At 42.7% G+C, this 117,273-nt stretch overlaps 4 protein-coding genes and 1 long non-coding RNA gene across 5 annotated transcripts; 4 read left to right on the forward strand and 1 right to left on the reverse strand.

Moving 5' to 3' along the window:
- The first annotated feature begins 27,292 nt into the window (after positions 1-27,292).
- Positions 27,293-29,419, forward strand: LOC121877339. Its single transcript, XR_006090965.1, has 3 exons — positions 27,293-27,488; positions 28,813-28,931; positions 29,379-29,419. It is a non-coding gene; the product is annotated as an uncharacterized LOC121877339 (long non-coding RNA).
- A 151-nt stretch (positions 29,420-29,570) lies between these two features.
- Positions 29,571-37,916, forward strand: LOC121877344. Its single transcript, XM_042383054.1, has 9 exons — positions 29,571-30,001; positions 30,755-30,846; positions 32,336-32,433; positions 34,097-34,274; positions 34,702-34,826; positions 35,526-35,709; positions 35,826-35,904; positions 36,604-36,778; positions 36,979-37,916. The coding sequence occupies exons 1-9, from the start codon at positions 29,875-29,877 to the stop codon at positions 37,049-37,051; spliced, it is 1,131 nt and encodes a 376-aa protein (XP_042238988.1). The 5' UTR covers positions 29,571-29,874; the 3' UTR covers positions 37,052-37,916.
- Positions 37,917-39,105: 1,189 nt separating this feature from the next.
- LOC121877371 lies at positions 39,106-49,835 on the forward strand. The gene is made up of 12 exons (XM_042383106.1): positions 39,106-39,668; positions 41,430-41,590; positions 44,307-44,553; positions 44,950-45,120; positions 45,578-45,687; positions 45,918-46,018; positions 46,244-46,442; positions 46,712-46,842; positions 47,189-47,381; positions 48,068-48,134; positions 48,342-48,456; positions 49,336-49,835. Exons 1-12 carry the CDS (start codon positions 39,632-39,634, stop codon positions 49,394-49,396), a joined length of 1,593 nt encoding a protein of 530 aa, XP_042239040.1. The 5' UTR covers positions 39,106-39,631; the 3' UTR covers positions 49,397-49,835.
- A 974-nt stretch (positions 49,836-50,809) lies between these two features.
- LOC121877324 (transcription factor CP2-like) lies at positions 50,810-56,278 on the forward strand. The gene is made up of 5 exons (XM_042383020.1): positions 50,810-50,899; positions 53,232-53,682; positions 53,950-54,146; positions 54,701-54,890; positions 55,453-56,278. Exons 2-5 carry the CDS (start codon positions 53,362-53,364, stop codon positions 55,603-55,605), a joined length of 861 nt encoding a protein of 286 aa, XP_042238954.1. The 5' UTR covers positions 50,810-50,899; positions 53,232-53,361; the 3' UTR covers positions 55,606-56,278.
- A 5,354-nt stretch (positions 56,279-61,632) lies between these two features.
- Positions 61,633-104,617, reverse strand: LOC121877461. The gene is made up of 29 exons (XM_042383227.1): positions 104,110-104,617; positions 98,005-98,256; positions 95,209-95,411; positions 94,733-94,922; positions 88,510-88,644; positions 86,987-87,108; positions 86,626-86,682; positions 86,392-86,505; positions 84,544-84,700; positions 84,045-84,202; positions 82,794-82,947; positions 82,232-82,338; positions 79,312-79,463; positions 78,432-78,578; positions 72,962-73,052; positions 71,814-71,955; positions 71,076-71,278; positions 70,565-70,754; positions 70,283-70,417; positions 69,423-69,544; positions 69,002-69,058; positions 68,638-68,751; positions 67,903-68,059; positions 67,419-67,579; positions 64,624-64,922; positions 63,889-63,957; positions 63,558-63,684; positions 62,404-62,576; positions 61,633-61,960 (listed from the first exon to the last, which is right to left on the reverse strand). The coding sequence occupies exons 2-29, from the start codon at positions 98,135-98,137 to the stop codon at positions 61,810-61,812; spliced, it is 4,020 nt and encodes a 1,339-aa protein (XP_042239161.1). The 5' UTR covers positions 98,138-98,256; positions 104,110-104,617; the 3' UTR covers positions 61,633-61,809.
- Positions 104,618-117,273: the final 12,656 nt, after the last annotated feature.

Raw genomic sequence — 117,273 nt, forward strand, 5'->3', positions numbered from 1 at the left:
CGAGTGAATTAATGAATGAATGAATAAGAAAATAATTGTGAATAAATGAGTGAGTAAGTGAGTGAGTTAGTAACTGAATGAGTGAGTGAATCAGTGAATGGGTATGAATGAATGAGTGGATGAGTGAGTAACAGACTGAAGTGTGAATGACCGAGTATAGTGAGACTGGATCATAAAAATCGAGACAACTCCATGTATAGAGGCGTCACCAGTGATGTAAGAGCACCAAGAGCACCAAGACGCCAGTGATGTAAGAGCACCACCAGCAGCACCACGACGCCAGTGATGTAAGAGCACCACCAACAGCACCACGACGCCAGTGATGTAAGAGCACCACCAGCAGCACCACGACGCCAGTGATGTAAGAGCACCACCAACAGCACCACGACGCCAGTGATGTAAGAGCACCACCAATAGCACCACGACGCCAGTGATGTAAGAGCACCACCAGCAGCACCACGACGCCAGTGATGTAGAGCACCACCAACAGCACCACGACGCCAGTGATGTAAGAGCACCACCAACAGCACCACGACGCCAGTGATGTAAGAGCACCACCAACAGCACCAAGACGCCAGTGATGTAGAGCACCACCAACAGCACCACGACGCCAGTGATGTAAGAGCACACCAACAGCACCACGACGCCAGTGATGTAGAGCACCACCAACAGCACCAGACGCCAGTGATGTAGAGCACCACCAACAGCACCACGACGCCAGTGATGTAAGAGCACCAACAGCACCACGACGCCAGTGATGTAAGAGCACCACCAACAGCACACGGCGCCAGTGATGTAAAGAGCACCGCAGCAGCACCACGACGCCAGTGATGTAGAGAGCACCACCAACAGCACCACGACGCCAGTGACAGAGCACCACCAGCAGCACCACGACGCCAGTGATGTAAGAGCACCACCAACAGCACCACGACGCCAGTGATGTAAGAGCACCAGGAGCACCAAGACGCCAGTGATGTAAGAGCACCAGGAGCACCAAGACGCCAGTGATGTAAGAGCACCACCAATAGCACCACGACGCCAGTGATGTAAGAGCACCACCAACAGCACCACGACGCCAGTGATGTAAGAGCACCAGGAGCACCAAGACGCCAGTGATGTAAGAGCACCAGGAGCACCAAGACGCCAGTGATGTAAGAGCACCACCAGTAGCACCACGACGCCAGTGATGTAAGGACACAGGTCATCAAGTGTGCTAATGTAATGTGTTGGGAATCAGTGCGGAGGTTGGGGTTCACTTTGTATACTGTGTGAGTAAGTTGAGACCATGAGTACTGTCCCAACAAGACGGGGGTGAAGATGCTGCAACAGTGACAAGAGGCTGCTGGTGGTGGTGGAGCGTCTGGACCAACAAACCCCTCCAGCATCAACATCACTTAGAATAACATGTGATAAACGTCCAACTAACTGCTCTTGATCCTGATTAGTGTTAGGAGGAGGCCGTCACATGACCACCTCATCCACGACGATACAACCAACCAAGGTGGCAATTCCCCCCCATCTAGCCTACAACGTGTCCCCTTTATTCTTAACTCCTTACATCCTTATCTATCCTTCTTAAACTGTGATCAACGTGACAGATAATGTAACTTACAGCAATTTCATATATTACTTTTCTTGTTTTTTTTAGCTCCAGTGATTTAAAATCTTGCTACGGCGTTTTTATATATAAGCTACGTGAGAATATTTCGTATATCTGTTCAGTCTTGTGTGTGTGTTGGTCTGGCGCCTGTCCAAGAGAACTGGTTTGTTGACAAGTGGACACACGTCTGGGTCGGCTATATATGGTGTACTGGCGGCCACTCCACCACACAATGAACTACTGTATGCTAATGTAGGAAACTTTTCTTGTATAAAATATTTACCTTAAATATTTGTGGTTTTAAATCTTAACTTGTACACACACACACGCAGCCCTTCAGTCCTACTCAGTGAGGAACTTGTACAACAAACTCATTCCTTGTAAGTCTTAACTCCCTACTTATCAAGACTTAACTCTCCACCCGTTAAGACTTAATTCGCCAACTATAATGGTTGCCCCTCGTGTACGAGGACGGCCGGCCCAAGGGCCACCTAGGCGTGAATTTGTTTAAGGTGTAGAAGCTGTCGGCAACACAACAACCACACCTTAAGTTAACGAGTTGCATGGCCCAGTGTCAAAGAATAGTCCGAGAAGACCGGACAACTCGTCAACTCCACTGGCTAACCATTACCCCGGAATACGATCCACCAATCGATTAACTTCCAGGTTCCCAAATACTGCTCGGTAGACAGAGCCGAATGGCGTAAAGAAACTGGCCCATAGTTTCACCCTACCCGGGGATCGATCCCGGGTCCGTTCGCTTGCGAGGCAAGCATGTTGACCATTACGCTTAATTCTCCAACTATTAAGACTTAATTCTCCACCTAATAAGACTTAACTCTCCATCTACTAAGACTTAACTTACCAACTATTAAGACTTAACTCACCAACTATTAAGACTTAACTCTCCACCTATTAAGACTTAACTCACCACCTATTAAGACTTAACTTACCAACTATTAAGACTTAACTCTCCACCTATTAAGACTTAACTCTCCACCTATTAAGACTTAATTTACCAACTATTAAGACTTAACTCTCCACCTATTAAGACTTAACTCACCACCTATTAAGACTTAACTTACCAACTATTAAGACTTAACTCTCCACCTATTAAGACTTAACTCTCCACCTATTAAGACTTAATTTACCAACTATTAAGACTTAACTCTCCACCTATTAAGACTTAATTTACCAACTATTAAGACTTAACTCTCCACCTATTAAGACTTAACTCTCCACCTATTAAGACTTAATTTACCAACTATTAAGACTTAACTCTCCACCTATTAAGACTTAACTTACCAACTATTAAGACTTAACTCTCCACCTATTAAGACTTAACTCTCCACCTATTAAGACTTAACTTACCAACTATTAAGACTTAACTCACCACCTATTAAGACTTAACTTACCAACTATTAAGACTTAACTCTCCACCTATTAAGACTTAACTTACCAACTATTAAGACTTAACTCACCACCTATTAAGACTTAACTTACCAACTATTAAGACTTAACTCTCCACCTATGAAGACTTAACTCACCACCTATTAAGACTTAACTTACCAACTATTAAGACTTAACTCTCCACCTATTAAGACTTAACTCACCACCTATTAAGACTTAACTTACCAACTATTAAGACTTAACTCTCCACCTATGAAGACTTAACTCACCACCTATTAAGACTTAACTTACCAACTATTAAGACTTAACTCTCCACCTATTAAGACTTAGCTCTCCACCTATTAAGACTTACTTACCAACTATTAAGACTTAACTCTCCACCTATTAAGACTTAACTTACCACCTATTAAGACTTAACTTTCCACCTATTAAGACTTAACTTACCACCTATTAAGACTTAACTTTCCACCTATTAAGACTTAACTCTCCACCTATTAAGACTTAACTCACCAACTATTAAGACTTAACTCTCCACCTATTAAGACTTAACTTACCAACTATTAAGACTTAACTCACCACCTATTAAGACTTAACTCACCACCTATTAAGACTTAACTTACCACCTATTAAGACTTAACTCACCAACTATTAAGACTTAGCTCACCAACTATTAAGACTAATATCAAGTGAGTACTCTTACTTGACCTCACAGGAAAAAGGTGGATATATATCGGCAAAGACTCATTATCAAGAAGTCACCTGGGGTCACCTTACCTCCCTAGACCTCACCTTACCTCCCTAGACCTCTATACCTTGCCTCACCACCTCTCAATATACCTTTCCTTGCCATACCTCACCATACCGAACCTTACTTCACTTCACTCTTCCTTCACTTACCATCAAGACTGACGCTAATTCTTACTTCACTCACGATCAAGACCCATGCCAATTCTTACTTCACTTACGATCAAGACCCATAACACTTCTTGCTTCACTCATGACCAAGACCCATAATACTTCTTGCTTCACTTTCCTAGTAATCGCAAACTATCAGCTATGAATTTCTAGTAACGATACAACAGGTAGTGCAGTAGAGTACAATTTTCTTGGTAACGTACTTTCACAGGTGTAGGTAAATTATAATAGGCAAACAGGTACTGACATATACCTGGGAAACGTGTGTGACCTGACCTGATCTCTCCCCGACACTTAGCCGATCTCCACCTTACACCTATCTGATTTTTACCTGACACCTATTTAACCTCTACCTGACATCTACCTGATCTCTACCTGACACCTATTTAACCTCTACCTGACATCTAACTGATCTCTACCTGAAAACTAACTGACTTTTCCCTGACCACAAAAAGAGGTTCTCTAAGTTAATATTCCTCCATAATTAATGTTAAGATAAAGTATCTAGTTATATGAGTCTTACTTTACTATTGACGCCATCTTGAATTCGGCCAGTTAGAAGCGTTCGTAAACCTTGAGTTAGGAGGAAAATGTAACCTACGACCTTCTGAGAATCTTTGTCCTCAGTAAGATTATATTTGTACGTTTTTTTTTAATGGTGTTTCATGTCGAAAATTATCACTAGATGCTGTGAATATTGTTTAACAGAACGGCTAATTGGGAAGGATATGGATTTAAAGCCTTTCTGTGATTGGTTCATTGAAACTGACCTGACCAGTCCAGTCGTCTGTTACTGTGTGAGTCACTGTGACTGGTCAAGCTAGACTGTAAACATTGAAAATAAACAAATTTTGAATGTCTTCTCCTTGTGTCTGCTGGAAGTAATAGTTTAAGAGTCGTGTTTCCGAAGTTTACAGCACAATATACACAGAGTCATGAAAATGTCTTAAATCCGGGAGACGTGAGGAGCATTAACCTTGGCCGGGAAATGTCTACAAGAACCGGGGATCCCCAGCTGGTCCGGGAAGGTTAGCATGTACACTGAGAGACAAAACTATCTTCACAGTTTTGTTTGAGGATTATTTAAAGCTGATGAAACATAATCAAATATTTACCTCAACTACACATAAACAGTTGGTATGCCTGACTAGGTGGGTAGCGTGATTCATCTGAGTCTCTATACGGAACATGAGCAATTGATAGTTCCAAACATCCCAAAGTGGTTGATGTGGTAAATGATATATTTCACTACACCTCTCCAGGCCCGCCAACTGTTCAAATGTTCCCAGAGAGCGGGTCGGATTGGTCGAGTATTCAGCGATTTTCATCCAAAACTGACAATAAAATTTAGTCGCTCACTGTACACAAAGTCAAAAAAGTATCTTTACAATTTTCTGTTAGACAATATGATACAACGGGCGAAGGATTCTGACAACCCTACCGAGACAACAGGAGTCGCAGTGTTCATTTTGAAATTCATTGGATCCAACCATGAAGTTACTTTTTTGATTATGTCTCCAACTGAACACAAAATCCCTTGAGGGCTTCTGGAATTTCAACATATTAGAGAATGTGTTGCTTATTGTTGTTATTCTGATATAATGTATTGGTAAGAGTTGTGGTTCACCAGCCACAACAATTTCTGTGCCACAAGGAGAAGATAAATGTTGCCGGGTATTGAGGACAGCTAGGCACCAGCTGTACCTTAATGCTCCTCTCCGCCACACACACCAGAGAGGACCACACACACACACACACACACACACCAGCTAGAACCACCACCACACTATACTCGTACACTCTTCCAAACAATGAATCAGGTAATACTTCACTTCGATAAGGCGTCAGATAGCTACTAAAACATAAACATAACCCACTTAAGTATGACACAATCGTAAAACAAAAGATTTAAACGGTACAACAATTACCAGCACCATCGCCTTAATTGGTTCAGATATGAGAAACACGAAAATGCTCGACTCATCATAAACAAGAAAAATATTCACAGAAAAAATTCGACTCGCAGGAGAATATCTTTCGCAATGAATTAGTCGAGAGAGAGAGAGAGAGAGATGTTTGGCCTCAGTTAATTCTTGGTGGTGTTGTTGACATTACAAGACGTGAAGCATGTTGCCCTAAGACACTGACCTCTCTCTCTCTCTCTCTTCCTACGATGCGTTCTTTCTTCTAATAATCTCGTCTTCTTTCTTTCTTTTTCTCCTTCTCCTTCTCACCCCTTCCCTTCCTTCTTTAGCTTCTTCTAACTCCCTCTCCTTCACACCAATTCCTCCTTCCTCACACACACACACACACACACACACACACACACACACACACACACACACACACACACTCCACCCCACATTATATCACTCTTGATTGAAGAGACAGTGTGGTGGAAACACAGGGTCAAATAACATCTCGAAAGACTTGAATTGTAACCTCGACCTCTGATCTCCCCCCACGCCTCCCCCCGCCCCCACCGCCTCCCCCGCCCCCACGCCCTCATACACTCACGCCCTCTCAAATATAATCAGCATCACAATAGTTGGTACACAAGAGACAGCGTCGACGTTGAGTTGAAAACCATTCTCAAGTCTGACCTGAGATAAGAGGGTAAAGGGGAGAGGGTAAGCGGCGACACCACAAAGGGCGGAGAGGTACCGAGCTGTCTCTACAGGTACACGTTCACCCCTATTGTGTGAGTGTGAGAGATAGCTGCCTCCACGTGTAGCTGTGTGGGTGAGAGATAGCTGCCTCCACGTGTAGCTGTGTGGGTGAGAGATAGCTGCCTCCACGTGTAGCTGTGTGGGTGAGAGATAGCTGCCTCCACGTGTAGCTGTGTGGGTGAGAGATAGCTGCCTCCACGTGTAGCTGTAGATAGCCTGTCTCCACGTGTAGCTGTGTGTGTGTGCACGTGTAGCTGTGTGTGTGTGTGTGTGTGTGTGAGCTGCCTCCTGCCTCCGTTAGCACACGTCACCCCCTAGTGTGTGTAAGCTGCCTCCACGTGTAGCTGTGTGGGTGAGAGATAGCTGCCTCCACGTGTAGCTGTGTGGGTGAGAGATAGCTGCCTCCACGTGTAGCTGTGTGGGTGAGAGATAGCTGCCTCCACGTGTAGCTGTATATGAAAGATACCTGTCTCCACGTGTAGCTGTGTGTGTGTGTGTGTGTGTGTGTGTGTGTGATAGCTGCCTCCGAGTTACACGTTCACCCCCTAGTGTGTGTAAGCTGAAGCACTGTGCCAACACCCAGCTATAAATATGTGTTAGCTGACCACACTGTGTTGCACCTCTTATGGCTGTTAATATTGTTATATTTACCTTGTGGTTAACTTTCAATATATTAAACTAATGGCCAAGGTTAGTCCTCATTCATAATTTTTTTTACTCTTGATTTATATGTATAACCCGACACCAATATGATAATAATAATAATGATGATGATGATAAAAATAATAAAATAATAATAATAATAATAATAATAATAATAATAATGATGATAATGATAATGATAATGATAATGATAATGATAATGATAATGATAATGATAATGATAATAATAATAATAATAATAATAATAATAATAATAATAATAATAATAACGATAATAATAATAATTAATAATAATAATTATCACCCGATCTCCTACTAACAAGGACAAGGTCAAATATATGTCAATGGCTCTCAGATCACAATTAACAACACAGTATAACAAGAGTTCACACCTGTACTGTAAAAGCCAATTAACACACCTGACATTACCTTCTCCTTCCACATAGGTACGACCAAGATACTAAAGACGTAGTTTAAGTCGAGGATACAACTAAGACGTGGTTGTGGTGTAGATTTGGGTTATGGTGATGGGTTGTAGTATCGGGTTGTGCGTTGTAGATTGTGGGGTGTGGTTTATGGGTTGTAGCTGTGGGTTGTAGATTGTAATTCATGGTTGTGGGTTGTAGATTGTGGGCTGTGGTTGTAGGTTTTGGTTTGTAGGTCGTGGGTTCCGTTTGTGTTTTTTTTTGTGGTTCATGGTTGTGATTCGTAGTTGTAGGTTGTTTGTTATGGGTAGTGGTTTGTGGGTTAAGGTGGTCACAAACACACTGGAAGACACAAGCCAACCACATACCATAAACAAACACACAAACAAGATATAATTAACAGACCAAATACCATAAACAAACAGACCACATACAAACAAAACAAACAAGATATAAAGAAGACTGAGATACCAACAAAACAAACAAGGCATCATAAACAAGACAGATACAAACAAAACAAACAAGGCATCATAAACAAGACAGATACAAACAAAACAAACAAGGCATCATAAACAAACTAACCAAATAGGATAAACAACACTTGCAAGATGTTGGGTGTAGCAATCAGCACACCCCCCCCCCCTCCACTAAAACTGCCAAGAGAGCGGAAATGAGACAAGATTCCTTGATTGGTGATCATAATCTCTTCTTGGCAGAGGCTTTCACGCGGGTATGACCTCACTCTTATTATTATTCTCCTCCCTCATACTAGCTCGTTCATACTGCCACTCATACTGAAGCTTGGAAGGTTACTCAAACTGCCACTCATACTGAAGTTTGGAGGGTTACTCATACTGCCACTCATACTGAAGTTTGGAGGGTTACTCAAACTGCCACTCATACTGAAGTTTGGAGGGTTACTCAAACTGCCACTCATACTGAAGCTTGGAGGGTTACTCATATTGCACTCTCATTGAAGCTTGGAGGGTTACTCATACTGTCACTCACACTGAAATTTGTAGGGTTACTCATACTGCCACTCAAACTGAAGCTTAGGTGTTTGCTCATACTACACGTTCATAGTGTCACTCATACTGAAGCACAGATTCGGTAGCTTGCAATAACTAATGAAACATCCTGCAGTACACGACGCCATAACTGTAGTTAAAACACAAGAGGCTAATGTGTCACCTTGCGGAAGAACAATAACAATACGATGGAACTACAAATTAAAAAACATAAGGTATCCAAACCCCTATTATAGGATTCAATCTCAACCAAAAGATTCTCCTCCTGTATACGTAGAAAAGGTTTTGAAGTCTATTGCAGAGTAAGGACAAAACATTTAAGGATTTGCGCCTTGTCAAAAATCAGAATGCTGAATCCAATAAAATAAGAAACAAAGGAAAACAATAATTACAGTATTACAAAACTCTAGTTAAGATCCTCCATTGTTTACACGTTGACAGCTACCGGAGTCACTTCCTTATAACTCATGATGGTGGCTACTGGTGATTTGACGCGGCTGTATTGACGGTAAATGTTTAATTCTTCACATACAGAGCACGTACAGTAGAGACGTTACTGCCATATGTTCAGTGTTTGCTGTTTTTTTTACCCCGTATTTTCCTTCTTCTTTCACGCTCTGCTCACTAACAAGTACTTTATCATCGAAGGTGGGAGAAACGAAAAGGTAAACTTAAAACTTAAAAATTATAATATGGTGTTTAATACTTATATCATCACTCAAACATAATCTCTGGAAAAAAAAATCAACCTTTTCTATTAAGTCCTTCTGGTGATAACCATCCCCTTCACTATTACCAAAAAGACAACTCAAGGGAATATACAATTATTATAACAGTGTAACGAAGTAAATGTCACTGAATAAAAATAAACAACATAGATTATTATTATTATAACCATCAACAATAATCTAAAATAACAAGGATTAAAATATTTCCAATAATCACATATACAAAAAAAAAGATTAACACTAGAAAAACTAACACACGATTATTGCAACAACCACGTTAACACAACACAAGGTTAATGTAACAATGACCACACAACACAACACAACACAATAACCGCACTAACACAACACAACACAAGGTTAATGACAATAACCGCACTAACACAACACTTCACAACACAACACAACTCAAGGTTATTGACACAATAACCACACTAACACAACAGAACACTTCACAACACAACACAACACAACTCAAGGTTATTGACACAATAACCGCACTAACACAACACTTCACAACACGACACACTTCGCAACACACCACCACACAATACAACACCTCACAACACAAGGTTAATGTAATACTAACCACACTAACACAACACAACACTTCGCAACACACCACCACACAATACAACACCTCACAACACAAGGTAAAATGTAATACTAACCACACTAACACACGAATAACATAAACACCACACGAAACCACACAGAAGACACGAAAGAGAACAAGGAAGGTTCAGACGACTTCAAGACCAAAGACGATTTATCCAGGTAAAGAATAATATTGTATAAGAGTGACAGTAGTATTTGGTTCACTAATAACACCTTGCTAGGATATTACCTGTAGATACCTGGTCCCAATAGATAGAAATTCACACTTAATATTATTCTGGCTGTGTATAAAAGGTTGGTGTTGATGGTGGTGGTGTGGTAGCGTGGTGTATGTTGGGTGGTGTGGTGTGTAGATTGTGTTGTTGTGCTGTGGTGGTGGTATAGTGTGTGTTGTGTTGTTGTGGTGTGGTGTGGTTGTGGTGGTGTGGTGTGGTGTGTAGGTTGTGTTGGTGTGCTGTGGTGGTGGTGTAGTGTGTCTTGTGTTGTTGTGGTGTGGTGTGGTTGTGGTGGTGTGGTGGTGGTGTAGTGTGTTTTGTGTTGTTCTTGTGGTGGTGGTGGTGGTGTAGTGTAGTGTTGTAGTTTGTATTTTGGTGGTATGTGGGCCGCAAGGTGTGGTGGTGATCATGGTGATATGGACCCAAAGGTGTGGTGGCGGTGTAGGTGTGGTTGTGTGGTAGAGGGACGGACTGGTTCAAAAACACCTCGCATACACTCCTTCAAGGTTCCTACTTCATGTGAAAGTCATGGAGAGGGAAAAATACCACGACTGTACCCGACCTGAGGCGCGCTGAGAGAGAGAGAGCGAGAGAGAGAGAGCGAGAGAGAGAGAGAGAGAGAGAGAGAGAGAGATGACTTTAAGGTCTAGTCAAAAAGGTAAGGTGTATCAGGGTGTGGTGGTGGTGGTGGTGGTAGTGTGTTTTGCGGTTAGCAGGCCGTGGTGGTGGTGAGCAAGGATGGTGGTGGTGAGCAAGGATGTGGTGGTGAGCAAGGATGTGGTAGTGGTGGTGGTGAGCAAGGATGTGGTGGTGGTGGTGGTGGTGGTAATGATGGACAAGACCGTGGTGGCAGTTAACCGAGGTCGTGGTGGTGGTGGTGCTTAACGAGATCGTGATAGTGTTAGTAAGAGCACAAGAATGGAGGAAACTGCAGCGTGTCTATTAACCCAAACTATAGGCAACACTGTTTACAACCAACCCACATCACTATATCCATCCAACATATATTTAAAGTTTCCCGGTGTGTTTGAGTTAATGATGATGTTTAGTTACTTGTTCCACTCATCCACTACTCGATTTCCGAACCATTGTTTATCTATTTCACCTCCAAATATACATGTCTAATTTTAATACCACTGCTATGTGTTCGCTCCTGATTTCATGGGTTGAGTACAGTCGTGGACAAAAGTTTGCTCCTCGTGTTGAAACTGAATCAGGGAATGAGTCTATTACCTTACTTACTCTGAATCGTTTAATGTGGTTGTGCTGATTTATCTCATTTGAGGTCGATGCTGCTGCTTCATTTTGGGAGGGAACGAATTTTTGACCCCGACTGTACCCTAGTTATATATCACCCTTATCTAACCACATCTTCCCTTTATACATTTTGATCATATCGCCCCTCACTCTACGTCTCTCAATAGTATGCAAATTCAGTTATCTTAATCCGTCCCTATATTCAAGGTTGCTGATACCCGGGATTAACGTTATCATCTTCCTCTGAATACTATAGTACAATGACCAAAACTGAACCTCATTATCCAAGTGAGGTCCAACATACACGATATATAGCTAAAGGATAACCGTGCTTCTATTACTAACGCCCCTAACCTATAAACCCTACTACTTTGTTAACAGTGTGTCGTCAGAAAAATGTACTTATATTGCTACCAACGCCTATGTTTATGTCATTAATGTATATAATAAATAGCAATGGTCCAAATACTAACCCTTGGGGGAACACCATTAGAGATCGGTACCCCCAGGCAGATTTTCTATCATTTATGCCTCCTCTGTTTCATGTCAGTTAACCACGCCCAAATCCAATCTATAATTTCTCCTCCAGTACTACGTGTTTCTGCTTTCCTTACTAGTGCTTCATCAGGGACCCTATTAAGAGCTTTGATAATACTGATAATATACAAAGTCGAGTCCGTCGTCCACAAATTCAAAAACGTTTCAGAATAATAAAAATTGATTTGTGGTGGTGGCGAGGTCATGGTGGTAGTGATGGAGGCTGTGGTGGTGGTGGCAGTGAGGGAGGCCGTGGTGGTGGTGGCAGTGAGGGAGGCCGTGGTGGTGGTGGCAGTGCAGGAGGCCGTGGTGGTTGGTGCAGTGAGGAAGGCCGTGGTGGTGGTGGCAGTGAGGGAGGCCGTGGTGGTGGTGGCAGTGAGGGAGGCCGTGGTGGTGGTTGCAGTAAGGAGGCCGTGGTGGTGGTGGCGGCAGTGGGAGGCCGTGGTGGTGGCAGTGGTGAGGGAGGCCGTGGTGGTGGTGGCAGTGAGGGATGCCGTGGTGGTTGTGGTGGTGGGGAAACCGTGTTGGTGGTGGTGGTGAGGGATGCCGTGGTGGTTGTGGTGGTGAGGGAAACCGTGTTGGTGGTGGTGGTGAGGATGCCGTGGTGGTTGTGGTGGTGAGGAAACCGTGTGGTGGTGGTGGTGAGGAGGCCGTGGTGGTTGTGGTAGTGGTGGTGGTGAGGGAGGCCGTGGTGGTGGTGGCAGTGAGGGATGCCGTGGTGGTTGTGGTGGTGTGAGGAGGCCGTGGTGGCAGAGGGAGGCTGTGGTGGTGGTGGTGGCAGTGAGGATGCCGTGGTGGTTGTGGTGGTGAGGGAAACCGTGTTGGTGGTGGTGGTGAGGGAGGCCGCGGTGGCAGTGGTGGTTGTGGTGGTGGTGTGGTGGTGGTGAGGGAGGCCGTGGTGGCAGTGGTGGTTGTGGTGGTGTGGTGGTGGTGAGGAGGCCGTGGTGGTGGTGGCAGTGAGGATGCCGTGGTGGTTGTGGTGGTGAGGGAGGCCGTGGTGGCAGTGGAGGAGGCCGTGGTGGTTGTGGTGGTGAGGGAGGCCGTGGTGGTGGTGGCAGTGAGGGATGCCGTGGTGGTGTGGTGGTGAGGGAACCGTGTTGGTGGTGGTGGTGGTGAGGAGGCCGCGGCAGGTGGGAGGCCGTGGGTGGTGGTGGGAGGCCGTGGTGGTGGTGAGGGAGGCCGTTGTGGTGGCAGTGGTGGTTGTGGTGGTGAGGGAGGCCGTGGTGGCAGTGGACGTGGTGGTGATGGCAGTGAGGAGGCCGTGGTGGTGTTGAAGGAGGCCGTGGTGGTGGTGGTGGTGGTGGCAGGACGGAGGCCGTGGTGGTGATGGCAGGAGGGAGGCCGTGGTGGTGTTGAAGGAGGCCGTGGTGGTGGTGAGGAGGCCGGTGGCAGTGCAGTGAGGGAGGCCGTGGTGGTGGTGACAGTGAGGAGGCCGTGGTGGTGTTGAAGGAGGCCGTGGTGGTGAGGGAGGCCGTGGTGGTGGCAGTGGTGAGGAGGCCGGTGGCCGTGGTGGCATTGAGTGGTGGAGGCCGTGGTGGCCGTGGTGGCATTGAGGGAGGCCGTGGAGGCATTGAGGGAGGCCGTGGTGGCAGTGAGGGAGCCGTGGTGGCAGTGAGGAGGCCGTGGTGGTGGTGGTGGTGGTGGTGGTGGTGACAGTGAGGGAGGCCGTGGTGGTGGTGGTGGTGACAGTGGGGAGGCCGTGGTGGTGTTGAAGGAGGCCGTGGTGGTGGTGAGGGATTGCAGTGAGGGAGGCCGTGGTGGTGGTGACAGTGAGGGAGGCCGTGGTGGTGGTGACAGTGAGGAGGCCGTGGTGTTGAAGGAGGCCGTGGTGGTGGCCGTGGTGGTGGCAGTGGTGGTTGTGGTGGTGAGGGAGGCCGTGGTGGCATTGAGGAGGCCGTGGCATTGAGGGAGGGAGGCATTGAGGGAGGCCGTGGTGGTGGTGGGAGGCCGTGGTGGCATTGAGGGAGGCGTGGAGGCATTGAGGGAGGCCGTGGTGGCAGTGAGGGAGGTGGCAGTGAGGAGGCCGTGGTGGCAGTGAGGGAGGCCGTGGTGGTGAGGGAGGCCGTGGTGGGAGGTGGTGGCAGTGAGGGAGGCCGTGGTGGCAGTGAGGAGGCCGTGGCAGTGAGAGGCCGTGGTGGTGGTGAGGAGGCCGTGGTGGAGGTGGTGGCAGGAGGGAGGCCGTGGTGGGTGGTGGGGGAGGCCGTGGTGGCAGGAGGAGGCCGTGGTGGCAGTGAGGGGTGGTGGTGGTGAGGAGGCCGTGATGGAGGTGGTGGCAGTGGGAGTGGAGGAGGAGGCCGTGGTGGCAGGAGGGAGGCCGTTGTGGCAGTGAGAGAGGCCGTGGTGGTGGTGAGAGGCCGTGGTGGTGGTGGCAGTGGGGGAGGCCGTGGTGGTGGTGAGGGAGGCCGTGGTGGAGGTGGTGGCAGGGGGAGGCCGTGGTGGTGGTGTGGTGGAGGTGGTGGCAGTGGGGAGGCCGTGGTGGTGGTGGTGGCAGGGGAGGCCGTGGTGGTGGTGGTGGTGGCAGTGAGGAGGCCGTGGTGGTGGTGTTGGCAGTGAGGGAGGCCGTGGTGGTGGTGCCGTGGTGGTGGCAGTGGGGTGGTGGTGGTGGCAGTGGGGAGGCCGTGGTGGTGGTGATGGAGGCCGTGGTGGCAGTGTGGTGGGGTCCCTCACCTCCACCCCTGTATTAATATTCACACAGACACTCTGGGCGCTGCTCGGTGCTCTTCATTCACCGAGAGGCCCTGCCATTCATTGATGGTGCCGCTGTACTTCCTGGGGTGGAGGGGTGGTGGAGAGGGGTGGAGGGGCGGTGGGGGTGAGGAGGAGTTGGTATGGAGAGGGCCGGAGGGGGTTAGCGAGAGGAGGTAATTGGGTGGGTTCTACTTTCAGGTGAGAGAGTGGAAGGGGTCCATTTTAGGGGGGGTTATTAGGAGAGGGGAGGGGGGTCACTAGGAGGGAGGAGGGGTGCCATCAGGAGATATGTAGGGAGGGGGTTAACAGGAGGTAGGAGCAGGGTGGAGGGTGTCATCAAGAAGAAAGGGGAGAGGTAATCAACAAGAGGAGGGAGGGGGGTTAACAGGAAGTAGGAGGGGGTGTCATAAAGAGATAGGGAGGGAAGGGGGTTAACAGGAGGTAGGAGGAGGGGGGAGGTAGGAGGAGGGGGGGAGGTGGGAGGAGAGGGGAGGAAGGAGGAACGGAAGTGGTCATCATTCCTGATTGGAGGAATAAGGTCTAGGTCACCTCCCCACCTCCCCCTCTCCCCTGTAGCAGAAGGTCAGCTCTGCCTTTCTCACTATCACTACCACCACCATCATCACTACTATCACTACCATCACCACCACTATCACCATTAGTATCACTACCACTATCACCATCACCTCTAACACAGTCTCCACCACCACCATTATCACCACCATTTCCACCACTACAATTACCAGTCACAACCAACACTATCACCACCATAACCACTACCATTACCACCACAATCGCTACCACCACTATCACTACCTTTATCCCCACCATTGCCAACACTCTCAGCAGGAAGGGAGAGGCTGAACCATTCTTCCCTACAACACTAACTTGACGTCTCGGGACACTGGCTGCCAACACCTGTGACAGAGTGTTGGTCCTCCCCCGTCACCCACACCTTCACCCATCACAACTACTGCCTCTCCAACTGTTCAGAAGAGAGAGAGAGAGAATGTGTGTGTGTGTGTGTGTGTAGTAGCGGAGGGCCAGCAGCGTGCAATACTGGACTGTCTCACACTCCACAAAAACACCATTAAAACACGGTTATAACTCCACCAAGAGTCCAAGACCCTATTGGGGCGCAGCTGGTGGGGTCCGGCGGAAGAAACAGAGAGACAGACACAGTTTACTACTACTACCTTAAGAGATATTTAAAATCTTCTCTCCTTATATAAGATACAGGAACGAAATTTTCCCTAAATAATAACACGAAATCATATACAGTATTTCATTCAGGGGGAAATTCCTTACTGATTACGTCACTAGTTAACGCTAAAATATGTGTATGGTCTAGTAAAAGTGTAGTAGTAATAACAATTACTTAAATATACTTATAAAGAACACGTAAATTATTGTGCAGTGAAGGCATAAGCGACGAAAACATTAAATATCCTTTAAAAAGATAAGTACTAAATAGCAAAACTCTAAATAGCGAAAACACCCAAAACACTACAAAACAATATAAATAATAGCCTCATCAACGTAAACACTTGACACACACTTAAAACAAAACACACATTGTGAAATAAACAGTAAAGGGGGCGTAAGGGTGACGAAAACATCTTGAAATATAGAACAAAAACAACACGAGGGAAGACTTTAAAGGTTTTTGTGGCAACCAATTAAGTCTGCCCACGATGACTCGACTCCCCACTTGACATTATTTTTTCCTATTATTATTTTTTTTGCCTCCGTGTAGATGAACGTGTATAGTTAAGGTGATAAAATTTGTTGTGCAAGTCTTATGAATATTATTTGCGGTTAATTCAAGTGTTACCTGGTTCGTTTAATTAAAGATAGAGCGATTAAACACAGGTAAATGAAGGCAGGTAATAGGCGTTGTGAGGCTCCCGGATACTGTGATATACTGACAATAGGGCCTTATACTGTGATATACTGACAACAGGGCCTTAAACTGTGATATACTGACAACAGGGCCTTAAACTGTGATATACTGACAACAGGGCCTTATACTGTGATATACTGACAACAGAGCCTTATACTGTGATATACTGACAACAGGGCCTTATACTGTGATATACTGACAACAGAGCCTTATACTGTGATATACTGACAACAGGCCTTATACTGTGATTATACTGTGATGTTATACTGTGATGTGATGTTATACTGTGATACACTGACAACAGGGCCTTATACTGTGATATACTGACAACAGGCAACATTATGGTGTTTAATCATCGGGTAAAATAAGCTGGGAGGCTATTATTCAGGTGATGTGATGTCTAAAGTCTACTATATTCACCCCTGTCAGGTCGTCTGTTCGTCAGTGACAGACTAACATCAGGACAACAAGGCCATCCACCCCACCCACCCAAAAAAAAAAGTGAAAGCGGGTCCTATAGGCCCCACGTCCCGTTAAGGACATGGAGGATACAGCACACTGTAGACTCAGGCCTCTTTGGTATACTAAGGAGGCAGTGTGGTCGGCAATGCTGCACTCGACCGTCTTCACCTCCCCATCTGTAAAGTTAGGTACCCATTCACAGCTGGATGAACTAGGGGTGTCTCAGGCTCGAGCTAGTGTCCATAAGAAAAGAAGGCGAGTGCTGTGTCCACTCGGCCGCCACCACCCTATGAGGCCTCTAACATAGAGACTAAATATGGAACTTCAGTGATACTCACCAGGTTGTCTGTCTCAGGAGCCTCTGCTGTGATGCTCCTCGACACATTGGCAGGAGGCGCAGCTGACGAGAGAGAGAGAGAGAGAGAGAGAGAATGAGAGGTGGTGAACCTATGAAATTTGAACACCATGAAAAACAAACCCTAAAATACATACCTGCACGTCTACGAATAACTAATACAATTTTCACCTGATAAAACAGTAAACCAACTTGACACTGAGGTGACAGTGGACCGTCTACTACAACAACAACCTGTACTATGACGTCAGTATAATTCCTATACTTCATCGGCGGAGTTAACGAAGAGAAAGTTTAAAAGGTTTATGTTAGGTCCCATGTTGTGACCCAGAAGGACTTTTATATGATCAAACAATCAATTAAATGTGTCATAAATCAGGGCTGCCTTACCCACGGAGATAAACGATGTTCGTGTTGACGTTCACGACCTCTCCTCCTCTGCCTCTGCCTTCTCCTCCTCCTCCACTAAAGTTATCACACAACACACACACAAACTTTACATCAACTAATGGCGTCAAACTTACCCTGAGACTCTACCTTAACTTACTACATTCATCTTAGCACCATAATTACTATATATATAATAATGATAACCCGGTTAACACACACACACACACACACACACACACACACACACACACAAGTCCATATTAGCGGTGTCAGAAAAGGTTATATTGTGGCACCTGTCTAGCCAAACCGATACGACACCTGACACTTGGGAAATACTTGTATAATTTACCTAGTAATTTACGTCTCTTATCTCAGTCTCTTATCTTCGGTCTGTGATTTTTGAAGAGTGACGTAAGACTTTTAACCTTGGTGATAAGTTCAACTGTGACGGATCCACACATTTGAACACGATAACAGACGTAAAGTTCAGAAGATAGCATATATTTTTCTTAGTTTACAAGATAACAAATCAGTTTACACGATACACATTCTTAAGTTTACAAGATAACAACTCAGTTTACACTATACATATTCTTAAGTTTACAAGATAACAAATCAGTTTGCACGACACACATTCTTAAGTTTACAAGATAACAACTCAGTTTACACGATACATATTCTTAAGTTTACAAGATAATTCAGTTTACATGATACATATTCTTAAGTTTACACGATAACAAACTTCTCCTCCTCCTGGCCCGGGTCAGTATAAGAGTGAGACACACACAGGCTGAGACAGTATACAAAATCAATATTCAATATCCAGTGTGGCTTATCTAGACATCATCTCAACCTAAATCCTTCAAGTTTTTTTTTGTGTTCTGAAGATTAGTCTGGCCAGCTCAATTAACCTGAAGATTAACCACTCCGCAACAATAACCTAAGGGAACCTAATCTAAGCAAAGCTAACCTGACGATGGGATAAACTAATCTAAGCTAATCAAAGCTAACCTAACATAATGCTGGCCTAAACTAATCTAAGCCCTAACTTAACGTTGATCTAAACTAATCTATCCTAAGCTAACCTAACCCAACACTAACCTAAACTAACTTAACCAAATCTAACCACCCCAACACTAACCTAACTTAACACCCTGAACATAACCTAACTTAGCAATACATTACAAAATATTAGTAATGTGGTACTGGGGTCTTAATTAGTCTTCACCACTTGAATATGATGACATTATATTTAAGGGGTGTGATCGTACTCAAAAGGTTATCATCGTACTCACGGGGTTAAAACATCGTATTGAAGGGGTGAAGTTATCATACTGAAGGGTTAAGATATCATACTCAGAGGGTTAGGTCATCGTACTCAGGGTGTCAAGTCATCGTACTCAAGGGGTTCAGATATCGTACTCAAGGGATTTAAAGTGGGCCCTATAGGCATGACGGCCTGTTAGGAACAATGTAGATACAGCACACTGCATACTAAGCCTTTGGTACACAAGGAGGCAGCATGACCGGTGCTCGACCACCTTCACTTCCCCACGTTGTAAACTTACTATAGGTACCCATTTACAGCTGGGTGAACTGGAAGCACCGAAGAATCGAACCATGACCCCTGAAACACGCGAGCGCTGGATCCACTAGACCGCCGCGCTCCACTCGAGAGGTTAAGTCATCGTACTCAAGGGGTTAAGACATAGTACTCAGGAGTTTAAGTCATCGTACTCAAGGGGTAGATACCAGGTCAGGAAAGGTATCAAGGGGTAGATACCAAGCCAGGGGGGGGTGTGTCAAGGGTTAGATGCTAATCCAGGGAGTGTGTCAAGGGGTAGATACCAGACCAGGGGGAGTGTGTCAAGGGGTAGATACCAGGCCCGAAAAAGTGTCAAGGGGTAGATGCCAAGCCAGAGGGAGTGCCAGGAGGAGTGTCAAGGGTTAGATACTAAGCCAGGGAGTGTGTCAAGGGGTAGATATCAGGCCAAGAAAGGTGTCAAGAGGTAGAAAATAATTCAGAGGAGTGTCAGGAGGGGGGGCTACGTGTCGCTCGCCGCTGTTACGTACACAACATAAACACTAGTAACACTCACTCAGGCATTTCCGTTCTATCCCCGGAGGAAGAGTCAGATTACCAACCAACTCTTGGAGAAAAAAAAAAACCCGAGTGATTTCCTGTTAGAGGAGATGGAGTTTCAAAAATTCCTCCAGTAGGAATTTACCATCATACTAATACACTGCTGCCTTGACACGAGAGAACAGCCCAGTTATGCATGCCTAAGTTATATAGCTATTTTCTCTCCCCAAAGGTAATTAGTATTTTGTGTCTAAGGTGCACCAGGTGATTGTGTCATGTCAGAGAGACCAGCAGGTGTTCAGTCTCTCTCTATAAATATACCCAAGGGCTACGTCACCTCTCTCATGCATGATCACACTCCTATCTGTCATGGTCCTCTCTCTACCGTGCATGTTAAATTGACCTCTCAAGTTCAACAGTTGCAGAGGGATGAACTGGGAGAGACACCAAGAGTACTGTATACCTGTTGTTATGGTGGGAACAAATGGAAACACAGGTACACGGGAGTTAACTTAGTGTACTCTCTCTCTCTCTCTCTCTCTCGACGTTAGATTCACCGAGATAAATCCGATTAAGTGACAAGACATTAATTCTCCTTAACCAAAATCACAACAAATCCCTTTATATACCTTCACACACACACACACACACACACCACACACAAAGTAATCCCCCTTGAGTACGATGACTTAATCTCCTTTGTACTCAAGGGAATGATGGGTCATTGTATCCAGAAGGTTAAGACGTCGTACTCAAGGGATTAATTAGTCCTTGTACATAAAAGGTAAAGATATTTTACTCATTGGTTTCATATATTGTACTCAAGGGTTTGAGATCGTACTCAAGGGCTTAAGATAATCATACTCAAAGAACTAATTAATCGTACTCAAGGGCTTGACATCGTACTAGAGGGGCTAAAATATTTTACTCGATGGTTTAATTCATTGTATTGAAGGGCTTGGCATCGTACTCAAGGGGAGAAGACTTAAGAGATTCTTACCGCTTAGCTCGCCCCAGCAACTCACTCACATTAACCTCTACCACGCCCACACTATCTTATATCACGCCCACACTAACTTATATCACGCCCACACTAACTTATATCATGCCCCCACTACGCTCCACCACGCCCACACTAACCTTTACCACGCCCCCACTACTACTACCACCTTTGCTGTCTACCACGCCCACACCAACCTATATCACGCCACGGTAACCATTACGACGCCCATGCTAACCTCTGCCACGCACACACTAACCTATATCCCACCCACACTAACCTCTATTTTCTTCAAAGGATTATAACTTCACCCTTTGAGGACGATGTTTTAAGTTATTCTTCCATAAGTATTCAGAAAATATATAATTTTGTACATTCTGCTCGAGCGTGTCATTATCATCTGAGCTCAACCACTGTAGAGGCGTAATAGTATATCCTTGAGCGGCTTTCTCGGGCTGTTTGTCAGTGCTCGTATGTGTAGTACACTGTCTATGTATAAATGACGATTTGACTCAGCAAAATATCGCTCTCGTTGCTTTTCACTTTGATGTTTCTGAGGATTTCGTGTTTCTCATAAATATATTTGTATTATAAAGTATTACAAATGGCAAAATAATCGGCAGTTAATTTACTCTGAAGTCCCTCCAGGTGATCAGCCTTTTTTCTGGCATTAATCGAGGCTACACAGGGTTCCACTACGGGGCCCTTACCTTATCTACGCAATGGCCACCCTCCAGAGGTGGCCATGCCTAAGGAAGAAGTCCAGTGACCCGTGTAGGATCCCTCCATAGTTCTTGATAATTTTATCAAGGCTATTTTGAAGCATAGTACTGTTATTGATTCCACTGCTTGGGCTGGTGATCTGCTCCCTAGGTCTTCCAGCCTCTGTGTGAAGAAGTATTTCCTTATATTTGTTCTGCATGATAATGTGTTTGTAGTTACGTCCTCTCGTGTTGGTGTTGCGTGACATCACAAAAAAGTTCCACGTTCACGTTTTCCCATCACTTTCAAGATTTTTTTCTATGAGATCTGCCCTATTGTGTCTTGCCTGAAGAGTTAGTAGTCGTCAGGCCATCAGTCTATTTGAATATTCTATATGACATAATTCTGGAATCATCTCAGTGGTCCTGTGTTGTACCTTTCTAAGGATGTTCGGCCTTTCTGAAGGTACGGTTTCCATGCCTATATACAGTAATACAGACTGGGACGTACGTGTGATTTATAAAGCTGAAGCAGCATTTTCTTCTCTGTATATAACTCTCAAATCTCTGTTTGCTTTTCTCATTGCTGCTCCCACGTTTTTTCCTTTTTTTTTTTTTTACAGGGAATAGACGACCCGGGCACAGGTCACCAACCCACAACGGGGCCTGGGGGACGGAAAAAATAAGAGTAAAAAGAAATTAAAAATAGAAGAGAAAAATACTAAATTTATCTACACCACGAAGATGCCGGAAAACCAGCTTTTTGAAGTGAGACAGATTGTAAGAGTATGGAAACACAGAAGGCAGAGCATTCCACAGTTTGGCTGTGTGAGGAAAGAAGGATGTACTATAACGGGTTATTCTAGTGTGACCGACATCCATACAGAAACGGTGGGCACCACGGGCAAGACGAGTGTTACGAGCCCACGGCCTTGCCAGCGGTACACAGGATGCTAAATCCACCGAACATTGCCCGTTAAAGTACCTGTAAAAGAGAGAGAGAGTGAAGCAACATTGCGGCGAAGAGAAAGGGAAGAAAGATTATCAACTAAAGGAGGAGAGTTAATAAGACGAAATGCCTTTGATTCCACCCCATTTAACAGTTGGACAGAAGAAGAGTCACCCCAGATATGAGAGCAGTACTCCACGTTAGGACGAATGAATCCCTTATATACTTGAAGCAACCTCTCAGTAGTGAAGTAACTACGGAATTTGTACAGCATTCCCAGCTTTCGGGAGGCAGCTTTAGCAATGTTGTGGATGTGTGGCTTCCAGGACATATTAGTGGAAATGGTGAGGCCTAGCATATCTATTTTAGAATTTGGTAGAACGTTTGCGTCCTGAAATGTGATTGGCTGGAGATCCTCTATTTTGGAAAGTGTAATTGGTAAATAATGTGTTATATTGCTATTGAATTTAACCAAGTTTCTACCTACCCATTCGGAGATGCTGCACAGATCCGCATTGATAGATGAAATGATATCAGCTCTAGAAAAGGATCTACTTTGAGAATTAGGGGGAGGGAAAAATGTGAAGAAGAATGAAGAGTAGAATCATCAGCATAAGAATGAATAGAATTACTTGTGGTGTGAAGTAAATCATTGATACAAAGAAGGAAGAGAGTAGGTGAAAGAACAGAACCCTGTGGGACACCACTATTGGTAGAAAAAGAGCAAGAGATCGATCCGTCGACAACAACTGCCGTGGATCGGTTTTCAAGGAAACTAGAAATTAGAGAAAAAATTGGGGGAGAGAAACCACAAGAGGGAAGTTTAGAAAGCAAGACTTGTGCCATACCCTGTCAAATGCCTTGGGGGTAGCGAGGGCCACGACGACAGTTTCCCCATAATCCCTTAGCCACCTTCAGTGATTGATCTATTATGTGAAACCATTAGCACGCAAACTGTTACATTAAGTCACACAACACAAAGATCTGTACAGACGTAGTGCATTCGTACAGAACAAACCTACACGCTCGCCAAGTTATCATGCAGAACGAATATAAGGAAATACTTTTTCACACAGAAGGTGGTAAACCCATGAAACGGTCTATACCAGTCCAAGCTGTAGAGTCAAGAACAGTACTTGGCTTCAAACCAGGCTATTGGCCTCCTTCACTTGACATGGCTACCTCTAGTGAGTGGCCATTAGGAAAATAAGATAGGTAAATATGCAATTTCAGGCTTCCTTGTAATTTGGATCAGTTACACACAGTGTTTTCCGATGATCTTTACCATTTTCTTTTATAGGACTTCAGCGGGTACTACAATATATTTGGTATTGCTCGACACGATATGATACATATAATTCTGATGATGCGTCACAAGAAATCAGCTTAAAATGTTGAAATACTATTACTTGTCTCACGAACGCAGCTATAAACCTGGTTATGTGAGATGTGCGAGGGCTATTTGACCCATCGTTGGGGGCCAATGACATCTAATACACGTAACATTTGTCCTCTTGTTTACCTGTGAATCACCAACACAAATTAACATTTGACGACGGAACATAGAATGCTTTATCTAGCCTAATTTTAATGGTTTTTAAATTAATGTATTACTAACCTTGTTACGCGCTTAAAGACCTTTGTTGTTGAAGTTCATTAATAACACTTATAACAGCAATAGCCACGACGTCGTCCCTTCAGGATCACCAAATAACCCGCAGCTTTGACACAATAAATCAATCCCAGAAACACTAACAGTTACAAGGTGTTATGTTGGTATTGAGATCACGTGAATATTAAGCGCCCTAGTTTATTTTACCTAATTAAACACCCTAACCTAAACTGGAGTGCCTAATCATCACGTGATCCCATTTACTGGCCCTAGCATCCGTTCCAAGGAGAATGTGGGGGAGCCTACTCGACAAGTCAGTTACGAGTGTAATAAATATTTCATGAGTTTGACCGAGGATCGTCTTAGGAAGGCATTAAATCTGGGTCCTATATAGGGTAAGGCTGATCAGTGAGTAACAATATATATCTACAAAACTAGACTTATAAATGTGTAACTAAATAAACCGAACATTATCCTTAAATTAATGGAGACGTCAATTGGTCATTAAAACACAAAACCAGTCTATTGTTTTGCTGTTGATTTGTTGAGTAAAAAAAATATATAAAAAATAATGGAAATCAATACGCACGAATCGAATCGGTCACAGCTGAAGCAAAAGCTGGGAATACCACCTTAATGTGGTATTCTTAGTAGAAAAGTGTCTTAAGACTGTCTAAAGTTTTAAACTATTGATTGCGAAGATAAAATCCCTAAGGTTCCCGTGTTGTCCGAAATTAAAACAATACCCACAATTGCTAATAAGTTGAAAATAAAATAAATAAAAAATTAAGAATACGCGAGAAGTAGCAGCTTAACAAACAAGTTATCCCAGTGTATAAATAATAGTTTTCTGTGGTCAGATTTTAGGGTAAACTCAAGTTAATGTCAACGCTACGATGAAATAACACCTTATACTGTACAAGATGTTGTATTGCTGTATTAAATAAATTTACATTTCCGTACGTGATTATTATTTTAATACTGTATTTATAGCGTGCTTCAACAGCGAAGGTCTTTAAGCTCAGAACATTAAAGGAATATCCAATAGGAAGAGTACAGATTAGAGTCAAGATAACAGTTAATAATATGGTGAAGGAAGTCGGGGGGAATCTTCTGTTGATGCAGTTAATAAGTTTTCTTTCGTCAGGGTAAAAGTTATACTATTTGTGTGATGCGCCATTTATATTTTTGCAGTTTATGGTGCGTACTGTATAATCAAGGCCCTTTTCGCAAACTAATATTTTTGGGGGATCACCTGAAAATTAGTTCCCCCAAACTTAGTCAACCTGAAGATTATCTACCCAAACACTAACCTAACCTAACCAAACACTAACCTAACCTAACCAAACACTAACATAACCTAACCAAACATTAACCTAACCTAACCAAACACTAACCTAACCTACCCAAACACTAACATAACCTAATCAAACACTAACATAACCTAACCAAACACTAACCTAACCTAACCAAACACTAACCTAACCAAACACTAACCTAACCTAACCAAACACTAACATAACCTAACCAAACACTAACATAACCTAACCAAACACTAACATAACCTAACGGAACTTAACCTAACCTCCCACCAGGTCGCGTTAGGGTGTTTAATCCTCAGGTGAAATAAGTTAGAGACTAATGCTCGTGTGATCCTTTTTGAGAGAGAGAGAGAGAGAGAGAGAGTGTGAGTGTGTGTGTGTGTGTGTGTGTGTCGACTTCAAACTAAATTTACGTGTTGATAAGAGATGATACGGACATTATAATCAGCTCTAGATAACACTGGTCTTGTACACACATGATTTGAAGCACTTCACTGGCGGGTTAAAGCGTTCAGGAAAGGGAAGGACTAGGCGGTCGCTCACGTATTGTATATACTAGTTAAGGTCCGGATTCATACATTAAATTTTAGAAATGTAGTCCCCTATCCCGACACCATTAAGAATTACTGCAACACATGAGGATTTAGCCCACGAGCTTATTTCACCTAATAATTCAACACCCTAACACGACCTGATGGGAGGTTAGGTTAGGTCATGTTAGGTTACATTAGATTATAAGTTAGGTTAGGGTAGCGTTAGGTTAGGTTAGATTAGGTTAGGTTAGGCTACGTTAGGTTAGGGTAGCGTTAGGTTAGGTTAGATTAGGTTAGATTAGGTTAGGTTAGGTTAGGTTAGGGCGTTTGATTATTAGGTGAAAACAGCTGGGGTGCCTATTATTCAGGTGATCAATTTGGTAAAGCTCTGATGGTCTACCCATATAAGACGTATATAAATGTTATCAATGACAAATCAAGACTAAAGTCACATTGTAGTTAACATATCAGATTTAACTTAACCTAAACTAACCTAAACTAACATATCCAAAAATAGTAGTCAAACCTCATTATAATTAACTTAATCTAGCCTACCTAACTAACTAACCTACCTTAACTTAATCTAGCCTACCTAACTAACTAACCTACCTTAACTTAATCTAGCCTACCTAACTAACTAACCTACCTTAACTTAATCTAGCCTACCTAACTAACTAACCTACCTTAACTTAATCTAGCCTACCTAACTAACTAACCTACCTTAACTTAATCTAGCCTTAACTAACTAACCTTTTCTAACTAATAACCCTAGCCTAACCCAAATTAAACTAACTAACCAACCAACCAACCAACCAACCTTAACTTAACTTAACTTAACATAACATAACATAACATAACATAACCTAACCTAACCTAACCTAGATATTTAGTTTACTCCATAGAGGGAAGGTAGTGGCTACAGGCATGAAGACAGACGCTGACACTCATAATATAAACCTTTCACAGATAAACCAGATTATAAAGATAAACACTGAAGTAATGTAACTGCGACCGATACCATGTCAACATTCTGTCCACCTGATAAAACAATGAGTGACCTGTCTATCAGCACACCTGATTACTGCTGATAAGATAACACCTTATGTCAACCCATTGCGGCAAGAAAGTTCTAACCAACGTTGGAGATTATGGTCGTGCAACTCATGTCTCGTTTAGAGTAGAACCGCCGTAAAGGTGTATAGATGTTATCTGAGTGCGGCTGGTGAGTGGGGGCTTTCGTCTGTACACCACCATAAGGGAGTCTACAGAACTGTAGTTCGCACTGGGCCTCCTAATTAGTGTGTTGTGTGGTGGTGAGAAGGATCTGCCCTATTCATTCGTTTACCTTATTGTGATCGTGTGTTAAGAAGATGTTACAGAGAGCCGGGATGATGAGAGTCGCTGTGGTACTGGTGATCCAGTTGGGTATGTTGTTGTGTCGACTTTATTACCTGTGATTTGTATAGACTCACGTTTATGACTACTTTATGGCGCAGGTGTACAGTATATGACACGTGTCGCTGTTGCAGGAGTCAGGAAAAAGCCTTAGGGTATTTGCTGGAAACAAGGCTAACACAGTACTTGGTTTCATACAAAGGAGTGTTAGTTACAAGACTAGAGAGGTTATCCTAAAACTATATCTTGGGGGACCTCACTTGGATTATGAAGTTCAGTTCTGGTCACCGTCCTACAGAATGGATATCGAATCCCTAGAAAGAATGCAGTGCAGAGGAGAATGACAAGACTCATCCCGGTCATTAGAAATCTTGAGTATAGAGACAGATTAAAGCATCTTAATTTGCATTCCCTCGAGAGACGTAGAGTGAGGGGCGATATAATTAAGGTGTAACAAATGGAAGTCAAGGTTAAACACTGGTGATATGTCAAAGGTGCTTAAATTATCCAACCAGGAACAAACTCGTAGCATTGGTTTTAAATTAGATAGATTTAGTTTTAGGCACGAGATAAGTAAACACTGGTTTGGAAATATAATAGTGGATGAGTGGAACAAGTTACCAAACATCATCATTAACTCGAACACGCTGGATAGCTTCAAACATAGGTTGGGCGGATATATGAGAGATAGGGTTTGGGTGTAAACGGGACTGCCCAGTATGGGCTAATAGACCCGCTGCAGTTTCCTCTATTCGTAGTTTTAGTGTTCCTGGCCACCCATCGTGGTTTTAATGTTCCTGTCCACCCATCGTGGTTTTAATGTTCCTGTCCACCCATCGTGGTTTTAGTGTGCCTTGCCACACATCGCCGTGGCTCAGCAGATGGACAGTAACTAAGTACGACCGTAAACTTTTGTGTTGTTTCCTTAACGAGGTGAAGTTATACAACCCAGAGGGGACCCCGAATACAAGGTGTTAGTGAGCTATTTCCTCCAACAACTGGCTACCATCATTCCTGCGCATGAGTTGTTGTGTATGTATATATATATATATATATATATATATATATATATATATATATATATATATATATATATATATATATATATATATATATATATATATATATATATATATATTGCATAGAGACATTAAATTCATTTCGTCGCTGACTGTGTATTTTCAATAAGAATGCATTAGATAACAGCTTTAGCAGTATGTGTATTAAACTGGTCGTGTGTGTTGATACAAATGTTTGCATCAGAAATTAGGCTCATGTGACTTTTGGGGGCAATAACAACATTAATACCAATCTACATAAACAGCACTAACACTTGGCCACCCCCCACCTCCAGGATACGTGACAGGTGTGCCGCCCAGCAAACCCTACACCTGTCGGGGCCTCAACACCAACCAAGCCTGTGTCCCCTCTGAGCCCCAGGAGTACAACAACGTCGAACCTGCCCCCACTATTGTAAGATAAATAATTAATCTATTATTATTATGTAAGCCCGTGTGTCCATATCCTTTACAGAGTTGGTGTGTAACACTTGTTAGTTCTCTTTTATTATTATGTAAGCCCGTGTGTCCATATCCTTTACAGAGTTGGTGGGTAACACTTGTTAGTTCTTCAGGTGGCTGGTGAAGATTTATTAACTGTATTTCATGGATTCTCATTGCGGAGATATATATATATATATATATATATATATATATATATATATATATATATATATATATATATATATATATATATATATATAGAAATGTGCTATAATTTACACCATACACACATCTAAACACCAAGACCTTTTATATACAAACATTGTGTTAATCCAGCGCAATGTATATACAATCGACGGAAACAACGGCACTATAAAAGTAAACAAGGACCGACAGTAGTACCTTACTGCACCAACAGTGAGACTCTCTGGTTGATCCCGGAATGAGGGAGGCGAACAACCCCAAAAAGATCACCTCTCACCCTACAGTACACAGACCTTCAGCAGCCCCTACAGCAACATCCACGGCTCCAAGCTCACCAACTTCACCGGGGGACTTTGTCCTGGTAGGTGCAGGTGGGTAGGTGCAGGTGGGTACTAGTGGGCACAGGTGGGTACTAATGGGCACAGGTGGGTACTAATGGGCACAGGTGGCTACTAGTGGGCACAGGTGGGTACTAATGGGCACTGGTGGGTACTAATGGGTGCAGGTGTTTATCAAAGTAGTTTATACAGTGGTGAATGAACTCTCTCGTTTAATAGCGTGTGTGTGTGTGTGTGGCGTATATACCCTATAATGTACTTTTGTATATCTACCTGTATGATTATATATGTACGTTAAGTGCAGGTGAATTTATCAGTACCGGAATCTTGTGGTGTGGTATAGGTGAGGACATCCTGGGAGGGAACGAACTCATGTTTTTTGGCCAACGGAAAGAGAAGCAGAAGGTGGTGGTGCCTGGCGGAGTGGCTCACGTCTTCCTCTACTCCACTAACTCCACCTTCAACGCTACGGGCTTCACCATCACCTACAATATTACAGGTAAGACCCTACACCTTCAACGCTACGGACTTCACCATCACCTACAATATTACAGGTAAGACCCTACACCTTCAACGCTACGGGCTTCACCATCACCTACAATATTACAGGTAAGACCCTACACCTTCAACGCTACGGGCTTCACCATCACCTACAAAACGACAGGTAAGACCCTACACCTTCCTTCCTACACTGTAAGTATATAATGTGTTTATGTCGAGTTGGTAAGATATCTTAACCCCCATGAGTACGATGACGTTACTCCTCGATTACAATGATAGAGTATTCAAGGGGTTAAATCTTCTTACTCAAGGGGTTAAATCTTCTTACTCAAGGGGTTAAATCTTCTTACTCAAGGGGTTAAATCTTCTTACTCAAGGGGTTAAATCTTCTTACTCAAGGGGTTAAATCTTCTTACTCAAGGGGTTAAATCTTCTTACTCAAGGGGTTAAATCTTCGAACTCAAGGGGTTAAATCTTCGTAATCAAGGGGTTAAATCTTCGTATTCAAGGGGGTTCAAGCTTCGTATTCAAGGGGGTTCAAGCTTCGTAATCAAGGGGTTCAAGCTTCGTAATCAAGGGGTTCAATCTTCGTACTCAAGGGGTTCAATCTTCGTACTCAATGGTGTTACCACATAGTACAGGGTTAATCATCGTACACACATTATTATTATTATTATTATTATTATTATTATTATTATTATTATTATATGCTCTCTTTCTCTGACCTTCTTGACCTCGTTGATCCCCACAGAAGAGGTCACGACCCCGGCACCCATCACCACTACACCCACACCTATCTTACCTGACGCCTTTGTGCCAATCAACGGTATTCCCACCACTAAAGTAAGCTATTATGACTCTGTGTACCGTTATCTGTGTGTACCGTTGTCTGTGTGTACTGTTGTTTGTGTACCGTTGTATATGTTTACCCTTTTAGGTTTATCATTGTGTGTACCGTTATCTGTGTGTACCGTTCTGTGTATGTGTATTATTGTTTGTGTAAACGCCTTAGTTAAGGACGTTCAGGTGACGGGCAAGTCGAAGGGAATGATTGAAACCCGTCTTTTGACGCATTCAATATTTATTGATGTGATCAAAACCGGCAGACAACAAGGCGTTCATTAGTATTACATGGTGATCTATCTGATACATAATAAGTTAGTTTCACACAATTTATCTTAATTATAATTGATTATTGATTCCGCGTTGTCTTATTGCTCCAGATAAGGCAGGAACGAGTAGGCATAATTAGTCCACAATATTTCAGTACTGAGGGGTATGTCATCACTTTGGCTGTACTTACAAGTGCGGGTCAATGCGAACCAGTATGGTGTTCCAAAGGAAGATAGTTCTGTGTAAATTGTTCCAGTACAAAACTCGGCCAGGATTGAGAGTTGTTGTTCACCACTGCTAGCAGAGGGCCGGTCCTCACAGCATCACTTGAGGGGGCAGTCTCCTGGAGTCCAGGTGGCCACGCCGCCTTTTAAACCATACATTAACAGAGTCATGATCTCTTCTCCGTAAACACCGCCCACCCCCTAATCTTTGTTCGGGTAAGGCAGCAAAAACGTCAGCACTGACACTAGTGTTGACGCCAACGATGAAACACTCCCGGTGATGCCAGCACTTACGCTGCAAGGATATACCCTGGTGCAACACCGCTTCAGCCGCCACATTTGTCGAGGTAACAGGTCGCGTGGTGGACGGTGGGGGGCATCACTCGAGAGGGCGAACTGTGTCATGAGATCCATGACACCCTCTCAGCGCTCACGCCAGTGGTGATGTCACTCCCGGCGGTAAACACCGCCCCCCTCCCCCCCAGTCGCTACATCTGGTGTGGTAACAGGCCGCGTGTGGGGTGGGGGAGGCACATGGTTGTTGACACCAACGACAAAGCCAGCGGCGATAACAGTTTGCGTGTACCGTTTTAGGTGTACCGATATCTGTATGTACCGTTATCCATGTGTACCGATATATGTATGTACCGTTATGCGTGTACCGTTGATTTACTAGAGATAAAGTACTGTACGTGTCACTTAGAGCTGATATATTTTACCTGTATATATAACCAATAAATAGAACGAATTAATTTACCTGTTAATTAAATAAAGCAAATTAATAATTTACATGTTCAGACAAGAGTTAATCACTAGCTTAATTCACTAGCTTATCTACAGGAGCTATTTAATTTACGTGAAACTCTTGAGTCTATCCAAATGAGCTATTATATACCTGCCAATTCACTAGAGGTAAATTATCTGTTGAGACTAGTGCTATTTAATATATATATATATATATATAATTTATTATAGTTAATTAATTATATCTCCAGTGGAAAGATTATAACAGCTCCTTCACTCAAGCCATAGCGGGCATGTCTACCGACTACGTACACAATGTCTTAGGCTACGTTAATCAACCAAACATCACGTGAGTAATATTATGTCTGGGGGCTACATTACCTGTTATGTCTGGGGGCTACATTACCTGTTATGTCTGGGGGCTACATTACCTGTTATGTCTGGGGGCTACATTACCTGTTATGTCTGGGGGCTACATTACCTGTTATGCAGGGGCACCATTACCTGTGTATGTCTGAGGCTACCCCACCTGTGTATGTCTGGGGGCACTACATGCCTGTTATGTCTGGGGGCTACATCACCTGTTATCATAGGGGCTACACTTACCTGTTATGCTATGTCTGGGGGCTACACTTATGTCTAGGGGCTACACCTGTTATGTCTGGGGCTACACTTCTCTGTTATGTCTGGGGCTACGCCATCTGTATGTCTGAGGCTACATTACCTGTTATGTCTGGGGACTGCACATGCCTGTTGTGTCCTAGAGCCATTACATGTTATGTCTGGGGACTACACTGCCTGTTATGTCTGGGGCTACACTGCCTGTTATGTCTGGGGCTTACACTGCCTGTTATGTCTGGGGCTACATTGCCTGTGTTATGTGCAGGGGCTACATGCCTGTTATGTCTGGGGCTACACTGCCTGTTGTGTCCTGGGGACTACACTGCCTGTTATGTCTGGGGATTGCACTACCTGTGTATACAGGGGCTACATTACCTGTTATGTCTGGGGCCTGCACTACCTGTTATGTCTGGGGCTACGTACCTGTTATGTCTTGGGGGCTACACACTACCTGTTATGTCTGGGACTACATTACCTGTTATGTCTGGGGCTACACTGCCTGTGTTATGTCTGGGGAGCTACACTGCCTGTTATGTCTGGGGACTACACTGCCTGTTATGTCTGGGATTACACTACCTGCAGCATATGCAGGGCTACATGCCTGTGTTATGTCTGGGGCTACACACCTGTTATGTCTGGGGCTACACTACCTGTATGTCTGGGGCTACATTACCTGTTATGTCTGGGCTACCTGTTATGTCTGGGGACTACACTGCCTGTTATGTCTGGGGACTACACTGCCTGTTATGTCTGGGGACTACACTGCCTGTTATGTCTGGGGACTACACTACCTGTTATGTCTGGGGACTACACTGCCTGTTATGTCTGGGGACTACACTGCCTGTTATGTCTGGGGACTACACTGCCTGTTATGTCTGGGGACTACACTGCCTGTTATGTCTGGGGACTACACTACCTGTTATGCTATGTCTGGGGCTAAGTTACGTGTTATGATATATCTGAGGGTTAAATGGTGTGAACCCTTTAAGTACGATAACATAACCCCCTTGAGTACGGTTTAACTTTCTGAGTACAATTCAAAGTGTTAAGTTATCGTACTCAACAAGTTTAGCCCTCTTAAGTCTTCTTCCTTTAGGTGTTAAGTTATCGTACTGAAAGTGTTAAGTTATCGTACTAAAGGGGTTAAGTTATCGTACTAAAGGGGTTAAGTTATCGCACTCAAGGGGTTAAGTTATCGTACTCAAGGGGTTAAGTTATCGTACTAAAGGGGTTAAGTTATCGTACTAAAGGGGTTAATGGGATATACAATAAGCAGTCGATTTATGGTAAAGAAAGCAAGAATAACTTAGTGGTTTCATCGCAGTATCCTACTCAGCAGAAAGAGTCCTGCAGTAATGTGAGGGAGAATAAAGTCCTTCCCTCCTTCACAGATCCACCATGGTATTGATCCAAGACATCAAGTCCTGCAACCCCTTCAGATGCCAAAAGGACTGTGTGGCGTATGACTTCAGCATAGACTCGGACCTGTTCACCAAGTACACACTCGACCAGATGTTGAATACTGAGAGTCTACATCACTATATCACCCAGGTTAATGAGGGAAGTCAGGTAGGTTGGAGTGTAGGTTTTAATTACATTACTTAAAGTGAATTACCTGAAGATTAAGTGTGCCCTCTCTCTCCCCACCTTATTTCACCTGATGATTAGACACCTTATACACCTAGAGGGGATTAGGTTAGGTTAGGTTAGGTTAGGTTAGGTTCCATCGACATTAATCTGTGATCTTCCTTGTACCACAACTAAACCAAAAAAGTTCATTTGCTTCCTTAACACCATGACTCACTACATAACTACACAGACAAACCCAACACAATCGTTATACCCCCCCCCCCCGTAGTATATTAACCTACCATAAGGGAGATAAAAATAGGATGTGGTAGAAAGATTAATATTTGTTGGTGAAATAATAATAATAAAAAAATAAAAAACTTATATGAGAAAGACTTCAGAGTAAGAGATCGTTTGTGTTGGACAGATCTGTGAAGAGCACCCGACCATCTCGCTGACTAGGTACGTGGCAGTGCCTGTGTTTATCCTCATCTTCGGCATCGTTATTTCCGCCTTATTCTGGAAGTACAGCGAGAAGGGTTCCTTGACTGAGTGAGTACTGAGTGATAACATTCTTACACACTTAAGCATTGGAATACACTTACACGCTTAAACACTTATATATTTAAGACACTTATATTCTTAACTCAGACTTGAAAGATATGAAGATTGTGCGTTTGTCTTGTCCGTCTCCTCTCACTTCTACCCTCACACTGTCCCTCTCCTCTCACTTCTACCCTCACACTGTCCCTCTCCTCTCACTTCTACCCTCACACTGTCCCTCTCCTCTCACTTCTACCCTCACACTGTCCCTCTCCTCTCACTTCTACCCTCACACTGTCCCTCTCCTCACTTCTACCCTCACACTGTCCCTCCCTCTCACTTCTACCCTCCTGTCCCTCTCCTCTCACTTCTACCCCTCACACTGTCCCTCTCCTCTCACTTCTACCCTCACACTGTCCCTCTCCTCTCACTTCTACCCTCACACTGTCCCTCTCCTCTCACTTCTACCCTCACACTGTCCCTCTCCTCTCACTTCTACCCTCACAGTCTCTCGCCTCCCTCTGTCCCTCTCCTCTCACTTCTACCCTCACACTGTCCCTCTCCTCTCACTTCTACCCTCACACTGTCCCTCTCCTCTCACTTCTACCCTCACACTGTCCCTCTCCTCTCACTTCTACCCTCACACTGTCCCTCTCCCCTCACCCCTACCCTCACACTGACCACCTCCTCCACCTCTCCCTCCTCCAGGAAGCGCCTCAAGTACGAGACGGAGCAGCAGGATCGTTGGGATGACCAGAGGCGACGGTCTTCCGCTAACGCGTCTATCCTAGGTCTTGGACGGCCTGCATCCTTCGCATCCCGAGGATCTCGGAGTTCGATACCCTTCCCCAAGTCCAAAGGCGCCCAGGACTACGACTCGGATGACAATGTGGTATGTGTCCTTCACTGTTTGTTTTTCTGTCTATCTTTCTGTCTATCTATCTATCTGTCTGTCTGTCTGTCTGTCTGTCTGTCTGTGCCCTTACTTCTCTTCTCTTCTCTCCTCAGGGCTTCGACATGAGCGATTTCCGTGAATATGACCCCGACATGGGCACCGTTGACCCCACCCAGTTTGGCCTGGATAAAGGTTAGCCGAGTCATCATTTTTAAGGTCAGTAGAGTCATCATTTTAAAGGCTAGCCGAGTCATCACTTTTGAGGTTAGTTGAGTGATCACTTTAAGGTTAGTAGAATGATTACTTTTAGAATACACACACACACACACACACACACACACACACCACTGGCCTGTAATACCATCTCGTGGGAATTACTGAGGATGATCGTTATACAGGTGAGGGATGAGGATGAAGGGTGAGGATGGGTGGTGTGGATGAGTGGTGAGTGAGGATGAGGGGTGTGGATGAGTGTTGAGTGAGGATGGGGAATGAGGATGATGGGTGTGGATGAGAGGTGAGGATGATAGGTGAAGATGAGTGGTGTGGATGGGTGGTGAGGCTGAGAGGTGTGGATGAGGGGTGAGGATGAGAGGTGTGGATGAGGGGTGAGGATGAGTGTTGTGGGCGGATGATGAGAGGTGATGATGAGTGGTGAGGATGGAATGTGAGGATGAGTGGTGAGGATGAGTAGTGTGGATGAGTGGTGGGGATGAGAGGTGTGGATGGGTGGTGAGGATGAGAGGTGTGGATGGGTGGTGAGGAGTGCAGGAGTATATGATGTACAAAATATGTTGATTGATGTTGTGCTAATGTACATATAAATGACGTACTAACATGCTTGTACTTTTCTCCCTCCCTCCCACCACACTGTACTCCCGGGTGGTCCAGACTTCACCAGGGATCGGCAGGTGATGGGCTTCTACACCAACCAGGCCTTCGTGCCCGACGAGGAGGTCACCGTGTACCAACGAGACGGTCCTTCTCACAGTTTGGCCGACACAGACAGCGAGGACTCCAATGACGGTGGGGCCATCAGCTTCCGTGACTCCCAGAATAGCTTGAGGTGTGTGTGTGTCTCTCTCTCTCTCTTTCCTCTCAACGTCTTAAACTCTATCACAGAAAGTTAATAAAAAAACGTGAAGTCATACATAGAATACATAACTAACTTAAATTAGTTTCAATTCATATCTGTTTTTTACGGTTTGTCAGATATGTGCTTATATTCTCGATCAGTTTAATCTAAAATACGTCGTCGTTTTCCAGTAAGACACCACAAAGCCAGGTCGTGTCGGCAGACGTGCACACCGTCGACGATAACGAAGAAACGACGCTGTAAACCCTCCAGACGGTGCCACTCTTGTCCTAGGAGCTACAGTACTGGCTATGCACCTTAACCTCCCCTCGCACACCCTTCAGGGAACCTACTAACTCCTACAACCCACCATCTATCTGGCACAACCGTCCAGGGAGTGACTAACTGATCCATCTCCCACACCTAACGCGTCTCAGACTACACCTCTCACGGCCTTCACAGATTCGCCAGGGAACACTTCTCACACCAAGATGACGGTGCTCGGATCATCAACATGTCCCCACGAGGACCAGGAACAAAACTTAGTCAATAACTACGACACTACAAATATGGGCGAACTTCGTTAAAGCGATGACTGACAAATCATAGGTTGTGTGTTGGTGTTGTGTGTATCAAGGGACCTTCAGTAGCCCACATACAGCCCGAAGTGTCTTGTGATGTGTGTGGCGTTAAGATAGTATATTATCTTACACATGTGACTCTCTTATTAAAGCTACGGATTAGCTGTATGTGATTTATATGCCAATACTTTTATTACAAACTTTTATGTATAGCTTTAAGTTCATTACTGACACTGTACCTCACTGTAACTTACTGTACCCCCGTATTGTTCTCGCCCTTATCAATTAGTATTATATAAATATGGGTTAAGGACATATATTCATTATATACATTCTATCACCCAGACTATTGAGCATACAGCTACATAAGCATTTGTTCTGTCACACCTCCTAGGGTGGACAGCACATAAACATTTGTTGTTTCACACAGACTCAAGTTACAACCCATAAATATATGTCCCCAGGCCTCCGTGTGAGAGTAGGCCTGTGTAGTGTAGCCTTTATCTCTGTGTTGACGTAGTAAATTAACCCCCTCCCCCATACAACCAGACATAGAGAGGTCGGCTGGTTCACAGTTTCCCACAGTTCACAGTTCACAGCCAGACACCGTACCAAAGAGACGTGTTGTGAGCATAGCTTCCAGGCTGTATCTCTCTCTCTAATTATATCAGCTAATCACAAGCTAATAGCTAATGCTCAGTAGTCTGTAAACAAACAATTCTGTAACTACCAGAGTATCCAATATAACTAGAAAATCACCACGTGTGTTTACATTAAACCAAGGAACCACAAATGAAGATAACAGAACCTGTGTACACTTGTGTAACTTACAAGCTAAGATAATTACAAGTGTAACCCACGTGGGCTGGGACGATTCAAAGATTCAAACTACGACTGTATCAAAGGTGACACGCCGTGAGACTACCTATTATCTCACCCAGCTTCATCAAAGGTACTAGCGACTACCCTACACTCATTCATGCAAGTGTTAACAAGTGAGATCGTTTGATATCGAACCCCGGCCCAAACAGTATGTTTACTTATTGTTATACTGTGGAACAATAAATATGATAAAAAAAAAAACAATTGATCAGGTACAGTTATCGAATATATTTTTGTGTGTGTACTATTTCGTAAGATTAAAATAATTACACATTTGGTTCATTTAAGTTACTATGATGTTAAGTCACTCTTTCACTGATTACCTTTATATATTATAATAGATATATAAATATTGTACGTGTTTCCTTTACTATTGGTCCTACCGATACACTAATGATCAATTAGTTACGTATTAAAGATCATCTATTATAATTATTTTATTTAGTGAGAAATGCAATATTATGGGAGGAAAATCTCTTGATAATTACTATATGTGTATTGAGGTTATTCCCTGTTGGTGTTATTACATGTACTAATATTTACATAAATCGTAGTACAGAGTATTACATAATCAAAACACCGATCGACTCACCTGTGCTATAATGTATCCTATTATTACATGTATTGTAATTCGATACACAGGATGATACAAGCACGAAACACTATACTTATACATTGAGAACACAGTGCGATAAACTACTGAACAGGGGTTTATCAGTCACTAAGCTATTTTATGAGTCTAGTGTATTACGATCGGCAACACACACAGAGAAACTTTTATTTTATTACTTAAATTTCCGTAACACAGATTGTATATAATATCACCACGATGATAACATTAGATAAAAGACCGTACTGTGCTATGAGGTGAAGTTGGGGAACGGGTTGCAGTGTGTGTGTGTGTGTGTGTGTGAAGAGAGAGAGGGAGAGGTTGTGTTCCGACAGGTGTCTCAAAACAGAATGAATTCAGATGTTCGACGTACCGTATATTGAATATGTTGTTTACGATTTCTACTCAGGCGATCGTTGTCTGTAGAGGGCAGGTGTTTTGCAGCACAAGTGTTCAGTGTACTGTACATGTCTAATAAAACAACGTGACAGCTGTACATAACCTACCTTAAACCTGATCATTGTAATTGGGTGATCATTGTACAACTCAAACATTCACTGTACAACCCAAGCGTTCACTGTACAACTCAAGCGTTCACTGTACAACTCAAGCGTTCACTGTACAACTCAAGCGTTCACTGTACAACCCAAGCGTTCACTGTACAACTCAAGCGTTCACTGTACAACTCAAGCGTTCACTGTACAACTCAAGCCTTCACTGTACAACTTAAGCGTTCACTGTACAACTCAAGCGTTCACTGTACAACTCAAGATGCTCAAGATGATGTTCTTCTGTGCGCTGCTAACGGGTAAGTGTAGATTAGTCGGCCAGGGTGTAGATGTGTAGACCAGGGTGTAGATATGTTGGCCAGGGTGTAGATATGTTGGCCAGGGTGTAGATATGTTGGCCAGGGTGTAGATACGTTGGCCAGGGTGTAGATGTGTTGGCCAGGGTGTAGATGTGTAGACCAGGGTGTAGAATGTGTAGACCAGGGGTGTGTAGATATGTTGGCCAGGGTGTAGATATGTTGGCCAGGGTGGCCAGATATATGTTGGCCAGGGTGTAGATACGTTGGCCAGGTGTAGATATGTTGGCCAGGGGTGTAGATACGTTGGCCAGGGTGTAGATATGTTGGCCAGGTGTAGATATGTTGGGCTGTGGGTGTATGCGTTGGCCAGGTGTCAGGCCAGGGTGTGGCCAGGGTGTAGATATACCAGGGTGTAGATATGTTGGCCAGGGGGTGTGATGTGTGACCAGGGTGTAGATATGTTGGGGGTGTTGGCAATGTGGCAGGGTGTAGATATGTTGGCCAGGGTGTAGGCCAGGGTGTAGATATGTTGGCCAGGTGTAGATGCGTTGGCCAGGGTAGTGTGTAGACCAGGTGTAGATATGTTGGCCAGGGTGTAGATATGTTGGCCAGGGTGTAGATATGTTGGCCAGGGTGTGATATATGGGGGTGTAGATATGTAGCCAGGGGTGTAGGTTGGCAGATATGTTGGCCAGGGTGTAGATATGTTGGCCAGGGTGTAGATATGTTGGCCAGGGTGTAGATACGTTGGCAGGGTGTTTTGGCCCAGGTGTAGATGCCAGGGTACGTTGGCCAGGTGTAGATGCGTTGGCCAGGGTGTAGATGACAGGGTGTAGATGTGTAGACCTAGGTGTAGATATGTTGGCCAGGGTGTAGATGTGTAAGGGGGTGTAGATATGTTGGCCAGGTGTGTAGATATGTTGGCCAGGGTGTAGATATGTTGGCAGGGTGTAGATATGTTGGCCAGGGTGTAGATATGTTGGCCAGGGTGTAGATATGTTGGCCAGGGTGTAGATATGTTGGCCAGGTGTAGATAGATAGTTGGGGTGTAGATATGTTGGCCAGGTGTAGATATGTTGGCTGGGGTGTAGATATAACAGGGTGTAGATATGGCCAGGGTAGATATGTTGGCCAGGGTGTAGATATATATGTTGGCCAGGTGTAGATATGTTGGCCAGGGTGTAGATGTGTAGACCAGGTGTAGATACGTTGGCAAGGGTGTAGATATGTTGGCCAGTAGATGTTATAGATTGGCCAGGGTGTAGATATATAAGGGTGTAGATATGTTGGCCAGGGTGTAGATATGTTGGCTTTTTAAACTATTACTGACTATTTTGTAATTTATACTGTATGATCTTCCTCACACACCTCTTGAATAATACCGATCACCTTCCTATATCTCCCATGATCTTCCTCACACCTGTCAGAATCTTTTTCAGATCTCTCCACGCCTGTCAAGAATGTCCTCACACCTCTCAACATCTGTCAAGATCTTCTTCACACCCCTCTACACCTATCAAGATCTTCCTCACACCCCTCTACACCTGTCAAGATCTTCCTCACACCCCTCCACACCTGTCAGAATCTTCATACCTACTCATTATTGTCAGTATCTCCCAAACTGTTAGTATCTTTCTCATAACCCTCAACATATTTCAGTCTCACTCACAACCCTTCACAAAGATCAAATAAAAAAAATGACAGGACCCTTTTGACATTTTTCCACGTCTTACATGATTAACTGAAATCTGTATTTTTCAGCTGGGGTCCTTGTGGTCAGCTCATTAACAGGTGAGAATAAGAACGCTAGCACCTGGTCGTTCAACCCCTCACTCCTTCCCACTGGGGCCAATACGTCCTCTCCTGCCTCACGGACAGCGATACAGCACCCAAACCACCCCACAGGAAGCAGGCAATTCCAGGTAGAGAGAGAGAGAGAGAGAGAGAGAGAGAGAGAGAATGTGTGTGTGTGTGTGTGTGTGTGTGCGTGTGTGTTTTAAGGTTTCTCTGATTATACAGTATCTGAATTCTGTCAAAAGTAAGAACCATTTAAGAAGAACATAAGAACATAAGAATGGAGGAAACTGCAGCGGGCCGATTGGCCCATACTGGGCAGTCCCGTTTACACCCAACCCCTATTGCTCATATAAGCATCCAACCTATGTTTGAAGCTATTCAGCGTATTCGAGTTAATGATGATATTTGGTAACTTGTTCCATTCATCCACTACTCTGTTTCCAAACCAGTGTTTACCTATTTCACGCCTAAATCTAAATTTGTCTAATTTAAAACCATTGTTACGAGTTAAGCTCCTGGTTGGATAGTTTGGAGTACCTTTGTATTAATCCTTTGTTTAGCCCTGCCTTCCACTTATACACACTCTATCAGGTCGCCCCTCGCTCTACGTCTCTCGAAGGAGTGCAAATTAAGATGTTGTAACCTGTCTCTATACTCAAGGTTCCTAATGCCCGGGATTAGTCTTGTCATTCTCCTCTGAATTCTTTCCAATGATTCTATATCCATCCTGTAATACGGTGACCAGAACTGAACTGCGTAATCCAGGTGTGGTCTCACAAGCACAAGATACAGTTTTAGGATGACCTCGCTAGTCTTGTAACTAACACTCCTTTGTATGAACCAAAGTACTTTATTAGCCTTGTTACGAGCAAAAACACATTGTTTACTTGGCTTAAGGTTCCTGCTTATCATTACTCCTAAATCTCTCTCGCAGTCGGATTTCTCTATGGCATCGTTGTTCATCTGGTATCTGGTTTCCCTGTTTACATCTCCTATACTGAGCACTTTACATTTGTCGACGTTGAATTTCATCTGCCATTTTTCAGACCATTCGAAAAATTTGTTTAAATCTTCCTGTAGTTTTGCCGAGTCCTCGTCAGATTTAATAACACGTCCTATTTTAGTGTCATCAGCAAATTTGCTTATGTTGCTGTCTATGCCGATATCTATGTCGTTTATGTATATAATAAATAATAATGGTCAAAGTACTGAGCCTTGGGGAACTCCACTTGTGACGTTGCTCCAATGGGACTTAGTGCCATTAATGCTCACTCGCTGTTTCCTGTCCTGTAACCACACCCTAATCCATTTAAGGATATTACCTTTGATGCCATGTGCTTCTACCTTTCTAATTAGTCTTTCGTGGGGGACTCTGTCGAAGGCTTTGCTAAAGTCGAGATATACCACATCATAATTGTGCCCCTCGTCCACCGATTCGAAAACTAATGAAAAGAATGTTAATAGATTAGTTAGACATGAACGTCCGCTTGTGAAGCCATGCTGGGAATCATTGATCAATCCGTGCTTCTCCAGGTGATTTTGAATAGAGTTTGAAATGATTTCTTCCAGTAATTTGCCTACTATTGATGTTAGATTGATTGGGCGGTAGTTAGAGGATAGTGATCTATCCCCTTCTTGAAAATCGGTATTACATTCGCTATCCTCCAGGATTCTGGGTACTACACCTGTTTTAAATGACATGCTTAAACAATTTGCTATGGGCATACTAAGCACTTTTCCTTACATTCCTTAATACTCTGGCAACATCTAATCGGGGCCAGGTGACTATCAGGCTTTAGTTTGTCTATTTGCTCACTAACATCAAGCTTACTAGTCACTACTATCTCGCTTAATTTGTTTTCTTCACTATCTCTGTTGTGAGTTTGTATCATGTTTAAATTTTCGTAGAAAACTGTTGTGTAACATTTATTCAAATTTACGTTTATTTCTTCGCTTCGCATTTCAGTAAGCTCAGAGTATATCTGACAGTATTGTCCAATCTTTTCTCGTGTTTTAGTTTGATACATTTAGAATCTTGGGTTTGTTCGCCTCCTTTACATTCCAATCATTATTCTCCTGGCTTCTTTTTGCCATTTAAACTCCAACTCGCCAATACTCCTATAATAACCTTATAAATTTATTGCTAATTTATCCTTCTACCCATAGCCTTCCTTTGGCCAATGATGTTCTTTTAAATAACGACGGCCAGGCTGCCATATTCGATCTGAGCTTTTTGTGTGGTATATTTGCCTTGTGCATTAAGTAATCACACTATTTAAATTGTCGAACTCGGCAATCTCAGAGATCTCGTTATCAGGTTCGTGTCATCTGTCAGGTTCACACCCAAGCGCGACACCTCTCTCTCAGCTGCCTTTTTAAACTGTCAAAGTCGGCCTTCTGAAATCTGGCATTTTAGTGGAATTTTCTCACGCTCGCCCTGGAAAATCTAACTGGAATCTAATTTCTTTGTGATTTATGCTTGTGCCTGTCTCTACCCTCGGACATTAAGCACGAGGTTTCTCTGCTGATGAACTAAATCGAAAGATTATTCCGGTGGGTTCGGTTATATGTTGACTTAGAAAACAGTCCTGGATCGTCTCGAGAAAATCCTCTGATTCTGAGTTACCTGTAAGGTCAGTCCATGCAACATTTTCCTTCAATTACTCTCAGGAACCCCGCAACCACAAGAGAAAGGGCACCTTCCCCTTAAGAACTCCTCTAAACAACAATAAGAGGAACTCCTGACCTGGGTGTTCTCTGTGATGACCCCTAGCCAAGAGAATCCCTCTCCCTCCGTCACCTCCTCCGACTTAATAATCAGGAGTTGTGTTCCCCCAACAGAGAGAGTCGAAAGTGAACGTGGCGGTGTTGACCAACATCTCCGGAACCATCAGTATCCAGAGCAATACCTCCAGCGAGTATCTGCCTGGAGGGGAGTGGCTCTGGATCATCGACCTGGGCTCTGACGATGAGTACTCCATTGACCTTAACGTGACCTACCTCGACTTGCGCTCTACCCACGTCATCCACGACAAAAACGCCAGCGGTCACTCGTACACTACGGGGGATTTCATGATGGTGGGGGCAGGTGAGTGATACTTAAATGTGTTTTTTTTTTTTTTTAGTTTTTCCAAGCACCTTCAAATGGTGGCGTTTACTTAGATATCAATTACCGGTATGTTTTCACCGCCTTCAGCAAGTGGTATTGCTGCCGGATTACGAGGTAGCATTATTTCAGGCAGGCGATACTTGTAGTTGACGCAATCAGGATATTTACACCTGGTGGAGAATTCAATTTGATCTTGTTGATAAGGTTTTTTGATAACGTGAGGCGAGAGATCACCGAGACCAAAAAAAATACATATTTCGCTAGCGTTGTGTCGTCGACCAGGTAACACAGGGATCTATCTCTAACAGTAATACTATCCTTTGATGTTCTGGTTTAGAGATCTATTAATAACCATCTAATCTACCGTCTGCCTAGGAGACTCTCTGCTGTCAGGGAGCCAAGAGGTGTTCTTCTACGGGTTGAGGAAGAGGCTCAAGAGCGTCCACATCTTAGGTCCTGTCGGGCATGTGTACCTCCGTACCCACCTGCTACCCGACCTTGACCCTCACGCTGTTTACGGCTTCCAACTCGACTACACCCGTACTGGTTAGTTTTCATTACCTTACGACCCTCACATAACATACACCTTATTTAAGTTTAGAAACACCTACTCTAATAAAATTACTGTTTGGTACTGTGTTAGGTAATGTGTGGCCGTGTGTAGGAGTGGATAGCATGTTGTCTAAAGCAGGTCTATGGCGTTACTATACTGGTGGGAGAGTAGGAGAGAGACGGGTTCACTACAGAGCTATACAAGGGCCTTGTTGTGGAAGAAGGACACCATAGAGAACATTTTAACGGCAAATAATGGTAAAATCGCTGTTGATCTCGGCTCTGGCCTATCTGTGCCAGGCAGGAAAATACTTATAGGAGAAAATAACACTTAAACAAAAGAAAAAAAAACAAGATTCTATACAATCGTGATTGAAAAAAGTTGACGTCGACAGATGTCTTTCTCTGTCTGTCCAATAATTCATCTATATACGTGTGCTTTGTGTTACAGGTGAGGTAAGTACAGTTCCCACTGGCTCCACCACCACCACCCTCCCCATCCCTCCTGACGTCTACAATGTCAGCGCCTGGGTCGCCCTCAACGGTCTCACTCCTGAAGAAGTAAGTATATCCGTAAAGGTATATCCAGTATAACCACTCTCTCTTTGGGTCATCCTTAACAATATACCAAATGAGAACGTGGATATATCTCCTTGAAGGTATAATAAGGATAACCGATCTCTGAGTCACGCTTAAAGATATACCAACTGATGGATTCGGTATATCTTATGAGAAGTATATCAGGAAGTAACCTTAATACCAGTGTACAACTCACATACGTGTTCGTGTAGGGGTGGAAGGAGACGTACCAGCTCCGGGTGAGGGAGGCAGTGGCTGGCATGACCTCAGAGTATGTCGCTAAGGAACAACTCCAGCTGACGGAGGACATCACGTGAGTACCCAACCCACCAAGATGAATAGGTTAGGTTAGATATGATATGGATAAGTTAGATTAGGCTAAGTCAATGAATAAGGACTCAAGTATAGCGTTTATAGAGAGGCCTGGCGCAGTTAACACGAATATTAAACATGGGCATAACGAAGAACATGCCAACTGTGTGTGCGTGTGTGTGTGTGTGGGTAAACTAACCTACAGTACCTTGTGTGTTGTATGCAGGTGGAGGAGTGTGATGGTGCTAGACGTAAAGACCTGCCACCCCCAGTACTGCTGGAGCCGGTGCGTGGCCTACAACATCTCCCTCCACGCCTTCCTCGCCGACACCGACGAGAGGGTCTTCACCAGTTCCCTTCTCACCACGATCTTCGCCACCACCTCCAACCACCACTACTGGACAAACATGCCGGAGTCTTGTCAGGTACAGAACACAACACTAATTATCTCGAGTACAAAACACAACACACTGTAGTTATCTCGAGTACAAAACACAACACACTGTAGTTATTTCAGGTACAGAAGACAACACACTGTAATCAAGTCAGGTAACTAATAAGCAAAACCTCCCTTTAACAACAGACTTTGAAGAGAGAGTGAGAGTGGTGTTTTGGTCTCAAATTTTGACGTGGGTGTGAGAGATTGAAACAGGTGTGTTGTGGTGGTTTAACGAGACACACGTTGTCCCCACAGGTGTGCAAGGAGAGCTCGTTGATGGTGTTGAAGGAGGTCAACTCGTGGGGTATGATCATAGGGGTGTTGGCGCTGGCCTCCGCTATAACACTCGTCGCCTGTATTGCTCAACGGAAGATAGACTATGGATTGTGAGTAGACAGACAGACAGACAGACAGACAGACAGACACAGACTCGCTTTGGTTTATTTGCGAAGGAAAAAAAAGAGGAAATCTGTTTGTTTACAAGTGTCATTTCTTTATGTGAAGTTAATTGTAGTTTTTTCTTCCTTCCCTTTAATCATGCCCCCCCTCTCCCTTCCTTTCAACCATACCCCGCCTTTCTTTCCTGCCAATCCTATTTCCCTCCTCCCTTCTTCCTCACTCCTTCCTTCTTTCCAACTTTCTATTCACTCCTTCCTAATTCATTTCTTCCTTCCAAACCTACCTCCATCCCTCCTCCTATTCAATCCTTCCTCCCTCCTTCCCTCACTCCAGACGCCGGAAAGAGTTCCTGAAGAGACAGCGGGAGATTGAGGAGGAGAGGAGAAGGAGGTCATCGGGAGAGCTGTCAACACTAGGTCTGGGAGGTTCCCTGGCCTCCAGGACCTCTCGCCGCCATTCCCTCCCCTTCCCTATGAAGAGGACCGACTCTCAAACTAATGACGATGACGTTGACGATGACCCTATGGTGAGTACTGGGGACTGTTGGGGGTGTACTATGTGTGTATTGGGTATGTATTCAGGTCTTGAGGGTGTTGGGGTGTACTAGAGGTGTGTAATGGGGTGTTGGGCGTGTACTAGGTGTGGGTGTGTAGGATAGCTTCAAACATAGGTTGGACGGATATATGAGCAATAGGGGTTGGGTGTAAACGGGACTGCCCAGTATGGGCCAATAGGCCCGCTGCAGTCTCCTCCATTCTTATGTTCTTATGTATTGGGGTGTTGGGGGTGTACTAGAGATGTGTTAGGTTAAGTGGAGATAATATTATTTTTGCTTGAACTGACTCACACGCCAAAAAACCACGTGACGTCAAAAAGATCTCATGTGACATCAAAAAGACCGTGTAGCGTCAAAAAGGCCTCATGTGACGTCAACAAACCTCCTGTGGCGTTAAAAAGACCTCAAGTGACGTAAAAAACCTAATATAACATCAAAAAGACCATGTGACGTCAAAAAGACCTTATATGACGTCAAAAAATTCATGTGACATCAAAACAGACCGTGACATCCAAAACAATGCATGTGTGAGATTAAAGGAACCCAGGTAATCTAAGACTCCAGCCTACCTAACTTAACCCAACCCAAACCCAAATTAACCAAACCCAGCCCAGCCCAGCCCAGCCTAACCTAACCTAACCTAACCTACTTTACAGTACTATGATGACTACCAAGAGTACGAGCCAGATCTCATCATCCTGCCAGGAGTAACTAACGAGGAAGGTGAGTCATTGATTGATTGATGGAGGGAATGATTGATTGATTGATTATGTGATAAGGTGGTTGATGGATTGATTGAAGGACGCAGTGATTGAGGGAGTTAATGATTGACTGATTGATTAAATTAATATTCCGAGAAGATGAGAGAGAGAGAGAGAGAGAGAGAGAGACTGATTACATAAGCCAAGTATCTCTCGGTCTCTCACACAGTCAAAACGAAGAATCCGGTGAAAGGCTACACGAACTCGGCCTTCGAGGACGTCCCACTCTCCCTCGACTCAGACAGCGAGGATCCAGATGCCATCAACTTCCAGCAGTCGTCCAGGTCAGTTTGGTTAGGTTAGGTTGTATAAAATTAGGTTAGGTTTGGTTAGGTATTGTCAAAAGAAGCTGTTGAATGTTGAGATAATATTTAACAAAGGTCTACGACATTATGGATGAGGACTTGACCCCCTCCATTACCTTCAACAGATTTTATAGATTTTTTACAGATTGCCCCAGAGGGGGCTAGTTTATTGGGCACCCCCTTACATCCTGTGCAAGGTGAAGCGCAGAAGCGTTTACAGTGCCCAACTGGGAAGCATGCGGAGTTCATGCTTGCCTTTATGACTCATGCATTAAGGGCGTGGAAGCCTGAAGAATCATGGGTTTTGTCAGCAAGTTACATAAAGTGACAGAATGATGAGTGTGTGTGGGGGGGGAGGTGGGGGGGAATTCCCGGTACATTTCATCTGTTTATAGCAAAGCGTGGCAGGTCCCTAATAATGTCAAGTGCCAGGCCTGTGACTAGGAGGAGGGATTACCTTTAACCTACAGCCTTAACACCTCTACTATGACCCCAGATTTGACCCCATACCCTTGACGCCAGCTTTGACCCATTCCAACCTCTTAACCCTGACCATGACGCTAAACGTCGACTACTCTACTCCCTAATTCAGCAACCGATATTTAGTTTTGTTTATGCCGAAATAAGTAAGTGTTCCTTACATCAGAGCATGAAACAAGGTCCTGTCTGTCTGTCTGTCTGTCTGTCTCTTAATTATTGTTCTCCCGTTCATTATATTAAGACACTGAACACGAAATGAGTTTTTGCATGTGTAAGTATGTCTGTCTCTATGTGTGTCTGAGGTAATGTCTTTTTCTTCTTTCTCTCTTCATTCTTATATCAGTGTTTAGTAAAAACTTTATTTCTTCTAACCTACAGGACAACTAGGATCGCCACGGTTGATATCCATGCTCACACCACCACGGAGTCGGCCCTCTGAGTCGGCCCTCTCAGTCAGCTACCTACCTACTCACGCCAGGTCGCCAGGCCAAAGCATTTATTTTATTGATTGCCTTTGTTTTCAGATGATTTAACGTTGAATATCATAATCATTTACTCATCTTCTATCTGTACCAACCGTTCATTCCTCACCTTGATTTAACTGTTGAGAAGTTGCTGTGAAGTGAGGTGGGGGTTTCAACATCCTGTGATCACCACAGCCACAGTTGGAAGATGCGAGTGTTGACGGACCACAGACACACACACCAACCAGTGACACAGAAGTGCTCTGAAATGATCAACAGTTATTTCTTTGCCAATCTGTCACACTGTGTTTACTTGTTACTGCAGAACTTGAGTCTGAGAAATCATTTACCTATGGAGCTAATACTTAAGAACTATACCTGTTGACCCGCCATCATTACGGGTTAGGTTGAGTCATTTTCTGGAATTATCCAAAAATTGTACGACAATAATTCCATGTGACTAAAATTATATAAAATTTTAGTTATCATGTATTAGTGAGTGTCATGTATGCCGGTACATTTATTAGAGCCAACATTGAATAAATAAAGTATCAATATAACATCATGGAAGCGCGTCTTTACTTAACTTACTAACAATATATGAATAAATTTGGTCATCGTGCCTATAAACTTTAATTGATGAAACCTAAATACCTACAACAACATCAACAGCGTATAATAAGGAGAGATGAGAGTAACACGTACATAAACACATTGTTTGGTGTAATAAAAGAGGTAAGCTATTATAATGTGTGAGGGAGAGAAAGAGAGAGAGAAGCAAGCAACTTACTCTAAAGTCAATTATAGATCCATGACCTTACGACAGTGACACAAGGGACTACACTATGCCTCGACAGTATCACCTAACAGTTTATATGTAACTTCAAGCAGATAACACGACACAGTTTTTGATAGACGGTGAAGTGTGTGTGTGTGTGTGTGTGAGAGATGGTCTACCTTCTATGACCGCCGAACAGAGAATAACCCAGCCAGATGCTCCACCAAACATGAACCCTAAGACACACCTCAGGCAGGTAGCTCGATGGTTCCAGGCAACATATATTGACAACAAACATTATAAAGAAGAAGAAACAACAGTGAATTACCTCTCCTAACTCATTGTTACCAGATCACGCACTAAATAAGTCAGGTGAGTGTAAAGAGTTACAGAGTAATTTATTAATGAACCCTATATATAGTATAACTGAAAAAAAAATAGTTAGAAAGGCATTCCCCTTTCTTCCTTCCTCCCTCCTCCTCCTCCTCCTCCTTTTCCCTCCACCACCACCTCCTCCTCCTCCTCCCTCCGCCACCATCTCCTCCTCCTCCCATGAACAGGTGTCTCGCCATTTCCAACATCTGTTGCTTCAAGGGTTCATGTGTAGTGTGTACAGTGTAACCGGGTGGTTGTAGCGTGGACGTGGTGGTCGTGGATGAACGCTGCTGTGAGGTCTCTGTGCTAGCTTCAACGTTCTGCTGTAAGTTGTATAATTATGAACATTCGTTATTCAATGACTTGTTGAGGTTAGAGGTTGTTCATAGGTTATAACGCTTGGTGTAAGACATAGCAGCCGGCTTCAGTCTGAATCTCGGGGTTATAAACCCCGAGATTCAGACTCTTGAATCCGAAGCATTTATGGACAGATCAATCTATCAGTGTCTACTGCGTCGGGTTCACGAGTCTGAATCTCGGAGTTCGTGGTTCGGGATGAGAGGCGACAGGACTTTCTTGGGTGTCTGTACATACGCACGTGTCGTCACTGTCGTGTATAACTCACCCCACTTTTATGGAAGACGTAAACACAAGGTAGACATCAATTATCGACAGTGTCAGACTCATCACAACGGGACTTTAAATAACTACAAGCAAATTACTTTTAAGTGGGACGGTCTCCTGGCAGGTCCCACTCCTCATAGGCCTTCCAATTTACAGGCCTACACTACCACTGTCGAAGCAGTTGGGTGTCAAGAGGAATGAGGAGGTGACTGGTGTGGGTATCAGTACAGTGTTAGGAGGTGACTGGTGTGGGTGTCATTACAGTGTTAGGTGACTGGTGTGGGTATCAGTACAGTGTTAGGAGGTGACTGGTGTGGGTGTCATTACAGTGTTAGGTGACTGGTGTGGGTGTCAGTACAGTGTTAGGAGGTGACTGGTGTGGGTGTCAGTACAGTGTTAGGTGACTGGTGTGGGTGTCAGTACAGTGTTAGGAGGTGACTGGTGTGGGTGTTGTAAAATTTAAGCTTCAAAGAGGAATATGAATTGTCATTTATTGGTTATCAATTATTTCATTATCAAATAAGCATAATAATATTTTATACTTAAAATAAAAAATATATATATTGCGAGTAACGGGTCTGGCCATGGTACAGCGGGTACAGGGCAAATTTAGGCAGCTGTGTAGGGCTCTGCTACACACTGATCTGTTTACCGATTGTGTTTGAAATGTCAGTACCTGTGAGTGTAAAAAAAAACTATTGTACTTATAAGTAAGTTTCGTGGCTTTTGCAAAAACAGGTGTTTATCTACACATGTGTGTTGGCAAGCCCAGGTGTGGCGCCTGTGCTTTACTGTACTGTAACTGTGGGAAGGGGTTTTGTATATTACTGGTGGGGCTGGGCCTGACGTCAGCCGTGTATCACATACACAGACTGTAATTAACCACGCAGATAAAGTTACATAATTAAATTGCAGGTACCAATTCTGTTCTAGCAATTTTACATGATATCTATGTTACGAGTGTCCGCCATTAGGTTCTGTTCTTTGTATAGAATTCGTTGTTTCGGATGGTGTGTGGGTGTCTCGGGCAGCTTCGCCCACAACTCGCCCACACCAACTGAGCTCTTATTTAAGTATAACTTTGTTTATTTCATTGTATTGTGTTTTATTGAATTGTTTTATTACATTAGGTTTGTACATAGGTTAGATACGTGGAATTAATGTCAGTAGGGTAATTTAAATATAGTGTCATGTTTTAGCCAATCAGGATATGTTACGTCAGTATTTGGAGGTAGAAAGGTGACGTCGGTGACCAGCTGTTTGTTAATATATTTTTTTTATTAAAACTACTTCATAAATTTCAATAGACCCCATAGTAACTGAGGTGATGAATTTGGTGGGATCTATTCCTTGAATCTATAGTACAAAGAAAAATTTTATTTGTGCATTGTTACAACCTAAGAGGCCAAGGGTCGTAACATCTATAAGAATAAAAAGACGTGTCTGCCCGTAATGGGTTTCAAAACATATGGAACGATAAGTGTAACGCGACTTTTTTTTCTTTGTACTGTACATTGTTCATGGCATAGCAATGGTTTTAAATTAGACAAATTTAGATCATGGCGCGAGATAGGTAAACATTGGTTTGGAAATAGAGTAGTGGACGATTGGAACAAGTTACCAAACATCATCATTAACTCGATTACGCTGGATAGCTTCAAACATGAGTTGGATGAATACTGTATATGAGCGATAGGGATTGGGTGTAAAAGGGACTGCCCAGTATGGGCCAATAGACCCACTGCAGTTTCCTCCATTCTTATGTTCTTATAGAGGCAGAGTACATGGTTCATAGTGTGGTATGGGTGCAAGGTGTATACATTAATTATGGCATGGTACTGGGGATCAAGGACTAAATCCTTGCTGGGGAGGGTGTAGTGTACTTTATGTGTGTGTGTGTGTGTGTGTGTCTATAAGTATGTGCGCGTGCGTACGTACATGCGTTGGTGTAATGCTTTAGTATACATACATACATACATGTTAATAATTTTACCATTGCTTGTCTATTAATATATTTATTCCTATGTTTTCAGGAGCAAGTTTTAACTCACACAGTAAATGTGGAGAAGACAATAAAGAGGTAGCAGTAGACAACGAGAAGAGACACATACAGAACGATACGAAACAGAAGAAATCAATACACACAAAGGAGCAAACAACACGATGATACAGTCGCAGAACGTAAAAGACAGTAACCAGGACACAAACAGCAGAAACAAGTGCTTCAGGAGAGAGCATAAAAACGAAAACAAGGTAATATACAGCGAAAACAAAGTACCACACAGCGAAAACAAAATGCTACACGGTGAAACCATAGTGCTGAACGGCGAAAACAAAGTGCTAAACGGCGAAAACAAAAGAGAAAGCTATGAAAACGAGCCTTTCTGCGGAGAGGACAAGGGGGAAAACGTTACGCCCCACCCCTTTCATCGTCAAGGCAAAGACGACGATGGCGCTGTTTGTAGTGACGATGAATATGACTTAGTAAGTCTTCCTTAAGACTGTAGGCTTCTAGGTAGGTTAAGTGAGAGAGTGTTGAGTGAGTGAGTGAGTGAGTGAGTGAGAGTGTTAATCAGTGAGTGAAAGTGTTAATTCAGTGAGTGAGTGTTAGTCAGTGAGTGAGAATGTTGAGTGAGTGTGTTGAGTATGAGTGATAAATGAATGAGTGTTATGTCAGAAAGAGCGTTAAGAAAGTAAGCAAATCTTAAGACCATGTCCCAAATGTCTAACGCATGTCCCAATGTCCCACAGTATTACGACAGCGTCCTTCCAAAGGCGTCCAGCCCGCGGCAGACGAGGGCATGGTTGAGGGCAAACGGCTTCCAATCTCACGCCCACACCTTCAAAGACTTCACTGGAGGGGACATGTTGGCTCTAACTAGATTTGATTTTGTTGACATTTGCGAAGCAGCTGATGGTGAGGCCATCTTTAACGCACTCAACCCCAGGTGAGTGTCTCATACTGTCAGGTGTTGTCAGGTGTGTTGTACTGTCAGGTGTTGTCAGGTGTGTTGTACTGTCAGGTGTTGTCAGGTGTGTTGTACTGTCAGGTGTTGTCAGGTGTGTTGTACTGTCAGGTGTTGTCAGGTGTGTTGTACTGTCAGGTGTTGTCAGGTGTGTTGTACTGTCAGCTGTTGTCAGGTGCATGTGTTGTGTCTGTCAGATGTTGTCAGGCGAGTGTGTTGTACTGTCAGGCAGTCAGGCGAGTGTGTTGTACTGTCAGGCGAGTGTGTTGTACTGTCAGGCGAGTGCGTTGTACTGTCAGGCGAGTGCGTTGTACTGTCAGGCGAGTGTGTTGTACTGTCAGGCGAGTGTGTTGTACTGTCAGGCGAGTGCGTTGTACTGTCAGGTGAGTGCGTTGTACTGTCAGGCGAGTGTACTGTACAGCCAATTATCCTATGTAGGGTTAATGTACTACATTATAGGGCATTGTGTTTTATCACTGTCATGTTACAACGTCGAGTACAAAGAGTGGTACGTGTATCTTCCCATCTGTCTACAGCAGAAGCGGACAGCTGAGGGTGTACGTACAGCTGCCAGGTGAGAAACACTACCACGCCCTCTTCCTGCGCACCAGAAACTCTGACCATCTGGCAAGGAAGGTATGCAGGCTCCTGGGTGTGCCCGCACGCCAGGACACCCGCCTCTACCTTCAGCGACCATCACACCAGCCCGCCCCCGTCACCGCACAAGTGAGTGAGTTTCAGAGTGAATGGCATGTGCCTTGGCTGCCGGAGAAGTGAGTGGCGTGTGTCCTGACTCATAGAGGTGAATTACTGTCAAAGGTTTCCTCATAATTTACTGACATAAAACGTGTAATAACAAGATGTTTTAAGTTACCTTATGTGTCTGTGTGAGGACGGGCGTTGTAGGGGTTGATGTGTCTGTGTGAGGACGGGCGTGACCTTCATCTACCGGGTATGTCCCACGTTAGAATGGGACACCTACTGGCACACCTTCCCTCCCCAACACCCGACACACACAAACTGGCGGACTACTGTAGTTCATGTTTTTAAAGCGGTAGAATGGTTCTATTTCGTATTTGTATGAACTCGATTTTTTTTATTTTTTTTAAAGAAGTGTAAAAGTTTACCCAAAGAATTTTGACTGTGTTTATTTTGTTCTAAAAATTTGATGATATTAACACAATCACTGGCTAAGTGCCGTCGTGTATGATTAGACACAGACAGACGCACGGACGGACGGATGGATACACCATTGTTATGAAATCATATCTATTTTCTGTCATACAAGGTAGTCGAGAGCTTGGAAGACGAGACCCTCCTGTCGGTGCAGGTGAAGCTGGATGTGAACCAAAAGTCGAGTGTATTCCTTGTTGAGGGTGAAGCTGCAGCCCACCAGGCACCACCGTCTCCTCTCACTGTTTCTGCTGCGTCTGACCTCTAACAACCCCAGAAACCGTCTTTTAACAAGGTCTTATAACTATCTCCTACCCCGATAAGTCCAGCGTGTCAACAAAACATTCCCCTCTTACCAGTCATAGTTGTTATTCAGCCACTGTCTGCTAAAGCTCCTGACGCTAAGCCACCAACAAACTTAGGAGGCTTCCCTGCTGTTACCAGACCTTGTTACTGACAGATACATTATCGATGAACATGGTTATCTTCATCAAGTAACGCAACACCTCCTCCTTGAGAGACCATAACACCGCTTACCCACCATACAGTACAGTACACAGAATAGAAGTTCGTTATAGAGCTGCCACTGACGACCATCCTGCTATGTGCAGGAAAATTAATTTAGATGATGGATATAGAACTGTATTCAGGCGTGTTGGTTACTGAGTGTGTGTTCAATTTTGCTTGATCATGTCTAGTACTTTAATATACTGGCATATTTGTAAATTAAATGTATGAATATAATGCCTGAATGTTATATAGCGCAAATGCCACTGTCTACAGGCCAAACTTTACACAGACTTTCTCACTAACGTAATGTGTTAACCTGCAATAATAATTATAATATAACAGCGGGAAGAATTATTATTATTATTATTATTATTATTATTATTATTATTACGGTCACCTATTTGTACGGCTTTTATACATCCAAATAAAGAACTAACTGCAACGCTTCTCTCACTTCACCTCAGATGACCTTAATTATATCCATTTGTGTAGTGATAAATATATGTATGTGGCGCGTGACACACACACACACACTTAGTTAATATCAATATACAGGCTGGTCCGAGTGTCCCTGTCTATTTTGTTGAGAAAAAAATCCATTTAGTATGAAAATGTAAGAATATAATTTTTTTTTTATTACTGAGCCAAGGTCTAAAATTCAACGAAGTACATCTGTGTCTCTACAAACTTTTTTTTTCTTTGTATAAGCTACGGTAATGTCCGAGGTTTACAGAATAATAAATCTAGACTTACAAGACCTGTAAAACCATATTGTTGCCACAATTGCTAAAATAACCTAGGATACTTGAAGTGTTTCGTAAACAACGAAAAGATTTGAGATTGACAGATGCAGATTGTGCCCGTGTCGTGAACTAAGCTTGATAGCAAAAATATATTCTATTACATTATTACATTTTTTATCCTGAATGACCATCTTTTTTTTTCTCAAGGAAATATAAATTTTGGATCACCCTATATACATGAAATCAATAACAGTACGACAGGAACAGACATGGCGGCGGTGTTTCTACTTATATAAAAAATGACTTGGCCTATGACCAATATATCATATATTAGGAGCGACCAGAACAACAATATACAAGGATACTTTAATATTTGTTATAGGGAAGAAGAAAATAGTCTGAATAAGAATTATAAGCATCTACCCAGATAACTGTGCTCATCCACCGTAACATGTCATAGCCAAGACATGATCAGTCCGGTAGCCGTCACTCCTATTGGCCTTAGTGACCACTCCTACTGCTGCAGGGGAAAGACAACACAACACAAGGTAATCAAAATAAGTTTAATGATGAATCACAATAAAGAAGCGTTCTAAAATAAATTACCAAACACTGATTGGTTTCATGCAACAAACTGCACGGAGGTAAACGGGGCCTCGAAGTTCAAAACTGCTTTTATTGACGTAACACGAAGATAAGAATAAAAACTGAACCTTGGATGACTCACGAGATATTGTAATCCATCAGACACAAAGATCAACTCCCTTGTAAGTTTAAACAAGACAGACATAATGACGAGTCCCCCCCCCCAAAAAAAAAAAATTGTAGGATAAGAGACAAAGTACATAGAGGTATGAAGCGGACGAAACCAGAATACTTAATAATATTGAAGGGAAATTTTCTTGAAGCAGAAAGATCACTTGGACACAGCCACAACCCAGAAGAACATTATAACTTATTGTTAAGTATGGATAATGAACAATGCCACGACGCACCTGAAGTTATAAAAAAATTAATTCCTCATGTTTAGTCAATTAACTGCCAATAGCAGGAAGCAATTACAGTTTAGGTTCAGATCATTTTAAATAATAAAAAGAGTCACTCTAGAGCGGTCTTGAACTCTACTCTGTGACAGAAGAGTTTATTCTAAAATAGTTAAATAACCTGGACCCCTACAAGACCACAGATGTTAATAACATATCAACCAGGTTTTCTTTCTATTAGTACTAATACCGTAAACCAGATGCACATAAGTTTGTCAGGCGACAGGTGTGGTATAAGTAATTACAGGTCTGTTAGTATCCTGTGTATTATATCTAAAGTTCTAGAGAGAGCAATGTGTGTGTTCAGGTGGAAAGATATCTCCATAATTATAAGTTATACAGTTGCCAGTCAGGCTTCAGGGGCTCTCAAACTGTCACTAGCTTGATCCATCAAAATTACCACATCAGGACCCAAATATCTCATGGAAATTACACAGGATTAGTAACGTTACTTACAAAAACCCTTCGACACTGTGAATCCTGACAGTGTGTGGAAAAACTGCAGGTTCTTGGCACTGAATTTGTTAACTGGTTTAAATCTTATCTTAACAATAAGAAGCATACAGTCTGTTATCACCGCTGGCTAATTATGCTGGTGTCAGCTGTTGGCGCACGCTGCCTTGCCCGAACAAACATCGGATCTCTCAGCCTGCGACCACGGCCACCCCCCCACCCCCACCCCCCTACCTCCACGCGGCCTGTTACCTCGCCAGATGTGGCGGTGGGGGCGGTGCTTACAGACAAGAGGTCCTGAATCTGCTGAATGTATGGTTTACAGGGTGACGTGGCTCTATGCCCCCCAACGCGGCCTGTTACCTTGCCAGATGTGGCGGTTCGGGCGGTGCTTACAGACAAGAGGTCCTGAATCTGCTGAATGTATGGTTTACAGGGTGACGTGGCTCTCTACCCCCCCCCCCAACGCGGCCTGTTACCTCGCCAGATGTGGCGGTTCGGGAGGGGCGGTGCTTACAGACAAGAGGTCCTGAATCTGCTGAATGTATGGTTTAGAGCAGTGGTTCTCAACCTTTTTCACGCCATTCCCCCCTTGAGGAATTTTCAACATCCTCGTGGCCTCCTTCATTTTTCTCCCAAACCCCCACAAATAATGTTGAAAAATAAAATGTTTGAGTCAAGCTCAAACACAATATATGGTTCAGAGACAATACCCTCCACTGTTTTCGTGATGGTATCCCAGGCCAGACTGAGATCATTCGGTCCTATCACCACTTGCAAAGGGATGACACACGGACCCGTACTGAACAAGTCAGTTCAGCAGCTCGGTCCAGCGCCTGTCACACAGACAGGGACTGGACCTGTGAAATCTTAAATAATCCTTAATAAAAAAAATAGCACCAGAGTATGTAAATATTAAAATTGTATGGTCGTTATGATTAAACAAAATGACAAAAAAAAATAATAAAAATTCTCTTCTGCCAAGTCAAAATAAGTAATACGAGTTTTGTTTAATTCAGATTCGAAACATTATTTAGAAACGTACAATTTATAACAGCTTGCCGTGGATCCCCTAAATTCTTGCCGTGGATCCCCTAAATTCTTGCCGTGGCTCCCATGGGGGCCGTGGCTCCCTTGATGAAAACCACTGGTTTAGAGGGTGGGTGGCTCTCATGACGCCCCCCCACTCGACCTGTCACCTCGCCAGACGTGGCAGGGGGACGGTGTTTACCGCCGGCGTCAGTGCTGGCACCGCCGGCAGTGTTATCACCGCTGGCGTCAGTACTAGTGAGTGAGTGCTGGCGTGTGAGTGCTAGCATTTGCTGCCTTACCTGAACAAAGATTGGGGGGTGGGCGGTGTTTACGGACAAGAGGTCCTGATTCTGTTAAATGTATGGTTTATAGGGTGGCGTGGCCGCCTGGACTCCAGGAGCTCGCCCTCTCGATTGATGCTGTAAGGACCAGCCCTCGAGTGATGCTGTAAGGAGCAGCCCTCTGCTCGTACTGGTAAACACCGACTCACAATCCTGTCCAAGAATTTGTGCCGAGACAATTTACGCCGTACTGTTGTCTCTTGGTCGCAGGCTGAGAGATCCAATGTTTGTTCGGGCAAGGCAACTGACACCAGCATAATAAGACAGCGGCGATAACAAGTCGTTTGCAAATATTACAGAGTCAACATCCACGTCGATAGCCTCTTGAGTCCCACAAGGCAGTATTCTTGGACATTGCTTAGTGATAATTGCAAACCTTTTTTGTATGCGGATGACAGTCCCCCGTTATTGACAGATAAAGATACGAATGACATACCTAGCAAATTATCATATGATGTATAATCATGCAAACAACGGTTGATAGACTGAAACAATATTATCTGGATAAAGAAGAGAACACAAAATAGTATGCGAATTCACAATATACATAGTATAGAGTACTATGTGGGAACAAACCCATCCCAACTGTAACCTCAGTAAAATACCTTTGGTTAATTCTTAACTCGTGTTTATCTGTTGAATTAATCGAAAATTATATAGTTAGTAACAACACTGCCATGATAAAACTCCTCTAAAAATGCTAAATATGCCTCAGTTGATGCCTGTTGGAACCTTTGCGTGGCGCTCATTCAATATTACTTGGACTATTCCTGCTCGTCATGGTACTCTGCCGTAACATAAAAGCTAAAATCCCAGCTACAAGCTGTTCACAAGATACCTGTAGCGAGGTTCATTCTTGACATGAACACAAAAGATCACATTGGTCTGGAAGGCACAGTCACTGGACATATTAATTGTGGCGGGTAATGAAGTAATTTAGGCTGCATCACGCTTACAGGACTTTCAGCAGACTGTGCTCAGAGTAGCTAACAACAAACTTTGTAAGGCTTTGGGCTATGAACCGGTAGGGCACTAGAGGGAGAAAACATAATTTCATGGTACCTGGTGTCCGCGGTCAAGTGAAAAACACTTATTTACATATATAACAGACTGGAACAAGTTACTTAACCACATTAAGCCAGTAATGCTATCAAACAGTTCCCTAACTTAAACTAAAAATTACATGACAATATGAAGCTACATCAATAAAGGAGTGAGGTCATCCGTCAGTCCAAGCGTAATGTAAGACTTCTCATATTTATTAAAAAAAAAAAAATTCTGTAGATATACTATTACTGACAAGCAACCAAGTCTAAACAAAGGACCCTACTGGAAATATGCAGCTGGTTGCTTTATTGGCTATCCTTGGTTAAATTTCCTTACTGTTAACTATTGTTGTATACCTGCAGTGTCTTGGCATGTTGGAAATTGTGTACCTCCACGATCTATGTACACCATATACCTGCATTGTCAATATTATTATTATATTTTCAGAGCTGTCACTTCAAAGTACAGCATGATGACTCAGGTACTGTGTGAAGACAGGGATTTGGCGTTCAAGTAGTGGCCGTGTAAGGGAACACTGGCTTGTCGCTGTGAAGTAGTCTGTAAAACACGTGAGGAAAGATGCCTCGAGTAGGGCTCTCTCTAGGTCGGGGTCCAGGTGTATCTTCCAGGTGCGTTCCATCATCTTGGGGGAGCAGATGAGAGACATGAGGTGATCATCGTTGAGTTTGTCTGGTTTAGGTACAGAGATAACCTATGTATGGACTGGAGTGTAGGACAAAAGCCCCCTAGGAGAAATAATAAGAGTTTTAAAATAATTATTTTATTTCTTTACAGTTTATGAACACCTAACCTAACCTAACCTAACCTAACCTTCGGGAATTCTGTTAGTTATAAAGAAGTATACAAGGAATATTTATTAAATCTGCAATGACGTATGTTGTGTCTACTGGGGTAGTTACTCCCCTGACCATTCAGTGACCTCACTGGGCCCTAGGGTCACCTCAGTAAATACAGAATGAACATGGAGGTAAATTATGTCTTTTTTTTCTTTTCTATTTCTTTCTAATAAAGTTCTATATCAAAATTGAAAGAGTTACAATATTCTGATAATTTAAATTGTAATAATTTCATATTTAAATCTATATATTTTTAATATTTCTAATGACCCTCTAACATAAAAACGGGGACTTCTGTCCTATTTTGCACTTTTACTGAGGGGCTTTTGTCCTAAGGGGCTTTTGTCCTGGCCCCGTATGGACTGATGTCCAGTTGCAAAGCAGAGGTAGACTTGGCAGAAAAGGGAGTCCTATCCTGCTTGATGAGGTCGTTACAGGTGTATCCTTCACAGAGGGTCAACAGTGGCGCCCCAATCCTGCTTGATGAGGTCGGCGCCCTTCTCACCGATCATGATAACAGCAGCGTTGATGTTGCCAGATACCACCACCGGCATTATGGAGGCGTCGACCACCCTCAGTCCTGCCACGCCCCGCACCCTGTAGAGGTAAACAGTCACCACACACCACTAACACGTGTACAAGCAAACTATATTGATATGCAACACCCGTGTATGTAGCTACAGATTCCACTGCATATTAACATCGTCGCAGGCAAAAAACACACCTACAGCACCTCTAGTTCTCTTATATGCTATGAAGGAATACTCTCTATGAAACAAGACAAGTCTAGTAAACCTCGGTGTCAACATCAACAATAGGGAGTTTATCAGTGTAACACCCAATGAGTGTCACCCTGTGCGTGAATGATTATGTTTTGGGGAGGGGAGAGAGAAGGGTGTTGCAGTGTAGGGGAGATAGATGACGAGGGAGAAATGTGTAGCGAGAGAAAGAGCGAGAGAGAGAGGGGGGAGGGGGGTGGGGGGGATGAGCAGTGTGACTTGAAAGCATAAACAAAATGTATGAACCATGAGGCGCCGTACCTGAGTGTGTGGTCGACAACAGTGAGGAGGTCGGAAGCGGGACCCATCTTGCAGGAGCCCGCTGGGTGGTAGAACGAGGTAGTCATGTGACGCACGTAACAGGCCCAGTAGGAGTCCCATCCGGCCACATCCCACCACCTCTCACAACCAGGCAATACCTGCATAGTCGCACACCATCGTCAACACGCACAGGTGATGCAAGATAAACACAAAAGGTACATTATAAACAAATAGTGTAGAACGATATGAGATGTAAACAGAGAACCATATATCAGATGAACAACGATGTTATAGATAAGTCTGAACGTGAGAAAGATTTAGGAATAATGATAAGTAGGAATCGTAAGCCAAGTAAACAATGTGTATTTGCTCGAAACAAGGCTAATAAAGTACTTGGGCTCATACAAAGGTGTGTTAGTTATAAGACTCGAGAAGTCATCCTAAAACTATATCTTACGCTTGTGAGACCTCACTTGGATTACGCAGTTCAAATCTCGTCACCGTATTACAGAATGGATATAGAATCCCTCGAAAAAATTCAGAGGAGAATGCCAAGACCAATCCCGGGCATTAGGAACCTTGAGTACAGAGACAGGTTAAAGCATCTTAATTTGCACTACCTCGAGAGACGTAGAGTGAGGGGCGATATGGTAGAGGTGTATAAATGGAAGTCAGGGCTAAACAAAGGGGACATTACAAAGGTACTCATACTATCCAACCAGGAGCGAACTCGTAACAATGGTTTTAAATTAGACAAATTTGGATTTAGGCGCGAAATAGGTAACCATTGGTTTGGAAATAGAGTCGTGGACGAGTGGAACAAGTTACCAAACATCATCATTAAATCGAATACGCTGAATAGCTTCAAACTCAGGTTGGATGGATATATGAGCGATAGGGGTTGGGTGTAGATGGGACTGCCCAGTATGGGCCAATAGGCCCGCTGCAGTTTCCTCCATTCTCATGTTCTTATAATTCAGGAGTGACGAAATTGAACGAGGAATTGTCGTGTCACTCAACATTTTGTACTCTGTTAGTTTGACTTAAGCAGTTTTCGACCACTGTAGGCGTCTTGTAGGAGTGTCTGTATACCATTGCGCCATTGTAGGAGTCATGTGTGTGTGTGTGTGTGTGTGTGTGGCCCCCGTCATCACCTGGTCGTGAAACTTGGCGCCGTGGTCGTCTCTCAGCGCGGTTGTGTTGGCCACTTTCAGGGCGAACTCGATACCTGTGGCGGCCAGGGAGAGAAGGAGCATCAGTAGTTCATTTAAGTTGTTATTTCTTCTTAGAGAATTAACTTTAATAGGAGTCTATCCTAAATTCTATCCACAGAAAACCATTAAGTTGGGTGAGAATTTATTAATCTAGCTTTAGTCATGTATTTTTTTTTTTATTCCTAGTTTCACCACTGGCCGTTGGACTGTTGATCTGTTACTGTGTTATGAACTTTATTGTCCAGTGTTAGTCAAGAGGAAGCCATAGTACCCGGAGAAAACCTGTGATGTTTGGTAGTCACACTGTACATCAATTTTCACGTTGTGTCCCGGACCAACACTCGAAACCAAGATATATTTGTGAGATACGTGCACGACCACTGTACCAGCAACAATTAATTCTCCCAACTGTGATAAAAAAGACCTTAATTACCTGAAAATTAGTCCCCAGTTTATTTCACCTGTTGATTAACAGAGGTGTAGTGGTGCCTGAGCGGCGCTCCACTTACCCTGAGAGATGTGTATCTGGTTGACAGTTTCATAGTAAAGTAAGACGAATCGAAACGAAAATACTGAATTCATTTTGTAACGTCAAATAATAACTGATATACCAAGTCCCAGACTCCCAGTCCCAGTGTCTATACAACCTCACGTTACATAGCAGCAGCAGATTTTTTCTTAGCAATAAATTAAATTTGCAATAACAAATTTTTTCTTTTATATTTAACAGCGTTTCGACTTACTTCGTGTCATTATCAAACGGTCTCAACCTATATTGAACAAGGAGATGTTTATACAATATCTGGCAACAAGCAAAACCCAGTCTGGCCACTTCTCCAATTTTCGTCGTCCTGTATCATTGGTGGGCCATGGCCACGAGTCTGTAGTTTGGCCCGTTAATGCTGTAGTGTTGTACTCCGTAGCTTACCTTGCCTGATAATTACACAGCGACCGCAAAACAACTTTCTTTTGCAAAGAAGCTGAGGAGTATAAGGAAAGTAATGGCTAGGTAAATGATAAGAGTAGAGGGGTAGAGGACCATGGCCACTGTGTACCTCTGTAGAATTTTATATCACACACACAACTGATAAGGGCAATGATCACCGGTGAGTGGGTAGTTACAGTACCTCTAACGAGCGTAGTGACGTCATCAGGGTGGCTGAGGTAGTTGGGGTCAATGAGTGGAGGATCCCTGAAGTCACGTGACCTGAGCTTCACTGACCCTCGACTCTTAGGACGGGTCAAGGAGGGACAAATGGTGATGCCCTCCTGTCCCAGCAGCCCCTTGAAGTACTGATGATAGAGCTGGTGGTGGACGGGTGGTGGTGGACGGGTAGGGGTGGACAGGTAGAGGCAGAAAATCACCAAAATATTAAAAGGTTAATTACTGTCTAAACTTACAAGGGAAATATTTACCTTCCTCGCATCTATTAGTCTCCTAGTGTGACCTGAAGATTAGGCACCCCTGTTTATTTCACCAGAAGATGAACCACCCTAACGTTAACCTAACCTAACGCTAATCTAACCTAGCACAACCTGGTCTAACGCTAACATAACATAACCAAACTCAACCCTAACACTAACCTAACAATAATAATAATAATAATAATGAACGGTTTATTGAAAAAGTTCTGCAGCCCGAAGGTTGAAAATATACATTGGACATGCAGTAAATGACTTATTACATACATTGACGGTTTAACAAAAGCCTTCATTAGAGAAAGGTAAAGGAACATAAAGTGAACATACAGATTAATGTTTACAGTGGAGATCACGTAGATCACGTACGGCGAGGTGTTGAACAGCAGACATGTAGTGTAGTAACTCCCTCACAGATTGTGTTATGAGGGGCCTCACGTGGTGTAGAAATTCCCTTACAGGTAGTGTTATGAGGGGCATCACGTGGTGTCGTAATTACTTCACAGATGGTGTTATGGGGGACTTCACGTGGTGTAGTAATTCCCTCACAGTTGGTGTTATGAGGGACCTCACGTGGTGTAGTAATTCCCTCACAGATGGTGTTATGAGGGACTTCACGTGGTGTAGTAATTCCCTCAAAGATGGTGTTATGAGGGACTTCACGTGGTGTAGTAATTCCCTCACAGATGGTGTTATAAGGGACCTCACATGATACTGTAGCAACTCATTCACTACATGGTGTTGTAGCTCACTCAAGTGAGTGAGGTGTGGTCCCAGGCCTCCCTATCGTGGACGGATTAACACATAGCTGGTGTTGTCAAGTCTCAGGGGGCAGTTACTGTATCACAGGGACCTCACTGTGTGAAGGTTAGCTTGGGTACGACTCAGCTGTTACTGTCGAGTTGTTTTAAACTGACTTAAGCACTGTTCACCACTATTCAACACTGGTTCCATTCCTTTCCTAAATGAAATAGTAACTTCTGGCGAGACCTTGTTGATATTCCGGTGGGGAGGAGGGGTTCAGGGGAGGGAGTTGGTATGGGCCAACATAACAGTTGACCTGGCTGCTGCAAGAGGAGCGCCAGGTACGTCTTGACCCTTCGGTGGTAGATTTTGGGTGGATACTCTTCAGGTGACGAAATAAGATTGGATTTCTAATATCCAGGTGATCCAACTCTTCAATAAATATACATACCTTCTATATGGAGTTCGATTTCTTTATACTGACAGTCACGTTCATTGTGGATCTTCCTATACTTATGAAACCTTATTATATTGTGGTATTCTCTAGGCTCGTCTCGCTCTTCATACGGAATGACTTATGTGAAGAGTTAGGTTAGGTTAGGTTAGTGTTGAGACCTTTGATATCACAGCAAGTGTTGGTAGTGGTCAGTCTCTGGTCGATGTGTTTCTGTGACAACAATACAGCCGACTATTGGTGGCAGCTAATGTGTTGCTCCGCTGTCAAGACGTACATAAGCAACTAGATACATACATGTACACAGGACTGTACAAACATACACAAATACAGTCATTCACACATATTTATTCACATATAAAAGCATACAGACACAGTAGATGCATACACACATAAATGCACACACAGACAGACAGACAGACATACAAGCACACACAGAGGCAACACAAAGAAAATACTGTATGTATATAAGAACTTCCTACAAGGAGGTCTAGTTTTTGCTATACTCTCTCTCTCTCTCTCTCTCTCTCTCTCTCTCTCTCTCTCTCTCTCTCCGCCAGACAGTTTCACCTGAAGGAGTTATAGTGAAGTTATCCTAAAACGGATAACCTAAAGATTAATCAACCCAAACGCGAACCTAACCTAACCAAATTTAACTCAAACCTTAAACTAACCTTAACATGACCTAACCTTAATGTAATTTTAACCTCATACTAACCAAACCTTTAATCTAATCTGTGGGTGTGGTGGGGTCAGTTGTGTTAGTACTCTACTCGTTTAAGACCCAACAATTCTGCATACGATGTGATGTGATCAGAGTGTATGATTTTCCGGACCACCTGATGATTAGCCACCCCCCCCCTTAATCTAACCTAACCTACTTTAACCTAACTTAAATTTAACCTAACTTAAATTTAACCTAACATACCTTAATCTAACTTAATATACCTTAACCCAACCTACCTTATTATAACCTAACCTACCTTAGAATAACTTAACCTAACATAACCTACTTTACGCGAACCTAAATCAACTTATATAATTAGGGTGTTTGATCATCGTATGGAATAAGCTGGAGGGAAGGGGGGCTAATCTTCAGGTGATCCAGATACCATACATATATATAGTTAAGAATTTAAACCTGGAAATAGCAATGCATGTTTACAACTCATCTTAGGCCTTACATCTTTTCTTAGTCCATAGCCGCGAGTACTGACAACGCCGTGGTCGATTGGGAGAGAGAGGGAGGAGAGAGTGTACTGTAGGTCAGGCCAACCGGGGTCCTCCTCTTCCTCCGTCACAGTCCACGCGTTCGCCTCTAACCCGAAGGATGAAGTTAGCGGACCTGTTGATGTAACGACTGGGTTAGGTGGAGGTGTTAGCCATGAAGATCAGGTAAAGTCAGGTTGGAGACATGCAGAGGCAAGTAGCAGAGGCGAGTTGATGCAGGTAAAGGCAAGTAGAATCGGGTATAAGGCAGGCTGGTAGGTAGAGTCAGGCTGCTACACTGACGACCAAAATCATTATCACAAATACATGACTATATATTACTCCACCTGTCGGGCAGTCAGTTGGCCGTAGGTAACACAGGGTGAGGAAAGATGCGCTTACGAAATTACATGTCTTCTTGATACATGCACTGTTAAATAATGTCACGATACGTCTCACCTTGACCATCATGAACGAAGTCCTTGAATGCCGTGGGACTGGTGAGGAGGAGACCAGAGGTGGCCGACCCCTTGTTCACACTCCACGTAAGTCCGTTCACAATGGCGTGGTCGTGGAAGTTTTGTCCAACCCCAGGCAGGTCCACCACCACGGGGATCTGATGAGCAGGTGTAACAGAGGAGCATAAGAATGAGCGAAACTGCAGCTGGTCTATTGGCCCATACTAGGCGGCACTTGATTACACCCAACCCTTATCACTCCTAAAGATCAAAACAAAATATACAGCCTCTTGTGGTCGCTGCATGGAATGTCAGGACCCTTCTGGATACTGGCACAAGTTAGCGTCCTGAGAGAAGAATCGCCCTTGTGGCAAAAGTTCTGTTCTAGATACAACATTGCCATAACAGCCACAAGTGAGTCCCGGCTCACAGGCGAGGGTTCTTCCCCTTTATCATATTCCTAGGTACGCCACAGTATGCATGTATTACATATACAGAACAAAACACCTTTTTTCACAAATGTAATTCGTCTTATAAGGTGGCCAACCGCAGCTTGCGAAGGCCATATTTAGTAAAAATCTCATATACGAGTATACTGTACCCGATTTAGTGTTTTCTCTTCCCCCACCCTGTACCTATTTACATCTGATGACCATCCATCACGACTTATTAAAAATCCCCTTTACAACCATACACAAAGTGCTCACTAAAGCAACATACAGGTGGAGTAACTCACGTGGTGCTCCTGCAGGTGTTGTGAGGGGCCGACACCAGACAACATCAGTAACTTGGGAGACCCGACGGCGCCCGCTGACACCACCACCTCCCTCCGTGCCAACACTGTCCTCACCTGCACCGGAAAGTACATTATAGTTCAATGTTGCACTTTGTGTACACTGAACACTGTGATCATGTGTTAGTTTAAGTTAGATTTAGGGTGCTTAATCTCCCAGCTGATAACGTGGAAATTAGGCACCCAATTTATTTTAAATATTTCCATAACATATGTTAACCAAGCTTCAATGTCGTGAACTAACAATTCTATTTCATCTTGAATTTAACATAGACACACCTCACCAACGAGTTCAACGCATACAGACCTGACCACGTTGTTCAAAGCGGACTCCGGCTGCCTGTCTATTGTCATCAAAGAGTACCTGTAAGAGCAGAGGAGCTTCTTGTTATGAATCTACCCGTATATAAACATTCTCATTACATCGTTCATCTACACAAACATTCACCCAGACGGACGCACATTACTGGTTACCGTGAACACTTACTAAACGGATCGTGTATCACTTTCTTTTTTTTTTTTTAGGTTGAAAAATATTACTTTATTTTAGGTACGATTATTTTATGTTCAAAACAGATACTGTAGTAGCACACCTGGGAGGAGTATATCTGGAGGAGGAGTATATCTGGAGGAGGAGTATATCTGGAGGAGGAGTATATCTGGAGGAGGAGTATATCTGGAGGGAGGAGTATACCTGGAGGAGGAGTATACCTGGGGAAGGAGTATACCTGAGTGACGTGGGCGTTGAAGGCGACATGTAGGTTGAGGGCGGTAGCGGCGGGCTTGACGTAGGCCTCAGCTGTGGACACTCGGCGACCATCCTGGGTAGTTGTTTCCGGGATGGAGAAACCTGAAAGAAGGAAGGAAGGAAGGAAGGAAGGAAGGAAGGAAGGAATAAGACAACAATGAAAATATTTCCTCCTGTCCACTAAATAAAGCAAAACAAAACCCAAAATAAACAGACAAAACATCGTAATAAACCCGTACAACTATGATGCCGACCACAGTATAGACCAGCAGCCCACACAAGACCATGTTGTAGGAGATGGTCCCAACTACCACAGAATGACGCGAGGCTGCCAGGACTGTGTGAGGGAGAGAAGACAGTCTGGTCTCCTCTCTCTCTCACACACACACACACACACACACACACACACAAAAGATTGGAGGAAACAGCAGTGGGCCTATAAGTCCATACTAGGCAGCCCCGTTTACACCCAACCCCTATCACTCATATATCCGTCCAACCTACATTTGAAGTTACCAACTGCCTTTGACAACCATTCACTGCCAACCTTTCTTCTAGGCAGATAATAGTTTTGTTCCCATTACAAGACACGATATTGTCCATCCAGTCTACTATGTCACCCACCCCAGCTCCTCACACACACCCTCATTTATATTCAATTAAAAATTCCTCCAAATCTGCCGACCTTTTGAGACTGTTGTTATCACCCCCCTCATAGGCCCAGTGTTTACCTTAACTCCTGTACAAGCTGAAGGGAGTCATAGGTGATTTTTGTGTCTATTTTTATAGGTATTTTATGGGTATTATTATCATTCGTGTCATATCCAGTATCAACCTTACCGATCTGTTCTGGTCCACTGGGGTCGATGATGCTGTAGCCGAGCTGCTGTCCCGCCTTCAGGAACCCACTGGTGACAGGGGCGCTGTACCTCTTGTCCTCCACTTTCAGAGGTCCTCCTCGACCATGGTACTCAGCTGCTTAGGAACCAAAGAACTGTTTAAAGGCTCTTGAATCTCCATTGTAATGTGTTGAAGATAAACCTAACCTTACCTTACCCTAACTTAACCTAACTGTTGTCAACATAACCCAACCTGGACATAACTCGGGTCAACACCACTAACCTGTATCAACATTGCGGGTTCCTCTGTAGTCCTCCGCCTTCTTGAAGTACTTGAGGACGTCCTTGTACCGCCAGCCAGGGTTGCCCATCGCCTCCCAGTTGTCGTAGTCCCGCCTGTTGCCACGGACGTACTCCAGTGAGTTTAAAACGGATGTCCCGCCCAGGACACGACCCATAGGGAAGGGAGACGTCTGGTGGAGTTACACTGAATAAAACTTGACTGATCTCGAGGGAAGGATTGGTTGTTGTAGCTCAGACCTAATCATTGCGCCCCGAGAACTTATTTTACCCAATCTTGGGAAATTCAGGCGTAAACTGAAGCAATATCAAGGTTCATGCAACTCAATTCGTGTTTGTACGTTTGAAAGTTAGGATACGCTACCTAGAGGATTAGGTTAGATTAAGGTCTTCAATCCTCAGGTGACATGCTGGGTGCCTAATCTTCACGTGATCTGAATACTATAATTAGACATAACGCCGATGCTTAAGTCAAGCCTCACACCGGTACTCACATTGTTGACGTAAGCCTTCAGTCCATGTTTTTGGGGCACCATTTTATACTTCCAGTCAGTATCAGCGTCCTGCAAGACCACGTTGTATGCAGGAACGACACTCTCAGGGGGCGGTGGTCCTCCAGCCTCCAGCAGCAACACCCGCCACTCCGCCACCTCGGACAGCCGCGCCGCCACCACGCCTCCCGCCGACCCTGACCCAACTGCCGACAAACACACAGACACACCACTGAATAGCTTTTTCCTCGGTGTCAAGTTATACTGATATACTTACTAATTGGGTATAAGAAGAGAGGCATGTACAGTGTATATCGTGAAGATTATTTCGCCACAACAGTCATCACTACCGCAACACTGTCATCACTACCACAGCACTCTCATCACCACCACCACAGCACTCTCATCACCACCACCACAGCACTGTCATCACTACCATAATAGTCACCATCACAACAACACTGTCATCACCATCATAAGTCACCAGCACCACAACACTCTCATCACCACCACAACAACACTGTCATCACTACCAAAACAGTCACCACCACAACAACACTGTCATCACTACTATAACAGTCACTACCGCAACAACAGTTACCACCACCATGATAGTGTTACCACCACTACAACACAACCATCATCACCACAACACCGTCACCACAACACTCACCATCACCACAACACTCACCATTACCACAACATACCAGGTGACGAGGAGTATCAGTGGCTGTAACTTACCGACGATGAAGTCGTACTGGAGTAAGAGGTCGTCGGAGGCGTCGTAGTCGTGTCGTGTCGTCCCAGGGAAGAGCACCAACAGCAGGAGCCGCAGCAGGAGGACAAACACCTCACTTGGTAACTGTGGCAGCTGCAGCGTCATCTGTCATGGAGATCTACCGACATTAACGGTCTATTTTTTTAAAGTATATATTTTTACTATTAGTTCTCCTGCCATTAACACTTCACCCAAGAACATTAACCAGCAGTAGGTTAACGTTACCCTTCACCCTCCCCCCAACACACACACATCCACTCTAGTGCCTAATTTACTCCGTTTATAACCAGTGATAGGTATTAATTCTCTATAACTCCGGGTCTTGCTGTCAGGTGTCGCCTCACGAGGTCTTCAATTAAAAACAAATCCTTGAAACACGAAATATTATGATGATATGTTGAAGTGTTTAGATCTTGCTTGCTCAGACGAGGGTCGTCATAAACCAAGTCCATCAGCCAATCACAACCCACCATCGCCTAAAAGCAAGACAGCCATTGGCCACATAAAGTCAGGGAGCCACCGGGGGTACAAGGCAGAGACCTATGTCAGTACGTCTTACCTTACAGGATTTCCCACGTCAACTGGCCCTAGGACTCCCTCCCTCACCACTGCTGCTTCAAGAAGTTTCCTTAAACATCCGGGTGTTGATAGTAACCTTGGGCAAGTGCCGGGGCGGGGATGGGGAAGAGGATGAGGTGGGCGGGAGGATGGGGAGAGGAGGAGGATGGGGTGAGGGGGAGAATGGAGCGAGGGGGAGAATGGAGCGAGGGGGAGGATGGCGGTGAGCTAGGGGAGGAAAGGGGGAGGGGAGTCTGGGGTAAATGGGAAGGAAGGATAAAGTAAGTAAGGAGGGGACGAGAGACGTGGAAGAATAGGGTGAGGGGAAGAACACTATAATTTAACCCCTTGTGGACGATGGTTTTTCTCCCCTGTCTTCCTCCCCCTTTTTCTTCATCTCCCTCCCATGCCTGCCTCCTTCCTTCCTCCTCTCTATTTCCACGGGACAATACACACACAAAAACACACTCAATGTCGACACTTACAATGCAAAATACCCGGACCTGTAGCACAAGACCATCCACTACTCCTGCCATAACCACGTCCGCCACACCTCCAGGCGGATCTCTGTAAACAGCTTGTCATGGAAACGTATTTGAAACTCTTCCATAGCATTAAGTATCTCACGACTCTGTATCCGCAACCTTCAGTTTAATTATAATAAAAAAAATAAAAAAAATCCTAAACTCTCTCTCTCTCTCTCTCTCTCTCTCTCTCTCTCTCTCTCTTTCTCTCTCTCTCTCTCTCGTATTTCCCGAAGAGTCTATCAGTTAGAAGGTCAAATTAAAGTACAGAATCTTTTCCAAAGGTATTCTGCCCTTGTGTGCTTGCGTCCGTTAGGTGTTTTATATTAAGTCAACAGTTAATGTTACCAAGGTTTAATTTATAATACTCATAGCTAGGAGAGAGAGAGAGAGAGAGAGAGAGAGAGAGAGAGAGAGAGATTGAAGTTCTCTGCATTAATTCTTGAAGATTAAAATATAAAGCCAGTTTACTACGTTTGCCCTTTAAGAAACATTTTACACTAGTTCCCCCTAATATCAGCCAGAGACTAAAACCGTTTTCTTTGAGGTGAGAAAATACCACATTGGACCACACTAATCCCCACACACACAAAATTAATCGCCAGAAAAACTTGTCTACTGCACAAATTGAAGTAAAAAAACAAAAAACAAAAACAATAATAAAAAAGCAGACGCCATAATAATGTATGAATCTTTGCAAGTAACTAGATTAAAAAAAAGGACTCGTGGTAAACTGACCCTTTTACAGTATATATTTTTCTCTTGCGTTAAGATCCTGTTCAGATTTTTTTTTCTGTTGGTAGTTCTCAGCCGTAATGACCCAGGCGTTGAGGGCCAGTAAACCAAGATAATCGGTCAGTCTATAAGTTTGTTTTTAATAGCTTAGCCCTGTTCTCTATTACCGAATTTAATACGTTATCCCCCTCTCTCTCTCTCTCTCTCTCTCTCTCTAATGATGGGGGGCCCTAAGACAAATTAGTGGACAAATTGTGGGTTTTATGGTTAAAGCACCGAAAGTGACATACTGTAGATCATGTTTGATATACATGAAAATATTTATGATATAGAGCCAAGCTTAATATTTCCCCTGAAGTCCGTAAATAGGAGAAATTCAAGATGGCCACCAAATAAATTGAAAAATCGAACAAACCTCACAGCATCGGCAATAGATCATATGTGAACATGTTTTCACACTTAAGACATCCAATACTTCTGTCATTTCTAATAAAAATCCTAGAAATCTTCACAGTTCTTCCACATTTGGTAACATATCTGCCTCACTATAAGACAAAACAATAGGGCATAATAAAAGTGGATTTGTTTTCTGGGGAATAAAATCCCCCAAAACAAAATAATCCAAGAGTATGGCTTTTGTGTATGAATGAATAAACCCAATAATATCACTTAAAAATAAATAAGGAAATGGAAACGAACACGACTATACCCTTAACATGTAAAAGAACAACACCTAAAAACCACCTTGTCTTATTGGCTGAAGGAACAGTAACCCCATTAAGGTTATCTTACAAGGTCCTGGGAGAAAAACATCTAACAGCGGAACCTGAGTGTGTGTTGAGAAGCTGAATTTTTTCCCCAGTGGGTTAAAGGGCACAGGGTTGGTTTGGGGTCGTGTACCAGTGACTGTCGACTACGGGTGCTTTTGCTTCCTGTAAGTGGCTCTGGCGTGAAGTCCCTTGTGTAGTGTATTAAAATGTATTACTTGGCCATTGTATGTTATATTTGTCGTATTCTGGATAATAATGATTACTAATACTAATACTAATACTAATAATAATAATAATAATAATAATAATAATAATAATAATAATAATAATAAGGCTGCATTTACACCAAACGAGTCGAATCGAGTCGATTCATTAGAGTCATTTGACTCGTTCCCGTTCATACCGAAAGAGTCAAAACGAGTTAGGTTTGGCACTAAATTGTCAGAACCCAGCCTGATTTCGAGCAGTAATGGACACATTCTCTCGCTGAACTATATGCTCTTTTGTGGGTTCGGCGCCGGAGGAGAGCCCGATTGTGGATACATGAAATCAACACCAAAACAGCAGATTTTGATGCCTTTAGTCATTTGTTCCCAGACTTGGTGAACCATCCAGACAAATTCTACAATTACTTTAGAATAACAGAGAACATAGAGAGCAAGACGCTCCCGAACAAGATTTATCAAATCCTCCAGCTGCATGACGTGGTTTCCACCACAACGGACGCGCGATGACTGACGAAAAAATGGGTCTGGTCGTATTCATGAAGCGACTCGACTCGGCGTGACTCCCCGGTGTGAACGGTTTCTGGAAAAATATATAAATTAATGTGAACTGCAATGGCGAGTCGAGACGAGACATGACTCGTCTTGACTCGACTCGTATTGGAGGAACTGCAGCCTAATAATACTGATACTACTATTAATAATAGAGATACCAATTGACCCTTCCACTAGTACCAGCGGAGATACCAACTGATAATTCCACAAGTTAGTTACCGGTTGACCGTAAAAGCGAAGACGAGAATGTTTTAGACACAAGGAACTACATTTTCTACACATTATTTTTAAACCAGTATTACCCAAGATGTCGGCAATCCAAATTCTTACATCTAATATTAAGCCTGCCGTATATTTCTCTCTCAGGATCACGATTGGATGCAGCGTCATGACAGAAGGGGGCGGTACGGTGTGTGTGCTTACTGTATATACGAACAAAAAACTGGTCTATAACCTTACATCAGATTTACTCAATGATCATAGAAATTGTTACCAAATTTAAATCCATCCTAGTTTGTGGATCAGTTTACTCGGATATTATCGTATATTAAGATCGACTCGAGTCACCATAAGAACAATAATACAAATTTGACTTCAATAAATGCTACAGATAAGAAAATGGGTTATAGAAAGATGAACAAAGTCCTCAGCCACCAGGTGACAGTACCAGTCAGGCACGGAACATCCGTACAGGACTCACCGACCACTGTATTACCTTCTGCAGTAGAACAACGAGTCACGGGAATATAGGATAACACCAGGTAATCTAAATAAGATCATTGCAAAACTACAATTAATTACATGTTTTCCAAAGAGAACTACAAAATAGTGATTGGTCTCAGGTGACGCAATACATGTTGGTAGACGAAGCTTGGGGGAAAGCTTAAAGCTATATTTATTGGCGCTCATAAGGCAGCACCGTTGAAGAAGATATGAATAAAAACTAGGACTGAATCATGGACGGCTAGGGAGATGTTATATTCCATCAGACACCAGTCTGGTGGCCCTCCTTCGGACGCTTTCAATCAACTGACAGTCTCTAGCATGTCTCGAGGGACGGACAGCCATGGTATCTGAACTCCCTTCTAATAAGACTCACTAGCAGCCTTTACTACTCGATTTTATACCTGCATTGGCACTTTATATTATATACCTGTACTTTCCATGTACAGTACGTGCGAAACCAATGTGGACATACAGTATATGACGATTTTACTGAACAAATGTCCAGTCATCTAGTGGCACCCCTCTTCTGAACACTTACCGTTGTTTATCCTCTACACAAATAATCGATGCTTAAGTTTCCTGTAAAGTCAAATATTTTCCTTTAAATTGCACAAGACTTACAACAATCACTTGCTAAAATCACTAGACCAGCACTGCTTGTTGTCGATGTGCCACACAGCGTACACCATATTCCTCACCTCACAACTATCGCCAGGTACTGAACACCTCTCCAAGTGATTCAACGCATCGAGAACTAAACCGATCACCTTTTTTTTCAATTATACATAATAATATTACACGTGAATTAAAGTTATAATTTGCTAGAGGTTTTAAATTCTAATGGTTTAATCTGTAATCTATAGTTACTTAGGGGTAAATAGACCTGTTTATATATAATTTTGAAGTTTATATTCACTTTCCATGTCTATTGGGGGCTCATTGTGACACCGTTTTCTATGATACTCCTAGTGGATAGATCTTGCATAATATTCTTCTTTTTTTAATTTTTAGTTCCCATTAAAAATATATTCGAGGAGTTATTTATTATGCCATTATTTTTAAAAAGATTCACCTGTCTCTTACTTGCCTGATTACTTTACATCATATCGTTGGTTTAATAAAGGATTCATTTCACTCGTGTGTGTCATGCCAGTGTTCACGGCTTCATACTAAACGTTTTGCTGTTAAATTTTATTGCTACATAATATTTTAACCTCAAATTTAACTCTGCCATTTAATAAGTTTGTTCTGTAAAATAATAGGTAGATGGACGACACCTCGTTCCTCAGCCAGTAAAGTTTCATGAACGCATTTGCCCTCACCACGAGTCTCCTGCAGCCACACACACATTGTTCAGGGGTCGTGTGAGCTATAATACTCCATCAGATAAACGTTTCTACGGGGTTTTAAGTTAATTAATCAGGTAATAAAAGACAAACAGGTCCAAAACACATTATTTTATTATAAATAAAAACTATAACAAAATTGACGTAGAGCTAAACTATTGAGTGACACTGTTCAGTAACACGGTGTTGGTGGGATCTCTTCAGGTGTCACAACAGAGAATGTTTACCGTATGAACAGTGCTTGATAACTCTGGTAATTGAAACACCCTAAACCACCCTGGTGAACGGTGCTTAACCCTGGCAGTTGAATCACCAGATACCTTTACATATCTTCACCATAATATTCAGTACTCGACCTACCCACGAGTACACACCACACAATAATAACAACACCTGTTATTATTTGCAGGTGTAGTACTTGAGAATATTGTGGTGGTGTGGCGTACTCGAGGTTTTAGAATGTGTTGGCTGTCATACTTAACACCCAATCATCATACTAACTCTTTCCTGCAGTCACACTTGTTATAATGACCTAGAGGATTTACAACAATGCCCTGTACATAATACTAACACGTACATAAACCCGTGCGTCATGACCACAACTGGTTTGTTAGAGAGAGAGAGAGAGAGAGAGGTACTCGTCAGGGAACTTAAAGTTTCAGAATCAGAAAATGTATCCAGAAGTATCAGAAAAAAAAATAAGATGAAGACATAAAATAAAGGTAAAGTGTTGATGATATAGATGTACACTAATCAAAGGTGTACACGTTTAATTACATAATTCTAATGTTTGTAACTTTGTACACACACACACACTTAATGTACACACTGCCAGACCAGAAAATCACTTGAGGTTTGTATACAGATATTATACCACAAAAATATTTACACTGGTGTGGCTTAATCGTAATAGTCGAGTCCTACTTCATAAGGTCACACTCAGAGGTGACCCTTAAGAGACGTACAATGGAGGTCATTTATCCTTTGACGTCCCTTGAGTTTTATCTCGTAATTTTTTTTTGGGGGGGTTGGTATAATAGTGTAATTACTAACCTTGCTACGCGCTTAATGACCCTTGTTGTTGAAGCGCATTAATAACACTATAACAACAACAAACTACGTCCTCACAGGTATATCCTTCACAGAGGGTCAACAGGGGCGCCCCAATCCTGCTTGATGAGGTCGGCGCCCTTCTCACCGATCATGATAACTGCAGCGTTGGTGTTGCCAGATACCACCAGCGGCATGATGGAGGCGTCGACCACCCTCAGTCCTGCCACGCCCCGCACCCTGTAGAAGGGATTTTTGTTAGTGTACTTCATCTCTCATCCCCACACAGCCTCACCTCTCACCCAGCCTCACCCCTCACACAGCCTCACCCCTCACACAGCCTCACCCCTCACACAGCCTCACCCCTCACACAGCCTCACCCCTCACACAGCCTCACCCCTCACACAGCCTCACACAGCCTCACACCCTCACACAGCCTCACCCCTCACACAGCCTCACCCCTCACACAGCTTCACCCCCACACAGCTTCACCCCCGCACAGCCTCACCCCTCACTCAGTCTCACCCCTCACACAACCAAGGCATAATTCGGCAACACTTTACTTCCCTTGCTGAACGGTTAAATCTTACGCACGTTAGTATAAAGAAATGTAATTTGTGGTCAGGAGTTAAGCTGTAAACAGGACTAGACTCTCTCTCGCTTTTTTTCTCTTTTCTCCAATATTTTTTGTGTTATAGAGAAGAATCGAACAGAAGGGTGTGACTAATATTAAGTTGATGTTTTATTAAAACAAATGTATAGATTCTTGATTGACTCAATTCAGTATTTACTTATAATTCGTGTTTATCATAAAAGAATAAATGAATGTTGAGGTAATATCTCGTGTTTATATACATTCAATTATTAATGAATCTTTGATTTTCTTTTTGTGGTTAATTTGAAATAAATAATTCAACCCTGAATATATGTGGTCATAGAAAATGGTTATTTAGAAAGGGCACTTAGCACTAACTTGAGGGTGTGGTCGACGACGCTGTAGTGGTCTGAGGCGGGACCCATCTTACAGGAGCCAGCTGGGTGGTAGGTCGTCTTGGCCATGTTTCTCGTATAACATGCCCAGTACTCGTCTGACCACAACACCTGCTGCTCACACCCGGGCAACACCTGTAACACCACACACCTGCTTTATGAGTAAGTACAGTAAAAGCTAGAAACGAATCTTAGTGTTTTTTGTATGGGGGTACTACAGGTTTTCAAGGAAAACACCTTATGATAAATTTTTGAGGACGATCATTTAACTGTGGTTCCTAAACTAAGGTAATTTACCCCATTGAGGTAATAAAGACAGTATAGAAAGTGCATATACTGTATAGCTACTGTGCAAAGTACCATACTCAACTAATGCAACTCAGGCGCTGGGACTTCTGTCCGAGTTTGAACACGCTTGCGCAAATCCGGCGGGTTTTTTTTTTTTTTTTTCTTCCCTCGTGAAAACATCGAGCCGGAACCGGCTGGGTGTATCACCTGATGCTACACTGACAGGCACTATCCACCACCAAGCCCCCGGATCGGGCAGTTGGTTGTTACCAAAGTAACCTCATTAATCTCACTGATTATTGGGTATAAGGAACTATCTAGGAATGTGAAGAAAAATGTACAGAAGGCAAAGAGGAACTACGAAATCAGGATAGCAAGAGAATCCAAGGCGAATCCAAAGGGATTTTTCAAGGTATATAGGACAAAGGTCAAAGACAAAGTGGAGCCCTTAAAGTCAGAGGGGAAGTGATCGATGATAGTGCGGAAATAAGCAAAGCATTAAACAGCTACTTCTTATCAGTTTTCACAGAGGAAATTCACGAGGAAACGCCCGAGGTGGAATTGATATTAAGGGGAAATGAAGAAGAGAAACTAAAGGATATCACTATCAGAAAAGAGGATGTTCTTCAGAAGATAAATAAATTAAAGAAGACAAAATCCCCAGGGCTGGATAAAATTTTCCCTCGAGTTTTGAAAGAGTGTAAGGAACAGATTAGCGGACCCCTCGTAAATTTATTTACAAAATCATTAGACACGGGAGTTGTGCCAGACATATGGAGACAGGCAAATTTAGTGCCCATATTCAAAGAGGGAGACAGAGCATCAGCGTCAAATTACCGGCCGATTAGCTTGACGTTAGTAGTGGGGAAATTTCTGGAATCAATTATAGCAAATGGCATCCGATCACAATTGGAGAAAAGCAAATTAATCTACGACTCTCAACATGGATTTACAAATGGAAAATATTGTCTAACAAATCTGCTGACTTTTTTTAGGAAAGTCTATGAGGTAGTTGATAATGACGAAAAATACGATGTTACTTTAGTAAGGCATTTGACAGAAAACTGCATCAGAGTCTTCTGAAAAAGGTTAAGGCTCATGGTATCGAGGGGAAAGTCTTAAATGGGATAAAATCATGGCTCACCTATAGAACACAGAGGGTCAGTGTAGATGGTTTTAAATCTGAGTGGGACTGTCTAACTAGTGGGGTTCCCCAGGGGTCAGTACTGGGCCCACTCTTGTTCATAATCTATACATAAACGATCTAGATACTGGGATCAGCAGTGACATAAACAAGTTTGCGGATGACACCAAAATTGGGCGGCAGATTAATTCAGGGCAGGATGCAAATACACTGCAGGAGGATTTAAATAAACTGCAAGAGTGATCAGAAAAATGGCAAATGAAATTCAACACCAGCAAGTGCAGCGTACTTAATATTGGAAGAACAAATACGGTCATGTACACAACCTTAACATCAACCTAGAGAAGTCGACTTGTGAAAGAGACTTAGGGGTACTTGTAAGCCCGGACCTACGGCCTAGAAAACAGTGTGTTAATGTTCGAAATAAGGCAAACAGAGTATTAGGTTTTATATCTAGAAGTGTAAGTAATAAGAGTACGGAGGTCATATTGCAATTATATCTTGCGCTAGTCAGGCCGCACCTCGACTATGCTGTTCAGTTCTAGTGCCCTTATTATAGAATGGATATCAATTCACTGGAATCGGTGCAGCGAAGATTGACTAAAATGATTCAGGGACTTAGAAACCCTTTCTTTCAAGATAGATAAAAGAAACTAAACTTGTATTCCCTATAAAGACGAAGAGTGTGGGGAGATATGATAAAAGTATTCAAGTGGGTGAAAGGAATCAATAAAGGAGATATAGATAAAGTTCTTATAATATCCGAGCAGGATAGGACTCGTAGCAACGGATTTAAGTTGGATAAGTTTAGGTTTAGGAGGGAGATAGGAAGGAACTGGTTCACAAATAGGGTGGGAAACGAGTGGAACAGGCTTAGGAAGGAACTGGTTCACAAATAGGGTGGTAGACGAGTGGAACAAGCTTAGCAACTTTGTATCAAGTGCTGGAACGCTGGAAAGTTTTAAAAGGAGGCTAGATAGATTATTGGACGATAGCAAGTGGATGTAACTCTCGACAGGAGCTGCCATGCGCAAGCCATCCGGCCTAATACAGACTCCTTATTTTCTTTTGTTATGTTCTAAACCAGAGTTGAAAGAACATAAAACTTAAATTTGACCTGTAAATATATTTCCATCGGTCTTATGATCACAGTACATGATCCAGGTGGTTATATAGGCAACAGTTGGAGTGAGAGAAACGTGAAAAAATGGGTAATGCTAAAAAAGGTTTTACACCGCTGATTCCTTCAGGGTTAAAACGTAACCATCGTCCTCAACGAGTTATTGAGTAACTTTAAAATTATCGTCTCAGAATTAATTAAAATGTTCCTCTCAAACTAAACAAAAATAATAAAAATTGCACCCCATTATCCAAAATGAAGTATATCAACCCACCATTGGTATCTGACACCCAGCCTAGTGTAAAGGTGCGAGTGTTTAAATCTACGGTGAATTGGACGGACACGTCTTACCTTCCTCACGTAGGGTACAGTCAACAACATTACCTTATCGTGAAACTTAGCGCCGTGGTCTACTCTCAGTGCTGGCGCCTTACCAACCTCCAGGGAGAACTTGATGCCTGTGTAAAGTTAATTTCCTGAATATACTTAAATTTCTGCTTCAAGTGTGACGTAACGTAAGTAATGCAAGTACAAAAGTAACTTCGATACATAACACGATACCGTTAAGTTACGACATGGAGATTATAGACATGATACAGAGTATAGACATGATAGAAAGTATAGATAAAATGATAAATTAAAATAAGGTAGAGATAATTAAGGCTGGTTTTGACTGTCTTTGCGAGTTACGAATTTAAGAAAGAAAGAAAAGTTGATAATATAACAGAGACAAACACGATAATAGAGAAAAAAATCATGAGGTAATAAATCCAATAAATAGAAGAAAAAGACATGATGAAATGAAGGTAAACAAATGTAAAATAAACATGTAAACAAAGACACAAGGAACCAAACAAAACCACAAGAAGGAACCAAACAAAGCCACAAGAAATAAACAATGCCACAAGTAAACAGTACCACAAGAAGTAGTTGGGGTCAATGAGCGGGGCGTCCAGAGGGTCACTAGATCTTAACGTCACTGACCCACGACTCTTAGGACGGGTCAACATGGGGCCAATGGTGAAGCCCTCCTGACCAATCAGTGACTTGTAGTGCTTGTGGAACAGCTGTCGAGAGAAGCAGGGAATTAGGGAGAAGATACTAAGGTTTGTGGAGGTGGAGTAGAGGCAATGAAGATAGTGGATGGTGGTAAAGGGTGGATGGTGGTGGTGGTGGTGGTAAAGGGTGGATGGTGGTGGTGGGTATGTGATGGTGGTGGTGGTGGTGGTGGTGGTAAAGGGGTGGTTGGTGGTGGTGGTGGCGGCGGTAAAGGTGGATGATGGTGGTGGTGGCGGTAAAGAGTGGATGATGGTGGTGGTGGTGGTGGTGGTAAAGGGTGGATGGTGGTAAAGGGTGGATGATGGATGGTGGTGGTGGTGGTAAAGGGTGGATGATGATGGTGGTGGTGGTGGTGGTAAAGGGTGGATGGTGGTGGTGGTGGTAAAGGGTGGATGGTGGTGGTGGTGGTAAAGGGTGGTGGATGGTGGTGGTGGTGACGGTAAAGGGTGGATGATGGTGGTGGTGGTAAAGGGTGGATGATGGTGATGATAATGCCAAAGATAATAATAATTACAATAATAACTATTGTTACCACAATCAGTAAGGAGTAGGATAAACCTCAACTAAATATTATGTTAGGTTGTAAGTCATGTCATGTTTATTGGGCGTGCCTGCCTGTGTATAGAGTAGTGGAGAGATACAGACAAGCAGAAGGATGGTGTTGTGGTAATAGGTTGGAGTCGTTTGTGTACAAAACTCCTGACGCAGGGAACTGTGTCAGCCCAGGTAACGCCTGCGACGAGGGGCACCGACACTTCAGTTCTTACCATCATAGGGTGAACACCTAACCTATTCAGTTTGAGACCTCCAACAGGTGAGTTCAACCTGTAGTTAAGTTTACTCAGGTACTCTGTGTCCAGTGTGTTGTTTATTATTGTGACATGGAAATACAGCAATTAAACATTTTGTATGATTATCTACTTATGATTTATTATGCAAAATACTAAGAATTAATTATATTCAACAGGTTTGACCGAATTATAACGTTCGAGTTGAACGTGACTGGTGTTATTATCCCTTAATCGCCCTAAAGGCGATTTAAAATAAAAATCTCTCTCTCTCTCTCTCTCTCTCAATATACAGCAGCGGTACTGTAGTCTCTTACATCTCTCCTGTAGCCGATGCCATCTGTTATGAAGAGGCCGTAGTCGAAGGCGGGGGTGCCGGACACAAACAGGTACTGAAGGTCGGGCCAGTATGGGTCACCTTCCTCCGCCAGACTCCAAGCGTTCACCTCCACCCCGAAAGGACAGGTGAGCGGCCCTGTGGTGGAGGTAAGATTGGGTTTAAATAGTGCAGGTGAGGATGGAAGTGGTATTATCTGTTAATGATTAATTAGGGAGTTAATTATATAAATGAGTATAATAATGTTAAGTTGGGTTGTATAATTATTTTTTTCAACTACTATCACTACTACAATAAATAATAATAGTAAAAATAAGCCTAAGTGTGCACAGGAGACGTTAATACTACACATCATTTACCTAATCCTCCCTCACCTTCCCCATTCTACCTCAGATGAATGTTAAACCGGAGCAGTATCCCCTGGGTCAAGAAAGGTCATACAAAACTCCAAATTATACCGTAAACTTGAACTATCTCACCTTTTTTGTATTTCAAGTAATCTGTTATCGCTTTAGGCTGTGCGATTCGGAACACTGTGTCAGCAGAGCCTTTGTTTACAGTCCAAGTAAGACCGAAGATGGAGGGATGGTCATGGAAGTTCTGACCAACCCCGGGCAAGTCCACAACCACCGGGATCTGGGAAGAGGTGTGTTAATGAGGGTAAGTTAGCGAGAGTGTGTTGGTAGGGGCGATCTGTGGTGTAAAGGGCAGCATGCTCGTCTGGCAAGCGAGAGGGACCCGGGCAAATTTCTTTACGCCATTTGCCTCTGTCTACCCAGCGATTAGGAACCTAGGCCGGTGTACACAAAACTTTTCAGTGCTAACAAAGAGTTATTAAGGCTGACATTTTCCTGTTAAGCACTAATAGTACATACACAACTTTTAAGAGCCAGAATGGTACTGTTAAGTTAAAAGACATCGGGTGCACTTTTAAGTCCCGTAATAGTCGTGATTTGCCCCAAAGACAAACGTCAGAATCATCTAAAACCGCAAGAAAAATAGCGAGATTTTTTTTTTTCATGTGACAAAGGTGATGGGTGGTTAACGAAAAATAACCCCCTCTTTTTGTCTTTATTTTTCAGGAAAACCTTCAAGCGGCCATTCAATATTAACTTTTTCTCTTCACTGGCATCCACCAATAATAAAGTCTGGTCTGCTCTCTAGTTGGGCTTCCTTTTCTTTCGTGGGGTTGAGACTTCCATTTCCTCAATAACAAGTTTGTTTACAAACAGCACGGCAAGGAAAAGCCACTGATCACTATCCTCGGTTAATATATCCTCCTTCAAACGGCATAGATTAGGGGGTTTTTAATGATCAAAATATATATATATATATATATATATATATATATATATATATATATATATATATATATATATATATATATATATATATATATATATATATATATATATATATATATATATATATATATATAAATATAAATATAGAAATTAATCTTCATAATTTTATTGAGGTTATTCAGCCAAAAGACCATTTTATATGATGAGCTCCTGCTATCATTAGCGCTGTTTAGCGGTACTTAACACACAACTAATTGTGCGGTAAAAGTTTGCTAGTTACGCTTTGTGTATAACTTTTAAATTTTACTGCTAGCTAACAGTACTATTAGGTCATTAGCATAAAATTTGTGCATTCGGGCCCTGAATGTTAAGCGATTTGCGGATCGTGTTCCGGGGTAATGGTTAGCCAGTGCAGTTGGCGAGTTGTCCGGTCTTTTCTGACTATTCCTTGACACTAGGTCATGCAGCCCGTTAACTCAGGGTGTGGTTGTTGTGTTGGCAACAGCTTCTACACCTTAAACAAATTCACGCCTAGGTGACCCTTGGGCCGGCCATCCTCGTTACACGAGGGCAATTATTATTATTATATTATTATTATTATTATTATTATTATTATTATTATTATTCGTGAGGATGTGTTAGTAGAGGTGTGTTACTGGAGATGTGTGTGTGTGTGTTACGATCACTACGGAGGGACACCATTATGGACTTCAATTAAATAAACACCAAATATCACGACACATTATATCGTCAAACAAGAGCAAATAAAACCAGGTGATTAACGGTGTTGAGCTGTAATGTTGAGATCAACGTCACTCATTCACCAGGTTAGGTTAGGTAATTGGGTTGCTTAAACGAAGCAGATAATCGTGTTATGATGAACCTTGTTTGATATGGTGAACAAACTGAACATTGATACCTGAGTAGGGACAGGTGTGTAAAGGTAGGGAAAGGTGTGTAAAGGTAGGGACAGGTGTGAAAGGGCAAGGACAGGTGTGTAAGGTAAAGAGGACCTTAACTCACGTGGTGTTCCTGCAGGTGTTGTGAGGGGCCCACACCAGACAACATCAGTAACTTGGGAGACCCGACGGCGCCTGCTGACACCACCACCTCCCTCCGTGCCAACACTGTCCTCACCTGCAGCGGGAAGAAGTGAAGTGAAGTGAATCTCTCTGTCTCTGGTCAGCAACACGACCGTAGAGATGTTATTACCACCATCACCAATCGACTCAAGACAACACGAGTTAAGACACTCACCCGTCCATGCTGCTCAAAGCGAACACCGACGGCCCTCTTGTTATGGTCAAACAGGATCTAGAAGAAGAATTATTAGCATTGTCAATATCAGTCATTTTTATTATACCAAGAACAGCAGTATACCAAGAACAGTAGTATACCAAGAACAGCAGTATACCAAGAACAGCAGCATACCAAGAACAGCAGTATACCAAGAACAGCAGTATGCCAAGAACAGCAGTATACCAAGAACAGCAGTATACCAAAAACAGCAGTATGCCAAGAACAGCAGTATACCAAGAACAGCAGTATACCAAGAACAGCAATATACCAGGAACATCACTATATCAGGAACAACACTATACCAGGAAGAACACTATACCCGAGTGACGTGGGCGTTGAAGGCGACGTGTAGGTTGGGGCGGTTAGAGGCAGGCTTGATGTAGGCCTCAGCTGTTGACCCACGACGCCCTTCCTTCTGGGTCATATCCGGGATGGAGAAGCCTTAACAAGAGGAAACTATTAAAAAATAAATTTTAAAATCTTCAAAACAATTTCCTAGATCAACAAAAAGTTATTTCCTCACTGAATTATAAGTCGTGGAAAGGGGAGATAAGTTTTCAGCCAACTTCGAATGCTAGATGGTGTCGTGTTTATGTTGTGATCGTATATACCTTTACCGGCGACCTCTGGTGTAATGGTCAGCACGCTCGCCTCAGACGAGCGGACCCGGGTTCAATCCCCGGGCATTGTGAAACTGTGGAGCAGTTTCTTTACGCTATTTGTCTCCGTCTACCTAGCAATAATTGGGGACCTGGATGTTAATCGATTTGCGGATCGTATTCCGGGGTGTCCGTGGCGAGGTGTCCGGTCTTCTCGGACTATTCCTTGACACTGGCACATGCAGCTCGTTAACTTAGGGTGTGGTTGTTATGTTGGCGGCAGCTTCAACACCTTAAACAAATTCACGCTTCGGTGGCCCGAGGGGCAACCATTAATTTTATTAATCTTTCTTAACGCTGCACATTCACCTGCCTAATTTAAACCACAACTTTATCATCCCATAAACAGTTAAATTCCATGAGAAACTACTAACTATTATACAAGACATCTAAGGAATTAATGGTAATGTTTCAACATCTTTCTCTGGTTACTTCAGTCGACGGTCTGTTTGTCATTGTTTGTTTTGGCCGCACTGTCTATATACCTGATGAACCGACGTGAAATCGTATGACGATTTTACAATCTATCTATCTAACTATCTAACATGCAATAATTGTTAACGAAAAAACATTAGTGTGACTAAGAAAGTTTGTTTTTAAGTTTAGTTGTGACAATAAACAATTATGAAAGGACTCCACTAGGAGGGTTAAAGGAAGGAGGGATTCGTCAAGTTTTTTTTTTTTTAGATTAGATTCGGATCGTTTTTAGATTACCCTTCAGTTTATTTCACCTGATGATCAAACACCTTAACGCTACCTAACGGGATGGGGGGGGAGAGTTAACATCGGTGTGTTTAATCTTAATATAAACTGAACTTGGAGTTAATCTTATGTAATCTATACAAAATCCGTATCACCTGAAGAATCGTCACCCCAGGATATCCCACCTGAAGAATTGTCACCCCAGCCTGCTCCACCTGAAGAATCGTCACCCCAGCCCACATTGAATATAATTTGTATAATTAGGATAACAAATATATTCCTTTGTGTTATGCATTTTTATTGTGAAAAGTTTAAAGAAAAAAAAGAATAATAATATACACCTAACCTAACCTAACCATGGAGGGTCCTGACCCCACCTGAAGATTCATCACCCCAGGATATCCCACCTGAAGAATTGTCATCCTGCCAAACTCTGGGGTGACAATTCTTCAGGTGATCCAAAAATCTTTGTCTCGCTTACCAATTTGTTCAGGTCCATTTGGGTCTATTATCTTGTACCCAAGCTGCTGCCCCGCCTTCAGGATGGCGTGCATGATGGGCGTCCCCCACCTCTTGTTGTCCACACTAGACGGCCCTTCAAACCCGTGATAGGAAGCTGTCAGCCGCCACCACCACCACGCGGGAATCAATAGATATTTCAATAAAAGACTCACAAAATAGATAAATAACAGAGAGAGAGAGAGAGAAAGAGAGAGAGAAATAATGCATAGGAAGAGATTATTTCACATAATTAGTATTTGGAAAATAAATTTAGTAAACATGGTTTTCTTCTATGAAAATTATCTCTGAAAACGTATATTGAATGAGTAACTTGGGTAAACTTTTATATAATAATTATGAACAAATAATTCGTAAAATCAAAGATATGTGGAATATAGAAAACGTAAAGCAACAAATATCTGTACGGAGACATAACACATAGGTAGGAAGCATGTTTGATTGACAGGTGAGGAAGGGTAACGAGGGTGTTGGACTGTAGGCGAAGCCAGGTGATGGTGTAGGTCGACGACGAGTCAAGTCAGCCTTGACCCCCAACTGTGTGTGTCTCAAGATTGTAACCACTTTCCCTCCTTACCCTGAAGATAAATTTATCTTGCTATTCCTCCCCCTTTACTTCCTTTCCCTCTTTCTCTTTCACCTCCTCTCCTCATCATCCCCCTTTCTCTTCCTCTTCCTTCTACGTACTGTACGTGTGTGTCTATGTACTTTACGTGTGTCTATGTACTGCACGTGTTACTTGTGGTCTGTGTGTGTGTGTAGGTATTTGCCTTATTTACCAAATGGCCACTCACTAGGAGGCGTCACATCACAAAGAAATGGCCCGGGTTCACATTCCCATCCCTTTCAGGATTTTGAATGTTTCAGCGAGATATACCCTATTGTGCTTTGTCTGAAGGGTGTGCGCGAGTTTAATAATAAATAATAATTAACGGTTTATGAAGATAACATGGCAGCCCGAAGGCTGAAAATATGCAATGAACAGAGATGATAAGTTACATATGGTGAAATCGGGGAGTGGGTCACTTGATTGACGAAAGCTTTCAAAACATATAGATTAACTGTAGATCTGGTACTGTGGGAGCTGGTCTTGTAGACATTCTTGTGACCTGCTGTCGGCGCAAAGACTGGCTGTCAAGCCGCTACCTCACTACAGCTGCTGATGCACCACATGGTCCGGGTAGGTCCTCCAACTCACACAAGGTGTTGGAGATGGTTCTTGTTCCTCGTGTGATGTAGTTAGGAATTCATACTTCCTCACCTGGGTGGAGTAGGGAGTCCTCACTTTTCTCCTGGTGTAGTTTGGAGTGTTTCTTGGGTTCTCATCTAGTATTGGTGGTGGCGAGTGTACCGTGGGCTGGGTGTGTCACGTCAAGGGTCAGGTCAATACTGACCGCTAAGCACAATTGTCACTAACATTTGTTTCTTTCTTTTGAGTTGAAATTGTGTGTGTGTGTGTGTGTGTGTGTAATGTCATTACTCTTCCTTTATTTACATTTTCCTTTCATTTCTCCTTGTTCTTATATTCGTTCATTTTTTCTCCCCATCACCTTTAGTCAGCTTTTCCATGTTTGGTTAAGTGAGTGTTAACTTCTGAATTACCTTGGCAGTATTTCCTGTCTCCTTCTCTCACACGTTACTCTCACTTTCTCAGTCCCCCCCCCCCTTTCCATTACGTCACCTCTCCTCTCAGGTTATGTTATGTTTTTTACCTTTTCTCCAGCTAGCGCTTTCAGGACCTCTACTGGCTCTTTCGCTCCCGACACACCTAGAGACCACCCCCCCCCCCTCTACTGGTTGGAAGTTTCATTTATAATGTCTCGTCTGTGATATAATGATAATACACAAAATCAAAAAGTACATTTGCAATTTTATGTTAAGTAATATGACAACAGACGAAGGATTTTGACAACCCTACCAAGACAATGGGATTCCCAGTGTTTATTATAAAATTCATTGAACCCATCTGTAAAGATACTTTTTTTACTCCAGTGAGTAGATAGGATGAGGCTAATGGTATAGACAAATCTTGACACTTCGTCTGTCGCGATGGCCGAGAATGTAAGGATTCTCGAAGAAACTAACCTAACCTAACTCGGAGCTAGAGGCAACGTGACTAGATTTGTCAGTATCTTATCCTCGGTACAGAAAATAACGCTTCACTACCCACGGAGGAGGTGACCAAGAGACTGGAGATCAGGGCCACCTCATCATGATATATTTCTTTTGCTTTCTCTATTCCACTTGACCCCGCTCCTTCTCACCCCAGCCCACTCTCCCTAGTCCCACCCCGCCACACACCACGCCATCTTCAAAGCGCTTCCTGAGAAAATAAAACTCCGCCTGGTGACATCATTTACCACACCGATTTTAACGTGCCCAGCAGTACCTCTTCAGACGATGAGCACCACTCAAATATTAAAATTACAGGTGGTCCAAAATGAAGCCCTAAGATTCGTCACAGGTGAAAGATACCCCTTCACCAAAACCACAGCTGAGATACATAAGAGACATGAGAATAAAACCCATCAACCAGCAGCTGCACACCCTGGCCAGCAGAATCTTGCAAAAGATAGAACAATCAGGGCAAGAACTCCTTTAAAGATTCCATCCAGATAACGACAACAACCATACATGATTCCCAAAAAGTTACCAAATCTCAAAAGGTCCATTACCACCCCCGATCTACACGGCCAGGCAATAGACAACCTCCCTAGACCAGCATCTGCCAGTAGGGTCGGCGGAATATGAAATAAGGCCCTTAAAACACCCATATATGGGACAGGGTAGGATGTCTAGTGCCTGTACCGACAGACAATAACTAACCCAACACAACCCTAACACACTATTAGCTTAGCTAGGCGGTTAGGGAAGGGTAAGTTTAAATGTATACTATACAAACAGTATGAGCGTTAGAAATAAAATAGACTTGCTGAGAGAGGTTGTATTTACCGAGAATGTAGACGTCATAGCAATCACCGAAACTGTGATGAATCTGGCGAGCAAAAACTTTTTATCAGAGTGCCACATAGAAGGGTACAACCTTTTTCACAAGGACAGGGAAGGGGGTGTACTCTTCATCAGGGATACATTAAAATGTTGCATAAATAATTCAATAAAGGGTGAAATAGGAACCGAGTCTGTATGGGTAGAAATTACAGAAGGAAGAGAAAAACTAATTATGGGAGTGATTTACAGGCCCCCAAGTCTTGGGAAAGAAGCAGCTCAGCCCATATGGCAGGAAATGAGTAGCGCAGCAAAATACAACAACCTGTGAACTTCAAAAATATTGACTGGGACAACATTGTAGGCGACTATGAATCTGAAGACTTCCTAGATGCAGTACAGGACAATTTTTTTAAACAACTAAACAGAACCGACTAGAGGTGACAATATATTAGACCTAGTATTAACAAATAAAGAAAATATCATCAGAGATATCACAGTAGAGGAAGAACTATGGAACAGTGATCACAGAGAAATCAGGTTCACCCTAAATTGGGAAACGAAAAACAATGATAAATATGGTCAGAGTCCCAAACTTTCGATTGGCGGATTATGAGGGGTTAAGAAAGTACCTAGGTGAGGTCACCTGGGAACAGTCAGGTCAGTCCCCAGTAGGAACGGGTGAGGTCACAGGTGACAACAATTGATCATGACTATAAAATATTCACTCCTATGCTACGTAAAGCACAAGAACAAAATATCCCATACAGAAAAATTAGGTCAAATAAGAATGAGCCAAGGTGGATGACCAGAAAACTTAAACATGACATAGGAATAAAGAAAGGAATTTATAAGAAATTAAAGGGAGGAGAGGAGCAGCTCAGAAATAGGTATAATGAACAATCTAGGAATGTTAAGACAAATGTAAGGAAGGCAAAGAGGGACTACGAAATCAGGATGGCAAGAGAATGCAAGGCGAATCCCAAGGGATTTTTCAAGGTATATAAGACAAAGGTCAAGGAGAAAGTGGGACCTTTAAAGGAAGAGAGAGGGGAAGTGATCGATGATAGTGCGGAAATAAGCAAAGCATTAAACAGCTACTTCTTATCAGTTTTCACAGATGAAATTCACGAGGAAATTCCAGAGGTGAAACTGATATTTAGGAGAAATGAAAAAGAGAAATTAAAGAATATCACTATCAGAAAAGAGGATGTTCTTAAGAAGATAAATATATTAAAGAAGACAAAATCCCCAGGGCTGGATAAAATTTTCCCTCGAGTTTTGAAAGAGTTTAAGGAACAGATTAGCGGACCCCTCGTAAATTTATTTACAAAATCATTAGACACGGGAGTTGTGCCTGACTTGTGGAAGCAGGCAAATGTAGTACCCATACTCAAAAAGGGAGAAAGAGCATCAGCATCAAATTACCTGCCGATTAGTGTGACGTCAGCAGTGAGGAAATTTCTTGAATCAAATTTAGCAAATAGCATCTGATCGCATTTAGAGAAAGGCAAATTAATCTACGACTCTCAACATGGGTTTACAAAGAGAAAATCTTGTCTAACAAATCTGCTGACTTTTTAAGGAAAGTCTTCGAGGTAGTAGATAATGACGAAAACTATGAGGTTATTTACTTACTTTAGTAAAGCATTTGACAGAGTATCGCATCAGAGGCTTCTGAGAAAAGATAAGGCTCAAGGTATCGAGGGGAAAGTTTTGAACTGGATAAAATCATGGCTCACCGATAGAACACAGAGTCAGCGTAGATGGTGTTAAATCTGAGTGGGGGCTGTGGAACCAGTGGGGTTCATGATCTACATAAACGATCTAGATACTGGGATCAGCAGTAACATAAGCAAGTTTGCGGATGGCACCAAAATAGGGTGGCAGATTAATTCAGGACAGGATGCAAATGCACTACAGGAGGATTTAAATAAACTGCAGGAGTGGTCAGAAAAATGGCAAATGAAATTCAACATCAGCAAGTGCAGCGTACTTAATATTGGAAGAACAAATAATGTCATGTATACAGCCTTAACAACATCAACCTAGAGAAGTCGACTTGTGAAAGAGACTTAGGGGTACTTGTAAGCCCGGACCTACGGCCTAGAAAACAGTGCGTTAATGTTCGAAATAAGGCAAACAGAGTATTAGGTTTTATATCTAGAAGTGTAAGTAATAAGAGTGCAGAGGTCTTATTGCGACTATATCTTGCACTAGTCAGGCCGCACCTCGATTATGCGGTTCAGTTCTGGTGCTCTTATTATAGAATGGATATCAATTCACTAGAGTCGGTGCAGCGAAGAATGACAAAAATGATTCCGGGACTTAGAAACCTTCCATTTCAAGATAGGTTAAAGAAACTAAACTTGCATTCCCTAGAAAGACGAAGAGTGCGGGGAGATATGATAGAAGTATTTAAGTGGGTGAAAGGAATCAATAAAGGGGATATAGATAAAGTTCTTATAATATCATAGTAGGATAGGACTCGTAGCAACGGATTTAAGTTGGGGAAGTTTAGGTTTAGGAGGGAGATAGGAAGGAACTGGTTCACAAATAGGGTGGTGGACGAGTGGAACAGGCTTAGCAACTTTGTAGTAAGTGCTGGAACACTGGAAAGTTTTAAAAGGAGGCTAGATAGGTTCATGACGATAGAGAGTGGTAGTAACTCTCGACAGGAGTTGCCATGCACAGGCCAACCGGCCTTTTGTAGACTCCTTATTTTCTTATGTTCTTATGTCAGCCCGCCCTCTCTTACCTATTCCTAAATTTCTTCAATTTCCGAACTATAACTTCCTTCCCCTACCTCTAATCTTCTTTCACCTGTCCTTTCTCTACACACACACACACACACACACACACACAAACACACACACAAAAAAAAAATCCTTCCCCCACTGTGACCCGTCCCGTCCCATCCCACCCCACCCCAACCCAACCCATTCCTCCCTGCCCCGTTTCGCCCCATTCTAGCTCGCCCCCTTCGTTCTACCTCACCCTTCCTTTTCCATGGTGTAGAGTCACTATAATTGGATGATCATCCTTCACCCAACACGCTCGCTGCGATTCTTCTGTGGGTTACCTCGGTTATCTTGCACTGTGGCAACCTCTCACCTGCCCATACCATCTCACAGGACCTCTCTACACCCTTCACTCTTTCTGATTCGCTGTAGTGTATAAAAATCTTCTACTTCGAAGAGACACAGAGATAGAGAATAATCGCTGAACTCTTCACTAACCTGTATCAACATTGCGGTTTCCTCTGTAGTCCTCCGCCTTTTTGAAGTACTTGAGGACGTCCTCGTACTGCCAGCCAGGATTGCCCATCGCTTCCCAGTTGTCGTAATCCCGCCTGTTGCCGCGGACGTACATCATCCAATTCATTGTGGAGGAGCCGCCCAGGGCACGACCCAGAGGGAAGTGACACGCCTGTAATAGGAAACGTTCAGTGTTGAAAGAACAGTAATGAGTCTTGGCGGTACCCGAGAGCAATGTCTTGGGATCTATCTTAATGTAACCTCTTAAGTATATTTCTTACCGAGTATGAATTGAACTCAGACAAATAATCTCTTCTGTATAGAAATCATCTTCCACTTATAATACAGTTTATCGTCTGTGTCAAGAAATATTTTGAACTGAACCCAAGTGCAATTCTATTGTGTTGTCATGTAGTCATGGCCACTGACACTATCACAAAATCACTTGTTATAGCTACATTGTTGACGTAGCCTCGTAGTGCGTGTTTCTGTGGCACAGTGAAGTAGTTCCAGTCAGCGTCACTTTGCATGAGGACCACGTTGAGTGCCGGAACGACACTCTCAGGGGGCGGTGGTCCTCCAGCCTCCAACAGCAACACCCGCCACTCTGCCACCTCCGACAATCGCGCCGCCACCACGCCACCAGCCGACCCTGACCCAACTGCCGGCAAACACAGGTCACCACTGAGTCAGATAATTAATTGGAGTGTTTATCTTTTTTGTTTTCTTTATTTTTACGGGGAATAGCCCACCAGGGCACAGGTCACCGACCCACAACAGGGCCTAGGTGGCGAGAAAATAGGAGTAAAAAGAAATTAAAATTAGAAAAGAAAGATTATATGAATCTACACCACGAAGATGCCTCCAAAGGCCGGTTGAAGGGTTCACAACTGTAATGTAACATATTTGAGCATGTGTGTGCAGATTATTTAAAAAAATTATATTTACACACAGTAATATAACTAGACTTAAACAACATAAATATAGTGTTAAGACACGCCAGGAATCCAATGCTCTGTTCATTCATACGAGAGACAATAAGCACTGCATTGACTGGAACAATGCCTCCTCAGTATTACCTTGTAACTCAATTGTCAGGAGGAACATTATAGAATTTATTCTTATTAATATACCGAATCTGTAAACATGAATTTGATAATGGCATGTACAAACTGGACAATTTGTGATTAACAAGATTTGTAAGATATAGATATAGATATATAACCAAAAAAGGTTTTATTGGTATCTCAAAATAATATTAAAACAAATATTAATAATAACTCACAGATAAAGAACGTATCAACTCCTTTTCTTCATGACTATCAGTGAATATGATGACTGTAGCCACTAATTCTTAAATCAATTATAGCAAATAGAATCCGATCGCATTTAGAGAAAAGCAAATTAATCTACGACTCTCAACATGGGTTTACAAAGGGAAAACTTTGTCTAACAAATCTGCTGACGTTTTTTAGGAAAGTCTTCGAGGTAGTAGACAATGACGAAAATTACGATGTTATATACTTAGACTTTAGCAAAGCGTTTGACAGAGTACCGCACCAGTGGCTTTGAGAAAAGTTAAGGCTCATGGTATCGAGAGAAAGTTTTAAATTGGATAAAATCATGGCTCACCGATAGAACACAGTGTCAGCGTAGATGGTGTTTAATCTGAGTGGGGCTGTGTAACTAGTGGGGTTCCCCAGGGGTCAGCACTGGGCCCACTCTTGTTCATAATCTATACATAAACGATCTAGATACTGGGATCAGCAGTGACATAAACAAGTTTGCGGATGACACCAAAATAGGGCGGCAGATTAATTCAGGGCAGGATGCAAATGCACTGCAGGTGTGGTCAGAAAAATGGCAAATGAAATTCAACACCAGCAAGTGCAGCGTACTTAATATTGGAAGAACAAACACTGTCGATGTATACAGACTTAACAACATCAACCTAGAGAAGTCGACTTGTGAAAGAGACTTAGGGGTATTTGTAAGCCCGGACCTACGGCCTAGAAAACAGTGCGTTAATGTTCGAAATAAGGCAAACAGAGTATTAGGTTTTATATCTAGAAGTGTAAGTAATAAGAGCGCGGAGGTCATATTGCAACTATATCTTGCGATAGTCAGGCCGCACCTCGATTATGCTGTTCAGTTCTGGTGCCCTTATTATAGAATGGATATAAATTCACTAGAGTCGGTGCAGCGAAGAATGACGAAAATGATTTCGGAACTTAAAAACCTTCCATAACAAGATAGGTTAAAGAAACTAAACTTGCATTCCCTAGAAATACGAAGAGTGCGGGGAGATATGATAGAAGTATTTAAGTGGGTGAAAGGAGATATAGATAAAGTTCTTATAATATCCGAGCAGGATAGGACTCGTAGCAACAAATTTAAGTTGGATAAGTTTAGGTTTAGGAGGGAGATAGGAAGGCACTGATTCACAAATAGGGTGGTGGACGAGTGGAACAAGCTTAGCAACTTTGTAGTAAGTGCTGGAACGCTGGAAAGTTTTAAAAGGAGGCTAGATAGATTCATGGACGATAGAGAGTGGTAGTAACTCTCGACAGGAGCTGCCATGCACAGGCCAAGCGGCCTTTTGTAGACTCCTTATTTTCTTATGTTCTTAATTACTGCACCACTGTCAGGTAAACAGTGGAGGAGACGGGATGCCGAGTGAGGATGTCAGTCAGTGGAACCCAACAGTGAAAAGGATGACGCTGAGCTCAGACTTTCTCGTGACAAAGTCCACAAGAGGTGAAGGGAGGAACTCCTGACACATAAAATACTTATTTACAGAAACTTTATGAGGCGGAGAGATTCACTCTACCTTCGACGGTTGAGAAATAACTTCAAGATCTATCATAAACTCGACAGCAACAGAAGGAAGACACTTCATCTGTCTAGTCCCACGTCTGAACGTGTCAGTAACAATCTAGATTTACCGACCTGAGCAGCTGTGTCAATAAACTTGTTTAGTTCAGGTACACGACGGCTCTCTCAATAACTACTTTCCCGAAGCAAAATTACATCGCATTCGTCGTTACCAGGTGGGAGTCGTAACAAACTACGCCAGGTATATGGTCTCTACTACGTCAGAACCCACCTTGCTGATGGACTGCTGCAGGAGGACCTTAGTAACCTACCACGCCAAGAGTTAACAACGAGGCTTCAGGAGTGTTTGTCAGGTCCGCCATGACACTGAACCTGCCAGGAGGGAGGTCGTGTGGCGGGTCAGAGGCAGCATCACTTACCAACAATAAAGTCGTACTGCGTCAAGAGGTGGTCGGAGGCGTCATAGTCGTGCCGTCCAGCCCCTCGGAGCATCACCATCACCATCATCCTCACTATCGCCCCGGGGATGAAACGCGACACCCGATAGATCATGACGTGAAGGTGTTCCGCTGCCCGGCTCGCATCACGCGTGTCTCACCTGTGCTGGGGGTGGTCAGGTAGAAGGTGCCTGTAGTAGTGCCTCCAGCAGTCTTTACCTCATCTTACTGTAACTGTATACAAGATAGATGAATTGATATGAGTTAGTTAATGTGTGTGTGTGTGTGTGTGTGTGTGTGTGTGTGTGTGTGTGTAATAAAAATAATAATTAACGACTAATTGAAAGAGCATGGCAGCTGGAAGGCTGAATATATACAGTTACATAATTAGGGAATGGTGTGTGTGTTCCAACTTGAACAGTAGCATGACCCGCGGCAGTAATAGGCACACATCTTGTGTGACCTTCCTTACCACATACCGAACACTTTCCCACAACGTGTGTCAATCAGTGTGTCGTCACGTCACTCAAAGACTCTCTTACCTAACTTTTAATGCTGTCACAAACTGTATGTATGTATGTACATAATGTACAGTCAGTATGTATGTATGTATGTATGTATGTATGTATGTATGTCCTGTATGTGTGTATGTATTAGTTGGAAGTATCAGACAACAAGACACATTCTATAACGAAAACTTAAAAATGTTTCTAAAGTACACAGTGACGGTAGACTGTGGCGTGAGGCGGCGGCTTCCTGTGTACACACCTGGTTCACTCCTGCTACTCCTCACTTCAGTTTGTTATGATTGACTGATCTGAACGAGGCCACAAAACAAGCTTAAAGTCCTCACGGTATAGTATAATGTCTTGTTTACGGATTCAACAGTTCCTGGAAAGGTTCGGTTCAGTAAGGTGTTGTTGGTCCTTTACTGTAATTGGCATCTGAGCTGTCTGGCTTTCACTTTCAACTGGTGGCGACCCATTTAAGAGTGGAGATGGTGAAAGTGAATATTTCGGATATTTATCTTTGCACATTCACTCCCCCCCTCCCCCTTCCATCCCTCCCTCTCTCTCCACCATCACCGTGCCCGATGGTCCGTCATGGTGAGAAGGCTGGCTGACCACAGCACAGTTTGTGTACACTAATGACAACCTGCCTTTACCTACGTCACAACACGTGCAGGTAGAAAATATCCTCATAACGATGGCTTTTCCCGTCGCGAATTAGGAAACGCGAAACCGATTTTCATGATTATCACAATACAAATACGTGAAAGAGAAACACCGAACCTTATGTTATTATGATGCAGCCTTCAGTACAGTACCTGACCACACACAACACTGTACAACATTTCCGGGTCCAGTTTTATATAAGTAAGCAAATAACCGAGCGGTAATTGGAGGTGAAGAGGATGTAGCCAATGCACCTAATGTTATGTAACACCTAAGGTTGACTACCACGCCTGGTGTTGTGTGTGAGGACGAAACACTCCCTGATGTTCACCTAAAATAAATAGACAAACTAACAGATCACCTGATTATTAACCACCCTAACACTAGCTGGGAGGTTGAGTCTCACTTGGCTATGTAACGTTAGATCAGGTTAAATTAACATAAGGATGGTTAACCTCAAGATGAAATAAGCTGGAGGCAAATCTCAGGACAGAAATGAAATTCTTTCACATTTCTCCAGAAGGGTTGACCCCCCCCCCCCATGCTTACCTTCTTCCCATTAACGCTCAATCTCTTTCACCATCGTTTTATTTTTCTTCACTTCTGTATTTGACATTTATCTAACCTGAATAAATCTACTATGTCAGGTTTCTCCAGACCAACTTACGATTCACTTATACTATTTTTCGCTTTTTAACGCGAAAAAATTTGGCTCATATTTTTATACTCTTATAAGAAGAACATAAGAATGGAGGAAACTGCAGCGGGCCTATTGACCCATACTAGGCAGTTCCTTTTACACCCAACCCCTGTCGCTCATATACAGTATTCATCCAACCTATGTTTGAAGCTATCCAGCGTATTCTAGTTAATGATGATGTTCGGTAACTTGTTCCGCTCATCCACCACTATTTCCAAACCAATGTTTACCTACCTCGGGCCTCAAACTAAATTTGTCTAATTTTAAGCCATTGCTACAAGTTCGCCCCTGTACTTTTACTTTTACGTCCTCGTTCCCTCAAGGCCCTTCACCAAAATTAGCATTAACAATGTGCTGGACTGACCATCAGCCTGAACCAGCGTGACTACATATCTACATACAGCAACTGGGGGTAGTTTCATTCCTTACCTCCTTGACCAGACCAGACCTAACTAAACTTAACCTAAACTAACACGACTAAACCTAACCTACTCAAATTTAACCTCACCCACAAACTCTATCCCACATATTGGTACAACGATCACCTCAGCGACAGTGTACAGCCTCAGGGTACTCCAGCACTTGCGGCCCAACTCCTGACACACAATCCACCACAACCACACCAACTGTCTCTCCTACCTCCCCCCCCTTCCTCCCGACCTAAAACAATCACCATGTGTACGATTTCGTTTAAGATAAAAATAATAAAGATAAATACCAATAAAGGAACTATAATGAATGATAAAATATTGATAACATAAAAACCATCATTTAACCATAAAAATTATAATCAACAGGAGAAAAATTTTAAGAAAAATAATATTGAGAAACCAAATATTTATTATCATTTACTTCCTGTACCATCAATACAGTGTGTGTGTGTGTGTGTGTGTGTGTGTGTGTGTGTGTGTTTGGGATGTTTGTCTCTCCTTTTAAGAAAAAAATCTTCAGGTAAATAGAGCGTAAATCACATTACCCGAAAGGTTTAGTAGTGCGCCTCACTCACCCCCTCCTACAGGTGTCCAGGTAACTCAAGGGGGTGAACTCTCGCTGTGATTAACCAGGTAAAACACACACAGGTGAGCTATGGACGCAGTCTAGACATTACCTTAATTTTTTACTGGCATTAGACCACCCGGGCAAAGGTCACTGACCCACATCAGGGCCTGGGGGCGAAAGTATAATAATAAAAATAATAATGATAATAAAATTAAAATAAACAATAATAATAATAAATAATAATGAATAAATACAAAAATTAAAAAATATATCAAAAGTGAGAAACGATATACTGTACAATATGCATGTTGTGTCGTCAATAGTAAGTGAAACAATTGAGACCCTGCAATTGTGTGTAAATGAGGCAGAAAGTCAGATTAGCAACCTGGGACTTGGTCACAATTTTTGTGATGCCATATGGCAGCAGGGTCTACCATAGACAACACATTATGCTTACAATATCTTCCCAGGCGGTAGTACCTCCCTGTTTGATAACAGGGAAGATTAATTCAGATAACCTGAAGATTAGACACCCCAACTTAATAGCCACCATAACGCTAACCTAATCTAATTTAACCTAACCAAACTAAATCCAACGTAACCTAACCTCCAGGTAGTGTTAGGTTGATTAAATACAGGTGATGCAGTTATTATTAAAAACACTCAAGGGAATAATGCACAACATCTTCGTGCCACACCTGGCCGGGTCACGTGTACCTCAGACACACACCTGGCCGGGCAACGTGCACCTCAGAGACATACCTGGCCGGCTTACATGTACCTCGGAGACATACCTGGCCGACCCACGTGTACCTCAGACACAAAAACAGGTTTCACAGCAGGTGCAACAGCAAAAACACGACATAGTTCATTCTTGGCTATCTAGGTCATTGCCGTATGTAAGGTCATGTCTACCCAAGGTCAAGTTATTTTTACTCCAACAACAAGTAGTTACTGATCCAAGAGGGGTTGATCTAAGGGGGAGCTGATCCAGGGGGTTAAGTTAGCGTTAGTGGGATTAATCTTCAAATCATCTCCTACCCTGAAACATACAATTTACTGTAACTCACTACTGCAGAAAATTTACATTGGATACAGACTTAGAGATTTAACCTAGATAGTGTTTTGGTGGTTGATAATAGCATGTCTAGCTGGCTGGGTTAAGAATGCAGTCTATAAAAAGTGGACATTTACGAGGCATCCTGCAAACATGCCAGACTGCTCCACACACAAGATAACTTAAGGAAAACTTCACACACCACCAAGAACAACTTTTACTCTTTACTGAAAATATTTCAATAGTTGCTGGAACGAAACCTATTCTCTCCACATTCCTAGGTTCAGCTGATGGCTTAGTTAACGATCAAACAACGTTGTTAGCTCGACATGGTGAACGATAAGATAAGTTTCCTAGACAGTGTTATTGCATCTCCAGCGAAGAGAGTGAACGAGGGGCACCCGGCAACATGCCGAAGGTCAGAGGAAAGTGATTTTTGTTTCATGAATGAACAACATGGTAAAAAAAGGTAATTATCTGAGGTAGCTGGAAGCAGTGGCAGCAGACAGGTAGGTAGGTAGGTAGATAGGTAGGTAGACGAGCTCCTCGCCTACCTGTGTAAAGGACTGTACTGTCGGGTTGTAACACTCACTCGGTCGTGATCTTTACTTGAAGTCAGTCCCGTTGGGTGTGCGGTAAAATTTATGTAGCGTATTAACACACACGGCAAAACACGGTATAAAAACTTGTTTATATAATGCTACAAGTACCCTTATTGACAAAGATTACTAGAAAGATGCTAGTGTTTGAGTGTCGTCGACCACCGAGGTAAAATTGTACAGATTTTCATTACAGGTGTGTAGATTGCGGTAGACCCCCCCCACCCCGAAGCCACCCTCCACCTAGGCGTTGGTGTTCCCAGAGAGAGCCGGAAAGGAGGTGGTAGGGGGAGGCGGGGGAGGGGTTAAGGACGTCGGGAACCTCCACCACACCTTACTCTGTTCAATATTTATTTATTTATTCATTTATTTATTTACTTACTTAAGATCTATCTCAACTGAACGAACACATTGTGACAAAAAAACATGGTTCACCTTCAATTATAACATCATCTCATTCACCTAACAACGACATCATATTGATATAATAACCTGATTTGCGTGTACAAAAAAGAATAAAATGTTAACTAGTGAGCCATAATAAGTCGTCACGACCCAGAAAGTTGAAAGTAGCTTCATCATGTGTGTTAATAGTGACCAGGGAGACAAACCCAGGAGCGAGTCAGGTAGTGAGTGTATTAAGAACTGGTGGCAAAGTTTTGTAACATTGGAAAGACTGTCAATACCCAGGAGCGAGTCAGGTAGTGAGTGTATTAAGAACTGGTGGCAAAGTTTTGTAACATTGGAAAGACTCAATACCCAGGAGCGAGTCAGGTAGTGAGTGTATTAAGAACTGGTGGCAAAGTTTTGTAACATTGGAAAGACTGTCAATACGAGCAGTCCCGGGTATGGCTATTTGTAGGTGGGTCTGTCTGTCTGTCTTGCCCTGGGGGAGGTGAAGTCTAGACTGTAGAGGAACTGGTGTGCCCCCTCTCTCTCTCTCTCTCTCTCTCTCTCTCTCCCCACAAATTTCAACTATTCTTTTGCATTACACAGAAACACACATCATTGTGCTCTTACAAATTATTATTCTTTTCTCTCACATTAACAAGGACAAAATTCCCCGAACACTTTTGTTGATATCAGCCACCATCTACTTAAGGGTCACGTAGGCAAAGGAACTTGTGATTTTAACATTATATTTACGGTTACTTTTCTTCGTGTTTTCTGGCGTCATTTATAAACAAAAGTATTATTAGCTCGTTATAAAACAATCACATAGTATAACCGCCAAGTTGATGCTAGATCTTGCCAAATATCTAGATAATTTCGGACGTTACGGTTCAAGGTAGACAAGACGCTTTCTAACACAGGCCATGGTCACTATATAGTAGGGGTTTTTTTTTTACCATGTATATCTTCCTTTATATTCACATCGAGAGATAATTACATAAATAAAAAAGTTCGCCAGAGACACTTTCAATGATTGGCTAGAACATGTACCATTGACATTCACTGACACGAGTGCTATAGTGAGTGTTAGAATTCTTAATATTTACGTTAACTAATGATATTTTAGTTTTCTATGTTCAGCAATAACGACATAGCTTCACTTACCCAGACTCCTCACAGGTTTATATTATCCTGGAGGTCTTACTCACAGCTTCAGTCACAACCACGAATCGGGTCTCTGTTTTGAGGTGAAGAGACTTAACAGTATCGCAAGTTTGGAACGAAGAACGAAAGAGTTTGGAACACTAGTTTCAGCCTCGCATCTGTAATTTCTTTCATCAATTTAGATGTCTGTTCGAGTTAATGATTTAAGAAACAGTTAAAATCTATCTTTAAGTTTCCCAGAAGCCTTGGTTTCATATATACTGTTCACTAACACAACCCGAGTCCTGTATCTGTACGAGAACACGAAATTTGAGCAATTTTCTTTCTCTTCATTCGTTAAGTTTCCCCACTCCTTGTCTTGTATATGTACCTCTTCTCGTTCTATTTCTTATTTATCGACCGTTTTTTCTTCTTCCTCTCGTGGTAAGTGTGTTTAGGCCTGACGCGGCGGTGAATGATGGTGAGCAGCGTACTGTAAGGTGTCGGACCTCTAACTGGCAGCGAGCAAGACGCTTCCACCCCTCAATGCACCATTCACCTCCTCCCTCCGTCGCGCCACCGTCAGCCAGGTTGTCTGGAGGCATCGGTGACCTTGAGCCAGAGTTATGGGGCAAGGTCAGGAGCAAAGTGACCTTCACCAACTTTCACTTGGTGAGGATAAGACCCGTCTGTGATCCTTGGCTGAAAACTTTGTATGATTTTTATTGTTACTATTATTTTTCCTTGCGCACCACTTTCATGCAGATGGCAGATGAAATTTTAGTGGTCAAATGTAAATTACTTAGCCGAGGAGATGTCAACAGAAACCACATATCAGATGAACAACGTTGATGGAGAAATCCGACTGTGAGAAAGAATTAAGGGTAATGATTAGTAGGAATCATAAACCAAGTCAACAATGCGCATTTGCTCGAAACAAGGCTGACAAAGTACTTGGGTTCATACAAAGGAGTGTTAGTTACATGACTAGCCAGAGTATCTTAGAACTACTGTATATTTTGCGAATGTGAGACCTCACTTGGATTATGTAGTTCAGTTCTGGGGCACTAGAACCTTGAGTATACTGTAGGAACAGATTAAAGCATCTGAATTTGCACTCCTTCGAGAGACAGAGTGAGGGGCGATATGAGTGAGGTGTATAAATGGAAGCCAGGGTTAAACAAACGTGATATAACAAAGTTACTTAAAATTATATCCAGCCAGAAACGAACTCACAGCAATGATTTTAAATTTGACAAGTTTAGACTTAGGCGTGAGATAGGTAAACACTGGTTTGGAACAGTTGTGAAGGAGTGGAACAAATAACCAAACAGCATTAACTCGAACACGCTGGGTAACTTCGAGTCGTGGAACAAGTTGCTAAACATCATCATTAACTCGAATACGTTGGATAGCTTCAAACATAGGTTGGATGGATATATGATCGAAAGGGATTGGGTGTAAACGGAACTGCCCAGTATGGACCAATAGGCTCGCTGCAGTTGCCTCCATTCTTACGCTCATTATAATGTATCTCTGCTTTCCTCACTCTGGCTGTCCCCAAAATAGCTCGAGAGCGAGAATGCGGATAAGCACTAAAGTAGATAGGCTTGATCAGCATGTGATAAGGTCCACGTGATAAACTTTCGATGCAAATCGCGCCACAAATTTTTATTTTTATGGTGTATTCAGCCAACGAAAATAGATTATTTCGGATGTTACAGAAAACGATGACATAAGGCAGTTTCTAGCAGCGACTAGATTAATTTAATGTAACAGCATCACCGATATTTACACCACCATGATAACGGTTCATGGGAAGGGTTTGCAGATGTTCTCATTTATTTACCAGTTCATTTTATAATATTATTATGATAATGATGATGATTATGATAATGATTATTAAATTATAGCAGCATATACCCAATAATTCATCTAATCAGTAACAAGTATGAAACAACATTTATACATTATTGAGACGCTATACATACTAGGGGACGCTATACACGTTGAGAGATGCTATACACACTAGAGGGACGCTATACACACTAGAGGGACGCTATACACACTAGAGGGACGCTATACACACTAGAGGGACGCTATACACACTAGAGGGACGCTATACACACTAGAGGGACGCTATACACACTAGAGGACTATACACACACACTAGGAACACTGGCTATACACACTAGAGACGCTATACACACTGACACTGAGGAACACTGTACGCTACACTAGAGGGACGCTATACACACTAAGGGGACACTGCACCCACCCAGGAACACTGTACGCTATACACACTAGAGGGACGCTATACACACTAAGGGGACACTGCACCCACCCAGGAACACTGTACGCTATACACACTAGAGGGACGCTATACACACTAAGGGGACACTGCACCCACCCAGGAACACTGTACGCTATACACACTAGAGGGACACTGCACCCACCCAGGAACACTGTACGCTATACACACTAGAAGGACGCTATACACACTAAGGGGACACTGCACCCACCCAGGAACACTGTACGCTATACCCAATAAATTAAAACTACTACCGGGTATTTAATTATGTTGATTCTTTAACCACCGCGTCACTAACACTAACTTGCAGAGGAATTGTTGTGAAGTTTTATCTTTGTAATGTATTCTGTTACGGCCTTTTGCTTTAGCTCAGAGGAATATTCTGCCTTGTTTGAACGTAAACATGAGGGAACTACTTTAATCTCGGAAAAAAGTCAAGAAAAAAAAGCACGGAAAAACCTAACCTAACCTATGTGCAATGCCATCATATATATATTGTGTTGTCAATGTATACAAGTCATGTGACTTTTTTCCTGTGAGTTTATTTCCGTTCACCAGCTACTTTAACTTTCTTGTCCGTGAGTGATTCTTACTCCCTGTTGTCACCTGTTCCTGATGATCTACTGGTGGTGGTCAGCTAGTCACTCAGATCACCGGGGTTGGTCAGTCCTTCACTCATATCACCGGGGTTGAATGGCCCTTCACTCAGATCACCAGGGTTGCATGGCCCGTCACTTGGGTCACTGTGGTAGGTCGGCATCTGTCCGTAAATTCCTTGAAGCATTCCAGACAGAATAGCAACGTGTGCCACACTGTGTCTCCCGGCGGCCTCACTATAACACTGTCACTGGCTGGTCGCTCTCCATCGCCACGTCTAGTCAAGCGCGGGAAAGACAAGCTGCTATCAACACTTCCTTGACTGGTGGTTAAGGATTGTTTGTCTTGTTTGATACATGAGTGTACGCAGCTAGCATGGCGGTAGGAACACGCTGAAGGAACATATTTGATTCTAGGTCATACAGAGCGAAATGACTTGACCACTCTACAAAACCAGACAAGAGAGAGAAAATACCACAGTGAATAATGCTGAGTATGACAACAGACAAAAAAAAAATTCTATGAAATCAAAGGTTTTGTAATTTGGTGCCTAATAAGAGAAATATCTTATCAAAAGGCACAAAACTCTTCTGGATTCGATTCTTGGGTCTTAAGGTATTTTTAACCGAAAATCCAACTTATGAGGCCGAATATGTAATCATCACTATGTAAATGTAATTGTGGAGAAACTTCAATTTGGGGTAACCACACACACTCATTCCCACACTCCTTGAAATGTCGACATCATCAAAAACATGCTTCGTGTGGCCATCAGGCGAGTGGTGTCATATCTTACGCTAACTGTATATCATTGTCAACAGTGTCCAGGAAAATACCAATAGTACTTTTACTTTTAATTCGTCATTTTACCAGTTATCATCCTGCTAACCTTTTGGGCAGTTGTTCTTTGTTACTTTGTTATGAACTCTATCGTCCAGTGTTTGTACAGGAGGAAACCAGAGTACCCGGAGGAAACTAGATGGCATGTTTGGTAGTGCCACACTGGAAACACCCTTCTCACATCTACCCTGGGAATCGAACCTACGACTGAAGTGGTGAGAGGTAAGTGGGCTGTACCATTTAATTAAGAATATGACTACACAGCAAGAAACTGCGAGAGGCGCTCCAAAACCTCCTTGAAATGATAAATAAAAAAAATAAATGAGTTGAGCTGAATTTTTTTATTATTCATTCTGCTGAAGGTTAGTTCCGGATAGACTGACAGGGCCTGGAGCCATCGACTATGAAGGCCCCCCCATAAAAAAAAGGTGTCTACTTGGCAGGCTGGTACTCAACTAGCTCATGACTCAGCTCAGTCTTTTTATATTCTTTTTAATTGTTACACCACTTACACTTTGTAATTATTTGATTTTATTTCCACAAAAGTATTAAAGCAACAACTTACATATAATTTTCATAAACATTATTGTTCATACATTTTACACACTAACAATTAAATGTTCGTCTTTCTAACTTTGGCTATGTCAATTTTTTTTTATAATACTTTCAGTGTCCAAGGAGTTCAACAGCTCATGGTCAATCGACAATATGCTCAACTTGTTCAGTCTGTCTCAGTAGATAGAGTTTCTCAGGTCATTTTGAATTCATTTAAGTTTTAAGAATGAACTTTCACCTGCACAATTTGTGCACGCATGCAAATATATATTTTGAGTAGAATGTTCACATTAACGAAGGTATCTACCATAGGATCAATGAAAGTGAACATGAACAGCTCTTGGTTATGATCCTTGTCAGATTCATCAAGGCAAATATCTGGATCTGGAAGGAGTCCAGACAGCTGAACCAGCTCATCACTGAGTGACTCTTCAACGTCTTCAGGATAAGCTTCCACTAAATTGGTTGCTGCTTTGCTTATATTAGCACTTGACAGATTAGCTAAATCTGATAAAAAAAACTTGTTTTACAGATCTTCATAATCCTGTGACCTCCTTTGAAGAGCACTGACAAGGTTGTCCACAATGAAGAAAAGCTATTGCCTGAATTTCTCCCTCGATGATCTGGAATTACTTTCTGATGTTCCATCTGCAAATCTCTGTCGCCTCAGCCTTGGGGTAAACCCGAATGGCGCATTTTAGGGCTATAATTATCAATTCGGATATATCTGAATTTTTCAGTCAATTATCATGATATTATCAGCTAGCTAGGCTTTTGCTGTCAGATATTTTAAGCTCCTTGTCAACTTGGAACAATTTAAATCAATTTCTATAGCCATGTGGTAGTACACACCAGCTACCATGTTGCCTTTTTTCTTTCTTAAGGTACACACCCTACACACTGTCATCGACAGTGACACTTAAATTGAATAAGACATTCAGTGATCGCTTACATTTTAATATTTGTGTAACTGACATATTTCATAATGATACAGATATCAAAATATAAGGTCACGGGTCACCATAGTTTCTGTGCACAAAATTATGGTGAACTACAATTTTTTTTTTAAATACATGAATTTGTTTAAAGGGCCCCTTGTATCTTTGGGTCCCGGGGCCATGGCCCCAATGGCCCCTTTGTAAATCCGGCACTGAAGAAGGTCCTATGGGTTATTCATTTACGTGTGTATGGGTATCTGACCCCAATATTATAATTTTATTGGACGATTTATAAACAAAATGTTACATACATAAATGAAACGAAATAAGCACCAACCAAAAAACAACAACAACAGATCACATACTCCACAAAACAGAATTAAGTCTTCCGAGTCATACAACTATTGAGTTTTCGTTTCATATATTTCTGTTGTCTCTTTTATTAACTGTTCAACGGGTAGACCTATCAGCTCAGGGAAGGATATTCTTAGCCACATAAAGACGACAGATCCAGCTTCTGAGATATACACAAGATGCGCGAGTTCTCCTTTTATTTACATTTTCTTCAGTAATATAGTTGTTTAAAAAGATGTTTTTAGGAGTAGCTTAACTAGATAATTGAACCTCTCTTAAGACTTTTACCTCGGTAACTACTACAACATTATCTACCACCCAGCAGTGCTTCATTACTTTCCTTGACTTAATCAAGATAATCTATCTTAGATCGATGAGTTGTCTATATCTTGTGTACAGTAGCTCCATATACTGAGATAATCTATATCAAAGTAAATTAAGGGGTGTGCATCTCAGTCCATCTATAACTCCCATGATCGCTTTAAACTACAATATACAATACTGAACACTTTACATTTAAAGTTATCCATTTATGATTACATTTACCTAACATTTACATAAGACAGAAGCATAATTTAATGTATTTAATAATTCATAGGATGAGGAAGTGCTACTTGTACAGAGTTCTATCTCTCGTAATTTTTGTTTTCGTCGTTTGGGTAGTGCATTGGTAACCTTACTAGGCGCTTAAAGACCTTCGTTGTTAAAGTGCAGTAATAACAATATAACGATAACAGCAACAATGACTTAACTTTATCCTCTTTGCCACTGATCGGCACGACTTTGTTACGTATTGTTAGTACTTAGCAAGTACTGGGTATGTATTGACTCCAGAATGCATCTGTTTCTGCGCCAGTGTTGGTCAAGTCTGGTCTTCAATGAGCTCACACTCGATGCCATCACAACACTCTCTGGAAGATTGTTCCAAAATTTCACGACTTTCATCCCGAAAAAGTTTACCCTTTCAATTTTCTGAACGTGTAGCTTCTTCAGCGTTTAGCTGTGAACCCTAGTGGGGAGAGCATCCACCAGTTCCAGGTATGATCACGAAAGTGAGTAATTTCTTCTGATATGTAAAAAAAAATACATTAAAATCACCTTTGCCCGCCTATAGGATAAGCAAGGCAACAAAGAGCGTTCTAGCCTCTCTGGGAGCCTGCTGTAGTGCAAGCACCACTCTGCCGACCCTCCTTTGGACATTTTTAATCAACTGGGAGAGTCTAGCATATCTCGGGGACCAGAAGGGGTGATAGAACTTTAAATGGAGAAGCACTTCACTTTTGAAGAGCATTTTGGAACGAGTTTATCTTTAAGAAGGGCGATCGTCACTCCACGAATAACTATAGACCAAAGAGCCTGACCAGCATAGTATGTAAAGTACTTGAGAGCAATATAAGAAATGCTATGATGGAATATCTACTACGAAATTCTGTTGGTTGTAGCACTTGTGAGTACGTTACCCCACAATTATAATGTTCTTAGATCTTCCTTTTTCACACCTCAGTGACCCTGAGTATTTACTGTTCCTCAATCAGTATCAATGTCCCCACAATAATGATACTAGTGTCATTCCCTCAGATGTGCTAGATCGTATGTGTTACACCCCCTTTACCCATGGTGTCGACACAATACTCCCTCATATCAATCCTGATGCCTTTCTACAAAACTCACTGGGTTACACCAACCCAAACTATAACTATTACTTTCCTGACTCTCCCGAGTTTAGTTCTAGTCTCCTACTACCTCATTCCTTCTCCTTGATTAGCCATAACATCAGCAGTATTCCCCTTCAACTAGATACCTTTTTAGATCAGTGTTTATCTTCTATTGCCCACAAATTTGATGTACTTGGATTCTGTGGGACCAAACTCACTAACGATATTGACCATTTGTATAACATTCCTAATTATAACAGACACTGCGTCAACACGTCACGACACAGTGGTGGTGTCGCCCTATATGTTGATATCAAGTATAACACTTCTGCAAGAGATGATTTAAAGGTTCAGGAGGAGTACCTGGAGAGTGTTTTCATTGAATTACGTGACACACGAAATATCCTAGTAGGGATAATCTACAGAAGACCCCACACTAATGTAAGGAATTTTCTTGATAAATTTTCGGAGCTTATCTCTATCATAAGTTCAGAGAGGAAAGACTGCTACATCACAGGAGATTTCAACCTTGATCTATTAAAATCAGAAACCGACACCTCAGTATTAGACCTTCTTGCTACCTGTCATTCTAAACTCTTCTTCAACACTATAACCAAACCCACTAGAGTAACTGCCACCTCTGCCACTGGGATAGATCATATCTGGACTAGCAACAATCCTAACAAACTAGCAAGTGGAATTATTTATAACAATATTTCAGATCACTTCCCAGTTTTTGTCATGTATAAAACAGCCACAAGACCTGTAAGGTCTAGTAGAGTCTCAATTCAATACAGAGACTACTGCACCGACAACATGCTCCTTTTTGAAAACAACCTAATGAATGCTAACTGGGATCTTGTCTATGCCTCCGACAACCCTAACGTGAACAGCTGTAACTTCTCTAGCATCTTCAATGCTTGCTTTGATAAATGCTTCCCGCTCAAGACTAAGTCAGTGAAAACTGTATCCATTTCCAAACCTTATATCACAAGCGAAATTAAGATAATGATAAAGGAAAAACACAAACTCCAAAGGAAATTTGCAAAAAGACCCATATCTTTCGGTGATGCTTACCGAAGTATCAGAAATAGAGTAACTCAAGCAGTTAGAAATGCCAGACGTAACTATTATACAAATAAGCTCCAGTCAGCATCAGGCGATAGTAAGAAAACCTGGAATGTCATAAATTCTACTCAGAACAGGAACACTCAGCCTTCGGCCCCCCACTCAGCTTTTATGATAAACGATTCAGTTATAACGGAACCCTCCCTCATTGCCAACCACTTCAATGAATATTTTATTAATGTTGGGAAAAATCTTGCAGAGAGCATCCCTGATCACCATGAGGAATTTAGAGCCTACCTGCAAAACAGACAGCAAAATGAACTATTCTTATCCCCTGTCACAGCAGATGAATTACTGGCCATCATAAAAATGTCCAAAGATGCAGCAACAGGCGAAGACAATATACCAATGAGCATCATTAAAAAAGTGGCCCACTTATTACTACCTGTTCTCCTCCACATTTGTAACTCCTCCTTCACTCGTGGTGTCTTTCCTGATAAACTGAAAATTGCTAAAGTCCACCCGGCATATAAAAAATCTGGGGACAAAGGTCTCTTCAAGAACTACCGCCGCATATCAGTCCTCCCAGCCTTGAGTAAGATACTGGAAAAGCTAGCAAGTAATAGACTAAATTCCTTCTGCAATGCCAATGACATCGTTACAGACTCCCAGTTTGGATTTAGAGCTAGAAGGTCGACTGAGAGTGCTCTGCTATCCTTTACTAATGACATCTTAAATTCCTTTGATGACAGTCATTTCACAGTCGGTATATTCTTGGACCTCTCTAAAGCCTTCGATACTGTCGACCATACCATCCTCCTTTCAAAGCTTGAACATTAATGCGTTAGGGGCCTGTCCCACAATTGGTTTACCTCATATCTGTCCAACAGGATGCAGTATGTCTGTTATAATAACCACCAATCTGACTCCTCGCCAAATCTTGTATGGAGTCCCCCAAGGTTCAATTCTCGGTCCAGTACTGTTTTTGTCGTATATAAACGACATAGTCCACGCCAGCTCACTCATAAAATACAACTTATTTGCAAACGATAATAATCTCTATGCCAGCAACTCAGACCTCCATTCCTTGATGAGAACTATGAACACTGAATTAACCAAAGTCGGGACCTGGGTAATATGTAATAAACTGACCCTAAATCTTGAGAAAACCCACTACACGATCTTTCACAGAAGAAAAAACTTACCTCCAGACTTGAACCCCCTGTACCTTGGTAATATAGTCCTCAAACGCGAAAATACTAAATTCCTCGGAGTTATTGTTGATGAGAAACTTAAATGGAGAAACCACATACAAGCCATTCACAGTAAAATCAATAAACAGTGCTGTATCATGTATCACACTCGACAGTCACTCACTCTCACAGCAATGAAAGAAATCTATCATGATCTTGTTTACCAACACCTGATACACTGTCACACACTATGGGGGGCCTCTGGCTCTTCAAAAACACAATCTCTGGTTACTGCACAAAAGAGAGTTGTACGGACAATGACCTACTTGAAAAAAACAGATGACACAAACGAAAAATTTGCTATATTGAAATTTTTAAAATTCGAAGATATTAACACTTACTACTCTGCCCTCTTTGTTTACAAATCTATCAATCACTTGCTTGAATATAATTACTTCCAGTTTCGGAATAATCAGAGATACAACTTAAGGCACCCAGAGCTACTAAGATCAACCCCATGCGCTCCTCCCAGTCCCAGACCTCCATAAAATATCATGGTGTGAAGGTATCGAACAACTTACCCCCACCCATCCGAGCAAAGACTACGCTCCCTTCCTTTAAATCATCTCTAAAAAAATTTCTATTGTCGAAGTATTAATATTTCTTGTAACACTTACTATATTTACAGTACCTGCTTTTATTGTACCACCAAATCCGTTTTATCGGAAATTATCATGTAAATAAATAAGTAATTACCATTGCAATACACATAATTGCCAACTAGACATAATCCTGAAAGCTCTGTCCTCTTGTTCAACCTTATTACTGCACAACCCAGGTTGTACTGCTCCCCCATTGTACTTATGTTTTTAAATTCCACTCTAATTTATATGTATATGTGTATGTGTATGTATGTGTGTGTATATGTAGATATATATATATATATATATATATATATATATATATATATATATATATATATATATATATATATATATATATATATATATATATATATATATATAGTATATGTGCATAGGTATGTATAAATAAATGTAAAAAAATAAATAAATAAAAAAAATACATAAATAAAAAATAAAAATAATAAATAATAAAACAAATAAATATTGTACTATTCCAGATGGTACTAAATGTTACATAATACTTCCTTAAGATAAATGTATAGTATATATCAGGTGCCTCAAAGAGAGCTCAGGTTCTCAACTGGCTCAGCCATGTTAATATTGTTATTATTATCCACTCTGTATCTGTATTTTTCTGGCTAAATAAACTGTTACAATTCAATTCAATTAAAAAATAACCTTGTACTGGATTGCCAACACGGTTTTATGCCGGAACGCTCCTGCCTAACACAATTACTCATGATACTGGATGTTTGGACCCACATTCTGGAACAGGGTGGTAATATCGACAATATATACCCAGATTTTGCCAAGGCTTTCGACAGCGTACCCCATGAAAGGCTTAACGTTAAACTGGAAGGGTACGGGTTTCGGGGAAGTGTCCTAGCGTGGATCGGAGTCTTTCTCCATGATCACAAGCGGCGTGTGGTGATTAATGGCACGAAATCGTCATGTGTACCCGCCACAGGGCAGTGTATTGGGCCCGCTGTTGTTTGTTTGCTTCATAAATGACATGCCAGAAGCTGTACATTCCTCCATACAAATGTTTGCGGATGATGCCAAGTTATTTCGGGAAATTAAGATCCAAGCAGATTGTGAAGAGCTGCAGAAAGATCTCTGTGAGCTTCAAGAATGGTCGAAGAAATGGCGGCTAAGATTCGATGTCACGAAGTGTAAGAGGCTGCACCTGGGACGTACCAACGATAAGGAGGCGTATCATATGTTCCAATGGGACGAAGAAACTGTATGAATTGAGACTGAATGTGAAAAGGAACTAGGCGTGAATGTTGACAATAAACTGAAGTTCTCGGGCCATTGTGAGAAGAAGGTGTATCAAGCAACTAAATTATTAGGTCTTATAAGAAGGTCGTTCAGATATCGTAACGATCTTCAAGAGTGAGGTGCTTCCCCGTCTGGAGTACTGTCACCCCGTCTGGTCCCCGAGATATGGTAGGGACTATCAGTTGATTGAAAATGTCCAAAGGAGGGCCACCAGACTGGTGCCAGCACTTCGGCACCTTAGCTACCATGAGAGATTAAAGCGCCAGCAATTGCCTAGTTTATGCTAGAAACGGGCAAGGGGGGACCTAATTGAGGTGTATAAACATCTCAAAGGGCACAAGTCAGTAGAGTTTCCTTACCTGGAGCTGGCGGACGCTCGCCCCACCCCACAAGGGGTCGCAGCTCAAGGTTGAAAAAGCCGCAAGTCCAGAAAACTGTGAGGGGTAACTTTTTGGAAGCAAGAGTTGTGAATTCTTGGAACAATCTGCCAGACAGCGTTGTGACGGCACCGAGTGTGAGCTCTTTCAATACCAGACTGACAAGCACTGGAGGAGGTTCAGAAACATTCAGGAGCCAGTGCATGCCCACTACTTGCCAAGAGTACGTAACAGAGACGTGACCGATCACCCAAGCGGCTAGCGAGCCGATCAGTGGTGAAGAATATAAAAGTAAAAACAAAAGTAAAAGTCCGTCTAGGTATGTGAACGCCCTCCTCATGGCTTAATTGCTTGATTCGCATTCTTCTCACACTGGTCCCAGAACCTCAGTTTGTTTTCAACATACACACCCAGATCCTTTTCACACTTAGGCCAAGTTAATGCTCTTCTTCGTCCCGTTGGGACATGTAATACGCTTCCTTACTGTTGGTGCGACCTTGGTGTATCAATTTGCATTTCGTGACGTTGAATTTTAACAGTCATTCTTTTGACCACCCCTGAAGCCGACAAAGGTCTTTCTGTAGTGCTTCACAGTCCATTTGGTTCTTAATTTCCCTGAATAACTTACTGTCGGCTGTAAATATTTGTATGGAGGAGTGTATAGCATCTGCCCTATCATTTATGAAACAAACAAACCACAACGAAACAAACAAACCACAACGATCCCAGTACCAATAAAATTTATTGGTACTGGGATCGTTGTGCGATATGTATAGCATATTCAATCACGAGACCACAACATTCAGTAGGAATAAAGGGACGACCCCAGTCCTCGGTGGCCCAACCTGGGCCGTCTGGTGGCCAGGTCTGGTCCCACAACAAAGTCCAACCTCTTGGTCACACTGTAGCCCTCACTGAGGTTCCGCTCACACCAACACCTCGACTCCAGACCTGAACGCCTCATTTCTACATACTGTAGGAACTGATGACAAAGTCTCTCATTAAAGTTGGCCAAGCAACAGTGGCCAGACTTTTTTATTAATTTTACGCAAAATTAAATACATCAAGTTTACACTTATGAAAATTATAAAATATAAAACACGCAAAAATAGTACTTACGGATCTCGAAATGGTTCATAAACTAAATATCATTTGAACAACTGGTCCTTAGAGCCCGATTCCCCAAATATAAGGTCACGTCTACGCATGCGCTGGTGTGTCAATATTGAGACACCGATTATATATAATAATAGCATTAAATAATTACAGGTAAAGTAATGAAAAATCTTAAATAATTGCAAAACACACTGACAAATAATAGAGGACATGGAGAACTGATAATTAAATATAAATATTCTCCTCCGTCAGCCAA

This window comes from Homarus americanus, unplaced genomic scaffold (genome assembly GCF_018991925.1).
Source record: "Homarus americanus isolate GMGI-L3 unplaced genomic scaffold, GMGI_Hamer_2.0 scaffold367, whole genome shotgun sequence".
Lineage (NCBI taxonomy): Eukaryota > Metazoa > Arthropoda > Malacostraca > Decapoda > Nephropidae > Homarus > Homarus americanus.

Excerpts from the sequence above, each read along its gene's own strand:
- LOC121877344 (XM_042383054.1), top strand. The coding sequence starts at position 29,875 with ATGTTTTTTGGCCAACGGAAAGAGAAGCAGAAGGTGGTGGTGCCTGGC. Across the intron at positions 34,275-34,701 it reads AGGTTAATGAGGGAAGTCAG|ATCTGTGAAGAGCACCCGAC; the intron begins GTAGGTTGGAGT and ends TGTGTTGGACAG. Across the intron at positions 36,779-36,978 it reads GACTCCCAGAATAGCTTGAG|TAAGACACCACAAAGCCAGG; the intron begins GTGTGTGTGTGT and ends GTCGTTTTCCAG.
- LOC121877371 (XM_042383106.1), top strand. The coding sequence starts at position 39,632 with ATGCTCAAGATGATGTTCTTCTGTGCGCTGCTAACGG. Across the intron at positions 44,554-44,949 it reads TTTCATGATGGTGGGGGCAG|GAGACTCTCTGCTGTCAGGG; the intron begins GTGAGTGATACT and ends CCGTCTGCCTAG. Across the intron at positions 45,688-45,917 it reads ACGGTCTCACTCCTGAAGAA|GGGTGGAAGGAGACGTACCA; the intron begins GTAAGTATATCC and ends GTGTTCGTGTAG.
- LOC121877324 (XM_042383020.1), top strand. The coding sequence starts at position 53,362 with ATGATACAGTCGCAGAACGTAAAAGACAGTAACCAGGACACAAACAGC. Across the intron at positions 54,147-54,700 it reads TTTAACGCACTCAACCCCAG|CAGAAGCGGACAGCTGAGGG; the intron begins GTGAGTGTCTCA and ends ATCTGTCTACAG. Across the intron at positions 54,891-55,452 it reads CCGCCCCCGTCACCGCACAA|GTAGTCGAGAGCTTGGAAGA; the intron begins GTGAGTGAGTTT and ends CTGTCATACAAG.
- LOC121877461 (XM_042383227.1), bottom strand. The coding sequence starts at position 98,137 with ATGATCTATCGGGTGTCGCGTTTCATCCCCGGGGCGATAGTGAGGATG. Across the intron at positions 87,109-88,509 it reads AAATGGACCTGAACAAATTG|GCTTCTCCATCCCGGATATG; the intron begins GTAAGCGAGACA and ends CCTCTTGTTAAG. Across the intron at positions 61,961-62,403 it reads GTTGTCGACCACACACTCAG|GGTGCGGGGCGTGGCAGGAC; the intron begins GTACGGCGCCTC and ends TTACCTCTACAG.